Raw genomic sequence first — 125,801 nt, forward strand, 5'->3', positions numbered from 1 at the left:
TTCTTTATAGATCGTTTAAGTTTTTACATTGGGACGGAGTCGCCCGAACACAGGTACAGTATGTGCTCATTGAACCGCAGCAGCAGAATCTGATCTCTGTACGAGGTAATTTTTGTCATTACTCCATGTAAATTCATTGTTTTAATAAAGGCTCATTACAAACTTCTTCACAACATTGTCTGTGTTCAAAATGACACATTCAATACTACAGTATGCCCTACAAACTCAATGAGTATATACTGTCTACTATATACTATAAGTAAGTAAGTAAGTAATATTTATTTATATAGCACCTTTTACAGACAGAAGTCACAAAGTGCTTCACAATACATACAGTGCATACAATACAATACAAATTGTAGTTACAGTCACAAGAATATGATGGTCATAAAACAACCCTTTATCAATGGAATTTAAAATGCTTTCTGAAACAAATAGGTTTTCAGTTGGCTCTTAAAAGCATCAACGGAATCAAGCAAACGCAAGGAAAACGGAAGATCGTTCCAGAGCGTTGGCGCGACCGCCTGGAAGGAGCGATCTCCTCTGGTCTTGTAACGGGTACGGGGGACCATGAGCAGGTTCTGATCTTGAGACCTCAGCCTCCGGGAGGGGGTATAAGGACACAACAAGTCTCTAATGTAGGAGGGAGCCTGACCATGCAAGGCTCTGAAGGTCAGCACCAGATTTTTAAAATTGAAACGAAAAGTGACTGGGAGCCAATGAAGGGCTTTTAGAATGGGAGTAATATGGGCCCTTCTGTTTGTGCGAGTCAGTAACCTCGCCGCAGAGTTTTGTACCTGCTGAAGACGAGACAGCGCCTTTTTGTTGAGACAAGAAGTATGAATAGGATGATTAGGATGAGGACCGTTTCCACTGAAGTATACTTCCAAGTTTCCCAAGATGCATTTCAAACCAACAACGACAAAAACCGTAAGAACGCTGAGACTAAATATCTCCATTGATTTGCCAATGAAAGTTCTGAAAGCATTTTCTGAAAGTGACCAAGTAGTATATCAACATCTGGTCATTTGATCCATAAAACTTGCAGAAACACATTTCATGCTGATATCTCAGAGACCCACCATTGTGCTACTGAACAAACTTCTGGTTAATTTCAAAACAATAGCCCTATTTACAAAAGTGTTTAAAAAAAAGTGATGGAAGACAACAAAAGATGCTTTTGTTTTGAAAAGTTGATCTTTGACATTTGGCTTGAAGCCAAACCCAGGATGATTTTACGCTACGCTTGCAATGCAGCATAGCCCGTAGTGTACCCACTGTGCATACTTTTTATTTTTTTATTTTATTTTGGCGGTCTTCACAAACACACAAAAATACTACAGAACAAACACTCACTTGTTCAATTCGTCCACCGAAAGGGTGTAGGTTGAAGCAAAGCTTATATACCTACCCCATCACAATAAAACAAAATATGTGTATACATAATATCACACACAAAAAATATTTAACTTATTTTACTATTTTCGCAATATACATTCAATATATATTATATATATACAAAGTTTTATATATACAGTTTATACATTCATATCAAACATATACATACATACACGTGAATATGATATGCACATAATAATATGATATTATTTCATATTTACAACACAAATGTAATCAATTAAATTTAGAGTGGAAATATATAAAATAATAAAAACCTTTTATTGCTTAAGTATTAATATATTTTAGTATGAATAATATGTTAGTTTGCCACTTGTCTCCATTTTCTGCAGACTCCACTCAGGTGTTTCTCATTCCATAATTACCTTCTCTGCACTGTTTAAGAAGTGCTGTGTCACGCTATGTTTGCTGCTGGATGATCAATGATGTGTTTAGATGCTTCCCTCCTTCTGTTTAAGGTTCTCTCTTATTATATAGAGTTTACTTATTTTTCTCATGAGTATTTATGTCACACTTCTAGTAGTGTTAATGCATTCAATATACTAAGCACTGCTCACATCATCCATTGCATGATTTTATAACTGAAAAACTTTTTTTATTCTCCTGACCTTTAGGTGCTCGACAAAGCTTCCAACTTACAGAGAACTCTGTATTCATTTCCACAGAAGCCCCAACGGTACACTCAGCAACTTTGAGCAAAGAAAGCATCCTATAGGAACAAGCTGCGAGTACTTTAACAGCCAATATTACTGCTGTAAAACAGCGGTAGGGCTTAAAGTGGCGACAGGAGACACGGGTTGTTAACAGGTTTGGTTTTTTCCAGTGGTCGAAAGAAAAGGCTAAGATAATGTTTTAATGTTTCCATAAAAAGAAGTGAGCGAGCAACACATTCATTCTCAGAGCTGAAAGTATTTTACGTCTCGACATCAGGAAAGAAAGATGATATAGAATAAACATGTTAAATTAAGATGAAAATGTTATATGTAGAAATAAAAAACAAGGACTGTCTTTAAAAATATAGCTGTTTTTTATTTGGCCTTTATTGTATTTGTTGGTGAAAAATAAAGTATTTAAATATTTAGCTTGAGACAATATTATACACAGACTTACAGAATATGAGTTTGAAATAGATAAATCAGACCAAAACACTCACTTTTGGGAATTGTTATACTATTTGCATGTACAAAGAATTAAATCTACCTGTTTATATCTCCAATATGTCTAAAGATAAATGAGGGATGAGAGAATAAAATAAACTGCTGTCATAGGCTGTGGCTTGTGTTTCTAAGCCATAATAGGTACATGATCTGTTATTCAGCAGTTCATGGACCATTTAATGGATCATGAATCTTTCTGTGTGGTTATGCAAACTGGGATTGCAAAAGGTCCCCACAAAGCTAAAAATGCTCCAGATTCCAGAGTTGAGAAGATGGGAATCTCGTGTGTGTCGGCTGAGTTGGACAGTGGGCCAGGGGATGTTTTAGACAGATAATTAGGCACACCTGTGGAAAAATGTCTAATTACTTCTACTCCTTATATTGTAGTGTGCAGGTTGTTCTATGTGTGGCTGCCAGTGTTGGGAGTAACTAGTTATTGTGTAATATATTACAGTTATATATTCCTTTTTGAAGTAACTCAGTAGTGTAACTCATTACAAAAGTGAAAAGTGGTAATATATTACTAGTTACAATTAAAGTAACTCAGGTTACATGCATATTTCATTTAAGTGCATATTTGCTTTGTTTTCTTACTGTTTGCAATTATTTGAGGAAAAAAAAGGTGATTATTATAGTTAAACAACTAATGAGGAACAAAAAAGCTTTCTGCTCCCGAAACATCAGAAGTATTTGAAACAAAACTTATTCAAACACTATCAGTGTGATATCATTTGTGTTCTGGACCAAAAGTAATTCAAAGTAAAAGTAGTGTAACTCAGTTACATTTTAAAAACAGTAATACTGTAATACAAATATATTACATGTATTTTTATCCTAATAACTACTAATATAAGTTTAGAGTAACTTACCCAACACCGCCCTTTATCAGACAGGGCGGTCAGCCCGAAACGTCACGGTTTTTTGGTCTAAATTAAAACTGAAATTGGAAGCTAACCACGCAGTTGTGCGTACCTTTTTCCTTAGCATCTTTGGACCTTTCGATCCAGCACACTGCCTCAAAGAAAAGGGAAGTGCGTGTTTTTTGATTGTGCTACATTGCCTGAATGTATGGAAAGAACCTTTACATTTGAGAGTCTTGTGATGGGCGTCAGACTGGGGGGGGGTAAAGGGTACTGAGTGTCCAGGTCCCAAGGCAGGGGCGCCCCTCAGAAATCTGTTTTCTATAGTATATGTACGAAAATGCATTTTAAACATTTTTTAGATTATTTATATTGGAATGAAAATGGCCCCGTGTGAAAATAACAGTTCAAATGGTACGACCTTCATGTGCTTCTGCTGCAGCACGAAACTATGTATTTCCTCAAGAAAGGAAAGTTAGGCTTTAAAACACTCACATCTGTTTTAGGCAATATGTTATTTTAATTGAAATAGACTATGTGCACTCTCACTCATTTAAATGCTGGAACATTACTTTTGCACTTCAAATCTTAATTGGAAATAAAAGAGTTAAAAAAAAAAATTTTGAAGACTTAATTTTGCTGCCACCAAGTCTTAAGGAGGTGGTCAGAGTGTCCTTGTGATTCTAATAAATCTATATTAACATTTTATTAACCAGATAAAACAATTTTTAGACACTAAATTCTTGCAAAAGTATGTCACAAACACAATATTTGATAAACCACTAAAATATAGTAAAACAGATTTCTAAAACACAAGCAATAGATATGGAGTATTGTGAAAAAATGAAGCTTATATAAGTATTGCAAGAATACTAGTATAGTTTATGGGTGTACATAACTGACAGTTGGGGCCCAACAAGATGGTTTGTACCCAGGGCCTAAAATGTGGTGCTACGGCCCTGGCTGTAGATGACAGATGTAAGTCTGGTTATATCTGCCAAACCCAAAGGAACAGTAGGGCTGCTTGAGTTTTGTGCAATCCATTCGCAATAAGAGAACAGATCAGAAGTCAAGGTTTTTTGGTGCTGCGTGTCTCTAAAGACAAGGAACATCCACCATGTGGCAGCAGGTCACACAGGTGATGGGAGATCTGCTGAGTCTCCTGTGATTGTCTTGGTTTTCTATGCTTTCAGTTCTTGATACTTCATATATCTGTTTCTCTGCCTTCAACAGAATCAGATGTCAATGTTTCAGTGAAAATATCTTCAAAAGCAAAATCAACTGCCAGTACAGGTAGTTTTTACAGTGTATATAACGATCTCTGTGTGTGAAAAAGGACTTTTTCCAGCTCAATGATAATGTTTGCCTGCTGCTCTCAGACGCTGCACGCTCAGAAATCATAGGGTTTCTGTCGTGTCACCCTTTTTTACCTGAATTTCACCCTTTTCCCTCTCTGGGCTCCGTGAGGCGTTCAAAGGTCAGGAGCCTTCTGTGTCATTGTTAGTTATCGTCAGCGCTGTTTCCTTTCCTCACTGACATTATGACGAACCTCTCCAGAGGATTTTTACCATTTCTCCTCAAAATCACTGCTTTGTGTTTCTGCATTTTGGCTAACGTTTACTTGCTACGTGAGAAGCATTTTATAGGTCGATGGATTGTATTCTTTTCTTCCGTTCTCGGCTGCATGTGGGAGATATTTTCTGCCAAGAAAGAAGGAAATGAACAATGGTCTTAAGTATTGTCAGAGAGGTTTGTTGTTGGAGGACTCAGCCGCAGAGAAGTGGACAACAGGCGGGAGTAGTGCTCCATTAGCACGTCCATGTTTGTTTTAACTGAAGGCAAAATAAGCAAAAGGTTCCAATCATGAGACAATGCACAATCAAAGAGACACTGCACACAAAAAAAACCCACAATCTTCAAACTCCACACACTTTTTTACGATGTGAGGGAGGACTGAAGTTGCTCATGCTAAAAAAAAAAAAAAAAAAAAAATACTTTTTGCACCATTTAGCAACAAACCATATTTAAAAAATGTGTGTGAACTTGTTTCATGTTACTTTTGACCAGATTTACAACAGGATTTGGGAAATTTGTGATTTTTCTTTTCTCCTAAAAATATTATGTCAGTGTTAAATCTAAATCTAAATGCTATACATTAATTCTAAATATAAATGTTAAATATAAATGTTGCATCTAAATGGTAAATCTGAATCTAAATGGTTGTAAATATAAATGTTAAATGTCGAATCTATATCGAAATGGTAAATAAATATGATGTATTTATTTATACATCTAAATCTAAATGTTAAATCTAAATGGTACATCTAAATCTAAATGTTAAATATTGAATTTATATCTAAATGGTAAATATAAATCTAAATGGTTGTAAATCTAAATGTTAACTCTAAATGTCACAGGTGAAACTAAATATTTAGCTAATATTTATATGAATGTTCTCTTTCCCTGCAGACATGCAAACTATAATGTTAATGTTCTTATTGATTTTAAGCTGTTGAATGTTTATGTTTTCTGTTGCACTTTTTGATCACGTAAAGCACATTGAGTGAAATAAATTTGCCTTGCCTTGCCTTGCCTGAGCTAATATGCAAATTCAACAGACGTACAAAAATAAAAGCTCAATCCAGGTCCATTTAGATTTAACATTTATCATTTAGATTTAGATTCAACATTTAGATTTAACATTGAGATTTAACATTGAGATTTAACATTTAGATTTAGCATTTAGATTTAACATTTAGATTTTGATTTCATATGTAACATTTAGATTGAAAATGTCTATGAGTTTCAACATACAACAATTTATGCAATAGTTTCATTTTCATTAAGTTTCACAGGAAATCATCATGTTCTTATTTTACTAGCCACTAATAACTTTAAATAATTGTAAAACAATTATTTGTACAACAATTTGTAAAATTTAACCATTATGTAATATTTTTTTGAAGATCCACTTTGCGTTTTTCAACTGTTCACAACCCATATACCAAATCTGTGACTCTTAAAAACATGTCACAATTTTTCAATAAAATTTTTTTCTAAAGATGGGTAATTTCATACAAAAACTGTGCAGCAGTATGTACAGTATCTCTACGAAGACACTGACTACATCTATCATTTGCATTTATCTGTGTGGGTTTGAAGGCTGACAAGCACAGTAAATTTTAGATTTGAGATGGAGCTCATTGGTGACAGAACAGGCCTGAGGGCACCTCACATGGTCCACGTGGGCTACCTGGTGCCCACGGGCACCATGTTGGTGATCCCTGCTCTACACACAGAGACACACATATAAATCAGGTACACAGTTGTGAATTTAAATACCAGTAGGATGTTGGGTTTTTTTTGCACCTTGTTACTTTTGTGGTTATAAAATCCTATCCTGTTATTTATTGCCATGTTTATCTCCTCTCCTCACTGCTGCAGCCTCAAACAGAGCTTGGTTCCCCCACAGTCTGCGTGTCTGCAGGCCAGGGGAAGGGAATTGGCAGTCCTGTGATGTATCACCTCAGTGTTTTCCCTAATTAATCCTCCTCCTGTGAACTAAAGTGAGCATAATATTTCCACACAGACCACACTGATCTGCCTAATGTGCTGCTCTACCTCTGACTCTAAAGCCAGTCCATAAATCCAGCTGCACTGCGACCTTTTGAGACACTCGCTGAGTAATGTAGCGATTAGGAGATAAGGAGAAAGTCAGTGGGCTGTTTAAGTAAGTCATACTGTATGTGGGATGGGGGAGGGGCTTCAGATAAGACACTCTTAAGATGAGATCACATAGGATAAGATCCAACAAGACAAGTAAGAATAGAATTCGACAAGACACAAAAGGGCAAGATAGGATAAACTATGCTGTATGAGATGGAAAAATAGATGATAGACAGACGTACACAAAGTTTTAGAACACCCTAATTTTTCCAGTTATTTATTGCAATTCAAGTCGTGTAAGTCCAATGAATAGCTTGAAATGGTACAAAGGTAAGTACTGAACAGCCAGAGGTTAAAAAAAGGTTTGGTTACCCAAAACTGAAAATTAATGTACATTTCAGATTTATAGAAATAGGCCTTTTCCAGGGAGCACAAAGTGAGTTCACAATTTTAAGCTGTTCTGCAGCAATGAAGGTTGAATCAGTCTTGAAAGCTGGTGCTACTAATTCCTACAGGTGTTCCAACTGTTCTGGCTTACTTCCAACCCCCACTGTGTGCATAAAAGCAGTGGTGGAACACTGTACTCTGATGAGTCAAAAGTTTAAAATACATTTTGGTCTATAAATTTATTCCATGATTTATTTTTCAACTCAAATTGCGTATTTGTTCTATGCTTTCATTTCAGAGTGCAACAACACAATAAACTGAATAATTTTCAGTAAAAAAACTGGAAAAAGTGTGGTGTTCTAAAACTTTTGACCGGTAGTGTATATTGGTCATGTCTCGGTCTCAGGATTTTCCGTGAGACAAGTCGAGACCAGCACTGATCGACAATTCTTTTACTTCAATAATGTGATAATAGAGAGAAGCACTTGGAACTGTTCCTGTATGGGGCGCCGCCAATTGTAAAGTTATGCATGCTAAAATAAACAGTAACTTTTTACAACAATTAGCAGTAAACCACATTTAAAAACATGTGTGATTTTTTTATGTTACTTTTGACCAGATTTACAGCAATATTTGTGATATTTCTTTTCTCATAAAAATTTGTCAATGTTAAATGTAAATGTTAAATCTAAATCTAAACGTTAAATCTTAACGTTAAATCTAAATTAATCTAAATGTCACGGGTGAAACTAAATATTTACATATTGGCAACATTTTGATTTAACATTTAGATTTAACATTTAGCATTTAGATTTAGATTTAACATTTATATTTAACATTAATATTCAGATCTAATATTTAACATTTTGATTTAACATTTACATTTGACATTGACATTATATTTTGCAAAAAGTTGCTGTTCATTTTAACATGCGCAACTTTACAATCGGCGCCCCATATTCCTGATGAATTAATATTTTCTAAAATTAAAGAGAGAATTATCTTAAGCTGTTCAACCTTGTCCATTTTAAAAATAGATTTTTGTGATCACGGTGTTAAAATATAGCACATTTATTTTCTTTAATAAAATTCTGAGTAAAAATATTTAATTTATGTATGAAAATTGTTAAATTAAAAATGAAAATTGTCCGATCTACAACTGGTATAAAACACAAGGTAAAATGGTTATTCAGGTTCTAAAGTAGAACTAGTTTTCTGTTTGGCAAATGCCTCATTTTACATATTACTTACCTGCATTGATTTAGTAAATAGTTTAAAATGTAATTAAATGTGCTTAGCGGAAATTAATTTGTACTTACATTGTTTGATGAAAAATTATGAACGTATTTACATTGTGTTTTGTGTTCAAAGGTTTTTCACCTTTATTGTCGCTGGGAAAATAAACTTAGGAAGGAGTGAAATCCTGAGTTTGGTCAAGTCCTTCCTTTTTTTCCCTAGTGTTGGAAGCCATGACGTTGTAAAGGCACTTGACAATTGGTCTTGGTCTTGATTTAGTTTTGACTCCAAAAATTCTTGGTCTTGTGTTGGTCTCATTGTGTTCTGGAGATTCGGATATAGTGTGGTAGTAATACAACACTATAAACAGATGGACAAAACATAAAATGACAAATAGTAAGAGAGCATATATGTACATTCACATGTATACAGATAGATGTCTATAAAAATACAGATTCTGACAAAACATAGATCAACACCATTAACGCAGACTTTTTGAAAGCCCAGCACCCCTCCAGTGGTGGCTCTGCATTATTTGCTGACAGCAGAACTGAAATATGTGATGTAGAGTTTAATGGCCTCTGGACTACAAACCAACGTGCACATGGCTGCATGGTGTCCTGCATTAGTGGGAAGTCATTACTGTGACTAATGAGTGGCTCACGGCCTTCGCCTTATTAGAGCGCTGATGATGACACCTCTCACTGAGAGAGGACAGAAAGAGGAAGAGGGAGCACACACAGACCGGGATCCAATTACTAATGCCTCCAAGAGCTTGTGGAAGTTTATTTTCCTCTGGTGGTGGTGATGGTGGAAGGTCTTTCATGGGTTGTCCATTGCAGTGACTCAGGTGACCTGTGTCTGTAAACAGCAAGCCTTGTTTGAAGCCTCGAGTCTATGTTACATAAAAATATATGGCTCTTTATGTCTATGCAGACGCTCAGCTTAATGAGGCAATTCCTATGTTTTGTCTCCTTTAAGACTTCTTTTTGCAGCTTCTTTCATTGGCTGATCCTTCCGATATTGGAAGCACAGGTCCGGTTGCAGTATGTGCATATCAATAAGATTCCAGGCTTTTCTGTTTTTGAGTTGTTCTTCCGTGGATTCCGTCTCTCAATCTGATTATTTCTCTAGATAGCTGGGTGGTTCCTTCTGCCACCACTGATCTTCATTTAGTTCTTTTCGCTGCCATTTCTTCCCAAGTTGTAATTTCTATGTTGCATTTTGTCAAGCTGGTCTTGTAGGTGTTCTTGTATCTATTTTGGTCTTCCTCTGTGTCTGTTGCCTGTGGCCAGTTCCCCGTAAAGCAGTTTTGGGATGCCTTCGTCTTTCATTCTCTTCACATGTCCCAGCCATCTTAGTCTTCGTCTGCTCAGGATTGTTGTCAAGCTCTGAATACCTGATCTCTCCAGTACATCAACGTTGGAGACTTTGTCTCTCCATGTTATACCAAGAATCTTGCGTATACATCTTAGATGGAACACGTCAAGTCTCTTTTCTTGTCTGGTGTACATTGTTCATGTTTCAGATCCATACAAGAGGGTGCTGAGGAAGAAAGATTCATAAATCTTGATCTTTGTCTTCATGGTTGGCCTCTTGTTTTCCCATGCTCTTTTTGTCAATTATCTGAAAGTTGTTGCAGCCTTGCCATTCTTACGTTGATTTCATCATCCAATGATGTGGTGCAGGTGATAGTAGATCCTAGGTAACAGAACTTATTCACAGTCTCAAGTTATTTGCCATCCAGCATTACAGTATGACCTTGCGCCGTGCCTTCTTGAGGTAGAATGACTGTTTTCTTGATGCTGATGAGTTTGAAGACTTTGCATGCTTTGGATAGCTGGTCCATCATAGTTTGTAGAGTTGATTCACTGTGGCCTACGAATGCTGCATCATCTGCAAAAAGAAAGTCCCTCAACATGCTTGTTTGATTTCATAATAATAACGCATTTTAATTATAATGCACTTTACATTTAAAACAAATCTCAAAGTGCAACAATGGGTGCATAGGAATAAAAGCAGGTTTAAATATATAAAACAGGAAGTGAGCCGTACTATATTAAAAACAAAGCAAAAGAGACAGCTGATGGCTGCAAAGTCCAAAAAAAGGATTGAACAGTCTGTGGGGTTTTGATGTGGTCTGGGAGAATGTTCCAGAGGTGGGGTGCTGATGAGCAGAGAGCCTGGCCCCCCATCGTGCGTTAGTTCTGGGTGTGAGGAGGCGGTTTGAGTTGCTGGACCGGAGGCGTCTGGAGCTGGTTTGGGGGGATATAAATGATTTCAGGTAGGGTGATGCGTTGCCATGGATGCACTGGTGGGTGAGAAGGGAGATGTTATATTGGATTTTGTATTGAATGGGAAGCCAGTGGAGGGATTTCAGGATTGGAGTAATGTGATCAAATGTACACACTCTTATCAGGATCCTAGCTGCTCTGTTTTGGACGTAATGGAGCTCTTGAAGGCTCTTGCCTGGGATCCCGATGATAAGTGGTTTGCAGTAGTCCAGCCTGAAGGAGACAAAGGCGTGGATGAGTTTCTTTGCATCTTGGAGGGTGTGAAATTGTCGGAATTTGGCAGTATTTCTGAGGTGGAAGTAAGGGCTCTTGCGGAGTTGTTTGATGTGGGAGTCGAGGGTCAGATGAGGGTCAAATATGACACCTAGGTTAGTGATCAGAGGGAAAAGTGAGATGTTTTGACTGGAGAAGGAGATACCAGTAATGCCTGAAGACTGGACTTGATGAGGAGTGCAGGGTCAAGGATTGTGTAATTGTAGTGTAACAGGAAGGGGACGGATTCTCCTTATCATGGATTTTAATGGCTGATATGACAGTTAAAGCTGCAGTTTGTAGAATTCTCCCGCCGCTCCATTTTGAAACCGAAACTTTAGCCTCCCTTACGGTGTCTTTTTTTAACATTCTGGGTGACTTTTTTTCTCCATAGAGACTAGTGACAAATGTATGGACTTTATCTTGTGTTGTGGAGATTTTTCTGGTATTTTAGAGACTCTGACATTAATGTACGTATCACTCTATAGTTACTGCCCTATGCAGCTGCCGTCAGCTCATCCCCACCACAAGCTCACAGAGGCGGCTGTGATCCCAGCTGCTGCTCAGGGCAGACTGACGACCATCACTCCGCATTCAGACTGTAAAGTGAATTCAACTTGAATGAGCTTCTCTTCTTCTTCTGTGTAGTTTTACGGTGGTTGGCAACCTAGGCAAGAAGCATTACCGCCCATGATAAGCTTCTCTTAGGTTTACACCTGATTTATCCCATCTGTTATCACTCTCTCTCCAGCACCAGTGTGTGGGGCGGTCCGCGAGGATGCAAAGCGGTCCGTTCCTCCTGGGTATGTTTGTCCTTTATTTTGTTGCTTCTCCACCTCGGTCTGCCTTTTTCCGCTTAATTTTCTGTGTAACTGTTATGCCAAACGCTGCAATGGAGACTTCTATTGGAACGTCATTACACTTCTACTATCGATGGTACACGAATGCACCTGACTTCACAATGAGATTCACTGTCCACTCAGAACACTTTGGATTACAAATTGCTCAAAGCCCAAATCCAAATGACACCAAAAAAAACGTACATACTGCAGCTTTAATGCTGGCCCTAAAAGACAGAAGGGGATCATCCCATCCAAACTTACTCAGCAATAAAGATTTTAATGCCGCGTTCCAGCATTAAAGACGCACACACATGCCTGACCAGAATGTCTCAACCCTTTCTATTCTGCTTTCCCTCTGAGTTCATCATTAGCCTTCATCTTGTTTCACCTTCTTCTTCCTCATACACGCTCACACACTGACCCATGCTCCTGTTTAACAACTCATCAATACCCTCAGCCTGTAAACTAGCAGCAACTCTTTATGGGATCAAAGATCTTGTTTCATTTAGTTCATCAGTGAACCTCTGCTCTTTATACACGCTGGCATTCAAAGGTTAATGTAATGCAGTGCATCGGTTTGTTTAGTGAACTGTGGAGTATTGATCCTTGTTGTTAGAATAAAAAGCTAGGTGATAAAAGGCATAAATACTACACGAACTGTTTGTCCCATTTGGGAAATCAGCCCTCTGTTTCAGCACAACAGCAAACACAGCAGGAGCCTGAAGGAGCTGGATTTGTAAAAAAATATGTGTCACTAAAAGGTGCTGTGGTGGTGTCGGAGTAGAACAAATCAGAAAACCAATAGCAGAACAAGTAAAATAACAAAGTTTGAATAATTATAATAAAAAAGATAAACAGACCACAGTGATAAACTAAGTGAGATATATTTACTTTGCCCATAGAAACTAAACTAACCAGATTGTGATAAAATGTGAAGTATGAGTAAAAATAATTCATGTTAAATTTGTTCAATATGTAGGACCAGAACTCCTCCAAGACAACCAGTCCCGACTAAGTCCCAATCAAGAAGCAAGCTGATTGACAAACACGTAATGCTGTGTTCATGACTCAGAACTCTTATATCCGAGTGGAATATTTCGATCCCCGAGTTGAACAGAGTTCAGCAGCAGCACTTCAAATTATCTCAAACATGGCTGACCCGTATAACATTAGCTTTTCTTCCCAACTTTCACTTTTTAGGTGGTCAAAAAATCCCAATTCTGAGTTGCTTGGAACGCAGCATTAGATCACATTGTTAGATCTCATTTGATCACACGATTTCAGACTTGAAGGAAGATCAGTGGTTGGACAGTCAGTGTGTGTGTGCTGTGCTGTATTATCTGAGCACGCAACACAAAGAACATTCAAAACTGTTCTATGCATGATTTTTTCTAATCTTCATATGTATGGGGAGAGATTTGTCTAAAATATAATCACAAATAGATTCACAATTTTCACGTGTTTTTCAGATTTTCACATGTGTTTTTCAAAACCATAAATATAGCCACAATTTACACATGTATTTATCATTTGTGTGTGTGTAATTATCATTATAATTACACTTTGATGTGAGCAATTCAAAACTGTAAAGTACAACATTTGTTAAAGGAAAAGGTTACTTAACAAAAGTAAGGAAGTAACCGTCAAAGTCAGAGACTGGCCACATGCGGCCTTTGGTTTATTTTTGTGTGCCCCCTAAATAAATACACACAAAAATGACTATAAATACACACAAAATAACTCAGAACAAACATTAATCCTTTGTTCTTTCCTGTTGTTGTGAGATGAAATAAACAGCAATCTTTAGATTTCCTTTTGTTTATTCCGGTAATACAAATTTGGCATCTCCTTTGTGCTCTTATTGTTAAGGTTTTTTTGTTTTTTGTTTTTTCAATATAGGAAATACCTCCGACACCTGTATTAATGCTTGGATCAGTCATTATTCTCAATGCTCACATACAGGTAAATGTTGATGATGTTGTCACCCATCTCTGCTCTCTGTGGTGTCAGCGTGTGGATCTGCTCTGGGCTTTATTAGCATCATTTACAGTATGTCACGCTACGGCATGTATTCACTATGTCATGATAATGTATGCTTGGAATAATTGAATAGTGTTTTCATTGTGATGTCAAAATTCTCCATAAATGAGTTCAAACGGGACCATCCCTGTGTTTCAGAGCAGCAATTAAATTACAGCGATGTTGTGAGTTACAGGCAATCACAGACAGCACCTCGATTAAAGACCATGAAATATGCATGGTAGACAAGCAGGAATAAAGTCCATCAATGAATAAGTCATTAATTGCAGGTACAGTGAGGGATCTGGGATAGCGGGAAGGTCTTTCATTTGATTTATTATTTATTTCCAACATGAAAAACAATGTACAGTATATATGCCATAATGAAAAAAATAATTAATTAGTTACCAAATCCTAAGTGAAGCCCGTTACCAGAGGTGAAAGTAACGGATTACAAGTACTCATGTTACTATAGTATATTCTATTAGTTCTATTTCAGTAATTTTACTTGTACTTAAGTACGTTTTAAAAGAAGTAAAGTAATTTGTTATATTTCTACACCCAATCGTTAGTAAATGTTTTTTTTTTGTTTTAAAATGATCAAGGGACATTGTGAAACTACAAAAAATGACGCTACATAGCGTCTTAGGGTTAGGTTATAACCCTATATTGCAACAATTTTTGGAGTTAGGGTTAGGTTTATTCTTAGTCACGTGACGGTATATTGATACGGCAACCGTATGGATAGCCACTGCCAAAATAAATTAAGTTTCAATTGTGCCAGATTTCACCTCTTCCTTTTTAGGTTTATACATGAGATGTTTACTGTATGGAAGGGAACCGTGGCAAGATTTCTTAATAATAAACGTGGGGGGTGAAAGTAACTAGTAACTTTTATTTTCAGTTCTATTTAATTGAGTTACTTTTTACTTGTACTTGTGTATTTTATGTATGACTTACTTTTACTTATACTTGGGTACAATTTCAGTCAAGTAACAGTACTTCTACTTGAGTATGATCAGTACTCTTTACACCTCTGCCCGTTACATGTACGAAAAGGATCATAAGGAAGTAGGGATGTAACGATTAATCGTAAGGCAGTTAAAAATCGATTCATCGGTATCACGGTTCATATTGATACTCTGAAAATTGAATCGTAGAGGGCACTATATATTTATCCTTCTCTTGTCCAGAAGCGTAGGTGGCGAGCGGAATCTCCTTCTAGTCTCTTTCTGGCCGCCTTCTACTCTTAAACATATTCATAAATGATTCCTTATCCCTTTAGCACCGAAAGAATATCTGTAATATTATGTGAATATCTGTAAAAGTCATGTTTTTCTATTAGCTCTGTCGGCTAGCGCATAGCATCTCTTCTTCACTGCAAGAATATCTGCATGCCAACCGACCACTGAGTTGCCAGCGCCCTCTGCTGGTCCAAACAAATATCTGACGGAAATACAGTGCAATGACTGTTTTTTTTTAAGTCCAATTGTTAAGGCACAAAATACATTCTCAGTTGCACTTTTAAAAAGAAAAGGAACTATTATGCAGTTTTGCATTGTTTACTATAGAACCAGAATTTAAATTATTAGGCTTCTTCTTCATCTGTATTATTCTTTTATTTATTTCATTCAAGATTTATTTTTAGTTAAATTGCATTGTTTTGAATAGTTTATCAAGGAATTGTTTTGACAATGAAAAATAAAAGGAAAATAGTACAGTATTTTCTATTTTTTTCCCGAAAAAAATAAACAGTCTACAGTCCCATTTTGCAAAATAAATCGTGAGAGAATTGTATCGTGAACCCAGTATCGGGAATCGAATCGTATCGGGAGTTGAGTGAATTGTTACATCCCTATAAGGAAGTATAAACACATATTTAACTTCTTGCTGTGGAATAATTATTCAACCTGACCAAAGCAGTGGATATTTATGAGTTGTCATCCAGTCTGCAGCAGAAGACGTGTTTTTTTTACGGTGACTGGAGCAATGATACCACTGATATTTAGGGATTTATGAGTATTTACTGCAGAAGGCAGTAAATTGCAGTAAATTTACTCATGTAAGCAGCAGCCTTTAGACCTGACATGTGATACTGGTGGCCCTTAGTCACATTTTGTGCGTCTCCAAAACAAATACACAAAATGAGTCCATTAAATAACACACAAATCAACAACAACATACAAAGCAAGAGCAATTAGTGAGTGCAAACCTCTGCCAAGCATCACATATCTTGTTGCCAGATATTGGCAGTTGTCTGGATCAGTGACCCTGGTCATTGTACCATGATTATTCACACTTTAAAGCAGATATAATCAACTAGCAGCCCGGGGGCCACATGCGGCCCCCAGTCTAATTTTGTGTGGCCCCACAAGTAAACAAAATAACTGAAAATACACAAAATGTAGGCCAAAAATACAAAAGACTAATACAAAAATAAATAAATAAATAATGTAAAAATTATACAAAACAAAATCTAAAATGACTTCTACAACAAAAAATCACACAAAAAACAAATTGCCTCCAAAATCACACACAAAAAAACAACAACTTTAAAACCTATTGATATTTTTTTCCCCTAATTTAATGTAGGTGCTCCGTTAAGTAACTTTGCTCTGATCACTCTATGAAAAATAGGCAGATTTGGGGAGAAACGGTCCTATTGATCTATCATTGATCTGAGTTAATGCAGCAAGTCTGTCAATCAGTCTGCATTATTTGAAGATGATCTACAGACCATAATTTAGTAGGTCTGAGCAGCACAGTGTTACGCACACTCTCATATGTAATTATTGTGCCATCAGTGATCACTCCTTGCCTAAATTATGCATCTGATCCGCTGATTCTGGCCTGACATCAACACCACACAAGAATTTGACGGTCAAGACGACCAATGGAGAGAAAGACACAAACTGGAGCAGAGCGTCCGAAGCTACATTGATCCATGGTCATATCCATATATCCATCTCTGCACACAGCGACCCTCTGCAATGCAGTCGCCGGGGCCACACTTTCAACTTTTTCGCTCTCTTTCTCACACACACACACACACAACTGGAGCCTTTTTTTCCATCTCCGTTGTGTTTTCTGTCAACTGCGTGTGTGTTTGCACCTGCTTTTCAGTCGTAGTATTGTCTGGGACCAAAACAATCACCGTAAACAGTTCCAGATTTGATGAAACGCATTGCTTCGCCTGCATTCATTTATTTGCATTTCCTCCTCCCATATTTTTGCTCCCCCTGGAAGATCCGCCTACTATGCATATTCATCAAAGGGAAACGTGCTAAATGGATTTAGGGCGCATTGCAACGTGCAGCAGCAGCATACCCCTGATTCCCTAAGGTTTGTATGGCTTACTAGCATGTGGAATGACGTTTGCACACATTTCATTACCTCTAAACCTTTAGTAAATCCGCCCCTCAGGGTACACATACCCCCTTTTGAGAAATACCGGTCTAAAATGATTTTATTGAATTCCAACTATAACCCTCGCACCAACTCACTACTTGAGAACATCTGCTCTAACCCCAGTCTGAGTAAAAATCTTTATAAACCACAGAGTATGAACAAACCCTTTGTGTTTCCAGTCACAAACTCTCCTGAGAACGTGATGAAAGTTTCACCATCTGCCACCGCACACAGTATGTCCCCAACATTTAACTTCTGATTAAAGTGTCAGAGACGTCTCCTTCAGTTTGGGACCACACCACCTTATAGTCACCACCACCTCATAGTATTGGTTGTCCATCACCTCTGGCAGGGATGTATTTCCCTCTGACAGAATCAAAACACTCAGGCGACAGATAGAAGATCCTGACCTGAGACGTGTCGGCAGAGAAGCAACCATTCATGGTGAGCAGACAAACACAAATCTGTCAGCTGTCCTTCTGCTGTCAGATACTTTCCAACAGTTTGGTCTTAAAGCGTACAACACAACACAGAATACAAGTAGAGAAAGTCTTGCTAAAGTGGAGACTTCTGTGGAAAAAAGTCCTAATAATTGTGTATGCACGGCAAATAAATTACTATAAAACATAAAGCTGTAACATCAGCTATGCTACATTTGTATAAATAATAATGATCAACTCTCTGTCTCAGAGAGATGAAGCATTAACCTTTCAACAGCAGTTTTTTTTTGTTGTTGTTGCTTATTTTGTATACAAAATGGTCAGCAATGTCCTATAAGAAAGCACTTTTACCCTTATTTCCATAATAACTTCCAATAATTAGCAGTTTCTTTTTTTTTTTTTTTTTACAATTTATTACATGTTCTACCAGAGTAATATCAGTTTAAACTGAGGAAAAACACTAAATGGATTTTTTTTTAGATTTAGTACGAAGAAAACAATGAAAGCTCACACAAATAACATATAAAACATATAACAAACATATAAAATGTAGAATATATAAATCTATTTACAATTTTAAAAAACATCAATCTCTTTAACTGTGTAAAAACAGGCTTTTTTATGGCAAATATTACATGAGCAAGCTGAAGCAATTTCTTTGCGGGCTTTCGACAAAGGAGGGAACGTGATTACCACAATTTTTGTAGGTTGTGGGTAAAGCGCAAAGTTAGCTTTCAGAAACAATTGGGATTTACTAAACAAAAGTAACAAAGTAATCATCTAAGTCAGACAGTGGCCACAGTCTGACAGTTTATTTTTGTGTGCCCCCTAAATAAATACACACAAAAATGACATAAATACACACAAAAATTACATAAATACACACAAAATGACTCAGAACTAACCCTAACCCTTTGTTCTTTCCTGTTGAGAGCAATCTTTAGGTTTCCTATTGCATCTCCTTTGTGCTCTTATTGTTAAGGTATTTTTATAAATCTTTTTCATTATAGGAAATACCTGCATTAATGCTTGGATCAGTCATTATTCTCAATGCTCACATACAGGTAAATGTTGATGATGTTGTCACCCATCTCTGCTCTCTGTGGTGTCAGCGTGTGGATCTGCTCTGGGCTTTATTAGCATCATTTATGTCACGCTACTGCATGTATTCACTATGTCACGATAATGTATGCTTGGAATAATTGAATAGTGTTTTCATTGTGATGTCAAAATTCTCCATAAATGAGTTCAAACGGGACCATCCCTGTGTTTCAGAGCAGCAATTAAATTACAGCGATGTTGTGAGTTACAGGCAATCACAGACAGCACCTCGATTAAAGACCATGAAATATGCATGGTAGACAAGCAGGAATAAAGTCAGTCAATGAATAAGTCATTAATTGCAGGTACAGTGAGGGATCTGGGATAGCGGGAAGGTCTCATTTGATTTATTATTTATTTCCAACATGAAAAACAATGTACAGTATATATACCATAATGAAAAAAAATGTTAACAACAAATTAATTACCAGTTACCACAGATTACAAGTACTCACATTACTGTAACTGAGTTGCTTTTATGGGTACTTGTACTTTTTTTAGTATATTTCTGAATCAGTAATTTTACTTGTACTTAAGTCATTTATTACATTTCTACACCAAACCATTACTAAGTAAATTTTATATTTTTTGTTTTTGTTTTAAAATGATCAACGGACATTGTGAAACTACAAAAAATGAAATGACCAGACAACAATCAAATGCATCACATCATAGCCGACCAATCAGATTAAACGGAATGCACAGCGCCACAACAGCGTTGAATGGAGGTTGTTTTCTGAGTTTTAATTGTTGTTTAATTTTTTAAAATAAATGTACATTTTGACAAACATTTAATTTTATACAGATACCTTTGTGGAAAATAAATTAAATCCAATTGTGCATGACTTGGTCTCTTCAAGAATTATTACCAAAAATTAACATGGGGGGAGTGAAAGTAACTAGTAACTTTTACTTTGAGTACTGTTTAATTGAGATACTTTTTACTTACTTGTGTATTTAATGTATGACTTACTTGTATTTGTACTTGTACTTAAGAACAATTTCAGTCAAGTAACGGTACTTCTATTTGAGTATGATCAGTACTTTTTACACCTCTGCCCGTTACATGTACGAAAAGGAGCACGAGGAAATATAAACGTACATTTATCTTCCTGCTGTGGAATAATTATTCAACCTGACCAAAGCAGTCGATATCTATGATTGTGTTGTCATCCAGTCTGTAGCAGAAGACGTCTTTATATGGTAACTGGAGCAATGATACCACTGATATTTATTATTATTATTATTATTTAGTAGGAAGAAAACAATGAAAGTTCACACAAATAACAGATTTTTCAACAAATATATAAAGTGTAGAATGCATAAATCTATTTACAATTTTTTTTTAAATAAATCTCTCTAAATGTGCAAAAACAGGCCATTTTATGGCAAATATTACATTAGCAAGCCGAAGCATTTTCTTCGCAGGTTTTCTACAAAGAAGGGAATGTGATTATTGTGTTATTTGTAGCTTGTAGCTTTCAGAAACAAATGGAATTTTTCCAATAGAGTTATGTGTGCATATCAGGATGTGTCACCAGTGATGCGGTAGGTGTTGAAGGGTTAAATATGACATAACACCCAGAAAATTGACACTTTAAGTCATTTTCAGACACAGAGTGAATTGAATTGATCAGTGAAACATTCCCATTGATGTCATAGATATCAGCATCCATCCTTAACTATAACACACCTTAAATTAAATAATACATACCAAGTGGAAAACAAAAGTTGTGAGCCATAATTATCAGTGTTGGTGGTGGTCGGGGGGGCGATGGTGCACTACGGTAGCCTCGCTTCCGTCAGTCTGCCCCAGCGCAGCTGTGGCTACAATAGTAGCTTACCACCACTAAGTGTGGAGTGAAAGAATAATCCCTTAATTCTGTAAAGCGACTTTGAGTTCCCAAAAAAGCACTATATAAAATGATGTATTATTATTATTACCAATAAACAATGACGTGCATATTCTTTTGCCCTGTACAGATGTACCACCTTTGGCCAGACTGTTCTTTTAGTCAGGGGCTGTAACATCTGGAACAGCATCCCTCTCACTATAAGAGAATGTTTAACTAGAGCTGGGCAAAAAAAAATCGATTTAATCGATTAATTGAATTTGGAGATAAAAATGCAATTTCGAGTCAAAAAAAAAAATTTTATTTAAAAAAAAAAAAAAAGAATTCACACCACAGTTTTTTCGGACTTTTTTGCGTTCCGATGTGAGCCAGCCCTCTCTTTGTTTACGTTTGTTTACCCATTGAGTAGGCTATATGTGTGCCACAGGCATGTTAAATTTTTTATTCGCACTATGCTGAGATGCTAAGAGAAGAGTTTATTATTTTTTTTAATTGTAATGTTATATGTTTATGAAATATGTAGTTATCTGATTTCTTAATCAGATAATTCAAGCTACTGTGAAGTTGCTGTTGCACTTTTGCTTAAACTTGCGTCAAAACATCACAGAAATAAAGTTGCACCTTTGACAATATATCTGATGTCTGCAGTCATTTTTAAGTGGATTGAGAAAAAAAAAAATCGAAAATCGAATCGAAACTCAAATTTTTCTTTAAAAAATTGGAGATTTTTTTTTTTTAGGCAAAATCACTCAACCCTACGTTTAACACATTCAGGACTCAATTGAAAAAACTGGTTAAAATCAAATCAACAATGTGCTCATTAGACCGTAAACAGATCTCCTGGTGCACGACTGAGCCAAGTGTCATAATCCTCTAAATACATATTTATCCTCATAATGCCCTCTGTTTGAACTGTATGACCTGCCCTTGCACTAAAATCTCTATTGTGTTTTACATGTCACATAACAAACATTCAGACATTATCAATGTATGAATTGTATGAACAAATGCTATGTTATGTAAGAATGTAGCCACAACTTTTAAAAGTTTGTGTATGTTTTATAATTGTTGTTGGCATTATACACCTTGCCCAGGGACAACAGTTGAAAACTAGCTTTGCAGCTAATACTGACACATTTACAGAAATGTTCATTCATGTGTACTGTTCCTGTCAAATAAACTAAAAAATAAAATTAAATAAATAAATAATAAAAAAAACACATTAAAAGAACATTTCTGAATAGTTTTATTCCTTAAATCCAACCCATAAAGCAGCCATGTTCAGTTTGATGTGATGTGTGTTGATGTATGAGATACAGTTGATCTAACTGCAGAATAAGAAGCTGATATGTAAAATATGTAAATATATTGATGGAGTGATGAAGGTTTATACGACACAGGAAAATACTATTGCTTCCTTTTTCTTTTAATCGTAGCGAAGTGTTTTACTCTATAGGGTTATCTTTTTTATTTTTATTTTCTTCAGTTCAGAGAGACCATTAACTGTACTTATGTTAGAAAAAGAGAAACGCACACTGGTGGTGGTGGTGGTGGAGCGCCCCCTGCTGAACATAATGGCAAAGCTCCCTGCACCCACATCCATCAGGCTCATTAAAATGTTTGGATTAAATTTTTTTTTAAAAAACAGCTTTTAGGGACACGTGGCTCAGTTCTTTGGTTCAATGTTGTTTCCTCTTTAAAGATACAGAAAAACCATCATCATCATCAAACTTGTGAACCACATTATGTCATGTGTAGGTCTGATTTTTTACTATTTTTTTTTTTTTGTTCATTTTAGTGTATTTTTGTGTTCTGCTGGGATTTTTCTCCATTTACTTTGTGGTCGAACAAATTCAGACCGAGGTCTTGTGTAGGTCTGCTTTGTTACTATTTTTTAGGGATGTCCTAATGCAACTTTTTCATTTCCGATATGATACCGACAACTTTGCATATCAGCCGACACCAACATTGACTGATCCGATATCAGCATGAATCATACATACTTTTTTTTTTTATTATTTCTTTAATAAAAAAATAATAAATACTTATTTTGTATTGTGGAATGTTAGAAAAGGCTTGATCAAGTGATGTTACTCAATATACAATAGTCAGCAACAGTAGGTATGAGAAAAACTGACTCATTTATGATATATTACATACATTTTAACCTTCAACATAATATCTACAGTACTCTACAATTGAATAAAATAAATAAAAAATGAATTGGGGAAAAAAAAGATCAGAACTTTGGAAATTTGAATCCGATATTCGTTTTCAGGCTGATATCGGACCAATATCCTATATCGATATCAGATCGGGACACCCTACTCTTTTTAGGACGATGTAGAAGGATCGTCTCTGATCGAGAGGTAGGGGGTTCAATCATTTATACCTGTTGAGGTGTCCTTCGGCAAGACACTGAACCCCAAGCTGCCCCCAATGGTCTACTAGCACCTTGCATGGCAGCTCTGTCCCATTGGTGTGTGATTGTGTTTTGGAACTATTTCCAGTGGTAGTAAAAGCGCTATATAAATCAATTTCCTTTCCCATTTATTGCTTGATGACACATGTATTTGCTTCATAGTATTTTTGTGACTGTGAGCTCCAACTTTTCTATGTGTGATCTTGGCAGGATTGATTATTTTTATGGAAAAAGGATGTTGCTCTCTATTTATTCATAAACAATTTGTACAGGATGAAACTATCTCAGCACAGCATGCTCACTCCCCTGAACACACTCAGTATACTGGGCCGCAAACAGGTACCAGTCTGTGGAATGTTTGGTACCGGGCGCAATGAAGTGTTTCAGAAATTAAATGTAGCCTATTTAGTTTTCATTTGTATTATTTATATGCAAATGTGTATTTCCCCCTCACTGCAGCATTTCAAATAATGATCAATCTACAGGAAATACAGGAAATATGTATGTTTTTGAAGTTGCTATTTATACTTTCCTCTCCTTTTATTTTATTTTTTGTGTTCATTTTAGTGTATTTTTGTGTTCTGTTGGGCTTTTTCTCCATTTACTTGGTGGCCGAACAAAGTCAGACCGAGGGCCACCTGTGGCCCCCGGGCCACCTGTTGCCTAAGTCTGGTTTCTACAAGTTATAGTCATATTATTTTCTCCAAAGAGTGAAAGACAGTATGAGGAAGATATGTGTAGATATGTAAGGAGGAAAAAACACATAAATAAATACCTGAAAAAGGTACTCAACGACAGTAATGAGGTATATGTATTATGTACTGTGTTACTTCTCATCTCTGGAGATGTGTATAGAATTATGGACAAGATCAAGGGTTGTGTTGTGATGCTGTCACATATGTACAAATATAGTGACAAGGTCAGATGAAAAAACAACACATTTAAAAAGCATATGTGAATTTTTTTCGTGTTACTTTTAATATTTGTGAAAATTGTGAGCTTTCTTTCTCGTAAAAACATGTCACTGTTAAATCTAAATGTTAAATATCAAATCTAAATCTAAATGTTAAATATAAACCTAAATGTTAAATATTAAACTTAAATGTTACATTTAAATATAAATGTTAATTCTAAATCTACAATTTTTTTTGTTTTTTTTTTTGTTTTGGTACTTCCGGCGGATTTGCATATTAGCTAAGCATTTATATTTAACATTTACATTTAGATTTTAGGATTTACATTTAAGATTTAGATTTAACATTTAGATTTAGATTTGAGATTTACATTGAACATTTTGCATTTAGATTTAACATTTAGAATTTAGCATTTAGAATTTAGCATTTAGATTTCACATTGACTTTATATTTTTACGAGAAACAAATTTTGCTATCTGGTCAAAATAAAAAAAATTCCCATTCACACATTTTTCAAACGTGGTTTGTTGCCAAAAGTTGCTGTATATTTTAGCATGAGCAACTTTACAATCAGCACCCCATATGTTTAAGGCTCAGTTTGCTGCCAGTGGTTGCTCTGGTGATTCAGGTGATGGGTTTATAATGAGGCACAGCTGGAGGAACCTTAGGGCCAATCAGAAGGAGGGTGGAGCCCAAGGTGCACCTCTTCAAAGCCGGCTGCTGCTGCAGAAATACACGTTTCACAGAAAGGAAACACAGATAGAGTTCATACTATAGATTAATAATATGTTGACCTTTAGAGTCTTAGTTTGCCTGTTTTGTGGAGCCTTCACAGGGGCCACAGTGCACGGTGTGAACCTGAATGCATTCTCAGCTCGACAAAGGCTGAGGGAACAGAGGCCAGACCAGCTCCAAGTCCACCAACAAGAAGGTAGACTGGATCCATCAGGAGAAGAGAAATGAGGCTTTTTAGTAGAAGACTGGTTGGTTTGGAGAAATTAAGACAAATATTTTTAGCACCTTTTGAACTACTAGGTGCATGTGGTGGTAAATTTAACTTCTGACTGAGTTCTTAGAACAATATTCCCCCTCAGGTTGTTTCACTTAAATTTTATGCAGAAGACTAAATGTTTTTAATGTATTACCTAGGTTCCCAAAGTGGGGTACAGGTACCCCCAGGGGTATGCAAATTGTCATAGGGGGTATGTGAATGAAAATTCAAAACAATGACAACATTGGAAATCAGAATATAGAGCAGTTAATGCTATTGCTAGGCTAATGCTAGGTTATTTCTATTGTTAGGTTAATGCTAGGTTAATTTTATTGCTATGTTAATGCTCTTGCTAGGTTAATGATAATGCTATGTTAAAGCTAATACTAGGTCAATAATAAGGTTAGGCTAATGCTATTGCTGTGATAATGTGGATGTTGATGCTAGGTTAATGTTATTGCTAGGGTATTGCTAAGCTAATGCAGTGCGACACGGGCCAGCACCTGCATCCTCTTTTGCATTTTCTTTAGGAAATGCAAATATTCTAGTTATTATATAATATTCCTCAACAGGATAGATGAAATTCACTGTAGGGCTACATTGTATATGACATTACGTTATGTTTAGGTGAAGGGGTACGGGACTGTGAAAAGTTTGGGAACCACTGACCTATGGACTCAGTGACTGAGACATCTTGTTTTACTTTTATCTAATGTTTGTAATATGAGCAGTTTGAGCCATATTCAGTTGAAATGTGCATTAAAGGTTCCAGCCAGTCAAACTCCATTCATTTAAGAAGGCCACACTTCTTCCAGTTTATAAACTCAAGTGAGCCTAACCATAAAAATGCTAGCATTGAACACGTTTTGTTTTTTTGTGTACCTGGTGTTCAACACTTGCACAAATACTTGATTATATTCATTTACTGGTGATTCATTTGTTTTTTTGTTTGTTTTTTTTTTTGAGCAGGGACACAGAAACCTTGTGTACAAGGAAACCTCAACAAAATCAGATGATCAAAATAATAGATCAGATTCATGTACATTTGTAATGTCTATTGATACGTTCAATGTATCCATAGCCACGGCCTAGATTGAATTGGCGTATTAGTTGCATTAAGCCCCATCCTCACTGTACTCTGACCAGATCATGTTTATAAAATGACTTGAAACTTTGAACACTTTGGCATGAATTTTATCGTGAATCCAGGCTCTTCCATATTTTCTAAATTAAATTCATTACATTTCTTAAGGTGAGAACAGTAGGTATCTGGACTAGTATTGATGGTGTCTTGATCATACTGATGAACAAGACTAATCAATTTCTGCTCTATCCCAGGAGTCTCTCAAAGCAAATTACCCCTCCCTGAACCTTTTACCTGGAAGTATCCGTTACCACTGGCTGAAGAAGAGCCCAAGTATCCTCCTCACTTTGAGCTGAAAAGCCCAACGACACCCAACAGTGTGACGGCGATCTGTGGGGACAACACGGTCCAAGTGGAGGTCAAAAAAGACCTGCTGGGAATCGGGAAGCTGGTCCAGCCTACAGATCTCCTACTGGGAGACTGTTCCGCCACAAGAGAGGATCCTGAAAGTCAATCCCTGATCTTTGAGTCAGAGCTGCATGGATGTGGCAGTCAGCTGCTGGTGAGATTTAATTTTTTACTAGTGTAGTGTAGGTTCTCAAACTTCTTTGGCTCCAGTACCGTTTTTCTCTTATTTCTGAATCCAAGACCCCCTTTTGTCTGACTGTAACATTTTGATTAGAAAACTATTCAAAAACCACCATAGAGCATAAAGATGGCATATAAATAAGTGAAAACGCATATTTTAAAGAATCTCTTTTTATGAGTAAGTGGAAAGAAACAGCATTAAGTGCAATGGTTCTTTTTTTTTTATTTTTTTTTTTAATCATAACTCCATTTTGATTGAATTTCTGGTTATCAAATACTTTTTTTTTTTTTTTTTTTTTCTAGTATTAGTTTTAGGTCATATATACTGTATTTTTCTTTACTGCATTTTAGTTTAACTAGATTTATATTTCACAAAGTGAGATTATGGAAATAGTTCTTTAGGATTGTTTTTTTTTAAAAAGAATAATTCTCTATTAATTTTTCAGAAATGTCAGGCGACCCCAAGGTTGAAAAACAGTTAATTTTCCACTCTCTCAAATACCCCTTGTAGTGCCATCACACACCCCTAGGGGTACAAGTACCCCATTTGAGAAACACTGCTGTAGAAAAAGTTTGAGTCCCAAAAAATTTGCGATGTCTTTTTTTTTTTTTTTTTTTCGACCACAAGAATTGTCTCTAAATTCTTTGGCCATTTCATTATTAAATATTTGAGTTTCTTTGTATCCACATCCTTATTTATTGGGCATTATTTCAACTTTGTACCAGTTTAATCCAAAAAAGATTACTGTCATATTACAGATGTCCGATGACTCATTTGTCTACATCTTTACACTGACGTACACTCCCCGGCCTATGGGAGACAGTCCCATCATCCGCATGACAGACGTGTCCGTCACCATCCAGTGTCACTACCAGAGGTCAGTGAGTAGCTCCCCACAGGAAGCAGTCTTTCCCCTCTAACACTAATCATTCACTTTTGCTGTTGCTAAAGGAAGCATGACGTGAGCAGCGGCCACTTGAAGCCAACATGGACACCGTTCAGTGCCAACATGGCTGCAGAGGAAAGTCTGCACTTCTCTCTGACCCTCATAACTGGTTGGTTGTTGTTTTTGGAGCTACACCAAAACTCAGTTTCCATCAGCCAATATTTCTTTGACCAAACAACAATGTCTTTGTCTCCCAGACGACTTGCAGCATACCCGTGCATCCCCCGAGTTCCTGCTGGGAGACATGATGAAGTTGGAGGCTACAGTCAAACAGTTTCATCATGCGCCGCTCAGAGTCACCGTAGACAGCTGCGTGGCCACAGTCGTCCCAATAGTCGATACGGTCCCTCGATACACTTTTCTGGGAAACAATGGGTATGTGCCTAGGATTCCTTACCTTCCGACCTAATTTTTGCCTAGGTGGCAAAAATACGCAAACCCTACAATTAAATAAAGATGCTAATGTTTAAATGTAGGCTATTCCTGTGAAGGAGTCAGTACTTTAACTTATGTAAAAGTACATCCTAAATTTGAGGGGAGTGTAAAAAGTTAAATTAATTTTTAACCATCTAGCATTACTTTCAAACTGAATGTAGTTGCTTGCGTGTGAACATGGCATAATTAGTAAATGTTGTCTTTTCAGTATTTTTCACATACAAATTTATACTTTCTGCACAAATGTCCATTTTAATCAAATGGGTTTTTCTGCCTAATCAAAGTACTTGCTTCAGACAGAACTGCATGATTCTTTTGAAATGTGAAAAAATACATAACTAGTCTTTTACAATGGTCTACTGCTGGTGGTCATTCATATACATTAATGTATATAAGTCCCTCCTTCGTCCTATAGACCCTTATACAAATGGAAACGATCAGAGTGCGCCCAGCCAATAGGCTCTGACTTCCTGTTTTTGAGACTGTCAATCAAAGTGAAAGTGGAACTGTGCACGTAAACAAGGCCGCGCATCGCAATAGCAAACGGGTAAATATGATTTTGACTTTTACCTGATCCATAGACCTTTATCAATGCAACCTTATGTTCCATGATGCGCGTGCAGAAAAGTAGAGGTGTGACTTCTGGTAGATTGAGAGGCAGTGGGAGGAAGTAAGGCTGTTTAGGGCGGGACATCGAGACATCTCTCAGAAACTCCAGATATCAGCTTTAATCAAACTCACTAACACAATGTGTAATGGTCTTCACAATGTCAGTTTGTGTAGTATCGCCAAACTAAAGCAGTCTGAGGTTGAATTACCAAATGTATCTGTAACACAAACTGTCCAATCTCCTAAATCATTATCATCAGGCATGATAAACCCAACATGACAACACAGCTTTTACAGGTCTTAAAATTATTTTGACCATTTTTACCTGAGATTTCCCAGGTAATAATCACAATGTATAACTGTTACAATTGTAGCACGGTTTGGAAAAAAAAAAGGTCAATACAGACACCAAGAAAGCCCTACTTTCGGTACATCAACTAGTTAAGTTTTTGATTGTATCCTTAGCCTACAGTCATATAATTCTGATCAAAAGGTATATATATATTTTTTTTGGCATTATACATTTAATTGTTTAGGACTGGTTTAGTTCTTTGGCTTGTACCATACCACAGTGGTTGACGGGTCAAAAGTCAATGTCTGGCTCAGATTGTGGTCGCCTTTGCTCTAAAAAGGAGTTGACTGATATGTAGCGATCTATAAACTATTTGTATTTTTACATGCATCTTACTGAACCCTCTATTGCACAGGTGTCTGTTTGACAGCCAGCTCACAGGCTCCAGCTCTCAGTTCCTTCCTCGCACTCAAGACGACAAACTGCAGTTTGAGGTGGAGGCGTTCAGATTCCAGCAGGAGAACACTGGTGTGGTAAGATATTGAACCAGTTAGGGTTGCTGTTAAATTCCTACTTTCAAATGATTTATTTGTTTTTTAGATTTACATCACTTGCAGTCTGAGAGCAACAGCAGCTGACTCACCAGTGGATCCCACCAACAAGGCTTGTTCATTCTCTAATGGGTAAGAAAGTACACATCTTTCCATCGGCTTTACCTGCAAACACTAGGTTCAGCCCTTTATAACGTTATTGTATAACTGACATTGGTTAATATAGGTTTTGGTAATGTAAAGCCCACGTCTTCCACTGAGCTCGCCCAGTAACTGTACAGTAATGTGTGAGAATAATTAATTTGAGTTTCTTGTTATAGGTGGAGGGAGGCCAGTGGAAGACATCATACCTGCTCATGTTGTGACACTGACTGTGGAACAGGAAGCAAGAATGACCTCACTGGATCAGGTATAAGCCGCTCGACTGATATACACCATTGTATTGTGAAATGGTCACTAATGGACTGGGTGGTCAGTTTGTCTTTGAGCGATCCTCTGAACATTTAGGGCTACAGTAGAAGGCCATGCCATAAGATGAACTGAAATCTGCAGCAAGAACTAGTTTTCTGAAAGGATCAGATTTTTAGAAATTCGTAAATGAACCCCCCTCATTTAATCAATGAGCTAAAAATGTTTTTGTGTAGCTATGCTTTATTGCCCATTGTTGATCAGTTTACAGTGGCAGTGCTCTCTTGGCTGTATCTGGTATTAGTGCCGTGTCAATTTGCCTAATCATGGCTATGTAGTGAAGATCCAGCATTCAGACGTCAGTAAATATGTTCTTTGAGACCACACGTAGCATTGAAGACATTGACAGAAGCTGATTTTTTTAGCTAAATCAAGCAGCTAACGCAACTGTGAACTTGAGGTGCCAGAATGTCAAAATGAGGTCTGGGACTCACTCGCCTGAGCAGAGAACACCTTGATTTGCCACTGACGAAAACTATCGTACTATTTTTCTATAGACAGTAATTAAGCAGAGTTCTGTTGACACTGTGCTGAGACCTCCCTCGGCATCCAAACTACAGTCGACTTCTTTAGTTTGCCCTTTTGTTCTCATGCTTAACATCTACATACTGACTAGTGTTTTAAACCTTTGTCATTATTCAAGTTTAATCTTAAGTTGAGGGGTGTGTACATGTATTTTCTGCCTCAGAACATAAATGTCTAGAAATGAATGGAGCGTTGAATGTTTTCTTTTGTTGCAGGTAATCAGTGGGAGGAAGACGCCACTGTTGGTCCAATTAAAATAAAGGAGAGACCATTATGATAAGATCTTTTAAATAAAGTTCTTAGTCATGGAGTTGATGTGTTGCAGATTTGTTTAACTATTCTAGTCAATGTGGTTACAGAGACTCTGAAGTCCACAGAACTTAAAATGGTCAGAACCACTCCTTCGTCAAGTTGACATTATGAACATGATAAAGATTTAAGACTAATCCATGAGTCTCTCTTGCCCAGCCCTGCATCAATGCCCTGTATGAAGGACATACTGAAATTGTCTAACTGTGAAATACATCAATTCTGTATCTAAAGGCTGTTTTATGCTTGACGCATCAACGTGCTGCGCGGAAATGAGACGCACGAAATTCGCATGAAATGACGCATGTTGCATTTATACTTCGTGCGGCTTCTGCTACCAAACTGTAGGGGGCAGTGCATTACAAACACACGCCAACCACGGTACAAAAGGAGAATAGAAGAAGTAGCCGTTTACAACATGGCGGAGACTGCGGCTGTGTCCGAAATTGCGCACTACAAGCCCTTCTCACTCCTTGGGTCTAGACTTCCCACCGAAGTATACTTCCAAGTATCCCATGATGCATTGCGCAGGTACAATAACAAGCGGAAGCACATGGAGTCAAAAATATCTCCGTCAATTCGCCACCTTTGAGAGTTGTGAAAACATTTTAAGTGAGAAAGTGACGAAGTAGAAAATGTGCTCATTTGATCCATAAATCTTGCGGAAACGATTTCATGCCGACATTCCAGAGACCCTACTGACTAAACTTCCGGTTAACTTCAAAACAAGAGCTGCATTCACTAGCACGTTAAAAATGAATGGAACACAGGAATAGATCTTTTGTTTTGAAAAGGGATGTCGTCTTTATAGTTTGAAGCCGGTCCCAGGACTTCTGGACAATGTATAAACCTTGTTTGGACTTGTATATATGAGTGTCATGCCTGATGTTATTGTGACCCCTGCTTTATCACCTGCACACCATCCACATCTGTTACACATCACATCAGCATCCCACACCTGTGTCACATCGCCTCATCAGCCTCTGCCTTATAAAGGTGCTCTCTATGCCAGACTGTCTGCGTTTCTTCATGACCAGCATTTCAGCCGTTTTTCTCCCTGGTCCTCTTTTGACCACCCGGCTTCAGACCCTGCGTCGTCTCCCGGCTTTTGCTTTTTAGATCAGCCCTGGGATTCCCTGCTCTATTGGACCGACCCTTGTCTTACGACCTCTGCCTCTTGGACTTCCCCACAGTACCACCGCTCAATTCAACTGACTACTCGTAGGTATCCAACCTTTTGATAAGTCAAATTAACGTGCTATATGAATTAAGTTTATTTTTAAATCTCCATTAGAAATAAAAGGACTTTATCGTTCTTGGCATGTGATTACTTAATGCTATTAAGTTGTACCATTTTTAGGTTATATTTATAACCACAGTTCCATTTAGTTAAAGGTTAGCAGATAAAGACTCTCAGAGGATGAATGTTACCCCAACTTGGCATAATTAAGCGAGAACATTTTCTAACTTGCAGTATGAATGACTTAATTTAATTACTTCGAACATTGGGGTTTATAGTGCTCCTCTGTGTTTGTCTCTGTACCACCACATTTTTGGTTAAATATCGAGATACATCTGTTGCCTCTGTCCCTGCTTCTGAGTCCAGATGTGCACACATGTCAGATCTTCCCTGATGTGCACTCGCATCCTTCACCTCTGGCTCATAGTTCATGTGAACTTACATTCTGATTACCCTACAGAAGTAAGTACATTTTTGTATTGTAAATGTCATCACCACGTTTTAATTACATAACAAAGTTTTGTAATGTAACGCACTATATTCATGTAGGTGTAAAACTTAAAATATAATGTTTCTAATGCAATACACAAATGCCAATAAATAGTTTTTATTAATTCATTACAGGTTGATGTGCGAGGACCATGCACCAGAATAAATCATCATGTACCCCTGCTGTGCCTGTATTTTGAGGGAGATGACCTCAGGAAGGATTTCAGGTTATCCAGACCAACCCTGGATAACCACATTCAGGTCCTGGGAGACACCTACCATGGGTGGGGACGGGTGCTTGAAATCTTGTTTTGTTTTTTTTTTTTTTTTTTTTTTTTTTTTTTTGTATTGGTTGGCAAGCACCACATCCTACCAGGTTGTGTCAGAGGCATTTCACATTCCCTGCTGTACATCTCATGACATTGTGCACAAAACCAGTAAAGCTATCCAGGCCATTTTCTGCAGGATCATCTGCTTCCCCAACAACTCAGCGCTGCAGAAAATCTGGGCTAGTTTTCAACAGCTTTCGGGTTCCCCAGCTTTCCAGAGGTAGCTGGGAGCATTGATGGGTGCCATGTACGGATTGTGCCACCTGGAAGGTTTCCTGGCATTTACTACAACAGGAAACTTTTCCATTCCATGCTGCAGTGTTCACCCCAACCGACATTGGCCCTGTTATGAGAGCGCGTGATTGTTTATAATTTAAATGTTGATACGTTTGTTCCCATTAATATTTCTCACATTATCTGTAAAGTTTGCTCATTTCAGAATGTTTGCTCATATACCATCACACAATGTTGATAAAGCTCATATTGTAATTGTGTCTTGATGTATGTTTGAGATATTGTATATATTATACAAGTTTCGAAAAAAATAAATTGATTACAAAAACAAATTTCACAAGTGTTGATATAGAGTAACATCAGCACTGGGACTTTTTACACACAGTATCACTCCTCTGTTCAGGCGTGCTAACAAATCAACTTTCAGTGATGAAATGTTCGTGTTGCCTGGCAACAGTCCAATTGTGACCAATGTGTTTTCGAGGAGCGAAATAAATGATTAAAGAAGTCAACTGTTAATACTGTTAACTGAAATCACACTGGCTGTTGTACCAAATAACAGTGAGTCGTCTTGTATGATTTGCTTAGTTAAATTGACATTCACAACATTATTGACAAAATTATAAGCAAGGCACATTTAAAACAAAATATTTAACAGTTTACCACTCAATAAAATCCCAAAAGTAAATCAACTGTAATCACAAAACAGTTAGTCTATACTTATGAATCGACACTTCTGCTTGTTTAACAGCAGAAGCTAACTTTCCAGAGCATAAATGAAAGGCAAATTATATTCTAAATCACTTGTCTCAACCTACAGTACAGCTCAAATAAAGCAACATGAACGCAAATGATTAATCTATTTCAAACGTAGAAGCAAAAAATAATTAAAATCAGTGCAACAATCACAAAGCTAATCTCTAGAAAGTAAACTGTGATGTTACACTGAGATGAAGCGTTACGTCATGTCTCTGAACTATTTTACAACAGTTAAAACAACCACATTATATGATGTGACTTACTGTAAACCTTTCAGCACCGCGTTTCGACGACCCATGAAAAGGTCGTCGTTGTCGGACTGTCATTTAATGAGGTTGCCGGTGTCCTCATCAGTCCCTTTGGAAAAGAAAACTCATGTTCAGTATTGTTATGCGGCTATAGGGATGCTTCTATATCATTATCACAGCAGGCCACACGAGTGCTAAAGAAACACACATAACGATAATTAATATAAGTTCATTACAGATCCTGGCTGGATAATATGCTTGATGACTAACCATAATATCATTTAAAAAGACCCAAGTTGTAGTAGGCAGAGCCCACTGCAGACGACCTTCGTCCCCAGCTAGTCTGCAGCTCACTCTAGCAAACAACTTCTACCAAGCAGCTAACTGTGCTTCTTCTTCTTTTGTGGTTTATTGGCAGGTGGCACTCATCAGTTAAAGGTGCATTTTCTGCCACCTACTGTATCGGAGTATGAACCAGAGTTTTATCAGCTAACTCTGGTCTGGCAGGCAGCAACATGTTATGAAGCATCTGACAAATACCCTTAATGCATTAAATTATGCCTCGACAAATCCATGGGGTGTCAGGATTACTCTTTAACCACATCTAACTAAAAAGCAAGGAACGTCTGTGTGGATGTGTGCGTGCGTGTGTGTGGAGCAAATATCTCCCAGACGCGGTGCGAGTTCGACCTGAAACTCAGTCAACGAGTTCCAAATACCTCAAGTGTGTGTATATGTTATTTTGGAGTAATTTGGTCATTTCAAAATGTTTATTTTAATTTTATTTCACTTCACTTCATTTCACTTTATTTCACTTCTGGACGGCCCCGAAATGAAACCTATTCAGCTTTTGACCTCAGGGTCAATTATAAAAAAAGTTTTCAACAACAGGTTAGACAATTTCATAGAGAAGTATAACTTACTCGCTGTTAATCAATATGGATTCAGAAGTAACCGGTCAACATCACAAGCTTTAATTGAACTAATAGAAGAAATCACAACTTCCATTGACAAAAGAAAATATACTGTTGGGGTATTCATTGATCTAAAAAAAAGCATTTGATACAATAAACCATGAAATATTATTCAATAAATTAGAACAATACGGGATTAGGGGATTGGCACAAGAGTGGGTGAGAAGTTATCTAAAAAACAGGAAGCAATTTGTGAAAATGGGAGAATCCCAGTCAAGATGTTTGGACATTGTGTGTGGTGTTCCACAGGGGTCGGTGTTGGGCCCTAAATTATTCATTATTTATATCAATGACATATTTAATATATCACAAATACTCAAATTAATTTTATTTGCTGATGACACAACTGTACTTGGTTCAGGTGAAAATTTACAGCAACTTTTACACATTATCACTTCAGAATTCATCAAAATTAAATACTGGTTTGATAAAAACAAGCTATCACTAAAACTGAGCAAGACAAAAATCATGATATTCGGCAACAAAAAATGAATCACCAAGCACAGGTGCAGATAGAGGGGGTAGACATAGAAAGAGTACATGAAATCAAATTGCTTGGGGTGACAATAAATGATAAAATTCGCTGGAAGTCTCACATTAAATACATCTGCACTAAAATATTGAGAAATATTTCTGTAATGGCTAAAGCAAAGCACTTCTTAGAAAACAAATCACTCCGCATTCTGTACTGGTCTTACCATACTTGAATTACTGCATAAAGGGGTAATACGTATAAAAAATCACTAGAGTCACTGTTCATACTGCAAAAAAGAGCCGTCAGAATTATTAATAATGTTGGGTATCTTGAACACACCAATCTATTATTTATAAAGTCGAAAATAACTAAATTTTATGATATTGTAGAATTCCAAACAGCACAATATCTGTACAGAGCAAGGAATACTTTATTATCAAGTAACTTACAGAAAATGTTTCATGAAAGAGAGGGAGGGAATGATTTAAGGGAAAAGTTGAATTTTAAGATTCAGAGATGTCGAACAGCAATGAAAAGATTCTGTGTAACAAATAATGGAGTAAGGCTATGGAACAGACTGAGTGTGGAGCTGAAACAATGTCCAACCATCAACCATTGGCTGCAAGAGTTGCGACTGCATGCACCACCTGATCCATTGGTGCTTCCATCAGTCCTCCATGTAAAAGCATGGTAATTTGTTCAAGAAGGTGAAAAGGTTTCCTCCGTTTTCAGCCAGGTCAGTGGGGGCACGAGCCTGGAAGATCTTAACCAAAGTTTCTCACTAAGGTCACCCAAGCAAATCACACCATCTCTTGTACTGTAGTCCTCACTTTACCCATATACATAATACATTGTATTTAGTAATGAATTTCAAGGTTGCCAAACAAGCTTACACAAAAAAAAACATTTTAAATTAAAAAATGGTGGACAAGATGATAGATGCAGTTAAAACGAATGGGTTTTGATTCAAAAAGCGCATCACCACACCTGAATCTAGTAGTTTCCTGCAGCTCTACAGAAAGCCAGGACCAGGGTAAGATCGGAAACGTGCAAGGCTAGACTTTAGCACTCTTGCTTTTCATTTTTGTGCTGACTGTTTCCTGAGGCCTTTGGGTACACAGAGCTACAAGCTTTTTTTGAGTAGTGCAATAAAAAAGCACGACCTGCCCAGTACGTTGTCTGCTGAGGTTTCGTAGGCTGGCCAATGTTGGGCTATTTAAGGTTTTTAGGATTTGAGCCCAAGCCTATTGCAAGATCCAAGCCCTCTCAGACTTGGCAGAAAAAGCTAACCAGTGGCTTTGGGTAAAGTGACGATTCCTCTGGAATTTCAGTAACATCTGTGGAATAGAAGGGTTGAAGGCAAATGCAAGGCAATTAGCTCAATAATTGAAAAGCCAATGAATAAGGCTCCCCGTCTTTGACCAAGCTTCAAACACCCCCACCACACATGAACATGCCCTGATTGACTGCTACAAAAAGACAACCTTACTTGCCTCTTCAGCCTTCAGGCACCCAGAATGTGAAGTTTAGTGCATCAGCCCCTTTTTTTCCATGCTATGCTCACCTGGACACAACTGCCTGTGTCCTGGTATGGCCTTTCCTCATCTGACTTGGTGTTTGCATTCAGTTCATTATGTCCCTGACCAGCAGTGCTGGGTGTGTGTCCAGGGCCAGCTGCTCGGTGTTGCCATCATCATCCATTTGCGTTGACATTGCCACGAGGTGACACAGCTGGAGAAGCTGTGTCACCATGTCCCAATTATTGATCTCTATATGCTGCCCTGACCTGCACTCTTCATTCTCACAAGGAAGCCTCTCATTCCCTCGTTATAGAAGATTTTTTTCTTTTTTTTTTAATCGGCATTCCATCACAGGCCAAGGAGGTTTGTCAGATTGATCCACCTCTGCACTGTCTTTGGGGAGAGGAGGGAATGACTGCAAACCTCAAACTGTACAAAGTCTTTTTGGTTGTATTTCAATTGATTGTGCTTATTTTTAACAGCAGACCACAGAAAAAAAGCAAAAGAAAATACGAAAGTAAAACCAAAAACCTTGTCTACAAATGTTAGGAATGGCAACATCAATAAGTGAGTTAAATGTTCTGTTAACACACAGTGGAAAATGTACACAACGTGTAAATAATCAAGGAGGTACTCATGGAGTAGTGAGGGGATAGACTTGGTTTAAAATAGTGTTTTTGGGGATACAGAGATCAAAAAGGTTGGGAAACACTGGTAGTTGGAAAGCTGGGAAAGCCTTCACTTCTTCACTTATGTTACCTACTCTCTGCTTAAGAGTAGGTAACATAAATGGATGAAGTTTTATGAAGTGGTCCAAAATAAATTGTGGAAGAAATTTGCTTAAAGTTTCATGTGTCAGCTGGCTCATTCCAGAATTAGAGGACATTTTACATCCCAGCCATTAAATTTCATAAAATCCATGTAGAAATTGTTAAAGCAATTAGTTGTACTTATCCTGACATCAAATCTAAATAAACTTGGAGAAAATATTTTTTATAATACCAGTGTCTGGAATACCCTCTAAAATTGCATTTTTCTCGTCCCACACCTTGATGACCAAATTGAACCTCAACTAAAACCCTTAAAATGCAACTTAAGTTCCCTTTATTTTGTATTATTTTGTCAATGTCTCTTGTAATTGTGGAAACGTTTGTTTTAATAGATATTTTAAATGAATATGTGTCCCACAACATTTGTGCAACCCTGTTTTATATATATATATATATATATATAAATTACTATATATATAGCCATATGTAGTGTCAATAAGTTTGTCTTGTCTTTAATCAACTACAACTCAAAGGCATTCAGTTTATTCATCACTCATTTCTTATTTGTTGCTATTCATCATCATCATCATCATCATCATCATCATCATCATCATCATCATCATCATCATCATCATCAATATTTATTCCAGACTCTTAGTTAAGAATTAAAAAAAAAAAAAGAAAGAAATGAAAAGCAAAGAAAAGAAAAGAAAAGCACCAAAATTTACAACAAACAGCTGTACGGTCTCCACAGTTCAGACTGTTACCATATGGCACTGAGTTTAATCTTAGACTCATGATGATATTGTATCATTATTTACAAAGTATTCAATTAAAAAGTAGATCCACTGGGTAAATAATAACAGAACAAAAATAAATGCAACATGTTATGGAACAACTAATTTACGGTGAGTCCCTGAATGCAACACTAAGCTCCGCCTTTATCCGGTGAAAACCGTTAGCTGTCAGAGACAACAAAGCTCGTGCTATATACGGTCCATTTACCGGGCCTTTGTTTTTCAGTCTCTGTGTACACTCAGAGGGAATATGCCCGGACAGAGGTAACCGTGCCCAGGCTGCTGCTGCCGCTGCTGCCTACTCCGTCGGCTGAAGAACGGAGCGAAACGGACCGATGGAGAAGCCGAGCAGGCTGCTGCTCCTGTCCGAGCTCCGCGTCAGAAACTTGGCGTACGACGTGAGCCTGTGCCGGTCACTGCTCAGCTGGAAGAGACTCGTTCCCAGTCCTGTGTACCACCCGTTCAGACCCAGTAAGTCCCACACAGTCCATCTTTATCTATCTGTATGTTTCTCTTTATGAACGCACCCCTACACCGTGAATAAACAAAGGACGGACGGGACAGACAGAGGACGGGATGGACTGAGGACCTGTGGATCTACATCCGCTTACATTATATAACATAGAATCCATGGAGGTCAGGGGGGGAATCATCGGAACCAGCAGCTCTCACACACTTTCCCACAGTCTGCTGTAAAGTACTGAAATAACGCGTTATTTGAGTCAAAGTAGGTTTAATTACTTAATTATACTTTAGTGAAAGTCTTAAAGTATCTATTTTTCCAAGGTCTAGACCTTTAATTCGTTGGAAAACTAAAAATAATGTTGCTTTAATTGTTTTTTTTATATATAACCACAACCAGAGATGTAAAGAGTACTGATATATCCTACTCAAGTAGAAGTACTGTTACTTGATTGAAATTGTACTCAAGTTCAAGTAAGTCGTACATAAAGTTATCAAGTACAAGTAAAAAGTAGCTCAATTAAATAGTACTCAAAGTAAAAGTTACTAGTTACTTTCACCCCCCCACGTTAATTTTTAATAATAAATTTTGCCACGGTTCTCTTGCATACAGTAAACATCTCATGTATAAACTTAAAAAGGAAGAGACCAAATCTTGCACATTTGGAACTTAATTTAATTTCCATGAAGGCATCTGTATAAAAGAAAAGTTTTGTCAAAATGTACATTTATTTTTAAATAAAATATCGCCAATAAATACAATTCCACAAAAAAAAAAAAAATCTTAGGCTCGAGGTATAAATACATTTATGAACTAAAACAGTGCCATGCCAAATGTTCCCATGTGGGTAATGACATGATAGGTAGAAACCACAACCTGAACCATAGTGGCTGAGCATTGATCAGAAATGGTACGACTAAGAGAACACATGGATTATGTTCAATGGGCCTTCATAAACTGAGAAAATAATCACACAAAAACATTAATTTATTCAGTAAAGGTTGGGTGTAGAAATGTAACAAATTACTTATCGTAAAACATACTTAGGTACAGGTAGAATTACTGATTTAGAAATATACTAATAAAATAAAGGATTTTATTGGGTAATGATAGGATTGTATTCATTCTTTAATTCCTAAGCACAGCTGTCCGATCCATTGACCAATTGACCAACCAGGATTTTCTAAGTATTCTAAGTATAGGCAGGTCATTTTCCAAGAGAAGTGATTGGTCAGGAGGCGGTGCTTTCAAACTCGCTCACATTTTATCCAGGACTTAACCTGGTCAAGAGCAGGTTAGCCATTCACCGTAAGTTACCATGGTGATTCAGCCTGGTAAGAAGTTAACCAGTGTCATAGTACAGCACACTCGGAATAAATCCTGGAACTTAGTACCATAAGAGGAAATCCAGCTTTGTAGGACAGGCCGATATTGACTCCAAAAATGCACAAAATGACAACAAAAACACAAAATTATTTGGGATAAATGAAACAACAAACGCACACAAAATGAAAGAAAAATATACAAAATGACAGCTAAAATACACAAAAAAAACTTTTAAAAAATCACACAAAACAACACTCACGCACAACTTGAAAGAATGACAATAAAAAAACACACAGACATCCTTTGCTCTTTCCTGTATTCATGCTCTGATTAGTCATAATTTTAATTGCTGATTTACAATAACTTTTTGATTGTGTGAGGATAGCAGGTGGTAGGCCACACGTCCCAAAAAACAAGTTACACGTCCAGACCTCTGTTCTTTTCCTTCTCCAATCCATTTTAAGGCCCAGGTGTCGTCAGGTTTCACTGCTGTTTCGATGGACAGGTGATGTCCACACACTGTTAGTGAGCGAGCTTTTTAAAATGCCTAATGAATAGATGTAAAGTCTCTGACAACTGGCTCATAAATTCCAAATATAAAGGCTGATTGGCTAAAGATGCAGAATGGATAGAGAAAGCTAAAAGTGAACTTTGTGTGAAATGATCATATTCTGGGAATGGTAAAAATGGTAAATGGACTTGATTTTATATAGCGCTTTATCACCACACTAAGGCAGTCTCAAAGCGCTTTACATATCAGCTCATTCACCCAATCACTCTCACATTCACACACCAGTGGGACAGGACTGCCATGCAAGGCGCTAGTCGACCACTGGGAGCAACTTAGGGTTCAGTGTCTTGCCCAAGGACACTTCGACACATAGTCAGTTACTGGGATCGAACCTCCAACCTCTCGATCAGAAGACAACCCACTACCACCTCAGCCACGGTCGCACTTTATTTGTGTGAACTGCATTATTATAGCTTATAGCCTACTAGAATGTATTAGGTGACACAATCACCTACATATTCAGAATGGAAAACAAACAATTTATTCCGTCTTTTTATAACACTAGTGCAGTGCCCACAGGAAGCATGCAATAAAAAAGTGGGAGGTTAAGTAGCTTTTTCATGGAGTCTGTTTAGGTGCACACGGAATTTGTAAAGCATTTATGAAATAATTTATTAACGCTATCATTGCAGTCCAAACAAATCCGAGAACACACCCAGAACCAAGCAGCAGCCATTTTGAAACTCTCAGGTCAGTCTGATCCTGATCCGCAGAGATATTTGAGAGACACACACATGCAGAGACAGACAAAAAGAGATTCCTTGCTTCATAGAGGTAAGACTGATGACATCATCACTATGGAGGTAGGACTGATGACATCATCACTGTGGGGGAAGGACTGATGACATCATCACTGTGGGGGTAGGACTGATGACATCATCACTGTGGAGGTAGGACTGATGACATCATCACTGTGGAGGTAGGACTGATGACATCATCACTGTGGAGGTAGGACTGATGACATCATCACTGTGGAGGTAGGACTGATGACATCATCACTGTGGAGGGAGGACTGATGACATCATCACTGTAGAGGTAGGACTGATGACGTGACTGTGGTAGCTCCGCCCTGGTGGACAATCTTTTGAAATAATTAATGATAGTATTATGGCAGTCCAAACAAATCTGACGTTGCACACCCTTGAACCAAGCAGCAGCCATGTTGAAAGTCTCATGGTAGTCTGATTCTATTCTGCAGAGATACTGTATTTGAGGAACACACGGACGGACAGACAGAGATTCATTGCTTTATAGGTAGAAGATACATATTTATTTACTCAAATGTCACAACAAAATGACAAAAAAACAAAACAAAACACTACTTTATTTGGGATGACAAAAAACAACAAACACACCAAATGACAAGAAAGAATCATATAAAACCCAAAACACACAAAATGAAAGAAAAATATACAAAACAACAACCAACAAAAAAGCAATGTATTTGTATGAGGTACATTACCTAGCTATAGCCTTCTAGAATGTATTAGGTGACACAATTACACTAACAATTTATTACATGTTTTTTTCTTTCTTTACCGAGACGTCTGTAAATCAGATTATGGATTACTTATACGAACCCTGATAACAGAATATAGTTGTTTTTTTTTTTTTTGCCTTTTAATAAATTTGGAATAATGTTTTGTATATTTTGTCACTTTTTTTATTTCCATATGCTTTATGTAAGTAGTCCAAACCAACACATTCAATCATCCTATCTGTCTGTCAGTGACTTCCTGTACGCATGTGCTTATAAAAGCATTGTGTACTCTAGTAGTCCAGTGAACAAACAAATGTGTGTGTGTGAGACAATCTCTCCCTTCATGTGTTTACCGTGTCACCTCATTAGATTTTACTAACAAAACAGTTGTGGAGTAACCTGTTGGAGCAGCTGTGAAACGGTGACAAATGTAGGCAAATCTAATGCTCTAATCTAATGACCACAAGCCCTAAAATAAGGCTGGGCATTATATGCAAGAATAATAATTTTTAAAAATTCTTTCCCCACCACAGTTTTTTGGACTTTTTGGCGTTCTGTGGGTTATCATAGCGAGATGTGAGTCAGCCCCCTCTTTGTGTACATTTGTTTACCCTTTGAGTAGGTTATATGTGTGCCACAGGCATGTTTAATTTTTTATTCGCACTATGCTGAAATTAAGGAAAGAGTTTATTATTTTTTTAATTGTAATGTTATATGTTATACAATATGTAGTTATCTGATTTTTTAATGAGAAAATTTAAGCTACTGTGAAGTTGCTGTTGCACTTTTGCTTAAACCTGGGTTAAAACTTAAAATTGTTGAATGACAGAGCCTCATTTACTTTTTATTTTGGGATTGTTCTATGCATTTTAACTCCTGGGGATAATCACAGCAATAAAGTTGCACTTTTGACAATATATCTGATGTCTGCAGTAATTTTTAAGTGCTTTGAAAAAATAATTTTCTTTAAAAAAATTTTTAGGCAAAATCGCCAAGTCCTAATATATATGAATGCAATATTGTTATTTTCTGTATTGCCAAAATAGAAATCTCGCTATATTACCCAGGCCTTCCCTAAACAAAGTAGCACAAATATACCAATGTATTGACACATGACTTCTATAAAATCATTATGGCAAAAATGTGTATTTACATAATCTTCTTAGAAACTTGCCATCTTTCATCTGACTTGTTACTCATGTTACGTTATGAAGCGCCAAGCCTGAATTCACTCTGTACATGGAAATATTTCTTCTCTTTAGACAGTAAGATTTTTAAACACTGCTCCCAATCCGATTGTAAGCTTTTTGAGGACCTGCTAATTGTAATTTTTCTCACTTAATTTTTTTTTTCTCACTGTTTGTAGTATTTATTTTCGTAATTTACAGAAACAGGATTTAAGTAAACAGAGCAACTACATGATGATCTAAAGTAGTGGTTTTCAAACTTTTTTGGCTCAAGTCCCCCCTTTGTCCGACTATAATATTTAGCCTAGAAAACTATTTAAAAACAACTATAGAGCATAATGATGGAATAACTGAGTGATAACACACATTTTAAAGAGTCTCCTTTTGTAAATAAGTGTTTCCACTTATTTGGAAACGGTATTTAGTGCAGTGTTTCCCAACCTTTTTTGGATTGTGACCCCATTCAAAAATAAAGTTCAAGAATAAGTTTTTGGTCATGTTTAAGCTCAGAGATTTATTCTTTATTTTTTTTTACTCCAATTTAGTTAGAAATAGAAATACAGTTATTTAAGATTGTGTTTTTTTATTTTTAATAATAATAATAATTTAAAGAAATTCAAAAATCTATTTACATTTTTCAGGAATTTCAGGTGACCACACATGGGGCCCTGACTCCAAGGTTGAAAAGCACTGATTTAGTGGCTCCTGAATAGATTTATTTCTATAGTTTTTATCATTTTCGGTCATCTCCCGCCTAGTCTCTCTCTCTCTCTCTCTCTCTCTCCCCCCCTCTCTCCCTCCCTCACTACACGTACACATACCGCCATTTGAGAAACACTGATCCAAAGTATCATTTACAGAAGTTTTAGACTTCCCTCTAACATGGTGTTTCTGCTGGTCCAACTTAAACAGAGGAACCAACAGATCTTAAAATAAACATGTTAAAACATGAATCAGAAAGGCAGACTGTTAGAATAGATTAGATTAGATTGGTTTATTTGCAATTTCATATAACACATGAACAAACATGGTTAAAAAAAGCCAGAAGGCTGTTTTTCATCTGTAGTCCCCTGGCCAAGATGTAAAAAGGCATGACAATACATTTACAATACAGTCAATAACAACAATAACAGTACCTGTTACAATATTAAAACACACAAAAAACCTGTTAGAATATTAAAACACAAAAAACATGTGTTCAAAAGGCTACGTTATCTAATGCAATACAATGCAGCGCAACATGCTCGACTTTTAATGTTGGCAGACGTACATGTTAATAAGACAAATTTTAGTTTTTTTTGTAAAGGCCTTGTAAGTGGTTAGCTGTTTAACCTCCTCAGGTATTGAGTTCCACTCAGCAGAGCCCCTAACTGACCAGGCCGAGCGACTGAAAGCACTCCTGCGCAGAGGGATGACACAATCGCCTCTTACAGAGCCTCGAGTGACGCGCTCAGAGCTGTTTCTTTGGCTGACAAACTCTGCCAGAGGAGCTGGGGCCAAATCATGTGTTACTTTGTATATGAGACTCAGATCTGCAAATCTATGGAGACTGTCCCAATTTAAAAGGTGGTACTTTTTTAGGATTGCACAGTGATGATAGGGCCTTGGTTTTCGATCCAAGACTTTAATGGCTTGTTTGTATAATGTTTCCAACGGTCTTTTTGCACTCTGACTTGCCTGAGACCAACTTGTTAGGCAGTAGTTAAAGTGGCTGAAAATCATGGAATGTAGAAAAATTATTGCAGTTTTGGTTGACATTTCATTTTGGATTGAGTGGAAATTTGCTAGATTAAACTTGATATTTTTACATAATTTGTCAATATGGGCTTTAAAGGAGAAGTGAGAATCTATTACTAACCCAAGGTATTTGTATTGATTTACAGTTTGTAATTTTTCTCCAGCAACTTGTTCCCCAGATGTAAGTAAAAATAGGAATTTCAGCTTCTGATATATTTTGCTTGGAGGTTAGGTGACATAATGGCTCATGCTACAGCTGGTGTATTCAAGAAACCTAATATCTGTTTAAATAATTGAAGGTAAAGGAAGCTTCTGCTCACATTGACTGGGTTTTATTATCATCTGAATGTTTTTTAAAGCTATAATATTTTCTCCTTGATCAGGTGCTTCCTACAGGACTGTGAGCCCTGTAGGTCAACAGGTTCATTGTGATCAGTGCTTAGAGAACAATCGCCACACTGGGTCATTGTTGGGGTTGTCATGGTGACAACAGGAATGCTTACTCCTTTGTGTTTGCCTTCTCATAGTGTATGAAATGTGAATGCTTCACATCTATAATAGGAGTTACCAGAGCTCTTTAATGGATGACTGCAGTGAACTTTAAATACAGTTCTATAAATGATCTTGCACGTTCACGTCACTTGAAGAAAGTTCCTCCTGGGAATCACTAGAATAGAACATCTTCTTTCTTTTTTCTCCATCCTGTGTAAATAATGACTGTGATCAGAATTCTTAAAAAAAAAACTCCAAACCCTTCCAAAAAGAATGTGGAGCTAATGCTAAACACTGCCCCAGAACCAGCTGATCTAAGACTCAGGCTGGAAATGGCTGCTCAATCATTTCTTTTTCAAGGAATAAAACTGTTCAGAAAAGATTCAAAGATTTTTGAATAAATGTGTCTTTTGTTTATTCGAACACCATTAAAACACCATTTACAATGTAAACATGACTAGTATAAGTAGCCTTTAAACAAGAGCTTTTTTCTGCTATACAGGAATCAACCAGTCTCATAAATGTATAAAACTATGAAGTACATGAAATAAAATACCCCAATGCACAAATTAGGATTGGCTGTTACGTTGACGTAATCATATGGCTACATTAATGGAATTTTAATCGTGATCACAATTTTGGTTGCCACAATTAATTTAACCTGATTGTCGACAATATTTACATTTATAAGACTGGTTCTGCACTCTTTACTGATGTATTTATTCCATTAGCCTTTGGCAGAATTTAAATTCTTGGGTAATTTTTTTGTATAATTCTTATTTAACGCTTCATTTTTCACAGTAAACTGAACATGTATTGTTTATTTAAAAACAGATTTTTTTTCCTCACATGATGAATAATCAGGATTATAATTGTGATTACAAGGTCCTGGGTTCAAGCCCTGGGGTGGACACCTGGGTCCTTTCTGTGTAGAGTTTGCATGTTCTCCCCGTGCTGCATGGGTTTTTGCTCCGGCTTCCTCCTACAATCCAAAAACATGACTGTAAGGTTCATTGGAGTCTCTAAATTGCCCATAGGAGTGAATGAGAGTGAGTGGTTGTCTGTCTGTCTGTGTTGCCCTGTGATGGACTGGCGCCCTGTCCAGGGTGTAGCCCCACCCAGCGCCCAATGAGAGCCGGAGATTGGCACCGGCAGACCCCCACAACCCTGAACAGGATAAAGTGGGTCTGAAAATGAATGAATAATCGTGATTACAATATTGATCACAATAATCGTGATTATCATTTTGGCCATAATCGTGCAGCTTTACGTAATCGTGGTGATTATTGAAGTGAATGAAACAATAAGGTAGTTCATTTTCTTCCTTTTGTGTCGTGGATTGTTGTTATGGGAACCAGTGATTTAGGCTAAAATCAGGCCAGTTTCTGTGTCCTTTTCAGGTGGAAACACGGCAGCAAAACTGCAACCCAGTGCTGTGTCTCATGTTTCTCAGATGTCCCATATTATGTCCCAAAGAAGCAGAGTTGTTTTGATCCTGAAAGCTGATCTGTGCTGCCCTGCCTTTCCTCAGGGCCACAACGATATAACACTGTTTGTGTAACACACGGATAAGTCACGTCTTCTACCAGAACAGCTCAGGTGCTAGGTTATGAAAACTAAATGAAACCTGATCATCTCCTATTTGTGTTTTATCCAAATTCATTCAAACTGGTTCATATTCCTCAAGTCTATTGTGTAGAAAGCCTCGTCACGGTGATCATGTGGCTTCAGTTTTCATCACTGTTACCGGACTTGAAACAAAAGCAGCTGTCTTGACTGTGGCTGTGAATGTTATGTTCAGGGTCCCCACGGTCATGAATTTCCTGGAAAAGTTATGGAATTTGAAAAAATGATTTTCCAGTCATGAAAATTCATGGAATAATTAAACTGTTTTGCAAAAGTTTGGGAAATATAGCCTATTTCATTTCAATGTTTAACATCCGACCTTAACTATTGCTATGAGATGTTAAGCAATTCCATCGCTTTGGATAAAAGTGTCTGCAAATTGAAATAGTAATCCTATAATCTTATAATTAAACATGGCAACACTTATTTAGTTGTTGTTTAATGTTACATTCAATAGCTGATGCATCGTTATTTAAAAAACTAGCACAGTGCCCGTCGGAAGTATGTATTCATATAGTAGGAGCTTAAGTAGAGTTGTCAATTATGGCCAAGTGAGTATGTGTTTGAAGGTTGATGTACAAAAAAGTGTATATACTGGCTATAAAGGGGTATATGTGCGGGTGCAAAGTAAAATAGCGTGTGCAATTTCTCTGGTTTAATTCTACGGGACATGTGTATGATAAATTGATAAAGTTTGCACTAGAGGTCGACCGATATGGGATTTCCAAAGGCCAACGCAGATACTGTTTAAAAAAAAATAATAATAATTCAGCCGATGGCCGATATCTAAAGCCGATATTTGAGGCCGATGGACTTTTTTTTGTGTTATTTAAAGCACATGAAAGGCAATTGAAACACTCATATAAAGTTATATATTAGACGTTAAATTAAATACACCAATAGAACTCTTATTGAACTTTAAATATACCCGTACACAACCAAGTAAAACAAAAATCCTTATCCTGTTAAGGATATGTTAGGATAAGGATATTTGATCAGGCACTGTTATATTATATCCTTATCCTATTATATCGGCTTTTTAATTGTAAGCCTATTGGCTTCTACCTCTCCCATGCACATGCTATTATTATTATTACTTTTTTTGTTGTTGTATATTCCTACATTGAATGGTTGTTTTTTATGTTCTTTATTTTTTCCTTTAATGGCTACTCAGATGTGCTAAATAAAAAAAAAAGTCCATATATCGGCCAGCTGATATATCGGTCGACCTCGAGTTTGCACCAATGCGGCGATTTAGGTAGAATCTGATAAGACATAAATTCGTACAAATAAAACTGTTTATTTAGCATTTAGCATTTCTTAGTGCAGGGGTGATTATCATCCAAGGTTAGTAATTAATATACAAACAGATGTAACTTAGCAAGCAGACTGAGAATAACTTCATCTATAAATCATGTGTGTGGCTCACACTTCCAGAGGAAGCGCGTGTGTGTGTGATATTATGGTTAGTGCTATTTATTGTAGGTGTTATGGTGTTGTTAAAACCTTTCCTCTTTGTGGTTGTGGTACTGCATAGAAGGAACAGGCCGCACTCTCACACACGCATGCACATCAGCCCCGCTCATGCACCCATGTGTGTGTGTGTCTTGCTACCTGTCCATCTCTCCGTTGTGGGCTCACACACGCATGCGCATCAGCCGCACGCATGCACAGACTCAGTGACTCACATCAGGTTGAAATGCTTGTCTCACGCCCAGTGGGTGAGACTTGAGAGCTTTGCTAATTACTCCACAACACACACACATACACGCAGAACTTTCTTGATTTATTAGAGAGATATTGCAAAATAGGTGTCAAAGGCCATTACGTTATTGTGCGATACTTTATGATAGATAAGGGATGGACACAACTGGCTTTCCCTGTGCCACATTTTTCTTACTAAGCATGGCACACTGGCAGACTTCTGTTACACTAGTACACTGGATGGAAAGGCCCACTCATATTTGGTAGAATAGATCTTAGCGGTTCAGAACTGGACATTTGGTCGTTTTGGAAAAGTTTTGAAAAATCATTGTGAAAAAAGTGTGTTAACCCTGTCTGTTGCTATGGATGCCCCTGAGACAGTGTGTATTTATTTCCCCCTGTGCTGATCAGGTGGGAGCCGAAGCGTTCCAGTTTCAGAGATAATCTGTGTCAGAGAGGAAGAGGAGGAGAAGAGCAGCAGAGGGAAAAGCGATGGCAGCTGGAGGAAAATCAAAGAAGGAGAAGGAAAGGACTGCGGGCAGGCCTTCACAGGTGAACACAACAACAACATACATACATCACATACTGTAGCTGCATTACGTATAATCAAGTCTAGAAGTCCAATGAGTTAAAATTAGTGACACGCCGAAATTCCGGCCACCAAAAATCTTCCGCTGAAAATCGAAACACTTCTGTTATGACTGGGTTCCCGCGGATACTTAAAAAGTTTTAAAAGACATTGAATTCATGGATCTAAAATAAGGCCTTAATTGTCATTAAAATGTTTTAAATCAATGTTTCAAAAGTCACATAAGTATTATTTTATGATTGTAATTAGTCTAACATTTTAAAATAAATGGGTAACATTTGATTTTTTAAAAACGTATAATTTACCGTAAGATTGTGCAGTCACGACAGTTATGTATTTTACTGTCATTTAGTGTATTTTTGTGTATTTACTTTGGTGGCCGCCAATTGCACATCTGCACTAAACACTGAAAAAAATGTACCCTAACCCTATGTAAACTGGTTTTAAATTTGATTATAAATGGCAACAAAAAGTCTTAAAAAGTCTTGAACTTAATTTGACTGAATATTATTATTATCAATTATTTCAGTGATTATTAAGCGGAACAAGGTAACCAATAGATGAGAAACAAATTAGATTATAGATATTTGTCTTTAGTGTATTTTACAGCTGATTTAGGACCCGTTATCATAAGAGATGCTAACACAAGTGGAAGGTTAACTTTTATTTGGTTATTTATTTCAGGCTAAGTATTTTTGACTAATTGTAATTGAGAATGTAATTGACTTTCTGAAGATAAAAATAATTGTAGTTTAATTATAATTGAAGAAATGCTGGTCACTGTAATTGTATTTGAACGTGTAGTTGAAGACAATTGTAATTGATAAAAATGTAATTGACCCCAACCCTGGTTGACACGGACCACGGATCTGTTCTCTCATTAAAACACAGTCAGTTATAGACCTGTACAATATTATTTAATGTATAAATGGGGTCAAGTTAAACATTTACTTTTATTCTTTGAAGCATTATTATTATTAATTAATACAATTGCAATGTTATAATTGTTGTGAGGTTAGTACAAATTGATAAGCATAAATGCAATGAGACTTATTTTTCATTTTCGGTTTTGACCAAGAATTTTAATTTCAGTGCATCCCAAGATATTCCCAGTTTTCATTTGTTCTATTCTTCGCAATAGTTCTTCCATTTGATTCACTTTTTTCCTTTATTGTGAAATATTGCTCTTAGCACATGAAAATATTATTCTCAGGGTTTTTCCTGCAAATATTTCGTCTCATATCACAGAAGATGATCAGTGTTGTTCCTGCATATACAGTATTAGGTATTATTACTATTAGTGTAGGGGCGCTGTAGTAACAAACAGATGTGATACTGTTTAACTGACAAGTCGACTCCTACTGTGCGTCTTTCTAACGTTCCCACTGCTGCTGAGATATGGCTCGTAAAATAAACAAATACTCTCAAAAGCCGGTTAGTAATAAGCGATGAGTCCAGTTGAAACCATGCAGACATTGTCTGATTATTACAAACATTTAAAACTAATAAGTTGGAAGTTATTTAAAGTACTAAGAGGAATTAGAAATGCAACATTGAATAATTTCTACAATTGTATAATTCTTTTAAACCATATCAATACAATAATTGATATTTCAGACATGGACAAAGCAAAACAAAAAAGTTATGGATCACACTTGTCAGTAATATGTTTGTCTGCCATTTGCCATCAGAAGTGCCTGTACCCGCCGTAGCATTGACGTGATCAGATCATTGATCAGTCTCTGTGGGATTTAATCCCACTCTGCCAACAGTGCATATAGAGAGTTCATAGTGAGTTTTGGGTGGGTGATTCCACTGATTTTTTTTTTCACTATGCTCTTTAGTTGGAGTGGCTAACTTGTGGTCATGCCACATGCGCACGCTCACTCCACACTTGAGTATTTAAATATTTTTTCAAAATTTCAGTACTTTTTTAGGTAAAATATTAATTTAACCAGTGTAACTGGGAAATAAATCCCTAGATACTACACAGTGCAGGTGGGTTTTACTAGATTTCTTGTAAGGGAATCCTCTATAAATTAATTATGGACATGAACAAACAAGTAAACGACATTTAATATCAAATTTATTCACATTTTATTTTAATAAAGTCCAACAAACACTTCAGTTTAGATTAACAAGACATTAATTTTTCAGCTCTCATTTTCAATACTCAATACCTTTTCAATAAAAATACATATTAGGTTTATCCTGACTCTTCTGCTAGTTTTTGAATATAAAAATAATAGAATATTAATGAAGTGCAACCAAGATCTGTTCAGGTTAAATGAGCAGTGGTTACTTGAACCTGATACTTTTTTGTTTTAACATGATGTTGAGCCTGAGGCTTTTAGCAGAGTCGGCAGTAATGTATTTATTATTAAAAACGCTTTAAAAACACATCCATATAAAATCTGCCGTAGTTAAATCCAATGCCTTATTTCCTTTTATTGATACAATCGATTGATTACATTTAGGGATGTAACTATTAATCGTAAGGCAGTTAAAAATCAATTCATAGGTATCACGGTTCATATCAATACTGAACTGAATCGCTGTACTTTTTTAAACAGCAGAGGGCGCTACCTATTTAGCTATTTATCCTTCTCTGTCCAGAAGCGTAGGAGGCGGGCGGAATCGCCTACTACTCTTAAACATGTTCATAAATAATTCCTTACCCCTTTAGCACCGAAAGAATATCTGTAATATTACGTGATTATCTGTAAAAGTCACGTTTTTTTATTAGCTCTGTCTGCTAGCGCATATCATCTCTTCACTGCTAGAATATATGCATGCCAACCGACCACTGGGTAACCAGCGCCCTCTGCTGATCCAAACAAATATATGATGTAAATACAGTACAATGACTGGTTTTTTAAAGTCCAATTGTTAAGGCACAAAATACATTTTTAGTTGCACTTTCAAAAAGAAATGGAACTATTATGCAGTTTTGCATTGTTTACTGTGGAACCAGAATTTCTTCTTCATTTGTATTATTCCTTTATTTATTTCATTCAGGATTTATTTTTAGTTAAATTGCCTTGTTTTGAATAGTTTATCAAGGGATTATTTTGACAATGAAAAATGAAAGGAAAATAGTGCAGTATTTTCTCCCAAACCCATGTTTGTAGGTTTATTTTTTTTGTTTATAAATATATATTTATATGTCTGTAATGAAAAAAGTATTTTGTGGCAGTTATATATACAGTGAGGAAAATAAGTGTGCGACATACTGCCGATTTTGCAAGTTTTCCCACTTCTAAAGACTGGAAATGTCTGTAATTTTCATCATAGGTAAACTTCAACTGTGAGAGACGGAATATTAAAAGAAAACACAAAAACACATTGTATGGTTTTCAAATAATTCATTTTCATTTTATTGCATTTTTTTTGTTCACATGAGCCTTCTGGCATTTCACCACTTAAATACAACAAATAAAATATTATAATAAAAATCGTAAGAAGCATTAAAAACGCAACAAGCACAAATATGCAACATTTATATATTTATTTTTAAAACAAAAACCATTGTTTATATTATAGTTGATTTAAATAACTTTAATGAAATTTTGAGCAAAGCACCTTCAATTTTTATATACATTTTTAAATAAGATATTCTTATGATAATTTGATATTTTTTTCAGTCAGTGTTTAGGACCCATAAAACAAAGTTGAAACCATGCCTATGTGCAGGGTCGAGAACCTGATTCTATTGGCTCCAAAGGATTGGCTTGATAAAACCCATATTTAGATCTTTCTGTCTAATGATTGACGTATTTCTCTGTTTCAGTGCTGTATGTGCAGAGGTGTCAGCAGCACCGCTGGCGGTGCGCTGAGATCACTTTCACGTGTCCCAGTGACGCTGTGTGTCAGCGCTGGGTCAGCAGCATCAGAGAACAGCTGGCTTCTCTCGGTAATGTCACATCCATAAACATTGACCTGTTTACCCTGGTGCTGTTTGCTGAACTTTGACAACAAGCTTGTGGTTATTTGCGTCATCAGCGAGCAGACCCAAACACCTGCTGGTCTATATCAACCCGTACGGGGGGAAGAAACAAGGCAAACGTATCTACGAGCAGAAGGTGGCTGCACTGTTTGATCAGGCAGGCATCGTCACACAGGTCATTGGTGAGTCCTCTCATGTTTTCTGACTTCCTGCATTGGGATTGTTTGCCTAAAATCCTGTTTCATTGTTTCTGTTGTCATAGTGACGGAACATGCTAATCATGCCAGGGATCACCTGAGGACAGAGACAGAGCTGAAAAGGTTTGATGGGTGAGTTTGGATTGGATCTTGTCTGAGTGAACTAATAATTAGAGAATAAGACTGTGAATAAAATCTTTTGCAGGCAATTTGTTGCAAACGTAAAGATCAAGGCATCATAGCTCAACCTAAAATAAGCCTATGTTCAGAGCTCCTACGCAACCCTAAATTGAAAGCTGTTAAAGGTTATTCTGCTATTTTCACCCATCTCCATTTGTTCCAAGAACCCCACCAACATAATATTTGAGGTGTGTTTTCCCAAACTCTCCTGTATTCTGGAGTTTTAGCCCTCTGAAAAGTCACTTTAATGACCAATCTAAAAACAGGCTGTTTTGGGATCTTCAGGCATATGCCTGAGCGGGCGTGTCTGTTGATGCCGACTTCATGCCACAGCTGATCACTATAGCGATTTTCTTTTGCTATCCACACACTCTTGTTATTGTTTTCAGCCAGAAAACTGCACATTACAGTAAAACACATGGCTATCTAAGCGGCTATTGTCCGACAAACTTGGAGGAGCCAAGATTGTCAGGAGGAGGAGTTTCTGCGATGTGACATCACAACGCGAGAAAAATCCAACTCGCCCGTTTGGAGCTGATTTTTACAAAATGTGGAATAACAAGGGAGGGAGGAAACAGAACTTTTTCAAATTTGGCCCTCTGAATGAGGCTAAAGGGATGTATATCACTATAGCAAAACCAAAGTTATTTTTTCATAATACTGCCCCTTTAAATCACATAACTCACAGTTTTAAATACTGTACGTGCTTAAATATCATCCAAAAGTTCTCATGAATTCTCCAATAGCAATTTGCTCACAAGCAAATGTCAAAGGTAGGATTGGCTGCTCCTAAGTTTTTTGACTCAACAATGAACGGTTGTTGACAAATGGTCATGATGATGACTTGAACTTGGGAAAAGTTTTGCTCATTGCATTGTGGGATTTGGAGTACCATAGAAACATGCAAAGACAGCAGAAAAGTTTCTTTAAGAAGTGTTTTTACTTTATCCTCACTGTGATTTTTTGTTTTTTCATCAGATAAGACAGGGATTCGTTCTGCTTTGTTTATTGTGTTCCCATGATACGATTTCGTCCATTATCTGTTTCCATGGAAGCCACAATAATAACATCCGCAGTTGCTTTCTAAACAACATTCAATCCATAAAGAAAAAACAGAAAAGTCACTTAGGCAGTGTTTGTGGGCTGTGGAGTCACACTGTCATCATTAGTGGATTAGCTTTTGGAAGGCATGCATGAACAGTCTAAAAAATGTGATTTATGTGGTTAAGCAGCTTTAAATCATGCAGGTTTCAACATCTACCAAAGCCCAGGAGTTGTTGTTAGATAACACCTTGGCTTAGCAGAGCAAGTGCTTTGATCAGTGCTTTGGTTTTTACTTTCTGAGACCAATTACTGTTGGACCTTCAGCCTCAAAGTTGTTACTTAGGTCTTACAGTTTGCAGCTCTGTGATCATAAAGATACGTTTATAATTATACATATTTTGAATATCATGGACTGTTATCTCAATGTGCTAAACAACCACAGTGAAGCTCACAGTGTGTGTGATTCTGAGCCTTTGAATCCCTTTGACCCAGTGTGGTGTGTGTGGGAGGCGACGGTATGTTCAGCGAGATCATCCACGGCCTGATCTGGAGGATGCAGATTGACGCCGGTGTGGACCCAAATTCTCCGGATGAGAGTCTTTCTCCATCCTCACTCCGCATAGGGATCATTCCAGCAGGTCAGAGACTCTGTAGGAATCTAAACATCAGCCTCTCACTGCTTTCACACTGAAGAGTCATGTAGAATACAGCCTGTAATGAGTTAAAGCAGTGTGGGCCGCTCACTGAAGTCTTTTTCCTTAGGGCTTGGTTATCAGCAACATGTTATCGCCATGGCGATCCAGAGTTCATCCCTCTGGATTCAGCTTTCTGTGCCTCATATCAGCTCCCTATTATTATACAGAGAGATCAGCTTGTTCTGTGGTTGATCTGAGCTTCATAAAGCTGTTCCCTGAGCTGGATCCCTGAAATATCAGTGTAACTTGTACTATGTGTAAATTAATGGATTTCAAAACTGGCATTAGGCACCCTTACTCTGCTGTAGACATGGGCAATCATTGCACACATAATGACAACAAAACACATAAAGCGACACAGAACCGCACGAAACATCAACATAAGTCACAAAGCGACAACAGAAACAGACAAGGCAACAATAGAAACACACAAAGGCACAACAGAAACACGCAAACTGATGCCACAAAAATGCCAAGCGACAACAGAAACGCTCAAACCAACAAAAAATCCAAAAGGACAACAAAAATACAGAAAATGTCAGAAAAATATTTTTGTTTTTGTTTTGGCAATGTCTGAATCATGGTTTCATGTTTGTTGTTTCAATTCTTTTCCTGCAGGTTCCACAGACTGCATCTGCTTTGCTACTGTGGGCACCAACGACCCAGTGACCTCAGCCCTGCACATCATAGTGGGTCAGTCTGCTTTGTTGTCACAGCTTCTTACCTTTGGTGGTTTGACTGAGGTTTACACTGCACCTGTTATCAAAGCTCCTTCATTTTTACTGAATATTTATTAAAATAAAGCAGGTGCAGTTCAATCTATGAGTCACGGTCTGTTAGTAAGCCTATTTCTTTCAAACTTGTGTGAACTGGTCACTTGTCCATCTGATCACGTTGTGTGTGTGTGTGCGTGTGCGTGTGCTTAGGGGACTCTCAGCCAATGGATGTATGCTCAGTTCACCACAATAACACCTTCCTGCGATACTCCGTCTCCTTGCTGGGTTACGGTTTCTATGGCGACGTGCTCACAGACAGCGAGAGGAAGCGATGGATGGGCCCGGCCAGATACGACTTCTCAGGTGAAGTTACAGAGTGTTTTTTTAAAAAGTGTCCCTGAGGGTTTTTCAGCTGACGTTCTGCTGACGTCCTGCAGGTGTGAAGATGTTCTTGAGTCACCATTACTACGAGGGAGCCGTGTCCTACCTGCCGGCCAAAGGCATCATAGGAACACCGCGGGATGCGTTCAGGTGTCGATCCGGGTATGAGCCATCACACAGCTCTGTGTTTACAGTTTATGATGTAACAATTATTTTCTGTTTTTTTTTATTGGGTGTGTGGCGCACCACCAGGTGCATTTGGCATCTAGATCTGTTACATCAATGTTCAATGGTTGTTTGTTACTTCATGGTTTAGTTTATCCAGAACTCAAGGCCAGAGGTGACAAACATTAGCTTAGTTTAGCTCGGTAATATTTAAAGGTTCATTTATCCAGACAACTGTTCCTTAGGAAATCTTCTTTGATCTCCTTTGATGAGAGCCACTTTGATCTCCACTTGAGGAGATGAAAGTGGATTTCCTGAGGGACAGTTGTGTGAATAGATTAAATCTTAACAAAAAGAAGACAAAAATAATCTTGTTGGAACTATTTCTTAGATCAGGCATGGCCAACAGATGGGTTGTGGGCCACATGTGGCAGACCCCAAAACAAATACATTAAAAAAAAAATTTAAATACACAAGATGACAGAAGAACAAACTAAACAACAAGAAATATATGCAGAAACACGCTGGATGATGAAGCCTGAGCACAGGAATACGATTGCTTTGAAAAAGGCATGTGTATAAATATGCAAAAAGGCAAGTTGAGGCTGATTGAGCAAAATGTCTGATGCGAGGGTGACATTATGTAAACATTTAAAATAATGACCAATTTGAGCATTCATGAGGAACAAAATGTTTTATGTAATTTTAGAGTTGTTTTTTGTGACAAAAGTGAAAAAGCCACACCAATAATATTCTTCCTAAAGTTCTCTATGTTTGTTTCTTAAACAGATGAGTAAAGAGAGAATGTAACTAGACAATATGTGTGGGATATATCATGTCTGTTTATGCATATCGAACAACGCTCTGTCCTGTTCATTCAAACACCTCAAACATTATAATTATGAATTAGTGCTTTAATAAAACTGTCTAGAACTCAGAGGGCGGAGCCAGTTTTTCATTCTTTGATCTGTTGAGGAGGAGAAAAAGTGAAATTATGCTACAGTTAATGACGTAAACACCGATGCCATCGTGTGATTAAGTAACTTGGTTGTCTGTGTGTCTGTAGCTGTGTGGTCTGTCATCACAACGGTCTGTTGCTGTCAGAGAAAGCTGAGCAGTGTGAGATGGAGGACGCCTCAGACTGCGGTAAGTCACACAGTTCCTCATTTCGTCCGTCATCCATTGGTTTAGGCTGATTTATGATGCTGTATTCAACATAACGGCTGAGTCAGCATCAGGGTTGGGGTCAATTAATTTCACTAATGGCGTCATTGTAATTTTAAGATTCTGTCGCCGTTGTTATTGTAAATGATTTGGAATTGAGTTCAGATAATTGACTTTGTAATTACCATGGAAATTCAATAAAAACTTTCAATTACAAACATGCCAATGGTTTACACATAAGTATTTAACTAAATTAAAATATGTTTCATATCCCACTACCTGTCAGTGCATTTTCACACTCATACAGGTGGAAAGCATTAGAAGAGTTAGGAGTTTTTTTTGAATAGGGATGACTCAATTTTACAGCATAACAATTATGTAAATGTAACTGATGTTTTGTACAAAGTTTATATCTATTGCTAAATTCCAACTCTTGTCCCTAGTTGGACTTTCACACAGGATATTATAATAAATGAACTAAAATTGAAATGTTAAGATGCTAAAATGACATCGTACACACAAAAAAACATACAATCATCACAATGTTATGAGAATAAAAGTTAGTAGAATTGCAATTGAACTTCAGTAATTGAGAACGTAATTGTAATTGACTTTCGGGGGGAAAATAATAATTCTTCTTAGTATAATAACTTCATACTTGGTTTGTCACAGAGAGCGACGGTGAGTGGAGGACGATCAGAGGGAAGTTTCTGGCTATAAACGCTGCCAGTATGAGCTGTGCTTGTCCTCGCAGCCCTAAAGGCCTCTCACCCGCCGCCCACCTGGCCGACGGCACCACTGACCTCATCCTGGTGCGAAAATGTTCACGCTTTAACTTCCTCAGACACCTCATTCGACACACCAGCAAAGACGATCAGGTGTGTTGTTAAGCTATACGTAGTGGTTCTCAAACTTTTTGGGGTTTTTCCCCACTTTGAACGAAGGTAAACTTTCAAGTTCCACCTGCGCCCATTGCCTATCCCCCTTCCAAATAATCCTGACATATAACACATTTTCAGGGAACAAGTGAAGTAACATCATAATCAGGGTTCCCGCAGATCCTTAAAAAGTCTTAAAAGGCATTAAATTCATGAATCTAAAAATAAGGCCTTAATTGTCATTTAAATGTCTTAAATCAATGTTTTAAAAGTACATAAGTTTTACATATTTCTGGCTATTTTTGTAATCATCTTGTGTGTTTTTGGAGTGATTTTTAATAATTTTGTCTGTTTTCTTTTGTGTTTTTTTACTGTCATTTTGTGTATCTTTGTGTTTCAAATGGCATTAAAAAGTCTTAAAAAGCCTTGAACTTAATTTGACTGAATCTGTAGGATAGCTGGTAGTGAATCAAAAACGAAATTAAACTAATCACATGCATGAAAAACAAATGTAAAAGTGCAGTGGTCAAACATACACGAAATAAAGAAACATTGTCTGCAATCTGTGGCAAAAAGCTTAAAAAAAACAAAAAAGGAAATTCAGTAAATGTATGAAATTAACTAACATTTTAAATCTCTTAAGTTTTGCTACATTTTAGGCTTCTCGTTATCACTTTATTTGTGTGTAGGTGTTTTGTTTAGTGTTATTGATCTCAGAAAAGCATTTGGCATGAAATTGAAAAGTTTGTTGCACCCCACCTGGCATACCTCTATTCCCCACTAGGGTGCGCACCACACACTTTGAGAAGCACTGACCTACAGCAGGGGTTCTCGATCTTGGGATTTTTTTTGAACAATTTGAGCCCAGTTTTGCTTATTTTTACCCTTTTTCTGCAACTACATCAAACTTGCCATATTTTAACCTATTTTCATCACTTTTTCTTGCCACATTTTTGATTCTTTTAATGCGTTTTTTCAACATTACTCCCATTTCTGCCACTGCTCCATCAAATTTCAATGCATTTTCTGCACATTTTTTCCACTTTCAAGACATTTATGGCACCTATAAACCCTTTCCACCATTTTCCCATCTAATGTCGCATATGTTGACCCATTATTGTCACTTTTAACCATATTTCACCGTATTTCATGCTTATTTTTTTACCAATTTAACCACATTCACGGTTTGTCGTGCCCATTATTTGCCAGTTTAAACTAATTGTTGCAATATTGACACTTTGAACCCTTTTTACCGTTGTTTTTGTCTGTTTTTGGTCACTCTAAATTGCAACCAATTTCTGGGGTTTTTAAAATCCCATTTCCCCACCTTTTTCACTATTTTTGGTCACTTCCAAAGTATTTTATTTCTGATTAAAACAAGGATTTACATCTTTAAGATGACTATATACTATGGCCCAAATAAGACTAAACTTCCTGGATAACAGTGGATATTATTCAGATAAATAAATGTGGTTATCACAGATTCATAGAACAATAGACCATCATTTTGCTGACTTTATGGATGGACCCCAAAAATCTCTCCCCTTTATTCCCTCTTATAGATGGCCCTGTCTCCACATGACTGTTCTTCAATGTTCATGTCTGTGTTCAACCACCTTCAGCTACAGTGGGCACCTTTATTTTGAGGGTTGCAAGCTGAAAAGTTTGAGAACCACTGGTCTACAGGGTCAGGTCGCTCCTTGTAAGCCTTGTCTGATAACGTCTCCTCCCTCTATGCTTCATCAGTTTGACCTGACATTTGTCGAAGTCCACCGCGTACGGCGCTTCCGCTTCACGCCCCGTCAGTGCCAGAGCGACTCAGACCTGGAATTGGACCGGCAGGAGAACAAGCATCAGATCTTCAGCCAGATCTGTCGGGACCACCCGGCCTGTGGCTGTGCGCCCGCCTACAGCAGCTGGAACTGTGACGGCGAGATCCTGAGCCACTCGGCCATCGATGTCAGGTACCAGAACACAGTGATGGAGAGCTGAAGCGTTAGCACACACTGAAGGTTTGCACATGAGCCACAGCTTTGTGCTGCTGTGTTTGCTCTTCTGCACAAGGTTTAATATTGGAATGCTAACTAGACCCCCTCCATTGTCCTACCCTGACTCCCTCTTCCCTGTTCCCTTCCCCCTCACCAAGGTATAACACTGCCCTCTCTTTTTATATTCTCTCCTTAATAAAATTTTTGCTTACCCTTTCTTAGGGAAGGCTGGTGATAGTCATAATTATGCAATAAAATGAATTTATTTATTTAATTGTTTAAAAAAACATGCATAGCTGCCTCAAAAAGATTGCACTACATGTAGTGTTAGACAGCATGTGCAGACAAGGTAAAAAATAACAAGAAAAAACTACATACAGACTACATAATTACAACAAACAACAATGAAAATACACAAAAAATGAAAAAACAGTAAAGAACTCTATAAATGCACCAAAAGACAGAATAACACACTTAAAGGTACAATAGGTACCTCTTTTAAAAGTGACTTTTTGTCATATTTGCTAAAACTGTCACTATGTAAAGACAGCATTACATGAAACTAGTAATTTTTAGCTCATTAAATCCCGCCTACTGATCCTACTGCAAATTGCCAGAATCCACCGCGACCGAGCAAAAAGAACCAATCAGAGCTAGGATTGTGTTTGATGGACTGTCTCACAGCTGTCGATCACAGCTTCCAAGGCCCCCATCTTCCTCAGCTAGCGTTAGCATCAACAGCTTACACAACAAAGGTGCATTCACACCTAACGCGACTGTAGCAACTGCAGTCACTTCAATCGCCCCTGATGAGTCGCTTGAACATAGTGGTGCTTTTTGGTCACTCCATCACTTCATCGCTCCAGTGACGCGATAACCAGAGAACAGTGTGTGTGTGTTTGGGCGTGTGTGGATGTGTGCTTAGAGCCGATGACAGGGGAGAGAGAGGGTTGATCACTTCTTTTTAGAACGTATGTTTACAGTACTTACAGACAGCTCCGCTTTTACGGTTTAAATGATCAACTTACGGAGTTAATAAAGAATGAGTTCACTAAGAATATAGGCATATTCAAGAAGTTAACTGCTTTAATTTTGCCCCGATAAAATGAGGAAATGTAGTACAGCCGTCTCACTGTAGCAGGAGGGAGGAGCTGCTGCCTCTGCTTTACAGACAGTGAAGGACGGGGGAGTTGTCGCTTGAAGTCTCTTGAAAAGTTCAAATTTTTAAACTTTGAGTGACTAGGTCGCGCTTGACTTAGTCGCTCAAGTCACGTTGCTTGAGTCGGGATAACTTGACGTTGCGTCATTTACATTGATTTGAATGTAATCCAGTCACTTCTGTCACTTCAGTCGCGTTTGGTGTGAAAGCACCTTTATTGGTTTTTTTGTGTGGTTTACTGGACATTTATCAATCAATTCAAGCCAGCCTCCTCTGGGGGAAGGACTTTGGTGGCAGGACGGGAGAGCAGCGGAGAGGGAGGGGGAGGGATCTGAAAGTTGTACTTGTTCAAATTTAATGCTGAGTCCTCTCTCTCTTCCAAGTTACCAACTGCAACTTTAAGTCCTTTGTTCCTTGCTCTATTAATGCTCAGATTGGTTATTATTCTAATGCTAATGTTGACTATGTGGCCCTCAGATCAGACTCTATTTTTGTGGCCCCTGCCGTGGAAAAAGTTGTCGATCTCTGTTTTAGATGCCTGCATATATAGAAACAGAAAATTAAATATGGTTTTAAAATCTGTGACGTGTTGTAGGACTTTGTGACTAACTGAAGAGTGTGTGTTCTACCTAGTGTACATGTTAGACTGTGGAAAGTTATCCTGGGATTACTCGACGCACACTTTAATCATCCTTCAAACCAGTATGAGCTGGTTTTAATAACCCTCTCTCCTTCGATCTCCCAGAGTGCACTGCCAGTTGATCAAGCTGTTTGCCCGAGGGATCGAAGAACCGACCGTGTTCCAGGAACTCAACCATCCATGTGCAATATAGACCTCCACCACCGGTCTGCACTGTCACACACTGGAACCAGCTTTGTCTGCATCACTATCATCATCTTCCTCCTTACAATCTTGTCTTTACACATCCTTCATCTGCAGCGCAGACGCTTCAATATCCTTACAATGAGAAAGATTCCACATATAATAATGGCACTGAGCAGCTCGCACTGTACAGACAAATGGCTTTGATACTGAAGCGTCTGTTAGTTTTCAGTATCTTTTTTTTTTTGTGAAACTCCAATCCTGAAAGAAAAAACTTTTTTTTTTTTGCTTAAAGATCAAATTAACAGGATCCAGTGCTGAGGTTTAATACCCGACAATAGCTGGGTTTCCATTACAGATTTTCGCAAAATAAAAGCAATATTTCTAAATGTCGACAAAGTATAATTGCACTTTTAACGTGTTTCCATTGAATGTTGTTTTGGGCAGGGGCCTCGCAACTCCCATGAAATGTCATCCCACGAGACTTTTCTGCAGGAAGACGAACGCTCAGAACTTCCTTATAACACTCCGTATTCCTTTGTTGTTTCACCTCTAATGTGACAGTAATAATTTAGTATAATGTATATAATATATATATAAGTATAATGTTTAGAAATGTTTAGATGTACCGTGCCATGTTTTCTCGGAGAGCAGTGGTCATGTGACCATGTACGTCAAGTTCTGTAACGTGTATTAGAGGAGAAAGCATTTCCATAGCGCTTTTGCGACACATTTCAATATCAAAGCGTTTGAAATTCCTCCTCATGAAAGCATAGAAACTTTTTAGCGATATTTGAGTGTTTTTTTCGAAATTCAGGTGTTTTTACAGGATTCAGTTTAAAATTGGCAAATGACACACACACACACACCGGACCTCGGCAAACATAACAGGCTTCACCTGGGCATGATGCAGCAGAGCTTTACCAATGATGCGCGGATCATTATAAAGTTACATTTTTCACTCAAGGTCCTGAATAGTGGAGATTGAACAGCTGTTTAATTAACCGCTGGCTTTGATTGACAAAGTACAGACTTCTATCTCATTTCTCCGCTGCTCTCTCTTCTGCTCCGTGGAGCAAAGCAAAACAGTGTGTTACTGTCAAGATGTTTTTTCAAAACTACAATCAAAATTAAAGCTATAAGCAGCATTGAATGGGCCCTCGCAACCACACGCATGTCGGGGCGTGGTCTAAATGGCTGTTTCTTGCCAGTAGCCTCTGAATGCATTGCCTCCCATCATTAGACTGTTACTTTAAACCCAGTTGGCACTTTTAAATGGATCATGTATTTAAGCACACACTTATTTAGGGTTTTTGTTTACTTGTTTGCCACAGCATCAGGCTTTTTTTCAGGATTGGAGGTTGAAGGTGATGCTGTAAGGATGTTTTTTATTTTAGTTTTTCTGCTGTGTGGAGGTTGCAGTTCCTCTCGTATCCTTTAGAGGTCATGTTTCACAGGAAAACCTCAGTCCTGACATGCTTTGAAAGTCCTTAAATCCTCAGCAGACCATGATCTTCCACTTATTTTCTGATAAATATGCAAAACACATCGAGCAACGACAGACATCTGAAGCCAAACCAAAACCAGCCGCAGCGACAGTGTAGCAAACCATCTTTGGAGGTCAGAAGTACCATATGTACACAGCTTTAAGTGTCTGCAAAATATACCCTACCACAGGACACGCACATGATGTGTGAGGCCTTTATTTATCTTTGACTATAGTGAAGGAAGACAGTAAACAGAGAGAGAGATGCCTTTACATCACCTTAAAACACAGGTGATAACTAGTTTGTAATGAAGGTACACCTTTAAGGATGTCCCTGATAGTGACTGAAAAATGGAGGATTTGAAGAAGCTTTCAGGCTGTTTTTATGTCTCCTGTATTAAAATGCAGCACTCCAAGATTTTTACTAAACAAAAGCAAATATTACAGCTATAGACAAACAAAAGCCTCTATTTCATTGTTGCAATCACTCTTCTGACAGGAAGTGTTTCTGTAGCTGATGCTAATCTTCATGTAGCACCATAACTAGGGGCTCTGATTTTCTGTTTCAAAATGAATGACCACCGGCAGTAGACCTTAGTAAAAGACTATTTAGTTATTTTTTTGCATTTCAAAAGAATCATACATAAACACAGATTTCTCAGAAACTCCAGAAATCAGCTTCAAGCCACACATTTTACAGGAAAAATCCCATGGAAATGTGTCATATAGTGCCAAAACATTATTTGTTACCTCCAGCATGGTGAATCAGCCTCACGTTTTGCACAAAATCCTGCGTAGCCATATGATTAGAGGTTTAATGCTTCTGCCGTGATGTGTCACCAGGTAAAATAATCACCAGTTTAACTAATACACCAACAGATAAACCTGTCTTTGCATCAGTGCCTTTTCAGATTTGAATGCAGTTATAATTATCTGAAGGACTTGTTTATCACAACACATTAAAAACACACTTCAGATGAAGCGTTACATGTGTTTTCAGTCACAGGATAACATGGTCACTAGTCTAACTGTAACATGTAGTTCAAAATATGACATATTACTTGGATTGCTACACTTTCCAGGGAAAAGGTATTTCCATGTCATACTGAGGCCAGATCTTAAAGAAAAAGAGGGTGACACTAAAACCCGGAAACATCCGGAGACGGAGTAAATGCGGCCCTGTACTGCATGCACAGGTTACAATAGCACCAAGTTTATCATTGTACTAGTTTTTAGAGACATTGTCTTTACCAGGGAGCAAATATTTATTCCTGGTTATTGTTTTCTAGACTTTTTTTTTAGCTTTATTTACAGAGTAGTTCCTACTGCATTCCGCCAGGTGGCAGCACTGCTCAGATACACTTGGAATTTTTTTTTATTGTATTTATAGTACATGGGGATGTCATTTATAACAAAATATGATAATAGCAACATCATAATTACAGACATAACTACTAATTCACATAACAAATATTGAACTTTCTACTTCATTACTGTTCTATAAGTGCTTTCTTTACTAAGTCACTGAAGGATTTTTCATTGCTTCAGTTCTGATACTATGTTTATGCTGATCCTCATACAAGCTGTCCCTGTGCCGGCCCTCTTTGGCTCTCTAGGCGAGATTCTTTTTGCTTTCCCCTTATATGGCGTTTTTTTATACCAAGTATTTAAATTAAATTAAACTGGGCTTTAAGCCTTTATTCGTCATGTATGTATGTTGTTACACATATATATTCAAATTTGTCCTCTGCATTTTAACCCAAACCTGGGGAGCAGTCGGCAGCCATTTTGCGGCGACTGGGGAGCAGTTCGGGGTTAAGGGACTTGCTCATCATCCCACAGTGATGGCCCAGGTGAGGCTTGAACCGGGAACCTTCTGGTTACATGGCCAGCGTCCTCAACCACTAGGCCACCATAAGGAGAAAACAATAGTAAAATAATTTTTGACATTTTTTTCATTTTATTTATTTTCACATATTCGCGTTCACATTTTTCCACAAGTATTCTTTTTTTTTTTTTTTTTTGGTGCCCCCTTGATGTAACTGCTCAAACATACTCTGGCAATTAAATACAAAGCTCAGATTCTACTACTACTGCGAGGAATTCTCTGCATAGTTTGTGTCACAAAACAGTGCTCGGCACTGTATCGACCCACATTAAATCTAACACAGACCTGTATTTCTTGGTGAAACAGAGCAGGGGAGATGAACACCAGCAGGCAGACGAGCTACGGCAGTAGCGACACCTTTAAAACATGTTCCAGAAGAACAAGGACAAGAGAAGAATCATGGGAAATATATGATTTTAATGGAAACTACTACAACAGGATGTTTCCAGGCTTTAGTGTCACCCAGAAAAAGAGGGAATAAATCCCTATTCAGATGGCCTTTTTCAGTTTCAGAACGTGAATTACGCGTTTTCCATTTGTTTTTTGTGATTACAGAAAATCGGAGGCCCTACATTACCTTCTTTTTCCCTCTTAAACCTCAGACAACCAGCAGTGGAGCATCCAAGCTGGACACTTGATGTTTCTTCTTCCTACTGTTATCTCTGCAGATGTTGAGCTGGACTCAAACAGCTTTATTCTTTTCCTACAGGAATATATTTGGATGTTATCTTGTGTGATTTTTGCATTGAACCATCATTTCCTTCCGGTTTCCTGTTCATCCTCAATGACACACCACACCTGTTGTTACATGACTTATCTTTAGCGGCGACGTCTCTGACATGTTGTGTTGCTGCTGCTTCAGCACATTCATGTGGATTTAGTTCATGTGGTGCTTTTGTAACACAGTGATACCAACTCATAACACAAAGACTGAGATTTGGTGATTACTGTCACATCATGCAGTTGTAACCCATCTGAGAACATTCTCAGGTTTCTCCCTGACCAGTCAGCAGTCGGGTCAGGGTTCACTGATGTAGCTGCTCCCACAGGTCCTCACACCCACCGTTCTGTAGCAGGAAAGAGTTTAGGGTCAGGATTGCTCTGAAGTGTAATGGATGTGATTTGGGTTAGACGATGTGGATTGTTGTTCTGACCGTAAAATCCATTTCCTTCTTTCTGCTGTTAACAAACCAAACGTGTATGTACAAAGGTCGACTGATGTCAGAAGACTAAAGGCTTTTAAGAAAAAAATAAAACTATTTATTGCTTTTTGTTGTAAGGTGTTAGAAAATGTAAAAAAAAATCTAGGTTTTTGAAGAAAAAAACAGACATGAAGTGTTACTTGTTCATGTAGTATGATCTGTTCATGTGTTGAACATTTAGAGTTGACATTGACTGCTCATTGCTACTAAATAGTTTATTTCTTTGAATAACCATATAGTCCATCTATGTCTCTCCTATTTATAGCGATTGTAATAAAACATGTTTGCATTGTTTTAAGACATAGGTGTTCTTCATGTTGAACGATGCCTCTCCTGCTGACAGGAAAGGTTTTTATTATGAATCCAGTTCCTGGTCGACCTCCAACTGTAATCAGAGCTGGACTTGTACCTTCTGCTGTAGCGCTTTCATTATCTGGAAATAAAAATAACATTTACATCATATTTTGTGGCTACTGTCTTCCACATGTTACTTCTGAAATTAGTAGAAAATATGTGCGATGACATGGTATTTTTGGAGAATTTAGGATTTCTGTTGATTTATTTTATATTCTAGTGGTTAAGGAAGCAGGCTTGTAATCGGAGGGTTCGAGTCTCACCCTGGCCAACACTGTGGGATGTTGAGCAAGTCCCTTAACCCCAATCCAACTGTTCCCCTGGCGCCTGCATTTGGCACCCCATTGCTACCCCTCTGGGAAAATGGCTAAAATGCAGAGAAGAATTTCATTATGGTGATGAATAAAGGTTACATTATTATTATTGTTATTATATACAGTTGGATTAAGAGCCTGTAGTTTGCAAGCTTCCACCACTAGATGGCGTTCTAGACTACACAGCTGTGACTAGGTAAAACTAAAACCATAAGTTTTCATGGTTTTTTTTTTGGGTTTTTTTATTGAGCCAAAGTGCAGAATATATACAGATAACAAGGCACTTGAATGTCATATGCAATGATCAACAGAACAATAGGATAGCATATTAATCTCTACACAGAGGAACAAAATAGACAAAAAAAAATATATAATAATGGTACAGTAGAATACAGTTTTAAAGGGGTTATGGTTTCTCTGTCAGTGTAAATTCTTCAATCATGTTTAACAAGTTTTTTGCTTTATTTTCAGCATTTTAAGGGATTTAAAATATTGTAAAAATGTGTTGTGAAAGGCATTAAAATGTTGAGTATTCTGCTTTGTGTATAAAAAATTCTCCAAGTTTAATAATATTGTTGATAAGAAAGTCATGGTGTGAATTTTTCATTATAAGACCAAAGATAATATCCTTTTCTGAAAATGCATTTAGTTGAAGGACTTTAGTGGAGAGCCAGTCATGAACATCAGACCATAGAACTTTTGAAAATAATTAAATCAAGTCATTCCCTTGTTTGAGTTTATATGAGTCCTTTAGTGATAACCATTCTACAGATCAGTCTAATTTTAGATTTTATCTATCTATCAAGGGGATATTTGACCCATATGACAAAGACGGCTCAAATGAGAGACTATGTAACTATTAAATCAGTCCCATTGATATGTTAATGTGAGTGTGAATGGGTGAATGAGCTGATATTGTAAAGCGCTTTGGGACTACTTCGCTGGTTATAAAGCACTATATAAATCAAGTCCATTTACCATTTAACCTTTACTAGTAGGAATGCGTGGCTGCATATACGATGAGTAGAAGCAAAAGCACTTTAAACGCATGCTTGTGGATGTTGACACATCTTCAAAAGGGCGATGCCCACATATAAGGGGATATTACGTGTGTTTGAGGCTAAAAGTTGATATACTAAATGACTCCAAAGATATTTCTGACATTAATTAGTAACAAAGTTTTATAACACACCTTTAGGCCAATCATCTAAAGTGCATTTATGTGATGGGTTGGTGTCACTTTAAAGGGGCAGTATTGTGAAAATATCACTTTACAATGGTTTTGCTACAGTGATATACATTCCTTTAGCCTCATTCAGAGGGCCAATGTTGAAAAAGCTCTATTTCCTCCCTCCCTTGGTATTCCACAATTTATAAAAAGTTAGCTCCAAACGGGAGAGTTGAATCTTTCTCACCTTATGACTCATTAGGGGGAAACTCCTCCTCCTGAAAATCCTGGCTCCTTCTACTATACATAAGAATGTGAGCTCCTCCCTTTCAAACTACCTCACAGGTAAAACAAACATAATGAAGGCAGGTTTATATTACAGTTAATATCTTTACATTCAGTATATAGATAAACCGAAGTGCGCTCACAATCATTTTCATTTTTAGTAGCTGTTATACCACCTTGTATCGCCTTTATGTGATGATCTGACAATTTGTAACCCATTGCAACGCAACAGTAGGACAAAACAAAGGATTATATATAAATAGTATAATACTGGACCTTTAAAACAACCAAGAAGTAACCAATAGTAAGTGTCAAGCATGTACAGTTTGTTTTCACAGCCTCTTGACCTTTTAGATCTTCATCTTATTACAAGTGGTATCACAAAAGTTGTCTGATCTTCAACAACTTGTTTGAGTTCCGATGCAGAGACTTTATTCAAACATGACATCTTCTCTTAAAAACACTTGAAGTCAACTGTGTGTGATGCAAAGCGCCACCCTTAACCTCCCTGTCTGGAGGTCTTTGTCGTACTAAAATGGGAGTTTTCCCCCCCGACATGAGCAAAGTGAGCAGCAGAGAGACCAAAAGAGAGCTTCCATATGATGACTGGCAGGCTCACGTCGTGTGTGTGTGTGTGTGTGTGTGTGTGTGTGTGTGTGTGTGTGTGTGTGTGTGTGTGTGTGTGTGTGTGTGTGTGTGTGTGTGTGTGTGTGTGTGTGTGTGTGTGTGTGTGTGTGTGTGTGTGTGACTCTATGGACAGTGACAAAAGGCCATGCAGTGACAGAAAGAAAAGGAAAGACGGGGTGCACAGTGAGGAGGGGGGGTTGGGGGGGGGTTAAGGGGGGGAGAGAAAATAGGGCTCGGACTTTAGGAGCAAACTGGTTTGAATGTCCCAATCAGGATTAGTTTGTGGGTGTTAGTCACATTTAACCAGCTCTTATTCCATCTATGTTGCCCTTTTGGTTCTCAGCTTGCAGAAGGGATTGCTGTGTCCTGTCAATGAATTGAAGCTTTACGCACATCTTGGGACGTCTCCAATCCAGATCAGATCTTTACATTTGTGTATCTGCCATAACGGATTTTTTCACACAATTTCAATTTCACACTTGCAAACACTTATTTATCAAACAATGAGATGTAATGCATTTGGATGTAATTCACATACGGGCTTTTATTCTGAAATGGTGGTTTCACTGTATATTGACGGAAACGCCCGTCTGTTGATCACTGGGCAAACACTGTGCGGGTCGCCCTCTTCTCATAGCAAGGACTTTGAATTTGCTCTAGCAAAAATCTGATCTAATACAGCTGATCTGGTCAACACCCCTATTTTGACTCCTCAAGCAGAAGTAGATTCAGTGGTGGAGAAAATCTGCCTTGATTAGTGTTGGTGGAAAGAAGAGAACAACTGATCAGAGATTAGTCATCTCCAAAGAGAGGTTAGCTATAGAAAAGGAGAGAGGACAGGAGGAAAACACAGATTTATTTATTGATGTCTTTATTTCCAACATGTAAAATGATAAAAGAACAACAGTTTAGAAAACAAAAAATGATAAATTACAACAGCAGAAATAGATCATTGATATGATCCACAAACACTTAAACTTCTCAATTTACATGTGCGAAAAGAAGTATTTAATCCTTTTCGCACGACCGATTTTGCTTTTTTAAGTGCAACTAATAATAAAATTAAATACCCATGTATCATTAAACAAACAATCTACATTATCACAAACAGTCCATGGCTAATCATCAAAACAGAAAAAACAGCTGCTGATTAGTGATCAGATTCATTCCTGTACGTACCTTGTGAAAATCATTTCTTTATACATGTTTTTAAACTATGTTTGAACAAATTATTTTAGCTCCACAGTCATTCTGTTCCATAATTTTACTCCACAAATTGACGTACAAAAACTTTTCAAAGTTGTTTGGACACAAAACCTTTAACCTCTGCCAGAGAGGGTTTGAGTTCTTATCTGTTCATCATGTTGAGTAGAGATTGAGAAATGCTCACTGCATCCAAAACCTAGAGCAGCAGAACATTAAAAGGGCTGAGGGTCGATGATGCTGGTTCTAACTAGGAGTTACTGGAAAGCAATAGCATATGCTCAGACTCGAAAATAAAAGATCGCTGACAGGACACCTCTTCATCACAGGTTTACTCTGTATCAGTCATTAATAGATTGTACTTTATTAGTCTCTTTACAATTCCTCTTTGCAATCTCACTCGTACCCCTAAGAGGAGTGGTGGGCTGCCATATGCTGTAGCACCCAGGGAGTATTTGGGGAGGTAACGGGTCTCGCTCAAGGACCCACAGAGGTGGTGACCAGCTTGGTTTTTCCCAAATCCCTCTGCTGGATTCAAACCCCCAACACTCTGGTCCTTCTGCCCTCTTCTCTAACCACTAACCAGCACCAGGTACCGCGGAGGAGGTACTTTGGAAAGTGTGGAAAAACTCAACTCAACTTTATTTATATAGTGCAAATTACAACAAAGTCATCTCAGTGCACTTAACAAAATATAAAGTCCATAGTAAGAAAGAAAGAAAGAACTCAACAAGATCCACAAGAACAAGCATTTAGCGACAGTGGGAAGAAAAACTCCCTTTTTTCATGGAAGAAATCTCCAGTGGAACCAGTTTCAGACGTGGCAGCCATTCGCTTCGACTGGTTGGGGTTAGTGGACAGAAGGGAAAACAGAAGAGGATAGAAGGATAGACCGTCCAAATGTCCCAGACTAGTTGAGCCATGAACCATCCGTCAGGAACCACCAACTCCAACATCAAGACACCTGAAACAAAACAAAGAGTGGAGCACGAGGAGAAGGCACAGACTGCAGGAAAAACATGACACACTATGACGTGCACTCGTTCCTAGTGGTTAGGTTAATATTAATATTAAACGTCTAGCGGCCTCCACCATGCTCTGAGTAGGAAACCATTACAGATGAGATTTTGTCTTGTAATGGGCGCACGTAGTGATCTCAGCGGTCACGTAGAGAGTAAAGAGAGTAAAGCCGATACCGCCGGTGGAAACTAAGCTACCAAAGACTCACTCACCATCCATCCATTCATCCATCCATCCATTCGTAATGCTGATATTTTTGTTGAGCATGAGGAAAAAAGATCAGTTCATGTGTCCAATCACGCCAAGGCTTTGCAAACCTTACACACTTCATCGTTTGCTGCTTTAGTTCTCCTGACATGTTTGCTACAATTTTGACACAGGGATATATATCACTTCCTGATGCTCACCCATCATCCTAATACATCATTGTGGGGTGGAAAAAAAAGGCCGATTGAGAACAAGGGAGAGGCAAATCTTCTCAGAGCATATTGTGGAGAGGAATGCCATTGAATTTGGGGGCTTTTTCATGCAGCAGTCTCTTTTGTGTCCAAGCTAAGGAAGCTCATTGTGCAGGCAGACACCCTGAGAAAAAAGGCGAGCTTGCAACCGTTGTCTGTTGCTGCTTCTGCAGAACTCCAGCCTTAAAAAGCTCTGAATGAATCTCTGCCGTCGGAAGCAGCCGGCCCAAACTCAGAGACAATACCACCCGGCAACTTTGAAGACCAACAACAATTAATAAAACAGCTTCACGATATTAATTATGCATTCGTGCTTTTGTCCTGTCTTTTTATGCCTTGTGTGTGGGGGGGGGGGGGGACTGTGAGGTTTAACATTCAACAGGTCTGAGGCACAGAGAGAGAGATTACAGTGGAAAAACAACACATGCAAATTCTTCGCTGAATGCAGCAGCTTCAAAATTCAGGGAGATGTGTGTGTGTGCGTTTGTGCGTGCGTGCGTGTGTGTAGCTCAGTGTGTTTCAGGGGATTATGTTCACTAACAGGGATCTGTGCAATTAAATAAAGAGCGGGTTTATTCAATACGACCAACCGTCCGTTAAGGAGCTCTGAATCCCAAGAAGGAGGCAGACTTTGGTGAAACTTGGTTTAATTTCACAGAACATGTTGCCAGGGAAACTCTGCACTTTGCAGCCTCTTTGGCTTCAGGCCTTTCCCCTCTTTCCTCACTTGGTTGTAAGAAGAACTCACATAAAGCAGCTTTCTGAAGGCTTTGAGGTGAATGCTCTCTAGCTGGCCGCTCTGTCAGGTGCAGGAAAAATGTTCTTTGCACCAATAAATTGCTTCAGAATGCAAGTACCCCCTTTTTCTTATTTTTAAATGCAAGTACCCCCTTATGTCCAACTACTACGTTTTGCCAAGAATAATTTTTGTAGTGCTCTTGTGTATTTTTCTCTTGACTAGTGTGTTTGTTTTGTGAGTTGCTGGTAATATTGAGTATGACTGTCATTTTTAGGCCGGGTGACATGACTCACAACGTCACTCACTTTGTTCTTGTTCTTGTTGTTGTGTACAGTAGTTAAAATTTCTACTCCTCTGTTATTCGTGAACGGATTGGGCTGAAATTTGGTAGCTATAATCTATGGATGTGTACGCGTCGACGCTCTGAGACCGATTTTCGATTTGGGGCCCACCCCCCATTTCCGGTAATTTCCAAATTTATAGGAGCATAGTCATGTGATATATCGTTTCAAAAACATTCAACATAGATTACGATTATGCCTCGCACAATTCGATTAATGGCCCAAGGGGGCCCCCTTTTTTCAGCAATTTCCATTAAAGTTGTTTTGTCATTTATTTGTGAGTCAAATATTGTGACAGTTGGTGGTACCAAATCATTGACACATACTAATATATGAATGGGGCCCATTACTTCCATTTTCCAAATGACTACTCCTCCATTAATGCTCATTGAATCAAGCTGTAATTTGACATGAATATTCTATGAGCGGATATCAAGGACCTCTTGGAGACCATTTTGAAAGGAGGGAAGGGGGCCCAGGGCCGTAGATTACGTAGATTGCGATTTTACATCGCACAATTTAATTTGTTTTACTCGGTGGAACCGAGTCATTTGATTGAATTCTCGAGAACGTGGTATGTGTTCATCCGAACTTCAAACTAAAAAAGAACATTATAAAACCCTATATTTTTAATGTTCATTTGTTAATTTCCCTCTCTCTCAAGTACCCCCTGTAGTGCCACTGCGTACCCTTAGGAGTACACTTACCCCTTTTGAGAAACACTGAACTATGATGTGGTAAAATGTAGTCAAACTACATTTATAACCTAACCATAGGCAAGAGTTTAATAAAACATCCAATACGGGCCATACGTTGTTTGTTCATATGTACATCCATTCATAAGCACTAATGTACTTTAGATTTAGATTTTCTTTATTGTCATTCAAACTTGAACTTTACAGTACAGATACAAATGAAATTGTGTTGCAATGGCTTGTATTGTAGGATAAAAAACAGGATAAAAAAACAGCAGCAAGTATTTACATAAGGTCAGTAGTATTTATTTTTTTTAAAGGTGCAGATATAAATAGATATCAATAGGAAAAGCTATGTGTAAGATTCTTATACAGATAAGTATATTGCACCTTTTTTGATACATGTTATATTGTCTATTTTTTCAGTCATGTGAAGATGTTCTAGGAACAAGCGTGTGAATAGTTGTTTGTCTCTACGAGGGTCTGAGACAGACAGGCGTCTATACAGGGTGTGCCAGCTTTGAACAGCTGTCTCCACGGTGTTAATCTCTCATTCTCCACAACCAAGAACACCACCCTGTCGTCAACTACGGGACGGGCACTCAATCTGCCTTATGTTGCGTTCACACCGGACGCAGACCATTTTGTGAAGTTGGCACCGCGCCAATGCATCCACAGGATGGAAGAACGTTTTCCCCATATTTGCTTCAGACGCGCGTGTGAAGTGAATATAAAAAAGGTGCCAACCAGATTCTCTTTCTTTTTCACCATCAACTATGGGAGACCCCAGTAAAATTGCTGATCTTTACCTTTTGTGGAAGCTGAAGAGCCGTCAGAACGCTCAAATACGGCGTTCCTGGATTCATCAGGTTAACCAGTGACGCACCCAACTTGCTTATTCTCTTACACGTCAAATCTTTCCTGATCCAGTCCCGGTAATAAAAACTGACCGTGTCGTAGTGTTCCGGGTGGTCACACAATGTCACGATTATTTTCTCCTCCATGATGAAATGGGTGAAAAAAACGGTTTCCGAGTTGATGACCTGACTTCATTGACAACAAGGACTCTGACTGGCTTTCGCGCCTGCGCGTCACCTGAAACATTTGCTGGCGTTCAGTATTTTTGTGGCCAATGCTCTTGCTGCAAGGATCAAACCGCGCCGACCAACAGGAGGAAAATTTGCTTCTTATCGCGTCTTTTAATTGACTTTGTACTGTATGTAATCTCGTTGCGCAAACATTTCACGCAGCATCTAGTGTGAAAGCAGCATTAAAAATAGTGTCATCTGTCAACTACTAGCAACTTCCTCAACCAAATTACGGTGACTTTTCACGCAGATCCATTGGCAACGCTGTTCAGTAGTAGATTTGCAGAGAAACATTTTGTGATATTCTCTTTGATTCATGTTGTGTAAAACCTTTCATCAATTCTAGTGATGCTTTATTGTAATGTGAACAAGTCGTTTCTTAAGGCTTTCTATGCTTTTATTTGAATATATTTCCCTTTTTGCAGCGTTTTTCTAAATCAAACATTTCAGAGAAACTATCAGCATATAGGCTATTGCTGTGCTTTTGTCATAATTTGGATCAATACTATTGGATTTGCTACATACCTGCATTTTGGTCAAAGTCTCGGGAAAATTCAACAGCTTGTAGCAATTCTTGCAGCCATCCTCCCGCAGACTGCTCATCTGTGTGGTGTTTTCTGAGCTCCGTTCCAACACACCAGCAAGATTCCAATCGCTCTCTGTAATATAAGAGCAGAAGAGTGAAATGGAGTGAACCTATGCCCCATAACACATGTACTGATATCTGAATAAATCATATGAAAGTTCCTTTTACTTTGTCACCAAGACTCAGTAAAATAATTCAGCTGATACATCAGCCTATAATTTCTGTAGTCCTGTTTTTGTAGAAACTTCCCTCGGAATCCTGTTCTATATCTTTATACTTTATTATTGGGTTTCCCCCTCGAACAGATCAAGCCCAACATTCATGACCATGAAACGGCGGTCAAAGGCTGCGTGTGTTGGCAGCATATAGCTCACCGTATGAGCTGGATTGTGTGAATGAGCAGCTGAATAGAAAGCTCATTAGTACTGCTAGAGAATGGACAAGGAGAGTCAGAGATCGTGTAGTTGGAGTGAACACTAAAGTACCTCAACACATTCCTGCCTCTTTTAAGGTGATCTGTGACCTCCAGCATCCCAAAATAGAACATTTTTCCATTGTGTCCGCGTGTGTGTGTGCGTGTATAGCCAACTCGGCTAATACACAACATATCGGACCCCTTTTTTCCTAAAAAGGAACTTGTTGTCAGTATAGGGACCACTTAGTGCTCTTATAGCGGTCAGTGTGCAGATAAAACCTGCTGTTTCCTCAAGCCTCCTTCACTGAAGAGGCCAGAGAGGACCGCTTTGTTTCGCTACTGGTATGCAGAAAGCAGCTCGGATGCACAAAGACGCTGGTAATAACAGTTAATCTCAGCGAAACTTTCAATGGCTGCCAACCAACCAGCCGACCACAACCAGCCAGTGCGATTCAGTCTCATTGAACAAAGCCAATGGAACATCAAAGTAGAAGGAAGGGCAAAGCGGCTGGTTCCCATCACCTAAATCAACAAGGACAGATAGTAAACAAGCATGTTACAGCGAGAGGCACATTTATATGGATGTTTCAAACTGCTTGTTAAAACACTTCCATTTCCCCCTAATTGACCTTCCCCACTCCCTCCACCACCACACCCCTCACTTTATCAAGTATGTATGTTGGAGTTTTATGGGTATCATAAAATATCTCTCGTTGTGTTTCAGGAATATACTTGACATTTTCAAAACTAGCACAACAACCAAAATATGTTTTTGCGTGATTGATGTATTTCCTTCCTTGTGAAGAGACCTTAAAGAGTAACTAAACCCCAAAACCACTTCTTTCTGCTGAATACAAACATATTTGGGTATGAAGTCGTGCTGTTGATTGATCCTGGTCCAACTCTCAACATATTAGTCAAAGTATTTCAATTTGTCATATTTAGTTGAAAAATGATGCCGCCCATTGATTGGATTCAAGACTCCAGTTCCTTCACTGATGTTTATTAACAGCGTAGAACTAAGTTCAGACAAACAAAATAACAGATATCAGCTACTTTACAGAATTAGCATTTCTTAGCATCATAGCTAATACACATACAAACCCTGAGTAGAAACTGACCACTTCATCCCGCTTCTCAATCGACGGCAGAGTCATCCCCAGCAGCAGTCATTACACTAGAAATCTCTTTCTAAGCATGAGCTTCTTATATAACTATATTCACAGACTTATAAACATGAACATCCAGCAGCATGGAGTGAGAGTAGCGGAGCTGCAGCTGCTCCTCCGTCTCTGTGTATAGTTTATGGAGTTAACAGGTGCTACTTCCAGTTAAATAAAAAAATATAGCTGCATTTACAGATTAAAAAGATTAAAGATTAAATCAGGGCTTTCGCCTTCATTATGTTCATATATGTTTTTACACATATTAAATTTGTCTTTTGTTTTTGACTCATCCTTGAGAAGCAGTGAGATAAAAGGCCTTGCTCAACATCCCACAGCGATGGCTTGGGTGAGATTCGAACTGGCGACTCTCCGATCCCAAGCCCAATGTCCTACACCACTTGACCACAGAGTCACAAACAAGCACAATTGGCCCCGCCTCTTTTTGGCAAAATTCAGAGCAGGATTTCCAGGGAACATCTGATGAGAGATGTCCCAAAGAGCCAATGCATAGCATGTTTTTGATGCTTCACTACTCTGTCAGAGTTGGGAAGAGATCAACTGTTGTATAGGGGAAGGAGGAGGCAGTACAAATCAAAGTGAATTCCAAAAAACAAAAAATTCTATGACAAAACCCAAAACAACTCAAATACTGACTGACTGGAAGAGATGGGCTGACAATGTATCGTACAGGCACCAATTTTCATGATCTGAAGTGCAGCTTTGCTCCTGTTTGCTAAAATTAACTCTTTGCTGTTGCAGGTCTTTTTTTCTTAAAAAAAAACTAGACGTAATGTAGAGATTTAGCAGCTCAGTCCAGTTGGAGGACGCACGGTGCACCATGCGCTAAAATAAGGGAATAGAAAACGGACTTTGCTTCAAATATAATGCCATTTTTCACGTACACAATTTGTTTTAGAAACATCTGCATTTTTACCAAACAGAAGGCCAGTAACATCATACGATGCGATATTTCCACCCATTGGCGTCGACCTGTATATTGCACGACAGCTACTCTACCATACCTGTCAAGTTTTTGAAAATAGGGGAAATTTTCTGGCACCCGCAATAATCCGTCCCACTACCCCAACCAAGCTTCAGTATCCCTTATATTTTAAGACAGGTGTACAAGAAATCTAAAATACCCACTTGTCAACCACTTAATAAACACAATTATGAGATTAGAGTCTGGTAGGCCAACCTTTGTTGACATTGAGATGCTGTGAACATTCCTACATTATAATAAAACCTAAATGAAAACATAAAAAGGTATATGAAGCACATTTTTTAATTTAATATACTTAGTTCATATTCAAGTCAACACATTGCATATTTACTCACATTGCTTATCTTTAAGTTAGACATTTACATTTTATTTTCATCACATTTTTCTTTTTGTCGGCACTAACCTCGTGAGAACTGCCACCCTGTTCACTTCTGGTGGCATTTCTCGCAAGACTAGTGATCTTTTAGTTATTATTATTACATTTTAATACGGGATATTTACGGGAGAATACTAATACGGGAGGATGGCAGGAAAGAGTAGAGTGTAGAGGGTAAAATATGGTAGTTTCCCGGCCAAAAGAGACACTTGACAGATATGTATTCTATGAATATTTCTTGGGGGGAAGTTTTAATGCGTATTTATTTGTATATAATTATCACAACTGTAATTTATGAGCAATACCTTCTTCAAATAACCTTCTAGTACCTTTAAAACAACAGAGATAATAAGAGAAAAGCTTAGCAGACATTAAATGTATCACAGGCTTTTTGTAACTTGACTCAACTTTCTCTACATGCCTCTAAGAGTTTGGAGATCTTGAGAAGAAAGTCTGAGAGAAAGCAGTTTAAAACTGACATATTTTTTAGCTCTCGATCATGAATCTATGCGACTGGTCTGTGCGTTATGAGCTTTTCCAATCGGTATTCATCATTTATCCAACCAACATGAGGCCATGAGGGTTCAATAAAGAGCCTGGAGGGCTTTGAACCTGCTGGTTGATTGTTACCAGCCTCAGAACCTGACCTCTGACCTCTGGGGGGTCGGCATACAGTGAGAGTGTAGTGATCCAGACTGGGAGTGGTGGGGGTGAGGGTGAGAGTGTGTGTAATGACACCCAGTTTGTTTTCTGGTGTGACATGACCTCATTACCTCAATCCATGTATCGATGGTGGGGGGAAGTACCAGTAGTGGGTCTACGTTCACCAACACTGCTTCTGTCAAAGGATCCATTCACTGTTATCAATGACAAATGTTATATTTTGCTTTGCTTTTTGTGTATTTGTTTCTTTGATGTATTTCAATTCAAGTTTTATTAGCCTAAAACATGTACATATAATTTGTTGTCTTATTTATTTATTTCTTAATTAAATGTATTTATTTATTCATCTTACAAATCGTTCAATGCTTTTAAGCACACCACATAAATAATACATCAGTCATGAGGTACTAAGTAAGTAAGTACGTTTTATTTCTATAGCGCTTAAAGTGCTGCACAGGCAAAAATGAAACTAAAACAACAGCAGCAACATCACAAAAGGATAATAAAACACAAGATAATTTAAAGCAACAGTAGGAACATCATAAAAGGTTAATAAAATTAAAAGCAGTTTAACCAAAAGCCTTTCTGAAAAGCACGGTCTTCAGATGTTTTTTAAAAGAGTCCACACTAACAAGCTCATGGAGGAACTGGTGTAGGTTCTTCCAGAGTCTTGGCACCACCGCCTGGAACGCTAGGTCACCCCGGGTTTTAAAATGCATTTTGGGGATCATGAGGAGACCCTGGCCTGATGACCGAAGGGTGCGCCCTGAAGTGTAGGGACACAACAGGTCAGTGATGTATTGAGGGGCCTAACCATGCAGCGCACGGAAAGTAAGGACTAGGATTTTAAACTCAATATGAAAATTATGGGGGTAATGTGTGCTGTTCTGGGAGCACCGGTAAAAAGTCTGGCAGCAGTCTGAATTCTCTTTAGAGTCGACTTGTTAAAACAGGAGAAAACCGAATTACAGTAATCAATGCGTGACAAAATGAGCACGTGTATGAGTGTTTTGAGATCTGATTTGGACAGCAGATTCCTCACTTTAAAGATATTTCTCAGATGATAAAAACAGTTTTTAGTCAGTTGACGACAGTGACCCTCCAAAGACATTGATTTATCAAAAACAACCCCAAGGTTTGTGAGACTGCTTTTCACAGATGTGCCCAGTGCACCAAGGGAATTCTTGATCAAAGGGATCTTTTTATCCGGAGCGATGATCAGAGTTTCTGTTTTGCCAGAATTTATCTGCAGATAATTCAACCAGTTTTTGATAGCAGATACACATTCCAGCAATTCAGATAAGAAGTGAAACTCAGAATCATTGAAAGAGCAATACAGCTGAATATCATCTGCATAGAAATGATAGGACACATTTTTAAAACCACGGCTCAACTGACCAAGAGGCATCAGGTACAATAAAAACAAAACAGGCCCCAGAACAGAGCCCTGGGCTACTCCACATGGCAGGTCGGACACATTAGACATTACATCGTTAAAAGCAACATTAAAGGTTCTTCCATTTGTATAAGAAGTAAACCACTGGAGAACAGCTCCAGAAAACCCCATCTCAGATTTAGGTTGAACAACTAGTATACTGTGATCTACAGTGTCAAAGACAGCTGTCAGATCAAGTGAAACCAAAACTGTTTATTGACCAGAGTCAGCGGCCATCATCACGTCACTGGAAACTTTCAGAAGAGCAGTTTCAGTGGAGTGGATTGACCTAAAGCCAGATTGATATTTATAATAAAAATCATGTACTATTTCTTTTATCTATTTATTTGTTTATTTGAGTGGGACAGTATGCATGAATCTATTAAATTAAATATATTGACTGTAATTTAAGATACATTACTAAAGAAAAAGAAAAATTGAATCCTGATCAAATAATAACAAAAGCTTTCCAAAAACCCTTGACTTCACAAAAGCTAACACCAGTTTTTTTGTCTTCCTGCTCACAACTTTATATGTGTTTAAGTCCCAGTATTGACCTGAAAGAAGGTGGAGCACACACTTACAAAAGCTTAGATATGTATGACAATACAAACTTATCTGATGCCCTTAAAAAGCCTGGGAACCTTTGCCTCTGGAGAATTGTTATGGTTTGTTTGTTTCCAAGGGTGGTGCTTTTTCACACGTAACTTCATCCAGGGTCAATCCAGTCTCACAGCAAAATGTGTAATAGAAACATTTGTCCACAAGCAGTGGATATCCGTACAGTTGCCGTATCAATATACCGACATTCTATAAGTACGCAGCGCCCCTATTTGGCTAGTTTAGGTCACGTGACTAATACTAAACCTTAGCCTAAACCTAACCCTAACCCTAAAAATTGTTGCGATATTGGGTTATAACCTAACCCTAAACCTAACCCTAAACCTAAAAATTGTTGCGATATTGGGTTATAACCTAAACCTAAACCCAACCCTAAACCAAACCTTAAGATGCTACTTGTACTTCGGCAACCGTACAAATAGACGCTTTCTTATTTTAACCATTTTACGTATGAGGCTCTTAAAACGTAAGATGGTTACAGTTTGTTCTGCCAAAATGATGACTTCATTCCCTGCCTACAATGAAAAACATGGTGGACATCTCGTATTTAGTGGCAAATTGCCTTATTTCAAGATAGATTGTGGCTTTAGAATTGTTTTGACGACATTTCTAGTGACAACTTTCATAGTATCCATTCGGTTTATGTATAGAATCCGTAGTTTGTTTGTTTCAACATACATTCATCATGCTTTATCCTGTTGCTATGGTTGCTAGCAGGCTTAGAACATACTGGAAGTGATGCTTTTTTTTTTCTTCTAACCCTAGCACTATCTGAAGCCTGTTATCCTTTTGATCCTGTAGCTCTTTTGCTCTCATAAAGCCTCTAAAGGAGACACAGACCTGAAACTTGAACTTATTTTCATATACAGTAATGGTCGTCCACCCCTACTACACACAGATACAGAGACTAGGAAAAGAACGAAACACAGACCACTTGACAAAACAAAATATGACTAGTATTACAAGACCAATCAAGAGAAACTAAAAACTAAAACGCACGCACAGCCCAGATCATGAGAGAATTACTGAGGGGAGGCTTTTTAAGAAGATTTTTATTTTCAAGGGACCCAGAAGCAAAAACAATGACTAATCACCACATCGTAGAGTTCACTGTCATCATAGGTTCAAGTTCTGACAATATCTGCAGAAAAACTTGAGTTTAAAGCAGAATAAATAGGTTAGTTTGGAGTTTTGTTGTGCTGATCGGTTTATTAATCAGAAGAGCATGAGCCCTGCTGCTTTATTAAACAGGACGAGATATAGCAAACAACACAAAGACTTTATATGTTGTCAACTCATGTTGTATGATATCAAACTCAGACCATTTATTGGAAAGTCACTCAAAACTGCTCACACACTCCCACCATCTGAAAACCATGTGTGAATGGCTGCTGTGTGAGGGTACAACTAATTTTATTAGTCCTCTTAGAGACATTCAACCTTACAAGTAGAAATCAGTATCTGCATAAATTAAAGATAATCCGGAGCAAATTATGCTAATGTATGCGTTGACATAAAGGAGGGGGCGGTGTGGTCATTTATTGTGAAGTTTAAAAACTGAGTTGGAAGCTGAGCGAAGAGAACTTTGCATGGACGACTGCAGGGGAAAAAAACAGTCACACACTCACAGGGGAACCTGGCCCTTTAAGAACTGATCACAGTTTGTCATCTTTAACATAAAAAACCCCCAAATCTTGTTAATAATAATAATAATAATAATAATAATAATAGTAATAATAATAATAATGCATACATTTTGTATAGCGTTTTTTTTGGGACTCAAAGCCGCTTTACAATCAGGCAGTCAGTCAATCAATCAATCTTTCAATAACAGATTTTGAATGAACAGAATATGAACCAACAGGAATCATAAGTCAATAAGGAAAACAGGCACTCATCTATTGCAGTAGTTCTGAACCTTTTTGCGGTCCTGGACCCCTGCATAACTTTAATTGACCCTGGGGCAAAAGATAAATCATACACACATTCTTCTGTCCCTGAAAATAAAGCAGAAATGTAAAAGTTCATATTTAACATTAGCTAGGGAGACGACACCAGGCGGGAGATGACCGGAAATGATTAAAACTTCCCAAATGTATCTATTCAGAAGGCACTAAAAACTGTGTCATTCCAATTATTTACAAAAATTCATTATCTAAAATGTGTTATCACTGATTCATTCCATCATTATGCCATAGTTGTTGTTTCACAGTATTCTGAGCAAAATGTTGTAGTCGGACAAAGGAGATACTTGGATTCAGAAATAAGAAAAAGAGGATACTTCAGCCAAAAAAGTCTGAGAACCACTGAAGATGTGACATGTTTATAAAGACTTTGATCATCTAGAAGTGTACATGCAGTAGTGGAAAACTTAATGCAGAGAGATGAGGAAATGTTTACTTAAAGTCTATTTATTGAAATCCAAGACAAAGTTTATATTTAAACAAAGTCCCTGAAACTAAAAGAACTCCAGGAGACAATCTGTAATATAGGCTACTCTTGGGACCAATAGGAAAGAGAAACAAAGACAATTGATCAGCAAACAAACTGGCTGCATCCGAATATTCATTAACCCCGTGGATGATGTCACAGGGTTAAGGAAACGTGTTCGGAGACTTCCTAAAGGAGTTAGGGAAAGGTCTTTACGGTGTTTTGAAAATTAGACACACGTCCACGAGGTGGCGTCTGCCATGCTGAAAAACTACACATTTCCGAAAACAGACTACTAAAAGAGCATTCATAAAACTTTCCCCTGTTCATTTTTCTTGAACGACAGAGTGCTCTGTTTTCAGTCATCGTGAGTTTCGGTGAACGCTTGGATAAGCGTATCCCTTTAAATGCTGTTGCTGCAAGGAATTGTAGGGCAGCATTATCTTGTCTCCTTTGGTAAAGGATGTACAGTATCAGTGTTTCCTAGGATGAAGGAGCTTATAAAGGAAACATGGAGCCTTATTTCCTTAGCATTTAGAGAATTGGAATACTCTTTATCATGGTTGCCACTTAAACACTTCCAGGGGTTAAGGAAAGGTGGATAAGAAAGGAGATAGGAGGTACTATTCGGGCATAACCACTGCTTTTCTTAAATCGTGTAGGTAATTAGGTGGATGAGAAACACCTGAGTGAAGAAAAGAGGAAAATCTCCACCGTCTCTCTGCACTTACACACATACAGGATGTGCCAAACACATGAAGGGACTCAAACCCATGAACAGACAGACTGGGAGAAACATAAAACATAAACTTTGCCAAACCACAACTTTCACTTCTCTTCTGCTACTTGGTGAAGGCGGTCGTATTCTTCTCTGCTCCCATTCTTCTCCCTATATCTGCCCTGCTGCTTGTTTTGTCTTCTGTCTTATGAATCTAATAGGAGACTCTCTCAGCATTTTATCCAAAAACCAAAACTATGGAATTGGTCAGCTGGTCTCTCAATGCAATCGATCAAAAAAATTTTTCGACAAAAGGACCAGGCAGGGGTTAGCCCGTGTTTCCGTATGTGTCTGTCCATGCCTTCCGTGGAGGACATCTACATGATTGGATGTGTGGTGGCAGGGATGCTGCTAATTGGAGCGGGCAGCTTTTTGATCTATAGCAATGTCTGTATTACATTGGCAGCTGTTTTGGGAAGGCTGCCAGTCATTTCTGACTGAGCACTCAACACTCAAGTAAGCAGGAGGCTACTTTGTAGCATTTACATGGGATTGAAACCAGGTTGGAGAGGCTGAGTGCTCGGACTTTTGTTTTCTGAACCAGATCTACCAAGGTCACCACACATCATCTGACTGTATCAGAGGGAAAGCAAAGTGTGCACTGATCGGCTCTTTTACACACATACTTGTTCCCTGTCACTGAGAGAACTTGGATTTCTGGGTCACTGCTAATGTTTTGTTTTTATGACGATGTCCTCTAGGAGTCACAAAAGAAAAATAATGCCGTATCACTCTATTATTTTTATGTGGTGTTAATAACGCCCTGCTGACAGCGAGCTGAGGTTAAATAACTCACGCTGTGCTTCACCCACAGAAAACTGTGTCAATACTAAAACTTAGCTCGGTAGATATCAACACAGCGTGTGACGATCACTCAGATAATGTTGATATACTGGTGGAGACCATGGTTGGGTATAGAAAATCGCACTGGTAGATATTTAAAAATAAATGATTTGTCAGCAACAATGAAAACATTAAGAGGTGGATGAGTCAAAGTGAAACAGGAAAACCAACCAATGCGGTCTCAATTGTTTCACTTATAGAAGGGTCTCAAACTCATTTTAGTTCAGGGGCCAAATACGAAGCAGTTTGATCTCTTGTGGTCCACAGATTTTATGTGGGAAAACAAGTAATTTCAACATTATTGTGCCCTAGTTTGCACCTCTAAGTATACATTAAATACAAAATATCTAAGAATCCGACAATATCCAAGCAATAAGTGACAGATATCAGACCCAACGGGATATTAATTTTAAATATCCTTGATTTTGTGGCATTGTTCTTTTTAATTAAGCAAATTGTTAAGTAATGACTTGAGGGAAATTTAACAATTTTGTAAGAATTTTGCATTTTTTTCAACAGTTTAACATTAAAAATGACTGCAATCATGCGATATAACAAACCAGGAAAACTCTGAGACAGCCCCTGCAAACATTGTTGAGTTTCATTCACACAATGATTTGTTTTCTGTTAATTTTACTTTCTCCTGTGGGCCCAGTTGAATGGTAAATGGACTTACTTTATCTCTACACTGAAGTCGTCTCAAAGCGCTTTACAATATCAGCTCATTCACCCATTTACACTCACAATCACACACCAATGGGACTGAGCTGCCATGCAAGGCGCTGGTCGACCTATGGGAGTAACTTAGGGTTCAGTGTTGCCCAAGGACACTTCAACGCATAGACACGTATAGATTCTCCAACCTCTCAAACAGAAGACGACCCCTGTACCACCTGAGCCATGGTGTTGCACAGTGTTATATTGGGTTATAACCTAACCCTAAACCTAACCCCTTACTCAAGAATGTGCTTCATCCACATAACTCTGACTGGTGAGATTAAAGGCATCCAATGGTTCCCATGTTTGTCCTAACAAACACTCTTATTGTAACTTAGACACATCATCAGTGTTGTATCCTGGGTTGAGTGGGTGTTTCGGGTCTCACAACAGACACCCTTGCCCAGATGACCCAAACGAGGTTGATCAGGCCCTGGCTTGTGTCTAAGTAGCTTATGTGGCCCACGGATCCCTCCGCTTGATCCACAGCCATCTTGAGGCCTTTTCTGCCACGTCAGTGATGTCTCTGATGGCTTTCTTGTTCTGCAGTTCCTTCACTCCCAACAAAAACAAGTAGTCGTGATGTGACGACAACATGACATGTGAATGCTGATTGGCTGAACTCTCCTAAATGGCGATGCCCACATATACAGATATTATGTGTATTTGAGGCTAAAAGTGGATATAAATGACTCCAAAGACTTTTCTTACACAAATTAGTAACAAAGTTATGTTATTCAGCTGTAGACCGATCATCTAAAGTACATCTATGTGATTGGTTGGTGTTGCTTTAAAGGGGACATATCATGCTAAATCCACTTTTTTAGCCCTTAAATGCATTTTGTTGTATATTTAGAGTGCTTAGAAGTACAGAAAAAATCAAATTAGTCTCTTCAGGTGCTCCGTAGATATCTTTATATTCTGTTTTGCTCATATTTTTCAATCTGTTTCGATTTTTCTATTCTCTATTACGTTTTTTGAACTATTACATCACAGTATTTGCAGCGGAACTGCCAAATTAGTACATCAACTCCAGGTCCAACACTTCGAGCAATCCGCCATTTTTATTTCTCGCTTTTATTTTGTAGTCCAAGCTCCAGGATGCAGAAGTTACGAGAGGATAAGTCAAAATGTTTGGTTGTTGGATGTAGTAACCCACACGCTTCATTACACCGTCTCCCAGCATCAGAACCTTTTCGAAGTGCCTGGTTGAGCTTTATTTTTCACAGAAATGTACCCACATCTGTGGGTAAGGTCATTTTTGTGTGCACGAAGCACTTCAAGGATGACCGCTTCGCCAGTATAAAGAAGGATTTGCCGAAAGACTTTGATTGAGGGTTCAATTCCTTCTATCTTTGGAGACGACGAACAGAGCACTTCGGTAAGCTGTAAATAACGCTAAAAAGTGTGATAAGACGTCCCTGTCTTTGTTTTGTTAGCATTAGCAGTTGCACCATCTTCAGACTTCATATGTTAGCGCTGTGTGCTCGTTTTAGATCCTTGATGATATGGCCTACGTGATTTAATTTAAGTCTAAAGTTTTCATTAGTCATTTCATTTTGCCGTTTTTGTCTTTAAAAAGACTGTATTAAAATGCATTCCGTGACGTTAGCTTGGCGCTAGCGTTAGCTCGGTGCTTGTGTTAGCTCACTTGTTAGGGTTCTGCAGGTTCATCATCTTCATTTTCATCTCGCTCTGCTGGGTCAGACTCTGGCTCAAACATGTAAAGCTGGATGGACAAGTCTTCTGTTGTTGACATTTTGTAAATAACCTCTGAATAAAAAGTTTATGCGCCGCTACATAGCCGTATCTCTTCTATCAAACTACAAAAATGGCCGAGCAGGGTGGAGTTGAACCGAGTGTCACCTGGAGAGGGGGCGGGGTATGGAGTGTCTCATTTGCATTTAAAGAGACCGCACCAAAACGAGTTGCTCTCAGAAGCACATCAGAAAAGGGGTAGAAAAGGGGCCTGTGGAGCTATAATAATGAGGAATTTAGACCCAAGCATTGCAGTTCCGCTTTATATAGATCACAACTGTATGATTTATATGTAAAAAAGGAAGGATTTAAAACCATGATATGCCCCCTTTAATGCAGGGTCAAAGTGGTGCCTGCATCCAAGTAGGAAAATGAGTCGCACACTTTGGAAAAGCACCCAGTTCTTCACAGGTGTACAGAAGAGAAAACTACAGTAAATATTCAAGCAGTGTCAAGTTCTGACATACGGACCTCTGATGTGTTCTCACTTTGATGAAACATACCTTTGATCATTGACGTTATTACAAGATAACAGTTTCACTTAGCAGATGCTTTGATCCAAAGCGATTATTATTAATAGTAGATATTGAACTCTGTAGTCATTTAGTTGATAGCAAGGTCAGACAAAATGGTAGACAACATATTTGTTGTTTAGGCAGTCAATAAGTTACAATAAATCAGTTATCCATGTTTTTATCTCTTCATGTCCAGATATTCTCGAGGTGTCAAACTAATGTGGTGTGGATCTGTTGGATTATTTTTGCAGTTTACCACTTTTAAAAAATCTGAATAGAGAATCTTTAAAGTTTTGGAACTAAACTGTAAGATGTACCTAAACATCAAATCATGCTAAAGTAAACCCTATTGGGTTAGGGTTTCCATATCAATGGCTAAATTTGAGTTTAACACATTTGAATGTTTACATTTTGTGTTCAATAGAAACATGGAAGCATATAATTGTTTCCTGTGTAGATGTTTAAGAACATTATGATTGGCTATAGTTGTGTCTTTCATAAAACTATGTTTTCTGACCAATTTGAACATGTATCAAGGCGATCAAAGAAATTCAAATGGGGTGATATCACCTAAAAATGTCAATGTAATTTACATTTTAGTAAATTAATACATTTTAGAGAATTAAGGAAAACGTTACTTTTTTGACAGTAAACAAACCCTGTGACTAGTCACACCTTTAATCTGTGACTGATCCTCTTTTGACCCAGCACAAGGATTAAGTACTAAACAACAACAATAGGGGCACCCGACATTGATGGGTTATTTCTAAACATTAATCAAACCAAACCATAGTGATGATGATGATGATCACATTGGACTCTATGATCACTATGTTCTGTGTGTTGTTGGGTCGGTGCTGAAGTGGGCGGTGCGCCGCACCATCCGGAGGCGGCTGCGCTCTGTCCGTCAGTCGGTGCGCACACGGAGCTGCGTGGCTCACCGGGACCGGGAATCTGCGTTACCATCACACACACACACACACACACTCACGCACATTTACACACACACACACACGCAGCCGGGTTGAGTGACGTAGAATGGAGCTGTGAGGTCAGAGACAGGACCTGGCCTCCTTCACCCTCCGGCCACAGCATCTTCACTTTATTTACATTTTTAACCCCATAATGGAGTCTACTGGCTGCTGGCTGCTGCTCTCTGTGCACCTCATCCTCACCCTCCAACAAGGTAGGACCTGCTGTGATATGCATTCTACACACTTTCAGATCCAAACAAAAGTTCACTACGTTGCGTAAATTGCGCATGCACCCACCTGGAAAGTGCGCGTGTGTGTCTGCCACAGTCACACCAAACACGTCCAAGTGTCTGTTTTCTCTCAGTTTATGTCTGCTTCTCTTTCAAACCTGTGATTTAGCTCTAAAATGACACGCTTCTGTGCGCAACGCGCGGTGCGCATTTCGGATCCCGAACGGTTGTGCTGTTTAAGTGGGTGCTGGTTTGGCTCAGGGTTGGTAACTGTGTTAGGAGCCGCTCTGTGTCTGTGGGATCACAGATTAAAACGTTGAAAGGCGCAAAAGCGTCTGCGATCAACCTCAAACTGAAGCTGTCAAGCATGAAAGATGCGTTTGGACACGGTTTAGTCTGACAGGGTTCGTGTGCCAAACACTCCATGTGTGACTACAACAGTAGGGTAATCTGACACTAATACTACGCCTGGTAAAATACTATATGTATGTATTTATTTAGTTATTTACCATTCTATATATCATTCAACATATTCATTTGTGTTTTTCAAGTGGTTGACTCATCCAACTCTAAATTTTGGAGGCGTTAACATTGTCTACATGAACTGTTCTAACCTGTCTGATCTATGCACAAAAATGAAGGCATGCAGGGTTAACACACAACATTCATGTTGCAATGAAAAAGCAGCATAAGTGTAAAGAGTACTGATATATCCAACGAGAAGTGTTACTTGATTGAAATTGTACTCAAGCACAAGTAAGTCATACATAAAATACTCAAGTACAAGTAAAAAGTAACTCAAAGTAAAAGTTACTAGTTACTTTCCCCCCCCCCCCCCCACGTTTATTTTTGGTAATAAATCTTGCCACGGTTCCCTTGCATACAGTAAACATCTCATGTATAAACTTAAAAATGAAGAGACCAAATTTTACACAATTGGAACCTGATTTATTTTCACAAAGGCATATGTATAAAATAAAAGGTTTGTCAAAATGTACAATTCTTTTCAAAATAAAATAACACCCATTAATTAAATTGAAAATAAAAAATTATCAAGCTCTAAGTATAGCTACATTTATGAACTCTAAACAAAGTGACTAGTCATACGTAGACGTACGGACAAAAAATGGCTGAACAAACAATACAAGTACAAATTCACGGTGGCAAGAAATTAAAATCCACTTCAGAAGGTTAAGGTTACGGTCAGGGCTAGTTCGTCCGTAACCTAGTTTAGGGTTAGGTTTAGGGTTAGGATTAGATAGTCCATAACGTAGTATATGGTTAGGGTTAGCTAGTCTGGAACGTAGTTCAGGGTTGAGGTTAGTTAGTCTGTAATGTAATTTAGGGTTGAGGTTAGTTAGTCCGTAACATAGTTTAGGGTTAGGGTTAGTTAGTTCGTAACGTAGTTTAGGGTTAGGGTTAGTTAGTTCGTAACATAGTTTAGGGTTAGGGTTAGTTTGTCCGTAACATAGTTTAGGGTTAGGGTTAGTTAGTTCGTAACATAGTTTAGGGTTAGGGTTAGTTAGTCCTTCATGTAATTTAGGGTTAAGGTTAGTTAATCCGTAACATAGTTTAGGGTTAGGGTTAGTTAGTTCTTAATGTAATTTAGGGTTAAGGTTAGTTAGTCCGTAACATAGTTTAGGGTTAGGGTTAGTTAGTCCTTAATGTAATTTAGGGTTAAGGTTAGTTAGTCCGTAACATAGTTTAGGGTTAGGGTTAGTTAGTCCTAATGTAATTTAGGGTTAAGGTTAGTTAATCCGTAACATAGTTTAGGGTTAGGGTTAGTTAGTTCTTAATGTAATTTAGAGTTAAGGTTAGTTTGTCCGTAACATAGTATAGGGTTAGGGTTAGTTAGTCCTAATGTAATTTAGGGTTAAGGTTAGTTAGTCCGTAACATAGTTTAGGGTTAGGGTTAGTTAGTCCTTAATGTAATTTAGGGTTGAGGTTAGTTAGTCCGTAACATAGTTTAGGGTTAGGGTTAGTTAGTTCGTAACGTAGTTTAGGGTTAGGGTTAGTTTGTCCGTAACATAGTTTAGGGTTAGGGTTAGTTAGTCCTTCATGTAATTTAGGGTTAAGGTTAGTTAGTCCGTAACATAGTTTAGGGTTAGTTAGTTCGTAACGTAGTTTAGGAATCTACGTATTAAAGCTGGTACTCAAATCATTTTCTTTCATTAAAGAAAAAAATGTTATTAGCATCATATAGTATATCATAAAAGTAATCATTTCTGAAAAAATCATACGTCTGCGTGCTGTCTGTGGCTTATCATTAAATATTTTAGTTAATAAAACCCCAGAAGACAAAGTCTTGGCGGTCCCCCCCACCAGCTCCAATCACAGGATTTAGAGAAAGGAGGGGTGTTCAGAGCCCACGAAGGAGCCTCCTCATTGGCTGCCGCGATATATAGTGAAGCGCGTGCACGGTGCAAACTTGTTTTTAGTCTTGTACTAACTTTGGACTCACAAGTGTCTGTTTTCCTTCTTTATTCTTTCTCTCATCTTTGTTATACATTTTATTCTTTTATTTGTGATTTTTCTTAAGTGGCTGTAACGTAAGCAACTTCCCCCTGGGATTAATAAGGGAATTATTCTGATTCTTATTCTGATTAAGACGTACTTAAGTACAAGTAAAGGTACCGATTTAGAAATAGCCTAAAAAAAGTACAAGTACCCATAAAAGCAACTCAATTACAGTAACGTGATTACCTCTGAAAAGCAGCTCGCAGTTTCTGTTTTATCTGGTGGTGTTTAGATTGGGATATTAACATAGACTGACTCAAATGAAACTATGTATTCTACTGTATGAATGAGCTGTTAATTTACAGCTGTATTAACACAGGGACTGTTTGCCAAATTAAAGCAGTTCAAACAAAAGATTAAATTTCACTCTTGTCTGATGTTAGCAATTTTGTAATTGAACCAAATGATGTAATCTGACCATTTATGTTTCATCTGCCAGCCCTGAACATCCCTACATTCCATAATAATCCACTGTGCTGTGAGACTATGGTCATTTTATTTGCCAAAAGGTAACAGTCAGTTGTATTGTGATGTGGAACAGCATCAAAAGTGTCAGGAATTAGCTACTCTGAGACGATAAAGCCAAAAATATATACATTTGTGTCATATATTTATTGTAAGCATCCTTTAAAACACTGAATCACAGCCATGTTTTTGTTAATTACTACTCTCCATCACTTTAAAACATTCCATTTAGAGAAAAAACTGCAACATGAAGTTCTTAAATCAACACAAACACATCATCATCATGTTGCTCTATCTGTCATGATGAAACAAAATTGACCAAATATTGGATTTTCCCCATCAATCAATGGTTTTGTTATACTGGTGTATTACATCACAGTTAGCTGACCTATTTTAGGTTAATCGATCTGTTGTGTAAGTGACTTTAGAGAATACACCAGATGACTTCCATTCATATGAGAAAGTGAGAAAAGCTCAACAGTTGAGAATATATTTTAAACACACAGATACAGTAGAGGCCGGTTGGTGTGTGAGTGGTTTGCACAATAATACATTAATAACTAATTGATAGCTGTAGTATTTGTTCAATCCTGTTGTTTTGTGATAAAGGACAAAGTCAATTTTTTTAGCCAGATGAAAACTAAGGATAGGCTGGTTTATTCATAGAAAACACATGTAAAAAAAAATGTAATCATTCACATGCGGTTATTCTAACAATGTTACAATATAATGGAAAAATGACATTTCTGAAAAGAGGCTCATTTAAAGGCCTAAACTCGAGGATGATTCAAAGATTCAAGGTTATTATCATGTGCACAGTAAGGAAGCATGTTTCCCTGTACAATGAAATTCTGACTTTACTGTCCACACTGGATGCCACAAAGAAAAACTAAACAAAACTGAAACAAAGAACAAAAAAAACAAAGAAAATAAAAGTATAATAACAATAATTATAATAGCGTAAAAAGTAATTATATGTAAAAGATAGAAAAATCTAATATAAAGTGTATTGAAGCTGAAGTTGAAGCACTCTTACAGCTACCAGGTTTGTACAGGTCAGTTTTGAATATTGTTTTTATGTTTTAGTCTTTTTTTAATCTTTTGTGTTACTGTTATTATTTCATGTAGTTTAGGTTGTTTTGGTGCGTCTATCTGTAGGGTCTTTGTGAGTGAGGCTTGTTCTGGATTGGTTGGTGTGTGTGTGTGTGTGTGTGTGTGTGTGTGTGTGTGTGTGTGTGTGTGTGTGTGTGTAAATAAGTTAGTAGGTGTGCTCATGCTTCCATCCAGGTGTGCCCAATACAAATAAAGAAATATATGAACAGTGAATATTAGCGTTTGTCGTTGTCACACCTTCCCTATCAGGTCTGTCTGTGTTATTTGTTATCCTTCTCTTTGGGTTTGTTCATTTTATTTCCATTAACACGTGTTCAGTTAGGAACTCTTATCAATACAATAACTCTATTTTTTACTTAAAGGTCCCATGTCATGCTATTTTTTACCCATCTCCATTTGTTCTAAAACCATAGTATTTGAGGTTTTTTTTCCCAAACTTGCCTGTTTTCCAGAGTTTTAGCCTCTGAAAAGTCACTTTCTGAGCAACTTTACACAAACAGGCTGATTTTTGGCCTACTTATGCATATTTATGAGTGGGCGTGTCTATAGACAGGACACTGACTTCCTCCTCCCAGCACGGTGAGGTAGGGCCAGAGGATGGCCCGCCCTCCTCTCACGCACGCCGTAGCCGAGCTAATGCTACTTTATAAATACGAGACAGAGTGTGGGGGCGGGGCGTTCACCGGTACATACATAGACTGTAGAAAATACATACATAGTACTGCGCGAAGAATGCTGAAATGCTCACATTCGTGTGCGTGTCTCTGTACATGTCAATTACGACAGAGAGCTTCCTGGAGGCGGGGCTTCTCCAGCTCAGTGTCACGTCAAATTCGTCATTAAAGTGGGAACGCGTCATCAAATTGGAGCGAGGTGTTATTATTTATTTATTTTGTAAATAAGTGGAAAGAAACAGTATTTAGTTCTTCCTGAATAGATTTATTTTTTATAGTTTTTATTATCATTTCTGGGAACGAGACCTTGTATTATCATCATTTCTATCATCATTTTGTGTGTGTGTTTTTTTTGTGCATTTTTGATGTTGTTTTGTGCGATTTTGTTTATTTTGTTGTTGTTTGTCTGTTACTTTTATTATTCAGTATATTCTTTTCTTATTTTGTGTGTTTTTTTTGTCGTTATTGGTATTATTAAAATTATTCTCTCAGTGTGTTTGGTTTGTTTCTTATGTCGTTTTGTATGTTTCTCTTTTATTTTTGTGTATTTTGTAGTGATATTGTGTGTTTTTCTCTCATTTAGTGTGTCTTTGTTGTGTTTTGTGTGTTGCTGCTACTAGTATGTATTTTGCTCTTTTTAGTGAGCTTTGTCTGTTCTTTTTAGTAGCATGATTTTAATTTTCATTAAATATTTATATATAAATTACTCATTTAAATTACCTCTCTCTCTCTCTCTCTCTCTCTCTCTCTCTCTCTCTCTCTCTCTCTCTCTCTCTCTCTCTCTCTCTCTCTCTCTCTCTCTCTCTCTCTCTCTCTCTCTCTCTCTCTCTCTCTCTCTCTCTCTCTCTCTCTCTCTCTCTCTCTCTCTCTCTCTCTCTCTCTCTCTCTCTCTCTCTCTCTCTCTCATTGCGTACCCCCATTTGTGAAACATTGATGTATTTGAAGCCATTTTGATATAGAAACAAAGCTAACGTCACCCCACATGACCTCCATTCCTGTTGTATTTCTTATACAAATCCTTCTCCATCCCCATCATTTGTGCATTTACCGTACATCCCTATTCCTTCTCCATCTCTGTGTATTCCCTGATTTCTGTTTATACAGGAATTCATTAGCTAGATTTATTTCTAACCTACTGAGGGAATACAGTAAAGGAGGAACAGATTTCCAGTCGTAACAGCAGGGGTATTTGATGACCAGATTAGTGAGTATTAGGCTCAGCAGCGTGCACAGGGGCCACCCGTTTGAATCCTCTTGAGTCGCCCCTCTTTTTCTTTTATGCTTGCTTCAGTTGAATGAAAGCTTGGGGTGGTGGGGGGGACAAGCGAGCAGGTCCTCAGCAGAGGTCAGCCAAGAAGGCCCATCACATCACCGATCCACGTCCTCGGACCTGACCCCAGCAAATGATGGTGTCAGAGGGGAGAGTTGTTTTGTAACAGTAAAAAGGATAAGGGGGGGGGGGAATGTTTACGTGCATGTTTTTTGAATTACTTGTGCCAATCATCGTTTACAACCACAACTCGGAGGTTACAAAGTCTCAAATCTGTCGCTACAGATGCACAAACTACTTTTCTCACATGAATACGCGCTGCTTGTCTCTTGCAGAACAGATTTGTACCTGTAGAAATTTGATAGAGCCTACAAGTAAAATACCTACATGTACCCTTGGAATTATGGGTAAACTGTTGGGAAATGGGTAGTTTTGGTGTTTATTTTTCATGAATTGGTTATGTGTTCATTTTCAGTATGATTAGTTGGTTCTGTTGCTCATTTCATTTTATTTCATTTATTTGCCCAAATAACAAGACAAAATGTATACAGTGGTTAAAAGAACATAACTGTGTAGGAAGGGGTGAGAAGACCATTGGAGGTCTTATAAGACCACCTCCCCAATGTAAATTTAAACAAAAACAGGCATGAGCAGGTAGGTCAATGTTTTAAATATACAGACACATATTTAAAGATTACTTGTGTATTACATTTTTTTTAGCTGTCTTTTAAAAGAGTCAAAAGTGGATATAGTCTTTAGAGCAAGAGATAAATGATTCCAGAGGGAAGGTCCTCTATATTTGAGTGTATTTTGTCTGGCCGAAGTTCTACAGAAGGGCAGATGCAAAACTCTGCAATGCCTGGTGTAGTAGACATGAACATCTGAAGTATATGTGGGCATAACATTGGACAGATGCACATATTTATACATGAAGAGACAAGTGCAATAGATATTAACATTTGCTCAGGTTAGTGTCAAGCCTGGTTTTTTTTTTCCAGTGGGTTTTATTTGCTTCTTTTTATCACGTTTTGTTAGTCTTTTAATGATAATATTTTTTTAGCTGTGTTTGTTGGTAATGAATGCCTATTTGGGTTTTTCCCTCCGTATCTTGCCAGTAGTTTGTCCTTGTGATTGAGTAGTTCCTCCCTTCCCTTGTTTCTACTCAGGTGTTCCTCATCAACTAATTACCTTCACCCACTACTGAAGGAGTGTCTGGGCAGTAAGTGAGTGCTGCTGTCTTCTGTCTGAGAAGGGTCTAACTCAGGGGTCGGGAACCTTTTTGACTCAGAGAGCCATGAAAGCAAAATATTTGGAAATTTATTTCAGTGAGAGCCATATAATATATTTTAAGCCTGAATTTAACTAAATGTGAGTATAATAAGCCTCTGAATTTATTCTTTTAAATAATGTTGTTATAATACTCACCATTAATGCGACTTCTGGTGCTGCATGGATTTGCTGATGGCTTTGTAGTCTGGTTGGTACTTGGTGAGGCATTTATGTCCTTCACTTGCGTTTCCTCCACTTGGTTTGCCATCATGATGGTACGATCATGAACAGTTCTTGCCGACAGAGGCATGTCTTGTATCTGTTTAATTATCTTGTCTTTGTTCGGAATATCATCAAAAAGTTCATTGGCTACATCCAGCATGAACGTTTTAGCATACTCCCCATCTGTGAATGGTTTTCCGTTCCTCACTATTGCTAAAGATCCAGCAAAACTAGCGGAATTATAGTCACCTTGCCGGGTCCATAGGCGGAGTTGCTGCTGGCTAGCTTGCACCCTGCTCAGTAGCTCTTGGCACGCTTTCTTCCTGCTGTCTCCCGCAGGGTATTTAGATGCAAAGGTAGCATGGCGTGTGTCGAAATGCCGCTTTACATTCGACCGTTTCATCGATGCGATTTTGTCATTGCAAATTAGGCACACCGCAGAACCTGCTCTCTCCACAAAGGCGTATTCTTCAGTCCATTCGTTCTGAAATGTACGATACTCATCTTTTTTTCTTTTCGCCATCTTCTTCGTCGAAAGGTTAGCTTTGAGCTAATGGCCGAGCAGACTGATTCAAAAGGGGGCGTTTACCTGATTACCCATAATCCTGCAGCCCTGAACAAGACATGAGCAGTGGAAAATCGATGGATGGATTAAAACAAGCGATAATATTTTATGTTTTATCTGAAAAGCCGAAATCTGCGAGCCAGATGCAATCATCAAAAGAGCCACACCTGGCTCGCGAGCCATAGGTTCCCGACCCCTGTTCTAACTGCAGCTACAGCCGCTACAAACCACGCCCCCCCCTTCCCACTAACCTCCACTGTTCTGGAAAATTTGGAACTTTGCAATACTTACCTTTCTTTTTAACTAACCCTACCCCAAACCCGAACCCTAACCGCTACCACCTCCTGGCTAAATTTGAGGTTACATTGAAAAATTGCTTCACTGGCCACCGTGGCACATGTGTGTGGGCGTTATTTGCACTTGTACTGTACCCGCGGCTGCAGCTGGACATACTTGGCACAATAGGCGGGGTTTAAATGGCCATGGTTTGGTTTGGAGGGCCTGTGGGTCTGCAGCTGGATATACTTATGTCTTGGATATTTTACAGGTCTGCAAACCCCCGAGTCTGACGGTTTGGTTCTTGACTATTTTTGTTTCTTTACTTTCCCAGTGAGTGCTTTTTTAAAATGTGGACACTAATTATTTGTACTTTACCGGATTTTCGAGTTTATATGTTAATAGACTACTTTTGCTCTCTGAATAAACAACTATTACTATCCCCAACTGAAAGTGTTCTTCATCATGAGAAAACCTACCCTGAGTCTTAATTTTCTATTCTCCAAAGTTCCTGCTTGACTTTGAAACCAACTGAAGCTTTCACACCATGCCATAACCAACTAGTATTCAATGTATGTGACTATTTCTTTACACCAGGGATGGGCAACTCTATTACAGCGGGGGCCACAAAAATGTGATTGTATCTGATCCAAGGGCCACATTATCAACACTCAGGTCAGCATTAGAATAATGACCAATCGGAGCATTAATACAAGGGGTAAAGGGGTTTTGTCATCTTTCTTTTTTTTTTTGTCTATCTGGTTTTGTTGTTTTGTCAGTTTTTTGTCATTTTGTATGTTTTTGGAGCCATTATGTGTGTTTTTGTTCTTTTTTGTGTTCTTGTTGTAATTATGTGTACTTTTCTGTCATTTTTTTTTTGTCGATTCCTGTATTTTCCTGTCATTTTGTGAAGTTTTGTTGACAGTTTGTGTGTTTTTGTAGTCATTTTGTTTGTTTAAGTGGTTGTGTCTGTCTTTTTTGTTATTTTGTGTATTTTTGGATATTGTTGTGTACTCTGCGTTTTGCTGTCGATTTGTGTGTTTTGAGAGTTATTTTGTGCATTATGTCAGGATATATATTCTTTCCAACTTTTTGAAATACATTTTTTGGGGATTTGTTTTAGGGGCCGCCCAAAATTAGACCACCTGTTGCCTATGTCTGCTTTACACACTTAACTTTTAAACCAGGGGTCCCCAATCCTGGTCCTCAATGGCCACTATCCAGCATGATGTTTCCCTCTTCCAACACACCTGATTCAAATGATGAACTCATCATCAAGCTCTGCAGAAGCCTGATAATGATCCTGGTCATTTCATTCAGGTGTGTTGGAAGAGGGAAACATCTAAAACATGCTGGATAGTGGCCCTTGGGGACCCCTGTTTTAAACCCTATTCCATGCAATTGCAGCATGTTTAAGTTCTTAAACTCTCCTTTAACATCATTCTTCCACTGCACATCATCTTTTTATCTTCACAGCTTCCACATGCCTTTATCCCTCTACTTTCGTCCACATTACCAGTTTTTAACCTCCATCTTTTATTCTCCTTATACTTTCTGCTTGGAAGTGATGAGGGCATTATCAGAGTGGCTTGTTTTTTTGGTTCCCCAACCATCTTGTCTCAGCTTGTGTCCACCTGGCTCGCCGCCACTGCCTCCTCCCCCTGTGCTCTCTGCCGTTCCAGTGGTTGTAATGGATGACGGGGCAAATCCTGGTGGCCTACGGTGCCTCCAAATGAGGGGCCACTCAAACTGAGCCTGTGGAAAACAAGCAGCGCTCCAATAGAGTAAAGCTGGATGAGAGCCATTTGGTTTGCCCTCCACTTCTCTCTCTGTTTTCACCGCTCGCTGGTGTGTGGTCCCTCTCTGACATTTGCCGGCCCTTGTTTCTCAGGAAGATTGAATGTAGAATCATGAAAGTGATGCAAAAAAATACCAGCGATAAAAAGGCCAGCGTTAGAGGACGCAGGTCTGTCAGAGTTCTTTTCAATAAGAGACTCGCTGCGCTTCTTTTCTGCCTCATTCATGGGATTATTGGACAGGCTCCAAGGCAGGTGAATACAGAGAGTCTTTAGGCAGATGTTGGCGTGCACAAAAGGATTCAATGGGCTCCAATAAGGTTTTTCAAGTATTTACAGAACATTTACATTTCAGGCATTAGTCTGATCCTCTTAACCCGATCAGTCTCCATTGAGTTCAGCTGGAGCATGAGCTTAAATTCCCTGATCAGTGACATTACAAGCTAACAGCAGTAGGGGGTTGAGCTATACACTATGTTAGGAGGACAAAAGACCACCCAAAAAAATGGTATGACTATAACCTTCTGTAGATGTAGAAAAAACCCACCCAGCTATCAATTAGTAAACTGAAAACAGAACCTTATTTTAAAGGGTCCCTGTCGTGAAAATGTGTTTAATGAATTACCAATAAACAAAATGTATGCACCTTTTTATAAAAAAATACTTTTTAGAATGATTTTAAACCTTTTGGCATCTATTATGGAGAGCTGCCATTTTGGACAGGATATGATGCACTTTCTTTGGCTTTAAATAAAGGGTTAAATGTATCGTTAAACGTATCTGTAGACTGCCACTCTATGAATACGCAGTGCCCCTCATTGGCCAGTTTAGGTCATGTGATACAGTAGGTGCACCACGTGACTTAAAGTTCCGTCATTTGTATTTTAGCTCACATTCATTTTTAGCGACCCCGCTAACCCTTTTATTTTAGCCCTAACCTTAAAATGTTTATTTTTGTTGGATATGTATTTTTAAAGGTGGAATTTGCTGTTAAATATGTTAAAATGAAAAACATTATTTGTCAAATGTGGGATTCAAACCCACGTTAGCAGTGAGTGCGGCACCTTAGACCACTCGGCTGTCCTGGCATGGTGGTAATACAGGCGCATTGCGCTTATGTGGAAAAGGTTTGGAAATGTAGCTAAAGTCCCTGGGGCTATGGCTACATTTCACATACCTCCAGACACTTTCCTAAATAAATGCTGCATTGTGGGAGGTAGAGGCGCAGCAGGTCTGTTTATATTGTGGGAAGTGTAGTTTTTTCTGTTAGCTCTCGGCGCTAAGTAGCAGTGTGTCACTACTCTATCAGAGATAAAAGTGCAGCATCCAGGTTGTATGTTAGAAGAGGATTAAATATCACCTTTCTCACCAACTACCCTGCGCCCACTCAGCGTCAGAATTAGTTTAATGGACAGAGCTGTTTTTAGCAGCAGAAACGAGGCTGTGTAGTTAGGTGGTGGAAGTGCACAAATATGGTTAGAAACTGTGATTAAAGCTGCGTGAAAAAATATCTGTTCATGGACTGGAGGATGCGCACCTGACGGCGCTGGAAAAAAAAGGTAAAAGCTCAACATTTAGCCACAAGGAAGTAAGAGGGAACAATCAGGTGGGGGTGCAGTTAATGCCATGACGCCCATTAGCCTAGCCCATTAGCTTAGCCCACAGATCCCTCTCATAGCAGCTGAGCTTGAAGCGGTCCTTGCATATCACCGAATTTTGTCCGAATGGAAACGTTGTAAGTGTGTATCCCGTACCGATATTATGGAGCCAACGACGCAAAAGAAATGTGTTTGTGGAGTTTTTCTCTTACTGTTATAGCAACCATTAGCTTTACACCCTGCCGTTGTTCAAAAACTGTAGACCAACGGAACACTGTTGCCTAGCAACAGCTAACAAGAATCAATGAACGTGCGTCATATCCTGTGCAAAATTGCAACTCTCCATAGTTTAATGCTAGAAGATATAAAACACACACACACACACACGCACACACACATACATACATATACACATATACACATACACATATACATACACACATATATACACATATATACACATACACACATATATACACATACACACACACACATACACATACACACATACATACACACACACACACACACACATACATATACACACATATATATGTATATACAGTATATGTGTGTGTGTGTAAAAGTAACTCAGTTAAATCAGTTAAATAAAAAGTATTTGCATGAAAAAACCCTCCAACATAATTTGTTAATAATGGTTATTAGCATAATTAGCAGCATGTTTGGAGGAAACATTCTTTGCCAATAATAAAACATACAGCCTTTGATCAGGCTTAAGTGAAAAGTATTTACGTCCATTCATTATTAAACACTCACTGTTAACTCTTCTTTTCTTTGGGCCACTCATTGTTGTATGTGTATCGCTGTGTCAGTGCCGCGGTTTTGCTCCGTCAACTTCCACCTGGCTCCAAGGCATCGTAGCGCACCTTGCAAGCCAGTTGTATTCACGCGACACCACGTGATCCTGCAATAAAACAAAACAAACAGTTTACTTTGATTATCCGACGTGGAAGAACTGTTTATCTGGCCAGATATCCAAGTTTCCGCTCCTACCATGAATAAGTTCTTCTGCCGCTTCTTTTTCTTCTTCTTCTTTGTAGGTGTGTTATGTCAGTGACCTGCTTTCGTCCTCATCTTACATTTTCTGTCCATACTGAGTAGGATGTCAGGCATCACAGGACTAAGTCAAAGGAATGCAGTCATAATTATGATATTGTAATGGACTGAGTCCCAATGTAGTTTATTCAACGAGTGTCGTGGTTTCCCATTGCCATGAGGGCATCATTGCCCTCATGGCAATGCAGCTTTCTCTGCCAATGTTCGTCTTTGTTTACATGTGTTCTGCGTGTTGATTGGCTGGGTGGCTGGAAAAGGGCGGGCGTAAGCGGAGAACATTTGGTTCCCACGGGCGTTGAGATAAATGACGGAGCAAGACTGTTCATTTTGTGTTTTAATTGTTTATTTTAACTTCGGCGGGCCGGATTAAAAAGACCAACGGGCCGGATGTGTAGTTTGCCCACCCTTTAACCTTTGTTAAAAAGAAAAAACTTAAACTATAGCTTTGATCAGGTTACTGCCAAAAAAAAAAAAAAAACATTCCCGGTTATGTGAAATAAATTTGCATTTGCACCTGTTGCTGTATCCGTTGTCTTTTTAGATACATGTTATTATCCATCCATCCATCTTCATACCCGCTTATTCCCGTTTAACAGGGTCGCGGGGGTCTGCCGGTGCCAATCTCCGGCTCTCATAGGGCGCTGGGCGGGGGTACACCCTGGACAGGGCGCCAGTCCATCACAGGGCAACACTGACACAGAACCATTCACTCTCTCATTCACTCCTATGGGCAATTTAGAGACTCCAATCAACCTTACAGTCATGTTTTTGGATTGTGGGAGGAAGCCAGAGTACCCGGAGGAAACCCACGCACCACGGGGAGAATATGCACAGAATATGCACAGAAAGGACCCAAGTCCACCCCAGGGCTTGAACCCAGGACCTTCTTGCTGTGAGGCGGACGTGCTAACCACTAAGCCACCGTGCGCCTACATGTTATCATATTTGTTCAAAACCTTCCCAGTTGACCTATGGAGATGCAACATTTCATGAGATTATTATGCAAGAGTAACACACAGGGGTGCTTACACCTCAGCAGTTTACCCACATGTAATGGGCAATAGTTTAAGAACAGTAATTTATAGATCCTGGATAAAATGATACATGGTCTGAAAGGTGTGAATAAAAGGCTCTATATAAAACATAAACAGAGGAGGGGGGTGAAACACAATCTCTCCAACATCTATAATCTATTCTTTTCTTCACAAAAGACTCGCCAACAATCTGAGTCGGCTGATACCAGGAACCCCTTGTTATGCAAATGAGTTCCACAATAGGTTAATACAAATTATTCAACTCCACAGTAAAAAATTCAGAACATCCTTAAGAAGCTTCTTGGATAAGAGGTGAAATGTCTTCAAGCAAACTTCAAGTCCCGTTGCCTCAACTAAGGTATCAGAATTCCATACACACTTAAATCTATCCATCTCCCCTTAAAAGACAGAAAGGTCTGTGTGCGTGTGTGTGTGCGTGGAGCAAATGTCTCCCCGACGTGGTAAGAGTTTGACCTGAAACTTAGTCGACGGCTTCCAAATACCCCGAGTGTGTATCTGTTATTTTGGAGTAATTTGGTCATTTCCAAATGTTTTTTAATTTTATTTCATTTCTGGACGGCAGCTTTTGACCGCAGAGTGTGAGGGGGCGCTAGCGCATCATATGTTGAGAGACGACCTTCCATCTTGATCACAGTTGAGTCTACTTCCAGTATCCATTTTGATGGCGAAACAGATGAAGGGTGATCAACTGCGACACATTTTGGAGTGATTTGCTAAAAGTCATTTAAGTTAATTTTTCATGGTTATTTTATATTATTCCCGTGATTACAAACTACATTGAAATCTCTGGTCACGGACTTCACTTCCTCCTTAGTCTCATGACTGTGGGCGGTGGCTGTGCTGACGGTCGTTAGCCGAACATTCACAAATATTCTGATTCTTCAGACAGAGGAATGTAAAGTTTTTGTGAGCGAATGGGTCCACAACACGGGTCCACTATGTTTGTTCTGCCCAAAGGTGAGTGTTTCTTCTTATATTATTCTATGTGCTAAGAAAGATTCTAGCAGCTACCAGTGATGTGGCTAGGTACGCGTCCTGCGTTCCTGACACACAAAAATCTGAAAGGACGCAGTAAATCCACTATCCACCTCATTTTTTCCCATGAAAAACTGTCAAACCTTGTCATGATTTGCAAATTTTGTTTTATTAACTCATTCAGTTCCAGCCATTTTCAGATTTTCTACCCCCTCAGTGCCAGCTGTTTTTGAGCATTTTAACGGATTTTAAAGACCCACAGAATATTTTCTACTATGACTATCTGAAATCTGACACCATTCTGAAAGATTGAAGCCTCTACTTTCATCAAAAAAAAAAAATGTTTCTGGCTCGTTTCATTCTTTTGTAATCAGCCGTTGAATAGAGCAAGATTTACACAAATCTTCAGTTTCAGAGCAAAAAGCTGAGAAAACAGCCTTTTTGTAAAAAAAAAAACCTTTGTCAGTGACTTTAAAGCTATTTTTTTTTTTGCTTTCGTGACAACTGTAACATCGGAACATTGTTTCCCTATATAAAACATTAAAAAGTGTCTCGTCAATGACACTGAATGAGTTAATATGGTCTTGTTCTCTGTCTCGACTCCCAAAAGTCTTGTCTTGGTCTCAGATGGTGTGGTCCTTCCATCTGCTCCTCCATTTTTGCCTGTTCTCGGATCTGGTCAATGGTCTTTGGACCCTGGATCACCCGACGAGGCACCCAATTGTTTGTTCTGAGGTCCAGGACATCCTGCATCATGAAGCGGATCCTTGAGGAGGTCTTCCTCTCTTTTACTATTTTCTCCATCTGTTGGAAGCACTGGTCCACACGATGCTTCTGCTTTTTAACGTCTAGGTCCTTACCGATGGTGGACAGCAGTTTGCACAGGACCTCCAGGGACTGATCGTCATGGTTTTCTAGAAGCTTCATGATACAGTCATGCATGACTACCTCTCTGATCATTTGAAGTTTAAATAACTCGCCGACAAACTTGATATTGCCAACCGAGCGTCTCCTTGCCTTATTTTTAAGATCTTCTAACTCTTCCCGGAGACGCTGCTTCTCCTCCTCCCCAGAGGCCGCTTCCAAGTCTTTTTCTTTCTTCTCAAAGACCTCATTAATGTCTTTGTCTTTTTCAAATTCCTTCTGACATCGGTTTAGAAGGAGCTTGCGAAAATCTGCTTGGCATTCTGGATTTTCTTTGCTTTGGACTTTAAGCCCATTAAGGAAGCTGCACATTTTGGCATAGATCTCTGAAAAGGCTGGTTCAGAGATGGCTTTTTCAAAGGTGAGGTCAATGACATCTTTTAACCTCTCTTCAGTGTCAATGGTCAGCATCTGCACCTGTGTCATGAGCTTCTCAAACTTCTGTGGGGTGAGTTTGTTCAGGATACTGCGGAACTTTTTGAGCAGGTCCTTTGTTTGCTCCGAGTCCCTCTCCTCCTGCTTCTTAAGTTGAGAGCTCCACACTGGTTTGTTGGTTGAGGGTTTCCAGGCTTTCTCTGCCTTGTTCAGCTGCACATGGTCATTAACTGACATGTTAATGATCCTCTTCGGCTCCATTCTCTGCATTGGTTCTTTGCTTCCTCCTCCCATGCCTGGACGTCCAAAGTTTACAAAATGTGGTGTAAAGTCAGGGTAATGGTTTATCTTAGGTTTGCACCAGGGCTCACGTGTGCACTGAGAGTTTCTATTGGCCTTGTGGAGGATGACATCAGGGATGTCAGGGAGACCTGGAGGCTTGATCAAGCTGGCTGGGACAAACTGGAGTTGAAGCAGAAACTCTCGATCATACTTCTTCTTCTCCTTGATGACTGGCTTCCTTTGCTCCTCTTTGGACTGGTTCTCCTTGTCAGGTGTGGTGGGCTGAGGAGAATCTGGTTGAATGTTCTCAGCCTCTAATTGGTCCTCTTTCTCCTTCCAGGTGAGCTCCGCCTCCTCTTGTGCCACACCATTGTTGGGCAGCAATATCTGAGGAGGTGGTGTCGCCTCTCTGGGAGGTGGGGGAGCATCCATACCATCATGAGGACCTGCAGGAACAGGACACTGCTGAGGCGTTGCCATACAGAGTTGGGGGCCATACTCTGCCATGAAGAAAATAGGTCTCTGTGCTGAACGGGGGAAAGGGAACCGTCCCCGTGGGGTCACCAGGTAGACGTGGGGGGGTGCCACTGGTCGAGAGCCGCTGCTGAAATCCTGGCTGTCCCTGTTGTGGTAGAGCTGGCCATGGCTGTAGGGTGGGGGTGCCATAATAAGATGGGCTGCTTTGTTTAGGGGTTCACTCTTTTTCATCAGAATTTAAGCTTTTAAAATACACAAATACTGTTTGTTTAACTTCTATACACTCCAATCAGTGAGAGAGTTTGACTAACCCAACCACTAGCACTAAGAGAAGCTATACTGAAGATATGATATCATTGGTTCTTTTTTTCCTTTGCTGTTGCAGCCATGGCAACCGTTGCACATTTGATTGCAACCCTTCCACATTAGTTGGCTCCTGTTTTCTAACTTTATCATCTGCAAGCTCTTTTTTTGTTTTTTTAAGGACCAAAATTAAAAAGTAAGGATAAATCTTTGTTGCTATTGATTCACCATAGTTTGTGTTTGCAAAATTTGAAACGCTTAAATTGGCTGACGATTTAAAGCGTTTGGCTGAAATTTCCTCTGTTTTTTGGTCTGATCTCATTGGTTTTCTTAAGTTTGTTTGGGTCTGTTGGTTTATATACTAGTTTGGTTTGTATCATATGATTTTTACTTTGTCAAGTGTTCATTGTCTTGGGTCTTAGTTGTGGTTCCTTTGAGTTTGTGTCACTACTGGTCTGTCTGTGCACCTGTTTGGTTGATGGAATTCTCAGGTCATCCACAGGTGCACTAATTAGGCAATGGCTAATCACAGACTGTGTTCAAAGCTACATATTAATGTACTACAGACTATACACTCAATGAGTGTATACTGTCTACTATACTAATAGTGTGATTAGGATGGTGGCCGTTCCCACTGATGTATACTTCCAAGTTTCCCAAGATGCCAAGATTTTAAAGCTACAACAGCCAAAACCTGAAGCACAGAGGCTAAATATCTCTGTTATTTAAAATTTAAATTCAGAACTTTCAAAGTTGGAGAAAAAACAAAGTGATCAAGTAGAACTGGGGTGCCCCATTCCAGTCCTCAAGGGCCGGATTCCTGAGACTTTTAGATGTCTGGGAGATGTGATTTAAAATGTGAAAGTTACAGGCCAAAATGCATGTACACCCATTATAGCGCCACCTAGTGGTGCACATTTTGTTATGGGTGATCTGTAAATTTCATAGCCCTCAATGAAATTTTCAGCTGAAATAAAGGTTTGTTGAATTAAATGTGTTGTAATAAGCCACACCCACTTTGACCAATCACAATTAACTTCGAGATACGGCCCCACGAACGACCAAGGTGATACCCACCAAATTTGGTAAAAAATCGGTCGTGCCATTTAGGAGATATAAATTTCACATATTTGCAGCGCCCCCTAGTGGTGTAAATTATTAAAATTTTGCTCATACCCTTAAAGTCACATGCCAACCAAGGATCTCAAATTTGGTGTTGTTAGCATTTATTTTGACCGAGATATGCAACAGTTATGCATTTTATAGCTCGCGAGGAAACTCACTAAATATTCACGCATATTTTGAGCCAATAAAATTCTTTGCTGAACTTTAGATCAGGTCCAACTGAAGACTCTACTGATTGGACAAAACCCTAAGGAGGAATTTGAAAAAGTAGGTTTTGATGTGTAGTGACTTACAAAGAGCAATGCAAATTCAAACCCATTTGAACCGATGTGAAAAAGCCTCAGCCTGTGCTGCCAAAGCTTCCCTCTGTGTGCTTTAGAGTACAGATATAGGCAGTGTTGGGTGTTACTGTAACAAGATTACAATCTGGAGTAGTTAGTAGTGTAACACGTTATTATGGAAATACTTGTAATGAAATTGTAGTTTCTTACTCCTCCTTACTTTGCCTGTGTGATGTCAGCGTGTGTCACACGAGGCAGAAAAAAATTACTTCAGCTATCTGCATGTGTACAGATAGGACAGTTTTCTAAAGAGAAAATGCATAATTTAATAAGATGACATTTTCTGAAACATTTTGTGGACAGCGCTTATTAACTTCTTAGTAGTTTGGAAGATTAAGATGTGCATTCATCTTGTTTTCTTCTCTGTTTAAAGAGCCTGTCTGCTGGGCTGTTGCTTTCATATGTCTTAAAAGAAACAACACAAACCATGTTGATCAGGGTGGTTTTGCACTGTGTTACAAAATATAGAACTACAATTAGACTTTGGTTATTACTGTATACACTCTACAACAGGGGTGGGCAAACTTTTTGGCTCAGGGGCCACATGGACTTTTAAAAATTGACATACGGGCCAGGTCAGCACCCGATGCATACATACATTCTTCTTCTTCTTGTCTAAAGTTCAAATTTATACAATTTCATAACAAATCAACCATATGCGTTACAGATTTGCAACTTTCACCAAATGTATCCCCAATTCTAAAGAAACGTTTGTACATTTAAGGAGAGACAGGTCTGTTAGTAAAGCAGAGCTTCTCAACGTGTGTGGTGGAGAATAGAGACATGACAGGTTGAAATTTCAATTTCATGCCAATCTTTTTAAAAACCCTTTCTTCATTGACAATAAAGATCATTACTAGGCAAATTTAGAATCCTAAAATGTATCAAAAATTAAAAGATCATTAATTTAAGACTACATTAGATATGCGACTGGGATCAAAATGTAACGTGAAACTAAAATGCAAACATAATGATTTAAGTCAGCATATGAAGTGGAACCAGAAACAAACTTTTATTATCTGATTTAAAACATTTATTTACTTTTTGGTTTTCTTAAGCTTTTTGGCACATATTGCAAACAAAGTGTTGTTGTTTCCTGAATATTTGGACTGCTGTACTTTTACATTTGTTTTTTTATGCAGGTAAATAATTTCATTTAGTTTTTCAGTTTTGATTTATTTCTGAAATGTATTTGCATTATGAAACATGATGATACTTATTCCCCGTTAGTTGATTTCATACTTGTACTGAATTTATTTCTTTTTTTTTTTGGTTTTCTACTGCACTTTTTACATTTGTTTTTTGTTTTTTTTTTAATTCAGATAATGAGTTTCATTTAGTTTTTTTTTATTATGAAATATATTACTTGTTCCCTGTTGGTTCAACACATTTTAACATGTGTTATTTGTCAGAATTATTTGGGGGCAATGGGCACAGGTGGGACTTGAAAGTTCACATAACACAATATATATATATATATATATATATATATATATATATATATATATATATAGTGTGTGTTTGTGTGTGTAAAAGTAACTCAGTTAAATGAAAAGTAGTTGCATGAAAAAACCCTCCAACATAATTTGTTAATATCACAGGTATACAGATGAACTCAAATGCAACGCAGGAAGGAGTAGGCAGAAACTGAAATATCTAAATAAGATTGAATAAATGGGCCCCAAACAAAACAAGAGGATAACTGAAATATTCCCCAATCGGATTTATTTAATAAGTAAGAACACAGATTCACACTTCACAATCAGAGTCAGGAACTCTCAATGTTTTCACAGAGCTTGAAAGTCTCTCTTCACAGGTTGACAATCTAGCATGAGCTGACTGCACTGAGGTAGTATATATAACCTTCCCCGACTTGACGAGGGGAATGAGGAGCAGCTGTGGAGAGCAGGAAAACTGGGCAGGCAGGAAAACATGGACCGGAACAGGCAAAAAGATGTGACAACTGTAACATCGGAACATTGTTTCCCTATATAAAACATTAAAAAGTGTCTCGTCAATGACACTGAATGAGTTAATATGGTCTTGTTCTCTGTCTCGACTCCCAAAAGTCTTGTCTTGGTGCATTCTGGTTTTGGGCAGGTCTTGGTCTCAGATGGTGTGGTCCTTCCATCTGCTCCTCCATTTTTGCCTGTTCTCGGATCTGGTCAATGGTCTTTGGACCCTGGATCACCCGACGAGGCACCCAATTGTTTGTTCTGAGGTCCAGGACATCCTGCATCATGAAGCGGATCCTTGAGGAGGTCTTCCTCTCTTTTATTATTTTCTCCATCTGTTGGAAGCACTGGTCCACACGATGCTTCTGCTTTTTAACGTCTAGGTCCTTACCGATGGTGGACAGCAGTTTGCACAGGACCTCCAGCGACTGATCGTCATGGTTTTCTAGAAGCTTCATGATACAGTCATGCATGACGACCTCTCTGATCATTTGAAGTTTAAATAACTCGCCGACAAACTTGATATTGCCAACCGAGCGTCTCCTTGCCTTATTTTTAAGATCTTCTAACTCTTCCCGGAGACGCTGCTTCTCCTCCTCCCCAGAGGCCGCTTCCAAGTCTTTTTCTTTCTTCTCAAAGACCTCATTAATGTCTTTGTCTTTTTCAAATTCCTTCTGACATCGGTTTAGAAGGAGCTTGCGAAAATCTGCTTGGCATTCTGGATTTTCTTTGCTTTGGACTTTAAGCCCATTAAGGAAGCTGCACATTTTGGCATAGATCTCTGAAAAGGCTGGTTCAGAGATGGCTTTTTCAAAGGTGAGGTCAATGACATCTTTTAACCTCTCTTCAGTGTCAATGGTCAGCATCTGCACCTGTGTCATGAGCTTCTCAAACTTCTGTGGGGTGAGTTTGTTCAGGATACTGCGGAACTTTTTGAGCAAGTCCTTTGTTTGCTCCGAGTCCCTCTCCTCCTGCTTCTTAGGTTGAGAGCTGCACACTGATTTGTTGGTTGAGGGTTTCCAGGCTTTCTCTGCCTTGTTCAGCTGCACGTGGTCATTAACTGACATGTTAATGATCCTCTTCGGCTCCATTCTCTGCAGTGGTTCTCTGCTTCCTCCTCCCATGCCTGGACGTCCAAAGTTTACAAAATGTGGTGTAAAGTCAGGGTAATGGTTTATCTTAGGTTTGCACCAGGGCTCACGTGTGCACTGAGGGTTTCTATTGGCCTTGTGGAGGATGACATCAGGGATGTCAGGGAGACCTGGAGGCTTGATCAAGCTGGCTGGGACAAACTGGAGTTGAAGCAGAAACTCTCGATCATACATCTTCTTCTCCTTGATGACTGGCTTCCTTTGCTCCTCTTTGGACTGGTTCTCCTTGTCAGGTGTGGTGGGCTGAGGAGAATCTGGTTGAATGTTCTCAGCCTCTAATTGGTCCTCTTTCTCCTTCCAGGTGAGCTCCGCCTCCTCTTGTGCCACACCATTGTTGGGCAGCAATATCTGAGGAGGTGTGTGTCGCCTCTCTGGGAGGTGGGGGAGCATCCATACCATCATGAGGACCTGCAGGAACAGGACACTGCTGAGGCGTTGCCATACAGAGTTGGGGGCCATACTCTGCCATGAAGAAAATAGGTCTCTGTGCTGAACGGGGGAAAGGGAACCGTCCCCGTGGGGTCACTAGGTAGACGTGGGGGGGTGCCACTGGTCGAGAGCCGCTGCTGAAATCCTGGCTGTCCCTGTTGTGGTAGAGCTGGCCATGGCTGTAGGGTGGGGGTCCCATCATAAGATGGGCTTGCTTTGTTTAGGGGTTCACTCTTTCTCATCAGAATTTAAGCTTTTAAAATACACAAATACTGTTTGTTTAACTTCTATACACTCCAATCAGTGAGAGAGTTTGACTAACCCAACCACTAGCACTAAGAGAAGCTATACTGAAGATATGATATCATTGGTTCTTTTTTCCTTTGATGTTGCAGCCATGGCAACCGTTGCACATTTGATTGCAACCCTTCCACATTAGTTGGCTCCTGTTTTCTAACTTTATCATCTGCAAGCTCTTTTTTTCTTTTTTTAAGGACCAAAATTAAAAAGTAAGGATAAACCTTTGTTGCTATTGATTCACCATAGTTTGTGTTTGCAAAATTTGAAACGCTTAAATTGGCTGACGATTTAAAGTGTTTGGCTGAAATTTCCTCTGTTTTTTGGTCTGATCTCATTGGTTTTCTTAAGTTTGTTTGGGTCTGTTGGTTTATATTACTAGTTTGGTTTGTATTCATATGATTTTTACTTTGTCAAGTGTTCATTGTCTTGGGTCTTAGTTGTGGTTCCTTTGAGTTTGTGTCACTACTGGTCTGTCTGTGCACCTGTTTGGTTGATGGAATTCTCAGGTCATCCACAGGTGCACTAATTAGGCAATGGCTAATCACAGACTGTGTTCAAAGCTACATATTAATGTACTACAGACTATACACTCAATGAGTGTATACTGTCTACTATACTAATAGTGTGATTAGGATGGTGGCCGTTCCCACTGATGTATACTTCCAAGTTTCCCAAGATGCCAAGATTTTAAAGCTACAACAGCCAAAACCTGAAGCACAGAGGCTAAATATCTCTGTTATTTAAAATTTAAATTCAGAACTTTCAAAGTTGGAGAAAAAACAAAGTGATCAAGTAGAACTGGGGTGCCCCATTCCAGTCCTCAAGGGCCGGATTCCTGAGACTTTAGATGTCTGGGAGATGTGATTTAAAATGTGAAAGTTACAGGCCAAAATGCATGTACACCCATTATAGCGCCACCTAGTGGTGCACATTTTGTTATGGGTGATCTGTAAATTTCATAGCCCTCAATGAAATTTTTCAGCTGAAATAAAGGTTTGTTGAATTAAATGTGTTGTAATAAGCCACACCCACTTTGACCAATCACAATTAACTTCGAGATACGGCCCCACGAACGACCAAGGTGATACCCACCAAATTTGGTAAAAAATCGGTCGTGCCATTTAGGAGATATAAATTTCACATATTTGCAGCGCCCCCTAGTGGTGTAAATTATTAAAATTTTGCTCATACCCTTAAAGTCACATGCCAACCAAGGATCTCAAATTTGGTGTTGTTAGCATTTATTTTGACCGAGATATGCAACAGTTATGCATTTTATAGCTCGCGAGGAAACTCACTAAATATTCACGCATATTTTGAGCCAATAAAATTCTTTGCTGAACTTTAGATCAGGTCCAACTGAAGACTCTACTGATTGGACAAAACCCTAATAGGAGGAATTTGAAAAAGTAGGTTTTTGATGTGTAGTGACTTACAAAGAGCAATGCAAATTCAAACCCATTTGAACCGATGTGAAAAAGCCTCAGCCTGTGCTGCCAAAGCTTCCCTCTGTGTGCTTTAGAGTACAGATATAGGCAGTGTTGGGTGTTACTGTAACAAGATTACAATCTGGAGTAGTTAGTAGTGTAACACGTTATTATGGAAATACTTGTAATGAAATTGTAGTTTCTTACTCCTCCTTACTTTGCCTGTGTGATGTCAGCGTGTGTCACACGAGGCAGAAAAAAATTACTTCAGCTATCTGCATGTGTACAGATAGGACAGTTTTCTAAAGAGAAAATGCATAATTTAATAAGATGACATTTTCTGAAACATTTTGTGGACAGCGCTTATTAACTTCTTAGTAGTTTGGAAGATTAAGATGTGCATTCATCTTGTTTTCTTCTCTGTTTAAAGAGCCTGTCTGCTGGGCTGTTGCTTTCATATGTCTTAAAAGAAACAACATAAACCATGTTGATCAGGGTGGTTTTGCACTGTGTTACAAAATATAGAACTACAATTAGACTTTGGTTATTACAGTATACACTCTACAACAGGGGTGGGCAAACTTTTTGGCTCAGGGGCCACATGGACTTTTAAAAATTGACATACGGGCCAGGTCAGCACCCGATGCATACATACATTCTTCTTCTTCTTGTCTAAAGTTCAAATTTATACAATTTCATAACAAATCAACCATATGCTTTACAGATTTGCAACTTTCACCCAAATGTATCCCCAATTCTAAAGAAACGTTTGTACATTTAAGGAGAGACAGGTCTGTTAGTAAAGCAGAGCTTCTCAACGTGTGTGGTGGAGAATAGAGACATGACAGGTTGAAATTTTCAATTTCATGCCAATCTTTTTAAAAACCCTTTCTTCATTGACAATAAAGATCATTACTAGGCAAATTTAGAATCCTAAAATGTATCAAAAATTAAAAGATCATTAATTTAAGACTACATTAGATATGCGACTGGGATCAAAATGTAACGTGAAACTAAAATGCAAACATAATGATTTAAGTCAGCATATGAAGTGGAACCAGAAACAAACTTTTATTATCTGATTTAAAACATTTATTTACTTTTTGGTTTTCTTAAGCTTTTTGGCACATATTGCAAACAAAGTGTTGTTGTTTCCTGAATATTTGGACTGCTGTACTTTTACATTTGTTTTTTTATGCAGGTAAATAATTTCATTTAGTTTTTCAGTTTTGATTTATTTCTGAAATGTATTTGCATTATGAAACATGATGATACTTATTCCCCGTTAGTTGATTTCATACTTGTACTGAATTTATTTCTTTTTTTTTTTGGTTTTCTACTGCACTTTTTACATTTGTTTTTTGTTTTTTTTTTTAATTCAGATAATGAGTTTCATTTAGTTTTTTTTTATTATGAAATATATTACTTGTTCCCTGTTGGTTCAACACATTTTAACATGTGTTATTTGTCAGAATTATTTGGGGGCAATGGGCACAGGTGGGACTTGAAAGTTCACATAACACAATATATATATATATATATATATATATATATATATATATATATATATATATATATATATATATATATATATATATAGTGTGTGTTTGTGTGTGTAAAAGTAACTCAGTTAAATGAAAAGTAGTTGCATGAAAAAACCCTCCAACATAATTTGTTAATATCACAGGTATACAGATGAACTCAAATGCAACGCAGGAAGGAGTAGGCAGAAACTGAAATATCTAAATAAGATTGAATAAATGGGCCCCAAACAAAACAAGAGGATAACTGAAATATTCCCCAATCGGATTTATTTAATAAGTAAGAACACAGATTCACACTTCACAATCAGAGTCAGGAACTCTCAATGTTTTCACAGAGCTTGAAAGTCTCTCTTCACAGGTTGACAATCTAGCATGAGCTGACTGCACTGAGGTAGTATATATAACCTTCCCCGACTTGACGAGGGAATGAGGAGCAGCTGTGGAGAGCAGGAAAACTGGGCAGGCAGGAAAACATGGACCGGAACAGGCAAAAAGATGTGACAACTGTAACATCGGAACATTGTTTCCCTATATAAAACATTAAAAAGTGTCTCGTCAATGACACTGAATGAGTTAATATGGTCTTGTTCTCTGTCTCGACTCCCAAAAGTCTTGTCTTGGTGCATTCTGGTTTTGGGCAGGTCTTGGTCTCAGATGCTGTGGTCCTTCCATCTGCTCCTCCATTTTTGCCTGTTCTCGGATCTGGTCAATGGTCTTTGGACCCTGGATCACCCGACGAGGCACCCAATTGTTTGTTCTGAGGTCCAGGACATCCTGCATCATGAAGCGGATCCTTGAGGAGGTCTTCCTCTCTTTTATTATTTTCTCCATCTGTTGGAAGCACTGGTCCACACGATGCTTCTGCTTTTTAACGTCTAGGTCCTTACCGATGGTGGACAGCAGTTTGCACAGGACCTCCAGCGACTGATCGTCATGGTTTTCTAGAAGCTTCATGATACAGTCATGCATGACGACCTCTCTGATCATTTGAAGTTTAAATAACTCGCCGACAAACTTGATATTGCCAACCGAGCGTCTCCTTGCCTTATTTTTAAGATCTTCTAACTCTTCCCGGAGACGCTGCTTCTCCTCCTCCCCAGAGGCCGCTTCCAAGTCTTTTTCTTTCTTCTCAAAGACCTCATTAATGTCTTTGTCTTTTTCAAATTCCTTCTGACATCGGTTTAGAAGGAGCTTGCGAAAATCTGCTTGGCATTCTGGATTTTCTTTGCTTTGGACTTTAAGCCCATTAAGGAAGCTGCACATTTTGGCATAGATCTCTGAAAAGGCTGGTTCAGAGATGGCTTTTTCAAAGGTGAGGTCAATGACATCTTTTAACCTCTCTTCAGTGTCAATGGTCAGCATCTGCACCTGTGTCATGAGCTTCTCAAACTTCTGTGGGGTGAGTTTGTTCAGGATACTGCGGAACTTTTTGAGCAAGTCCTTTGTTTGCTCCGAGTCCCTCTCCTCCTGCTTCTTAGGTTGAGAGCTCCACACTGATTTGTTGGTTGAGGGTTTCCAGGCTTTCTCTGCCTTGTTCAGCTGCACGTGGTCATTAACTGACATGTTAATGATCCTCTTCGGCTCCATTCTCTGCAGTGGTTCTCTGCTTCCTCCTCCCATGCCTGGACGTCCAAAGTTTACAAAATGTGGTGTAAAGTCAGGGTAATGGTTTATCTTAGGTTTGCACCAGGGCTCACGTGTGCACTGAGGGTTTCTATTGGCCTTGTGGAGGATGACATCAGGGATGTCAGGGAGACCTGGAGGCTTGATCAAGCTGGCTGGGACAAACTGGAGTTGAAGCAGAAAACTCTCGATCATACATCTTCTTCTCCTTGATGACTGGCTTCCTTTGCTCCTCTTTGGACTGGTTCTCCTTGTCAGGTGTGGTGGGCTGAGGAGAATCTGGTTGAATGTTCTCAGCCTCTAATTGGTCCTCTTTCTCCTTCCAGGTGAGCTCCGCCTCCTCTTGTGCCACACCATTGTTGGGCAGCAATATCTGAGGAGGTGGTGTCGCCTCTCTGGGAGGTGGGGGAGCATCCATACCATCATGAGGACCTGCAGGAACAGGACACTGCTGAGGCGTTGCCATACAGAGTTGGGGGCCATACTCTGCCATGAAGAAAATAGGTCTCTGTGCTGAACGGGGGAAAGGGAACCGTCCCCGTGGGGTCACTAGGTAGACGTGGGGGGGTGCCACTGGTCGAGAGCCGCTGCTGAAATCCTGGCTGTCCCTGTTGTGGTAGAGCTGGCCATGGCTGTAGGGTGGGGGTCCCATCATAAGATGGGCTGCTTTGTTTAGGGGTTCACTCTTTCTCATCAGAATTTAAGCTTTTAAAATACACAAATACTGTTTGTTTAACTTCTATACACTCCAATCAGTGAGAGAGTTTGACTAACCCAACCACTAGCACTAAGAGAAGCTATACTGAAGATATGATATCATTGGTTCTTTTTTCCTTTGATGTTGCAGGCATGGCAACCGTTGCACATTTGATTGCAACCCTTCCACATTAGTTGGCTCCTGTTTTCTAACTTTATCATCTGCAAGCTCTTTTTTTCTTTTTTTAAGGACCAAAATTAAAAAGTAAGGATAAACCTTTGTTGCTATTGATTCACCATAGTTTGTGTTTGCAAAATTTGAAACGCTTAAATTGGCTGACGATTTAAAGTGTTTGGCTGAAATTTCCTCTGTTTTTTGGTCTGATCTCATTGGTTTTCTTAAGTTTGTTTGGGTCTGTTGGTTTATATTACTAGTTTGGTTTGTATTCATATGATTTTTACTTTGTCAAGTGTTCATTGTCTTGGGTCTTAGTTGTGGTTCCTTTGAGTTTGTGTCACTACTGGTCTGTCTGTGCACCTGTTGGTTGATGGAATTCTCAGGTCATCCACAGGTGCACTAATTAGGCAATGGCTAATCACAGACTGTGTTCAAAGCTACATATTAATGTACTACAGACTATACACTCAATGAGTGTATACTGTCTACTATACTAATAGTGTGATTAGGATGGTGGCCGTTCCCACTGATGTATACTTCCAAGTTTCCCAAGATGCATTTTAAAGCTACAACAGCCAAAACCTGAAGCACAGAGGCTAAATATCTCTGTTATTTAAAATTTAAATTCAGAACTTTCAAAGTTGGAGAAAAAACAAAGTGATCAAGTAGAACTGGGGTGCCCCATTCCAGTCCTCAAGGGCCGGATTCCTGAGACTTTTAGATGTCTGGGAGATGTGATTTAAAATGTGAAAGTTACAGGCCAAAATGCATGTACACCCATTATAGCGCCACCTAGTGGTGCACATTTTGTTATGGGTGATCTGTGTGCTCCTATATATGTACCCTGTAAATTTCATAGCCCTCAATGAAATTTTTCAGCTGAAATAAAGGTTTGTTGAATTAAATGTGTTGTAATAAGCCACACCCACTTTGACCAATCACAATTAACTTCGAGATACGGCCCCACGAACGACCAAGGTGATACCCACCAAATTTGGTAAAAAATCGGTCGTGCCATTTAGGAGATATAAATTTCACATATTTTTGCAGCGCCCCCTAGTGGTGTAAATTATTAAAATTTTGCTCATACCCTTACAGTCACATGCCAACCAAGGATCTCAAATTTGGTGTTGTTAGCATTTATTTTGACCGAGATATGCATTTTATAGCTCGCGAGGAAACTCACTAAATATTCACGCATATTTTGAGCCAATAAAATTCTTTGCTGAACTTTAGATCAGGTCCAACTGAAGACTCTACTGATTGGACAAAACCCTAAGGAGGAATTTGAAAAAGTAGGTTTTTGATGTGTAGTGACTTACAAAGAGCAATGCAAATTCAAACCCATTTGAACCGATGTGAAAAAGCCTCAGCCTGTGCTGCCAAAGCTTCCCTCTGTGTGCTTTAGAGTACAGATATAGGCAGTGTTGGGTGTTACTGTAACAAGATTACAATCTGGAGTAGTTAGTAGTGTAACACGTTATTATGGAAATACTTGTAATGAAATTGTAGTTTCTTACTCCTCCTTACTTTGCCTGTGTGATGTCAGCGTGTGTCACACGAGGCAGAAAAAAATTACTTCAGCTATCTGCATGTGTACAGATAGGACAGTTTTCTAAAGAGAAAATGCATAATTTAATAAGATGACATTTTCTGAAAACATTTTGTGGACAGCGCTTATTAACTTCTAGTAGTTTGGAAGATTAAGATGTGCATTCATCTTGTTTTCTTCTCTGTTTAAAGAGCCTGTCTGCTGGGCTGTTGCTTTCATATGTCTTAAAAGAAACAACACAAACCATGTTGATCAGGGTGGTTTTGCACTGTGTTACAAAATATAGAACTACAATTAGACTTTGGTTATTACTGTATACACTCTACAACAGGGGTGGGCAAACTTTTTGGCTCAGGGGCCACATGGACTTTTAAAAATTGACATACGGGCCAGGTCAGCACCCGATGCATACATACATTCTTCTTCTTCTTGTCTAAAGTTCAAATTTATACAATTTCATAACAAATCAACCATATGCGTTACAGATTTGCAACTTTCACCCAAATTTATCCCCAATTCTAAAGAAACATTTGTACATTTAAGGAGAGACAGGTCTGTTAGTAAAGCAGAGCTTCTCAACGTGTGTGGTGGAGAATAGAGACATGACAGGTTGAAATTTTCAATTTCATGCCAATCTTCTTAAAAACCCTTTCTTCATTGACAATAAAGATCATTACTAGGCAAATTTAGAATCCTAAAATGTATCAAAAATTAAAAGATCATTATTTTAAGACTACATTAGATATGCGACTGGGATCAAAATGTAACGTGAAACTAAAATGCAAACATAATGATTTAAGTCAGCATATGAAGTGGAACCAGAAACAAACTTTTATTATCTGATTTAAAACATTTATTTACTTTTTTGTTTTCTTAAGCTTTTTGGCACATATTGCAAACAAAGTGTTGTTGTTTCCTGAATATTTGGACTGCTGTACTTTTACATTTGTTTTTTTATGCAGGTAAATAATTTCATTTAGTTTTTCAGTTTTGATTTATTTCTGAAATGTATTTGCATTATGAAACATGATGATACTTATTCCCCGTTAGTTGATTTCATACTTGTACTGAATTTATTTCTTTTTTTTTTTTGGTTTTCTACTGCACTTTTGTTTTTTGTTTTTTTTTTAAATTCAGATAATGAGTTTCATTTAGTTTTTTTTTTATTATGAAATATTATATTACTTGTTCCCTGTTGGTTCAACACATTTTAACATGTGTTATTTGTCAGAATTATTTGGGGGGCAATGGGCACAGGTGGGACTTGAAAGTTCACATAACACAATATATATATATATATATATATATATATATTGTGTGTGTGTGTAAAAGTAACTCAGTTAAATGAAAAGTATTTGCATGAAAAAACCCTCCAACATAATTTGTTAATATCACAGGTATACAGAAGAACTCAAATGCAACGCAGGAAGGAGTAGGCAGAAACTGAAATATCTAAATAAGATTGAATAAATGGGCCCCAAACAAAACAAGAGGATAACTGAAATATTCCCCAATCGGATTTATTTAATCAATAAGAACACAGATTCACACTTCACAATCAGAGTCAGGAACTCTCAATGTTTTCAGAGCTTGAAAGTCTCTCTTCACAGGTTGACAATCTAGCATGAGCTGACTGCACTGAGGTAGTATTTCTAACCTTCCCCGACTTGACGAGGGAACGAGGAGCAGCTGTGGAGAGCAGGAAAACTGGGCAGGCAGGAAAACATGGACCGGAACAGGCAAAAACATGTGACAACTGGAACATCGGAACATTGTTTCCCTATATAAAACATTAAAAAGTGTCTCGTCAATGACACTGAATGAGTTAATATGGTCTTGTTCTCTGTCTCGACTCCCAAAAGTCTTGTCTTGGTGCATTCTGGTTTTGGGCAGGTCTTGGTCTCAGATGGTGTGGTCCTTCCATCTGCTCCTCCATTTGTGCCTGTTCTCGGATCTGGTCAATGGTCTTTGGACCCTGGATCACCCGACGAGGCACCCAATTGTTTGTTCTGAGGTCCAGGACATCCTGCATCATGAAGCGGATCCTTGAGGAGGTCTTCCTCTCTTTTATTATTTTCTCCATCTGTTGGAAGCACTGGTCCACACGATGCTTCTGCTTTTTAACGTCTAGGTCCTTACCGATGGTGGACAGCAGTTTGCACAGGACCTCCAGCGACTGATCGTCATGGTTTTCTAGAAGCTTCATGATACAGTCATGCATGACGACCTCTCTGATCATTTGAAGTTTAAATAACTCGCCGACAAACTTGATATTGCCAACCGAGCGTCTCCTTGCCTTATTTTTAAGATCTTCTAACTCTTCCCGGAGACGCTGCTTCTCCTCCTCCCCAGAGGCCGCTTCCAAGTCTTTTTCTTTCTTCTCAAAGACCTCATTAATGTCTTGTCTTTTTCAAATTCCTTCTGACATCGGTTTAGAAGGAGCTTGCGAAAATCTGCTTGGCATTCTGGATTTTCTTGCTTTGGACTTTAAGCCCATTAAGGAAGCTGCACATTTGGCATAGATCTCTGAAAAGGCTGGTTCAGAGATGGCTTTTTCAAAGGTGAGGTCAATGACATCTTTTAACCTCTCTTCAGTGTCAATGGTCAGCATCTGCACCTGTGTCATGAGCTTCTCAAACTTCTGTGGGGTGAGTTTGTTCAGGATACTGCGGAACTTTTTGAGCAAGTCCTTTGTTTGCTCCGAGTCCCTCTCCTCCTGCTTCTTAGGTTGAGAGCTCCACACTGATTTGTTGGTTGAGGGTTTCCAGGCTTTTCTCTGCCTTGTTCAGCTGCACGTGGTCATTAACTGACATGTTAATGATCCTCTTCGGCTCCATTCTCTGCAGTGGTTCTCTGCTTCCTCCTCCCATGCCTGGACGTCCAAGTTTACAAAATGTGGTGTAAAGTCAGGGTAATGGTTTATCTTAGGTTTGCACCAGGCTCACGTGTGCACTGAGGGTTTCTATTGGCCTTGTGGAGGATGACATCAGGGATGTCAGGGAGACCTGGAGGCTTGATCAAGCTGGCTGGGACAAACTGGAGTTGAAGCAGAACTCTCGATCATACATCTTCTTCTCCTTGATGACTGGCTTCCTTTGCTCCTCTTTGGACTGGTTCTCCTTGTCAGGTGTGGTGGGCTGAGGAGAATCTGGTTGAATGTTCTCAGCCTCTAATTGGTCCTCTTTCTCCTTCCAGGTGAGCTCCGCCTCCTCTTGTGCCACACCATTGTTGGGCAGCAATATCTGAGGCGTGGTGTCGCCTCTCTGGGAGGTGGGGGAGCATCCATACCATCATGAGGACCTGCAGGAACAGGACACTGCTGAGGCGTTGCCATACAGAGTTGGGGGCCATACTCTGCCATGAAGAAAATAGGTCTCTGTGCTGAACGGGGGAAAGGGAACCGTCCCCGTGGGGTCACTAGGTAGACGTGGGGGGGTGCCACTGGTCGAGAGCCGCTGCTGAAATCCTGGCTGTCCCTGTTGTGGTAGAGCTGGCCATGGCTGTAGGGTGGGGGTCCCATCATAAGATGGGCTGCTTTGTTTAGGGGTTCACTCTTTCTCATCAGAATTTAAGCTTTAAAATACACAAATACTGTTGTTTCACTTCTATACACTCCAATCAGTGAGAGGTTTGACTAACCCAACCACTAGCACTAAGAGAAGCTATACTGAAGATATGATATCATTGGTTCTTTTTTCCTTTGATGTTGCAGGCATGGCAACCGTTGCACATTTGATTGCAACCCTTCCACATTAGTTGGCTCCTGTTTTCTAACTTTCTCATCTGCAAGCTCTTTTTTCTTTTTTAAGGACCAAAATTAAAAAGTAAGGATAAACCTTGTTGCTATTGATTCACCATAGTTTGTGTTTGAAATTTGAAACGCTTAAATTGGCTGACGATTTAAAGTGTTTGGCTGAAATTTCCTCTGTTTTTTGGTCTGATCTCATTGGTTTCTAAGTTTGTTTGGGTCTGTTGGTTTATATTACTAGTTTGGTTTGTATTCCATATGATTTTTACTTTGTAAGTGTTCATTGTCTTGGGTCTTAGTTGTGGTTCCTTTGAGTTTGTGTCACTACTGGTCTGTCTGTGCACCTGTTTGGTTGATGGAATTCTCAGTCATCCACAGGTGCACTAATTAGGCAATGGCTAATCACAGACTGTGTTCAAGCTACATATTAATGTACTACAGACTATACACTCAATGAGTGTATACTGTCTACTATACTACTAGTGTGATTAGGATGGTGGCCGTTCCCACTGATGTATACTTCCAAGTTTCCCAAGATGCATTTTAAAGCTACAACCAGCCAAAAACCTGAAGCACAGAGGCTAAATATCTCTGTTATTTAAAATTTAAATTCAGAACTTCAAAGTTGGAGAAAAAACAAAGTGATCAAGTAGAACTGGGGTGCCCCATTCCAGTTCCTCAAGGGCCGGATTCCTGAGACTTTTAGATGTCTGGGAGATGTGATTTAAATGTGAAAGTTACAGGCCAAAATGCATGTACACCCATTATAGCCACCTAGTGGTGCCATTTTGTTATGGTGATCTGTGTGCTCCTATATATGTACCCTGTAAATTTCATAGCCCTCAATGAAATTTTTCAGCTGAAATAAGGTTTGTTGAATTAAAGTGTTGTAATAAGCCACACCCACTTTGACCAATCACAATTAACTTCGAGATACGGCCCCACGAACGACCAAGGTGATACCCACCAAATTTGGTAAAAAATCGGTCGTGCCATTTAGGAGATATAAATTTCACATATTTTTGCAGCGCCCCCTAGTGGTGTAAATTATTAAAATTTGCTCATACCCTTACAGTCACATGCCAACCAGGATCTCAAATTGGTGTTGTTAGCATTTATTTTGACCGAGATATGCATTTTATAGCTCGCGAGGAAAACTCACTAAATATTCACGCATATTTTGAGCCAATAAAATTCTTTGCTGAACTTTAGAAGGTCCAACTGAAGACTCTACTGATTGGACAAAACCCTAAGGAGGAATTTGAAAAAGTAGGTTTTGATGTGTAGTGACTTACAAAGAGCAATGCAAATTCAAACCCATTTTGAACCGATGTGAAAAAGCCTCAGCCTGTGCTGCCAAAGCTTCCCTCTGTGTGCTTTAGAGTACAGATATAGGCAGTGTTGGGTGTTACTGTAACAAGATTACAATCTGGAGTAGTTAGTAGTGTAACACGTTATTATGGAAATACTTGTAATGAAATTGTAGTTTCTTACTCTCCTTACTTTGCCTTGTGATGTCAGCGTGTGTCACACGAGGCAGAAAAAATTACTTCAGCTATCTGCATGTACAGATAGGACAGTTTTCTAAAGAGAAAATGCATAATTTAAAGATGACATTTCTGAAACATTTTGTGGACAGCGCTTATTAACTTCTTAGTAGTTTGGAAGATTAAGATGTTGCATCATCTTGTTTTCTTCTGTTTAAAGAG

General features: G+C 38.5%; 3 protein-coding genes across 5 annotated transcripts in view; all 3 read left to right on the forward strand.

Moving 5' to 3' along the window:
- The first annotated feature begins 25,027 nt into the window (after window positions 1-25,027).
- LOC114464281 (zona pellucida sperm-binding protein 3-like) lies at window positions 25,028-39,215 on the forward strand. The gene is made up of 9 exons (XM_028448327.1): window positions 25,028-25,198; window positions 26,597-26,904; window positions 27,690-27,808; window positions 27,883-27,986; window positions 28,075-28,252; window positions 29,629-29,746; window positions 29,814-29,896; window positions 30,085-30,173; window positions 39,145-39,215. The coding sequence occupies exons 1-9, from the start codon at window positions 25,054-25,056 to the stop codon at window positions 39,213-39,215; spliced, it is 1,215 nt and encodes a 404-aa protein (XP_028304128.1). The 5' UTR covers window positions 25,028-25,053.
- LOC114465194 (ceramide kinase-like) lies at window positions 39,056-63,742 on the forward strand. Its single transcript, XM_028450034.1, has 13 exons — window positions 39,056-39,372; window positions 49,899-50,039; window positions 53,867-53,989; window positions 54,079-54,204; window positions 54,285-54,351; window positions 55,936-56,081; window positions 56,757-56,831; window positions 57,065-57,217; window positions 57,292-57,397; window positions 58,467-58,546; window positions 59,237-59,442; window positions 61,189-61,406; window positions 63,335-63,742. The coding sequence occupies exons 1-13, from the start codon at window positions 39,237-39,239 to the stop codon at window positions 63,420-63,422; spliced, it is 1,665 nt and encodes a 554-aa protein (XP_028305835.1). The 5' UTR covers window positions 39,056-39,236; the 3' UTR covers window positions 63,423-63,742.
- Window positions 63,743-90,468: 26,726 nt separating this feature from the next.
- The window catches only part of ptprz1a (protein tyrosine phosphatase receptor type Z1a), a 103,391-nt gene continuing 68,058 nt past the window's right edge, over window positions 90,469-125,801 (forward strand). For 2 of the 3 annotated variants that reach the window (XM_028451834.1, XM_028451836.1), the window contains exon 1: window positions 90,469-90,772. In XM_028451834.1, coding sequence (XP_028307635.1) covers window positions 90,712-90,772 — 61 coding nt within the window. In that variant the 5' untranslated portion in view covers window positions 90,469-90,711. Of the gene's footprint in view, window positions 90,773-123,578; window positions 123,717-125,801 lie in introns of those variants that run through there. The other variant, XM_028451835.1, reaches the window with a different exon arrangement.

The sequence above is a fragment of the Gouania willdenowi genome, chromosome 6 (assembly GCF_900634775.1).
Source record: "Gouania willdenowi chromosome 6, fGouWil2.1, whole genome shotgun sequence".
NCBI classification, from domain to species: domain Eukaryota; kingdom Metazoa; phylum Chordata; class Actinopteri; order Blenniiformes; family Gobiesocidae; genus Gouania; species Gouania willdenowi.

Coding starts and splice junctions, on each gene's coding strand:
- LOC114464281 (XM_028448327.1), top strand. CDS start 25,054: ATGTTGACCTTTAGAGTCTTAGTTTGCCTGTTTTGTGGAGCCTTCACA. Junction 25,199..26,596: donor CCAAGTCCACCAACAAGAAG/GTAGACTGGATC, acceptor GCTCTATCCCAG/GAGTCTCTCAAAGCAAATTA. Junction 28,253..29,628: donor ACTTTTCTGGGAAACAATGG/GTATGTGCCTAG, acceptor TCTATTGCACAG/GTGTCTGTTTGACAGCCAGC.
- LOC114465194 (XM_028450034.1), top strand. CDS start 39,237: ATGGAGAAGCCGAGCAGGCTGCTGCTCCTGTCCGAGCTCCGCGTCAGA. Junction 39,373..49,898: donor GTACCACCCGTTCAGACCCA/GTAAGTCCCACA, acceptor TGTGCTGATCAG/GTGGGAGCCGAAGCGTTCCA. Junction 59,443..61,188: donor ACACCAGCAAAGACGATCAG/GTGTGTTGTTAA, acceptor ATGCTTCATCAG/TTTGACCTGACATTTGTCGA.